Here is a 135,856-nt window from a genome sequence, read left to right on the forward strand (position 1 = left end):
ATAGAAGGTAACGCCTCTACTAGTGCTTTCTATAGATAAGATAGCTTATATATATAAGCTAGCTACTAGTATATCTTCTTAATTCTTGCGTTATAAGCGCTAAGTAGAAGAATTATATTATAAGGTAAAAGAGTAGTTATAATAAGGTATAGAGAATTAATTATAATAAGGTATAAGAGATTAGTTATAATAAGATATAAAGAATTAGTTACCTTAATTATAGTTAATATCTTTATAACGCCTTTACTTAATAATAATAGAGTAGCGTAGATTATTAGAGTTATAATAGACGTAATTAGTTCTAGCTAGGTAGAGTTTCTTATAATTAGCTTAATTAGTATAATTATAATAGAAAATAGTAAATAAGTAGTAGTTAAGCTTATAAGCTTAGAGCTTTATAATAATAGTATTATACTTACACTAAAGTTACTTAGTGTCTTTATAAAGAAAGTTACGCTTTTTTTTAAAAAGACTATAGTTAGTGTTCTTATTCTATTAGTTAATATAGTACTATGTTACCTTCTTCTTTTCTTTAGTAATAAGATTCTACTATATAGTAGTAAGGCGTTGCTAATCTTTAAGTTATTAAAAATAGTAATTAGCTTTAGCCTTTTTATATATAACATTATTTTTAAGCTAAGTAACTATATTCTTAAGATCTTTAATATAGTTATTATTATTAAGCTCTTATTTCTCTAGGTATAGAATAGTGTTAGAGTATTTGTAAATAGCTTTAGTGTCTTTAGCGCACTTACTAAGAAGCTTATTATATTCTTTAGTTATAGTGTAAAGATTATTAGTAATCTTCTTAGTGTTAGCTAGAATATTATTATTAAGCTACTACTACGCTAGCTTAAGCTTCTTCTTAAAGTTCTTAATATAGTTAAGCTTCTTATTATACTACTAGTAGAGAATAGTGTTTAGTAGTAACTTATTTTATTTAAGAAGCGTATTATATCTCTTAGTAAGAAGTCTAATAGCTATTATAAAGTAGATAATAGCAGCGTAAAACTACTATAAGTACTTAGTAACTACGCTGCTAAAGTAGGCGTTATTAGAGATAGTAACGTTAGAAACAAAATCTTTATTAATATTATTATAGTCTTCTATAAGGTCTTAGCCTATTATAAGTATAAAATAGTTATTACTATTATTATAGAGAACGCTAAGTTCTAGCTACTAACTAGATTCTAGAGATACTTAAATACTCTCTATACTATTATTACTAATAACTTTAATATAATCTTTTTTAATATCTAGATTAATATAGTTATAAGTCTTAGGCTCTTCTAGTCTAGAACTAGTTACCTCTTCTATAGTAGAAGATAGAGAGTAGAGGTCTAGAAAGCTACTATAGTAGTAGTTAGATTACTAGATTTTACGTAGCGTAGGTAATTTCTAGACTATAGTATTTTAGGTATTCTAGGTATTCTTTCTCTAGAACTATAGTGTAGAATCTAAGAGTTTAGAAAATAATAATTATTCTTAGAATATATTAGTTATTAATAATAATAGAATAAAAGATAATAGGCTATCTCTAACTATAGTTCTTTAATAATATTTACTTATAGATTTATTATACACCTTAGTATTTACGTATAATATATAGATTTACCTTAACTACTTACTCTAGGTAAGGTAAGCTAATTCTCTATCTATTATATTATAATACTTTTAGTAATAAAGCGTAAGATTCTATACACTTACTTTCTAGTAACTAAGTACTCTAATAAAGAGCTTCTAATTAGTATATATTAGTTACTCTACTTAGGTTCTCTACTAGTTATATATTCTATAGGCGCTAGTAGCGTTAAGATTAGCGTAATTATCTCTTAAGCAATAGTAGAGTTACTACTTAATTTAGATAGTATTAGCAAAGCTATAAGCGCTTAGTTTAATAGTTTATATAGTTATATAATAATTCTTAAAGTTACGTAGTTAAGTAATATTAAGAAGCGTACTTCTAGAGTTATAGTAGCTTAGAGAGTAGGTATCTATACCTAGGTATAAAGTAATATAGAATAGTGTAAAGGTTAAGTTAAGTAAAAAGTAAAATTCTGCGTATAGGTCTATCTAGGCGTAGAATTAAACTTTAATATTTCTTACTTAATTAGAGCTAGACCTAATTAGATAGAGATTATAGGTTTAATTCTTTATAATATTTTAGTAAGTAAAATATATATTAATTAAAGTTTAAATAGTAAAAAGAAGCTTATATTTAAATCTTCTACTTTAGTAGAATTTATATAGCAAAAGCTTATTATTTTTAAGTAGTAGATAGTAAACTAATTAGAAATTAATTTTACTCTTTTTTTATTTTTTTTGCTTATTTAAAGATATAAAGCGTAGTACCTCTAATAAGAGTTTAGTAGAAGAGATAGCTAGTTAGGTAGTAGATTAAATTAGCTCTAGATTAATTAGAGAATAATTCTAAAGTTTATTTTAAATCTACTTCTTAGTAATAGTATTCTCTTCTACTACTCTAGAGTTATTATAGCGCTTTATTACTTCTTAAAAGAAGTAATAAGTAGTGTAGTATATTTATAGAGGTATTACGCTAGTAGAATTTAGTATAATAGAGTACTAGAGGTAGATTTTATAAATATATTTAATAAGGTTTAATCTTCTCTTATAGCGCTACTAGAATTAGTTTAGAATTAATCTATAAAGAGTTCTAGGCAACTATTAGACTTATACTATAGAGACTTAAAAAGCTTTTATTATACTTTACGTAATAGAAGAGTTCTCTATAGAAGATAATATATCTTTTCTTAGAGTTCTTAAGGTTAAACTCTATAGAGCTACGTAGAAGTATAGTAAGAGTAGTATATTAGGTATACGCAGGCTAGAATAGTTAGCAATTAATTTAGAATTAGTTAGATAAAGATAAATCTTATTAGAAAGAACTCTACTTACTATATTTAATATAGAAAAGATAGAATTAGAGAGTAAAGTAGATTTTAGTAGATTTTATCTAGCGCTAAAAACTCTTTAATTATACTAACTATTCTAAGACTAGTTTAGTTTTCTCTTAACTAGTTCTAGATTAATTTACGCTAGAGGTAAATCTATAGCTCTTTTTCTTAGAGCTCTAACTTAGCTTTCTTAGTTTAGATTTAAAGTAACTTTCTTTCTTATTAAAGTTTTACTCTTTTACGCTCTCTTTTAAGCTTACGCTTTTCTTCTTCTAAGTCTATATTTAGGTTAGAGCGTTCTCTACGTAGATTAGTTCTAAATTAATCTAGAAATAGTTATACTTATAGAGCTAGTAATAAATTAGCTCTAAGAAAGAATAAAGCTAAAGATAATAACTAGAATATTTATATACGCGAGCGCTGCGCTACTAGCTAGAAGCTTAGACGCTAGTAAAGTTACTATCTTAATAGCCTAGATAATTTAAGTAATTTAAGAATATTATCTTTTTCTTTATTCTCTTTCTCTTATTTCTTACGCTCTAAATAGTTTAGAATTAATCTATACATAGATAACTAAATACTTACTCTTTTCTTACCTTATATTATTATAAAAGTAGCTACTTAGGCTTAAATTTTACCTTAATTTATATCTAACACTATACTTTTTATAGATCTTATATTTCTATATATTCTATAAGTCTATCTATATAGCGCTATGTAAAATTAGTTATAAAATAATTTAGAACTAATTTAATATATAGTCTAATACTAACTAGAAGCTTATATTTTAGGCTAGTGTAATAGCTCTTTGTATATACTTATTCTATAGTATTTATATAGAATTCTAGTATATTCTAAGTAGCTCTAGATATACTACTATAGTGTATATTTAATTCTATAGCAATAACAGAGTTCTTCTTATTTTTTACCTATTCTTTAGCTATAGGTATTAGAGCATTTTCTTAGAATAGTTTAGAAACGTTCTAGAATTAATTTAAACTACTTACTAATAAGTAGATTATATAACTTAAAATACTTAGCCTAGCTTACTATAGTAAGTAGCGCCTTTATTCTACTCTATAAAGAATCTTTAATATATAGTATACTAGAATAAGCCTTATTAATAGTGTAAAGAAAGTAAATAATATAGAATCTTATATAGTAGCTAAGGTAGTACTTCTAGTCTTTATTAAGCTAGTTAAGGCTAGCAAAGTACTTTCTAAATTCTAAGCTAAAATAAGCGTAGATTAATTATAAATTAATTTAACTTACTAGCTATCTACTTAGTATCTATATTAATAGTAATACTATAGAAACTATATACGTAGAGATACTACTATTATACTAGCTAGCCTAAACGCTTCTTAATAGTCTAGAAGAAGGTAGTAAATACCTTTTAGTATATCTTAGAGAACTTAGCGTTAGTAGTAAAGCGCCTAAATATAATAACTATGTAGATTAGTTATAGATTAATTTAGAAGTAATTTATATACTCTTTTTATAGCTTTTTAGTATAGTAGTAAAAAGAATTTCTCTCTAACTATTATAGTAGCGCTTAAAAGATATATCTACCTAGAAAGTCTTTTATTTTATAAGTAGTTTAGCTTACTTATTCTACACTTAGATAATAATATAGCCTCTACTAGCTAGTAAGATTTAGTAGATATATACCTACGTAGATTAATTTAGAAATATTTAGAAAATATTTTAAATAGCGCTTATAGTAGTAGAGTTAGAATAGTTTACTCTTCTCTTAAAAAGAACTCTCTCTAGGCTAGCGCCTAGAGAAAATATAATTAATCTTTAGGTAGTAGCTATTCTTATAAGATAGTTTTTATTTACCTAAGTAGTATAGAGTTTCTTAATTAATAAAACTCTACGCTACCTTAAGTAGAAGGTAAACTAGTTAGACTATAAAAAGGTAGCTAGAATAGTTTAGAAATAATTTAGAATTAATATCTATAAAATAGCTTATATCTTATAGTATTTAGTATTAATATTAATTAGAATATATAAACTATATTCTTAACTAATTCTATATCTAGCTACTAAGGTAGAGAGAGTATATACTAGTGTATACTAGTTAAAACTACTATAAAGTATAGAACCTACTTAAAATATAGAGAGATAATAATATTAATTACTATATTATAGTTTTATAAAATAAGTTTACCTTAACTCTAGATATAGTTACTATCTAAAATAGTTTAGAATTAATCTAGAAATATTCTTTAAGAACTTACTATAGTTTTTAAGACGTAAGATTTAGAGCTTAACTATATTATAGTTTTTATAAGAGCTCTCTACTCTACTATCTAGAAGAGCCTATAGATAGGTAATATTAATTCTTAGTAGTACTCTCTAGATATAGTGCTCTATATTACCTAGAGCGTAATTACTATAGATAATAAACTAAGAGGTAAGCTCTATTACTTACTAGAATTAGTTAGAAATTATTCTAGAAATAGTTTAACTATATATACTATTAATTCTATCTAAAATAACTCTAGACTATAAGAACTCTCTCTATTAGTATAAATACTATTTCTAAACTAACGCTAAAGCCTATTAAAGTAGCTTTTAGCCTTTTTTTTTTTTTTATTCTACTTAATTTAGTCTATAGACGTTTTTATCTACCTAAGTATTTTATATAAGCCTTTATCTACCTATAAGTAGGTAAAATTCTATAATTAATTCTAAATATATTTATATATCTTAACACTAGAGTACTTAAAAACTTATTTTAAGGTAGTTAAATTTAAAAAGAAGCTAAAAGTCTTTTTCTTCTCTACTTTACTAGCTCTATAGTATTAAAACTACTTATACTAGATTAGTTCTAAATTAATCTAGAAATAGTTTACGTAGGCTACTTATACTTTTAGTATCTTATAATACTTTCTTAACTAAAGAATATTATCTATTTACTTTTAAAACTTAAATAATATAAGTATAGCTTTTAGAGTCTATACTAGAGTATTAGAGTAGATATATAGTATACTTAATAACTCTAGCCTCTAAGAGAGGCGCGCTACTATTTCTAGAAGTAAGTTAAACTATACTCTAGTTTAAATAAGTCTAAAATTATTCTAGAATTAATTTAACTATATACCTTAACCTAGTTTTTAATACTACTATTATTACTCTTACTAGAGCTAGATAAATATAAGTTAAATCTCTTATAGATATCTAGGTCTAATACATTAAGATTAAGAAATTTAAACTTAGCGTTAAATATAGGTAAAAAAGGCTCTATATTATAATATAGGTATAATCTAGTCTAAATTAATTTAGAATAAATCTAAGAATTATTTAAATTAAAAATTTTATTGCTAAGTACGCTAATTCTCTTAGGTAGTATAACGCTAGTATACTATGTTTTAAAAATTACCTGTTTGCGTTAGCGCATGCTATATCTTAGCGCGCTCTTGGTTAGATAGACTGTATGCACGGTCCTCTTGCTATTCTGGCCCATGACGTCATGGCACCTGCCGTCCTACAGCCTTCCAGGAACACCAATCCAGCATACCTAGGTATATGTCTCACGATCCTTGTCAGCCATATCCAAGGCCACATCCAAAGCCACATTTTTTTGATCAGCTGTTCCTCCATCGTTCGTCTCACTGTTTCGGGACTTCCCGTTGTCGCGCGCGCCTGTTAATGTTGTGCTTGTGACACCGACGTAAGGCTGAACGGATTCCAAGGTTGGCACGCGCTCAGCCCTGGTGCGCAGACCGCCGAATACTCGATAAAGAAGGCAACCACAGCTGAGTTTTTGGGCGAGTTCAGCACTTGACTGACTTGTCTTCAGCTTGCAAACGCTTAGAGATAAGCAAGTAAGACAGGGAGGACTGCTATTATCCACACGCGATCGCGTCGTTTCTCTCAAGTCTCTACGCGCTTCTTTGGTTCACCAATTCACGTTTCGTTAACCTTCTGGTCTGCGCTGCGCGCAACTTTTCCTTACCAACTCTTCGCCATGCCTTCCACGACTTCAAAGAGACCCAGCAAACGCCTAGCCATCTTCTGCGACGGAACATGGGTAGGACGCGAAACCCAAGTCGAAGACGCGCCTCCAAGCAACATCCGCCAACTCGCCAACATGGTCGGCGAAGTGCAATACTCCACCGACGACAAGACAGCCGCAAAAGTGCACCCCATAAAACCGCACAAAACAACCACCAGCAGCTCGACCCCGGACATCATTGCCGGCTACCAGGAAGGCGTAGGTCTTAACAAGACCTTTCTGCAATATATCTGGGACGGCGCAACAGCCTCCACCATCAGCGATGAATGTATAGCCGTATACCGTTTCATCGTCGAAAACTACACGCCCGACCATGAGATCTGGTTGTTTGGATTTAGTCGCGGCGCCTTCACCGTGCGCTGCGTCGCAGGCATGATCAACAACTGCGGCATCATAAAACGCCTGCCATCATACTCCGACGCAGAAGTCCAACGCCTCTGCTACGAAGTCTTCCGCACATACCGCAGCAACCTCCCTGTCGACGCCCCCAAAAGCGAGGAATGCCAACGATGGAAAGGTCTCGGCGACAGGGTCTGGCAGGTCAAACGGCCAATCCGCTTCATGGGCATCATAGACACGGTCGGTGCACTCGGCATCCCGCGCTTGAATGCTGGAATAGGATTCGACTGGTCCCCGTTCGAGTTCTTCGATCAAACCGTTTCAAGCGTCGTTCAACACGTGTATCACGCCCCTTGTCTGCACGACCGCCTTTGGATCTTTCAACCTTGTCTTGTGTACCCCAACGAGGAAGAGGATGATGAGAAAGATAAAGCGGTGATAAACCAACGCTGGTTCCCAGGTACGCATTACGACGTCGGACGTATGACCTTCCGCTTCGTGCGACAAAGCCCTGCGAACTGGATCGAAGATGCGCTGGGTTGGTTGCCGAATCTCCTCTCGCGGACTATCTATCCGAATGAGGTGCTCAGCGATGCGGTGTTACGGTGGTTAGTACAGGGAGTGCGGGATGTAGACAACGACTCCCCCACCCCATTAATGCCTAATACCGACGCACACATCTCCACTCTCAGCACGCGCCTCGGCGAATCCTCGTTAGCACTGCCAAAGGAAAGCGCAGCACCGAGTGCACGCACAGGCTCCGGCGACATCTACGGCGACGTCCTCGCCTATGCCCCCGGGGGCGTGCTGTTTAGCGCTATTCAACGGACGTCCCGCTCCATCACTAGTGCTCTAAACAACGTTTTCCCCCAACTCGGTGATAACTTACAGGGCCTACTGGGTATCAAGACGCTCGTTGGTATCCTGACTGCTACGGCCGATCGACGCATACCGGGGACGCAGGCAGATGTTTATCCGTATATGGAGGAGGAGACTGTGGTGGTGGAGGGGAGGGAAGTCAGTTTCTCGGTGGAGGAATTAGCGAGGTTGAATGAGAAGAATGAGAGGGGGGTGTTGAGGTATCCGAGTCAGACTCTTGAGGCGTTTTTGTTGTGGAAGAGGGTTTTTGGGAGGGAGGAGAATGAGTGAGTGAGTGATAGTTTGGTGATGAGGGGGTTTCGGCTTTTCTGTAGATAGTATGGTGGTAGGGAGGGTATACATTGTTTCTTAGCTGGCTTCAATATGGCTTCGCTTTACTTGGTCTTGTTCATCTGGAAAGCAGCTTCATTCGAAAACGCCTTCTTATCGATGATTTGGTCCCTAGTAAAACATCTATTAGATTCTCTTCTATGTTCTAAACATGTCCATCATCAACGTAAAAAAGTCCATCATCTTCCACAAACACATTTCGTCCCCGCTAAAACACGATGGAGGCAAGACTTACTTCTTGCCACGGCCTCCGAAACCCCATCGAATCTGATTCGCCCAGCGTCCCTCAACACCAAGATCATCCGCACACTGCCAGACGAAACCAGGGTTCTTCTGGAACATGCGACCAATGAAGGCGACGTCGAGGTTATCGTTCTCCAGATACCCGTTCGCTTGCTTTCCATCGGTGATACTGCCCACTGTGCCGACCGCCATCTTGTCTCCCACCTTGTCCTTGACTGCCTTGGCGAACGGCTCTTGGTAGCCTGGTCCACCGTGGATATGCTGTTTCTCGTGGAGACCACCGGAGGAAACGTCGAGGAGGTCTACGCCCCGATCAGCGAGTATCTCAGCGAGTTTGACGGTCTGGTCGACGGTCCAGCCTTCGATACCGGCTTCGTCGAGCCAGTCTGTGGCACTAATACGCAGGACGAGTGGCATGTCTTTGGGGATAGTCTTGCGGGTCAAGTCGACGAGCTCAAGCGTGAGGCGCGTGCGGTTCTCGAAGGAGCCGCCGTACTCGTCGGTGCGGTGGTTGGAGGCGGGGGAGAGAAAGGTGTGCAGCAGGTAGCCGTGTGCGTTGTGGATTTCGATGGTGTCGAAACCGATGTCTACGGCGCGTTTCACGGCGTCGACAAAGGCTTGCTTGAAGGCTTCGATGTCTTGTTTTGTCATCTCCTTGGGTGTGCAGTGCTTGTCGTTGAAGGCGATGGCGGAGGGCGCGTAGACGTTGTCGGGCCAGCCGTTTAGTTCCTTCGTTGCGATGTCGCCTTTGCTGAGCCACGGGGCGACGGTGCTGGCTTTGCGGCCAGCGTGTGCGAGTTGAATGCCGATTTTTTGGCCCTGGGAGTGTGCGAATTCTACAATCTTGCGCAGCGGCTCCTTTTGCGAATCTTTCCAGAGACCGCAGTCTTCGGGTGTGATTCTTCCTTCGGCTTGTACGGCGGTGGCCTCGACAAATGTCAGACCGGGACCGCGCTGGATGATACCGCCCAAGTGTGTGAGGTGCCAGTTCGTCTGGTGACCGTCTTCGGCGGAGTATTGGCAGAGAGGGGAGAGGGCGAGGCGGTTCTGGATCGTCATGCCTCGGAGCTTGAGGGGCTGGAAGAGCTTGGGGATCTTGGAGCTGCCGTCGAGCATGCCAAGGGCTGTTCCGGCGACGGGCTCTTGTGCGGGAGTGAAGTAGGGAATCTGGATGGGTCAGCTAGGCAAAGGTATGGGGCTTGGATGTATGCATACACCAGGAGCGGCCTTGTTCCTCAGCTCATCGTGCTTAGGGACTTGTTCGCTATTCTTATCCTCGGGGATATCCTTTGCGATCGCATGATGCGAGTGCGGCTCGTCGGTATCAGCCTCGATTCCCATTATGGCGGTTGTTGGTATGTAGGGTTGGATGTGTGAAGTGTGACGAGTGTTGTGTCGAGAGTCGGACGCTCAGTGGATATGGAAAGTGGAAGGTGGGTGGACAATGGCATCTTTATACGCTCTTGCCATTCTTCTCGAAAGTACCGGCATGACGTGCGTGTTTGGACATTGTTACCATAGAACCCCAGCGGCGGGGCATCTTTGGCGCCCCGCCTTCCTCGTTCGGTATGGCTCGTCACTAGCAGTCCATCATCCGCTGCGTCCTGATTTGTAAGACGCACGTCGTCGCATTGACCGATAGGCGTCGGGTAGTCGAGTGTGTTGTTGAGGGCGCGCGTACCTGAGCGATGGTTTGCTGTACTTTGGTTGAGCCAGTTAGGAGTCTGCTAGGAAGCTTAGACATGTGCTGACAGAGATAGCCGAGTAACATAAGCAATCCTTCTCATGATCTGCACGCATCCGTCATGCTGTACGCTATATAGCCAGGAGCTTGTTTGCCTCTACTTCGGAATACCCAAGCGTTTGTACCTGTTCGCTACTTACTGAGCTTCACGCAGCATGCCTTCTCAGCTTGAATGGTATACTTGCATTGCCTTACTAAGCAACATGATATACCCGGCGGCTACTTGGCCATTGCGACGCGGCTCAAACTCGGCCCAAGCCACGCCGCCGAACTCTACCGCTCCAAGCCATTAGTGCTGGAATCGATTCTGTCTCACCGACTGCCCAACTCAGTATACCAAGTCTTTTACGCTGGTATTGACCCTGCTAGATATGCGACAAGCGTGGAGCGTAAAGCTTCGTCAACCATGGCGTCCTGTCAAGCTTTCTCTCGTGCGTGTAAGCACCATGTGTGACATAGCCTATTCAGCTTTGAGTAGTACCCAACCAACGCACGCGTCGCGCACCATCAAGCCTGCCCGCCCAGTCTCGGAGGCCAATTAAGCGCTCGATACCCAGACCCATACAAGTCTTCCGGATCCTCATGCTCGATAACTGGAACCCTCGGTAATTTGAGATAGCAATTGGGCTGAGCTTCAAGATCAGGCCTGTACGTTTCGGCCTCTTTCTCTGGTCGAAGCACAGCGTAGCTTCGTGTCGCGAATCCATTCTCAACACCGTCACACTTCATGTATATATTCCCTATGCGCCATTCGCTCTCGACATCGGAGTCCGCCATATCATACACGTCTTGTGCGAGTTCTACAGTCGGCTGGACGATGCGAAATCCGTTCGGCTCTTCTTCCCACCGCAAGACTTCCTCCACCAAATCACGGGGATCTTGATTGCGCCATTGAGTTCGCATTTGGTAGCCGAGATCGGGAAACGGTCTTGGGAACCTGACCATCATAAAGTTCAAACTTTTCATGTCATGTCGGATGGACCTCAATGACCAACAGATTCGTCGATATGTGGTTTCTGTCGTCAAGGGACCTTGGATGAACACGGAAAGGCGTTCGAGGATCGGAAGACTTTGGATGGCTCTGGCGATACTAGGGCTTGATGCTGATGTTGTGAAAGTCTCAATGCTCCATGGAGATAGTAAGTCGTCTGCCCCGGCATATAAGGATCCATGCTGGCAAAGTTCGCGGAACTGGAAGTGAATGTGCAACGAGCGAATTTGGGATAGGTGCGATGCAAGGGCGGCCCGACGGAAGTCCATCAGAACCGTGTTGTGAAGCATCGCGAAAGTGTTCGATTCGTAAAGCATATCGATGGTTTCTCGGTAGCTAGATGGAGCTTTGTTAGTTGCAAGGCTGGATTCTCGCGCGCGCATGTCTCTCTTACACTAGCTGGCATGATTGGAGCACCGCCAATACGTTGGTTTTCTCACGCTTGCCGTGCAGGTTTGCAGCGTAGTTTGTGTGGACTGCCTGGACGACCGCTGGTGTGATGTTCAACACTTCATCAGGGCCCTCATCCTCCAGGAACTCGTAGGCGATTCTACCGTTTTTGTAATACAATGCGATGTGCTTTTCGCCTAACAGATGTATCCAGATCATAGAACGTAGCTCGGCGGGCAGATTCAATAAGGTGCTTTGCGATTGAGAGCTTGCTAGATCGCTGCGCAACGATAGTGGGATGTACGGAGGTTCTGGGTTCACTTTCTCAGAAGTGACACTGTGAGGGGTCCTCGGCCAAAGGCGAACGCAAAGGCAAGCCGTAAGATTCCACGGAAGACAGATGAAAAACCGTGCAGCGCGGCGCCATTGAGCTGCCTTGCCCAGTCTCCTCGGCCGATTGTTGACTTCGATCTGCATAATGAAGATGCGATGGGATGGTTGGGCATGCGACGATTTGGAAGCTGCCGTTAAAAAAGTGGCAAGTGCGGTCAGCTGGCGGGCTGTCCAGTCGCAGCGAGTTACATGTTGCTGCCTGCAGGACAGGGCTCAACCGTGCCGCATGCGGAGGTATGAACTCTGCAACATCGTCGCTTCTGGCTCTTACTCGCTCCAAGATACTGGAGCGGGACAGTACATCCAATCCGACGTCCAATCCAGATACCACTGCCTGCGCCTACTAATCAGCATGCAGTCCCACCACGCGCCGGACGTGGCCATCGTACCAAGCCTGGGAGAAGAACAAGAACATCGCGCGCATCCACTGGCTGCGCGCTGGACACAAGGCATGAGGGGCTTTCTACACAAGAAAATTCGACTCGCAAATAGAATCCGTCAAGAGCTGGGCGAAATGATGGGAGAAAGACGGCGGAAAAGGGAGGCTGAGAAGGTGCGAAAGTACAAACCCTTGGAGCTGCGCGCTCGCAAACGTTTCACACAGGAGAAGAGCCGTCTTCTCAGTCTACCAGCTGAGATTCGGATCATGATCTGGGAGTATGCGATAACTGGACAGTTCATCGTACTCTATCGAAAGCGGGGCAAAGTCACGTCTAGTGTCTTCGACAGCCATGGTACCACGAGTGTCGCCAATGCGACTGTCTCTATCATGACTAGCATAGCCATGTCGAAAGCGGAATCAGGCGCCATGTCTTTGCCTCTGACTTGCACGACCACGTAAGTCATCAGACGGAGCGACCTTGCGGAAGCTCGCGGACTGACGTATCAGATATCTGGAAACGACGACGATGCTTTATCAGGAAAACACGTTTGTCTTCCTCGATACCACCGTGCTAGTCGAATTGTGTAGGGAACGATCCCGGTTTAACATGGCTCTTGTTCGCTCTTTACATTACTTCGTCGGCACCCAGAAGTTCTCCTGGTATGGAACGTCATTACCAGAGCTCGCTATGGTTCCGTCTCCTACCCACACTGAGAGATTGGAGAGTGCAAGCAAGGTCTTCCATAAAAGTCTACCACACCTTCAACAACTCTCAATATTCCTCTACGGCCCCATCCGTAATGTCGAGGACTACACCAATATGCTAGAGCACCTGCACGACGTCTATCGAGACCGAATCTCCATCAAGATGAATGCGTTGGGAGTGTACGAGGATTATTTGTTCCACGATCGTTTGACGCACCCCAGTGGCAACTCGGTACCCGTCCAGATACTGACCTCTTCCTCACGCATTCCATTATTGAAGGGTACCAAACGTCCGACAAATTACACTGGACATTCGCGTTGGGGCGAAGGTGATGAGATATCAGTCGAAAACTTTACTTTCAGGGCTGAGAAGCTACGGCTAGGATCTTATGGTCGAGCAGAGGGGGCAAAGAAACTGGTGTATGTGGTACTCAGTCCCGAAGATGAATCAAGGAGGATGGTAGGGCAGTTTGAACCGGCAATACTCTGGGATCTTATTCCCGACAGCTAGGGGAGTAAGCAATTATATCAATGCTGACTGGTTGTCTGTGCATGAACCTTCGACTTCCTGTTTTGGGCTCGCATACACGTTGAAGGAGAGTTCGACTGCCGAGTGGAGTCGGATGCATCGGCACTCTCCATCGCCCGACGATCTGTACCCAGCAAGGCGACGTCAATGCAGACATGACGAAGGCGCCTGCCTGGTCAGGAAGCCCAATGATGCGCATCACGCGTGTTTCGTTTCGAAATGGCTGAGGCTTCAAGGCTGAGGCAGCCGATGTTCCCGATGCTTCCCACGTAACCGGTCCTTCTGCGCGTGACGTTATGTGGGAACTTGCCGGCAAAGCCGAACGCCCTTTTGGAAGCTTTGCATGCATGCCTCGGACAGGGAGTGTGGCATAACACGCCGAAGAGCAGGATGATACGCTTTTGTTGCAACCGCCTGTGCCACAGCCACAGGTAGTGCGAGAAGCCTCTCTGGAGGTCAAGTTCGCAGTGGGGCTCTTGTCTACATGGCGAAGTAGAGGCGGCCAAAGCGGTGATAGGGTCTTTGTTAGATGGAATCGCAATTTACCCCACGGCGATTGCGGCGCATGATGAGAGGAACAGGCTAGCGGGCTGCTATCTTGGGCAAGGTGAAGCATGGGGCCAAACAAGGACGGATGTGGCGCCGGCCAATGGCAGACTTGTGGCAAAGAGTTGCAGGGCCTTCAGCTCAACTGTGAGCTTAACTTGATCTTTATTGCTTCTAGATTCTAACTGGTAACTAGCACAGCTTCTTCGCTATAATAGCGTTGTGCTAATCTGTTGTGGACACTATCTTCATGATCTCCTCCCACTCCTTCGCCTTTTTGTCCTGCCCTTCTTTGATGTGGCACCCGCGTTAGAAGGTTTGAAGCTTGTTGGCCTCCTTGTAGAAGCTGTAGGTGGCTTGAGCGCAGATAAATAGGCGCTCCTTGGCGATAAACTAGCAGTCTAGCTTTGTGGCCTATAAGATTATATTGTTGCTGAGGTATATGACACAGTTAGGGCAGGTAGAGCCCTGGAAGGTTAGCTTTAAATAAGGGAAGAGAGCGTCTGCTTACGATTAGATGGGAGGCGTTGTTTGTAACGGGTTGTAGCTTCTTAAGCTAGGATGCGAGATTTGTGAACATAGTTGTTGCAGTAGCGTGTTTGAGATGGGGGCTTGGGATAGGATAGTTTAAGAAGGATGCTGGCGATCGAGTCTTTTTAAGTTTAGAATGATGCTAGGTGGCAGGAGACGAAGTTTACCGAGATGTGTTCTCATCCAATAGGCTTCCATGCACGTGATCTCAATGGACCATGGAAAGAGCGAGCTTCAGGCGACAAGCCTCAACCCTCCGCCAGCCGCTGCCCTCGAACGCGACCGAGTATCACCTGTTGACGCTCCCTCGACACCACTCGTGGCCGTTTTGTGCTCCATCGACAAACGTAGACGCCTGCGCTGCGATTCACTCACTTGCTCGCGCCATAGCATCTTGTACTCTATTCGTGTTGTATTCACCTTGCGACTGCCGCTGGATACCCCCTCGCGCCTGCCGCTCCCTGACGCCCGTACCCACTCGTTCACCACAACTATAGTCGTCGCATTCACCACGGCGCAAAGCCAGGAACAATAGCCCGCGCAACAACAATACCACTGTTGTCGCTATACATATACGTACGCAGCCATCGGACACGCCTCTTCCGCTGTCACCGCTGTTCAAGCCTTGCGCATCTCAAACACGCAACGCTCCACCCACGCGCACACGTCTCTTGTCATGCGCACGGCACTCTGGTAGCATTCCGAACACCCACCTTTTTGGAAAGCCCTCCGTCCCCGGCCACCCGCCGCAATCCTCCGCCTGCTTAACAAAACTACCGCCCCTGTCGCTCTTTCCCTCGCTCGCTAGTGGTGAGCAGCCGGCCTGTCACCACCATATCGCGAATACTCACTCGACAACCGAAATTGCCTCCTCCTTTTGGCTACAACAACCAACCCATGTCCTAGCGACCAAGTCACTCCTTAGACGAACAGCTGGACTGCAGGCCACCGTACCGCTGAGCGGATACCTACATACACACATACATACATACCGACTAATACCGAATCGCCAACATGGGGTGCTGCGGAGACCGCGAAAAGGGAACTACGGTGACGGAGGAGCAGAAGTGGACTTATATCGTAAGCACTTGAGCGCGAATACGGAAGCGCATCGCTAATTGTGTTAGAACTTGTCCGACTTCAAGTCTACATCTTGCCTCGCACCCTTCTCTTACGCCTGGCTGTGGATTCTCGTTGTCATCTCATGCGCCGTCTACGCCGCCGATGCCTTCACCGCCGTCAACCTCCTCGCTTTCGACAAATGGACTAGCCAGGTCAAGCCTACCGTGCCTTTCGACATTGCTAAGTGGATCTTTGCCATCACCATCATCGTCTCCTACGTCTTTCTCGCATACCGATGGATCCGGGCTCTGCGCGTCATGCGGACAGGAAGTGTCACCGAATGCTACCTCGAGCCATTGGCTGCTATACTGCAGAGTATGCGCATCACAAAGACTGGACAGGGTTGGCGCCGCTTCTTGGTCTTCGCAGAGTTGACCAAGAGTAAGAAGGGTGCCAACTACATTGCCCTTTTTGTGTACTTCCAGTTCAAGAGCGCTCTTCTCATAATTGTCGCCCAGGGACCTCGCATTGCCCTCAATGCCATGACTTTATACGCCGTCATGCAAGCGCAGCTCATACCCGTCGGCGAGCACGCGTCAGAAGATCGCTCCAACTTCGAGCAGTTCTTCATGAACATCAAGCTCATGGTCGAGACCGGCAACAAGCAGGAAACAGTCATCTACTTCACCATGTTGTTCTCTCTCGTCATCTGGGTCATCGCTGCGCTGGGTCTCATCATCGCTGGTATCTTGTACCTCTTCTTCCTCTGGCACTACATCCCCAAGGCTGATGGCAGTCTTACCAACTATTGCCGACGCAAGGTCGAGACCCGTCTGGAGCGTATCGTGGGCAAGAAGATCAAGAAGGCGATCGAGAAGCAGAACCAGCAGCTGAAGAGGGAGGAGGAGAGGGCCATCAAGAAGGGCGAATTTGACGCTTCCAAGTCCCGTCCCACGCTACCCAAGCTCGAAGGGGACGATGACGATACATCGACCGTCTTCTCGCTGCAACGATCCGACACGATGCAGACCACCGCGACACTGCCCCCGTATACCCTCGCAAACACACCTTCATACAGAACAAACCCGGAGCGATCGAACACCTCGAACACCTTCAACACCATGAACTCGGGCCGAAACTTGATGAGCAAGCCGTCTCTGCCCACGCTAGACGAGCGACCTGGCATGCCAGAGCGGGACGCACAATTCACAAACTTCTCGACTGCCAGCTTCGCTTCAAACGCGCCAATGCTGAACCAGGCAGGAGGTATGGGCAGGTCGTCGCCTGCACCACAAATGCCACCTCTAGACCGTAACGGCACTGGGTACTTTGGCCAGCAAGACAACCTGCCATACCAGTCCGACCGACCTTTCACACCAATGTCACAGGGCAGAGCGTCCCCACTCCCACCACGTGGGCCCATGCCCCCTGTGGATACAAGCTACAACAACGGGCGATACGAGAACGATCCTCAACTCATCACTCCCCTCGATGCGCGGAATACACCACAACAAGCTCACCCCAACCGACCGTACCAAGAGTTCAGCCCCTACGACAGCCGGGGTCCTCAGATGGGCCCGGAGTACGAGCTGTCACCTGTCGATGTCAACCCCACAGAAGACATCTCGCAGCACTACTTCTCGGACTCAAATGGACAGCCCGACTACCAGCCACCTCAAATGCCCAGCTTGTTAAGAGCTGGCTCACCCGCCCCATCACAACCCATGGGTCTACCATCGCAACCACGTTCAGGTACCGCGCCTCCACGATCTGGCACCGCGCCACCCCGAGCTGGTGTCCCAGCATCACTGCAATCTGCAATCCAGCGTCGCGAAGCCTCGCAACCTTTCCCCAACCGAGGGATGAACGGCTCAGCGCCGCCTCAACAACAACAACGAAGTGCAACAGCACCGATTCAGCAACCAGGTTGGGCTCAGGGACCTCCTGCCCGTAGCTACACGCCCCAGGGTCCCGGCCCCCAACGTAGCTACACACCTGTCTCTGGACTCCAACAACAACAGCAACAACGCAGTTACACCCCCACTGCGCCTCGTGGCTACGACAACAGCTACAACTACTGATCTCCCTCATTTCCTTTTTTTCACACAACGTTTGGAATCACCACATTCATGCATCTCACGGCGTTCACTTCTCTCTGTCATCTTTGTGCCTGAGGCCGCCCAACCCCCATTCTTTCCTTACAACTCTTACATTCATACGCACGACGTTCTCTCCTCCACGCCAATGTGTGAGTGAGGGAAATGTTTAACGACCGTTTTTCTGTTTTCTACTTTCGCTCTTTAGCTTGGTTTCGAGATACCCCCACCCGCATGGCTGGCCTCGGACGTCCTTTCGCTCTCTTTGTTTTTTACGCGTTCACCTGGAGGACTTTGGTTGGATGACTTGGTGGAATGATTTATCTGGTTATGTGGAGGGGCTTGTCTCTTGTGATGGATGAGGGGATGAGGAGATGGGATCTAGGCTTTGGCTTAGACATGTACAGGTAGCGTGGTTGGGTTACATCACCCTCAAAAGTGAGGACTGTCTGCGCTGGGAGAGGCGCGCAGACGTGTATTATATACCCACTTTTTTTGCGGAGAGTTGAGAGCAAATGGAAACTTGTGCATACTCATATCGAGATTTTCGCTTCACTCCAACCAGATATCCTCCCGGTGCCCGTCATCCGTCAAAGAACTAAAAGTCTGCTCATCCATATCCCGGAACTGCAGCGCTCCCACCCGCCGATACATGCATTCAATCTTCCATCCCATCTTCATGACTCGCTCTGACTGCTGCAACATGAGTTTCTCGAATGCATCTAGGCGCCATCTTTGTTCTCGAGACGGTTCTACGCCTGCTAGTGCGCTTTTGTAGTCCTGGTACAGCCGTTCTTGCTCGGCGAACCAGGTACGGCATTGGATGAGGAGGAGGCCTACACCGGAGTACGTTTGGCGCGCTTGGGGGGTGTTGGTGGTGTTTGGAGTGGCGGATGCGGCGAGGATGACAAATGCGCAGTGTTCTGGGTCGATGCATGTAGTCGCTCGTGGAGTGTCGAGGAAGACATCTACTTCAACGGTGTCGGTAGAGATCTTGCTCGGGAAATGGAGACGGTCTTGGTCTTCTTGACCTCTGACCAGTCGCCCAAAGTTGATGTGGGCCTTCAGTGCCAGTGTTCTGCTCTCTAATATGGGTTCCTTGTCGCCTTGTCTGGTCTCTTCTTTGACCGCAAACCCGACGACAGCTTCATCATGATCTGTAATCTTGTACGGTCGTTTGGCTAGTCGGTGTTGAGGCACAACGGCACCCTTGATACTTGCCCAAGACCAGCTGGGGATATTGGCGTCTAGCTCCGGCATCCTCTTACATGCTTTTGTATCCCGCACTCTCCAAGCCAGTTGCTCCTCGAGCGCCTCCGACCACATACCCACAGCGTATTGCTCGTTCATAAAATCGCGTAGCAGTTTTGCGATACTCCAGATTGCGATTGTCTTGTCGCCTTGATTGGTCAGTTCGCATTCCGTGTAGTTTTGAACCGCGGACATCCAGAAAGTGTAGGAGCTTTCGTTGTCAATGACACCGACCAAGGCGTTCGATGAGACGGTGCTTTTAGCTAGCCGTCCTCTCCAGTGTCGATCCGTGCTCGCTTTGTGGTCGAGAGGGAAGGGAAGGCCTTTTGGGAATACCTCGCAGGCTGAGAGCGTGCCACAGTCCCAGAAGATCTGATGCTTTGTGAAGTGGAGGATGCGAGGAGAGAGGATACGTTCTGTTAGTTACTCAAAGTCAGCTTCTGGAAGATCCAGGTATATCGTCGACGGCGAAGGTGTCAACGGCTCTGCTTACCTTGAAAGACCCACGCACGACCGTATATGACGGAGCTCAGAAGTTCTTTCTCCCAAAGGTCCGCCGGGACAATCGTCCAAGCCTTCTCCCCCAGATTATGGTGTGTATTGGTACCTTTGTATTCGACCGGAAGAATTTGGTGAGGCTTTCGTCTCCTGAATAGACCGCCGTATGCATCCTCTGAGTCCGCTGCAACGATATTACAATGCGAGTACCGATACACCTTGTGCATGAGATCGGCCTCTTTTGCAAAGTCGCCGAAAGGTTCCTGAACGATTGCAAGACTATCGATCCAGATGTACCGCACCTGCAAGAAACGGGTCACTCGTATCGCTTCTTGGAAGTTGTCTGGAAGCTCATCTAGGGGAATGCCTGTGATCAGATGCTTGGCCATATTCCACACGGTAGTTGTTAGGAACTTCTTCTCTCGTGGTCCCCACGCGTGGCTCAACGTACAGTAAGGGCCCTTGACTTTCGTTGTTTTTGTATCTATCAGGCGGATGATGTTGTCATCTCCAGTGTCAACATCCAGAAGTCGCGTCGGTAGAAAGGAAAGCTTGGATCGCTGGTCGTGCCAGGCTATGCTGCAGTCTTGATGATCGCGCATACAAGTACCCATCCATTTGTTGATTTGATCCCCGCCACTGAGTTCTGGATCTGTTGTTTCTTGTAAGATTTCAGGCGTAGGTACATGCAGATCAGTCCCTGACAGGAATCGAAAAGACTTGGTTGTAATTTCCGGATGAGAAGACCGAAACCGTAGCATCATCGATCCTCTTAGCTCCCTCCCGCGCGGCAGCGCTCGAAGGGTCCAGTGATACAACGGCCAGTCTCCAGTGTCCGATAGGAAGTGCCCCATGTTGGCGTAGAGCGATGCGCAAAAGGTGCATTGGTTTAAAGCGATATTTGCACCATCCATTGAGAGACGATGTTGGCCGGAGGATGCAGCGGACTCTAATATATTGCTGACGCAAAAGCCACATACTCTTCCTGGCGACTGGGTTGACACCGTTTCCGCTGGCGTGACTTTTCTCTTAGGCTGATGGTCCTGAAAGACACCCCGAGACATCCTCGGTACATACTCGGCGCTGTTAAGTCTAGGAGGCGATTGGACAAGTTCCTCGTCCTTGTCGAGGAATACAGCCCGGTCGTACGTACCTTCCAGCTCGCGGATGCCAAGACCATGTTTGAGGCTCGCGAGTGGTGTTGGGGGAGGCCTTTCGCTTGCTAATGTGTCGACTGTGCTCCCTAAGAGATCAGGCGTCTGGTCTGGTGAGGATGTCTCTTGCAACTGATGTGACGGGAGGGCGCCAGACCTTTCCTCCGCTACAGAATTGACTTGGCGCCTTGCTCGTTCTAACGAGTCATTATAATTCTCTTTCACATAAAGTAGGAAGGCGGGCTTGCAGCATATATCCACCTTCCGGTCTCCAGTGCGTAGATCCGTAAGCCATCCATTTGCTGCTTTGAAGACGTCTTCAACAGATCTAGGATAGTCTAAGTTTGAACAATTGCTTTGAGCAAGGCGTATACACTGTTCAAGTTCTTCCAGGGATATTCCATGCGGATAATTTGCAGCGGCAGCAATGGCATATAACGGAGGTAGACGCTCAGGTTCCGCTTTGCGTTCGATGAAATTCATCTCGGTATCAAAATAGGCGATTACATCCCTAGACAGCCTGTCGTCGACTCGACCTCTGCTGAAAGTGGCAATATCGTCCCTGGCCAAGACCTCTTCCAGATACAATAATGCGAGTGTGATGTTGCCACCAGCCTTTGAATTGATATATGCAACGATGCGATTCGTATTGTCTTGTCGGAGATCGAGGTAGTGCATGCTCAGTCTTTTCTCAAGCAAGCGCTTGATGTTGAAATGGCCCAATTTGATGCTGACCTGCTGATACGGTTCGCTAAAATCATTGACAGGGCACTCGTGGGACTTTTCCAGGTGTCTCTTCTCTTCACAGTCGTAACACAGATCAAACATGTTACAATTCGAACATTCCCACCAGAGCTCCATGTACTCCTTCTCGCATATGTCGCATGCTTTATTAAGGGATATAGAGAACACTGGAACTCTCCGTGTCATCATCACCTTAAAGCCGCTGAGCTTCAAAGCGGACAAGTGTGTATCAAGAACCGATTGTAATGCCTCGTTGATGCGATCGTATCCGTCGAGAATGAGGAACTTGCAAGCATTGTGGGCGAAGCTACTTAAAGCTCCGATCAGCTTCTGAATGCGCTCGGTCCCCGAACCACCGGAGCGACAGGCGCGCTGATAGGCGCCATAGTCTTCACTGGGTTCAGCACCGAATTCGGAGTATATTAGCTGAAAAAGATCCTCGATAAACCCCAATGATGTCGACCACACATGCTGTGTGATGGATATCGATGCGACAGCCGTGTTGATCCCGTTTATGCTAGGCGGCAGACGATTGGCAGCGAAAGCAGCTACAGTCGTCTGTCATAGTAAGCACTGTTCCCTGTCAGATCGCTAGGAGCTCACTTTGCCACATCCAGGCTCTCCACAGCAATGTAGCTCCCAGAACCTACTACCTGAAGCCCATGCGCAGAAGGCCGGGGATGCGAAGAATCTGGTGAACAATGTGGGATCATATTCGCTGCCATCTAGCGTGTTTCGGCTCAAGGCTGAGTGTGGTACGTGAGTTTGCGGCGCGAAAGGATCCGGAACGACTTCAGTCGCGGCATCCGACATTTTTGCAGGCGCCACTGAATTCGAATTGCATTCGCAAAGAAGCTGTCATCTCATCACTGTTCTTTGGAGAGTGCGGGTGTTGTTCTTGAGAGTCAGGACGAACGACGGGTTTCTGTGGGTCGGCCCCACTCCAAACATTCAGTGTATCCGTGCATTTGGCTTATGTCATGCAGCCGGTCAATCAGCCCGGCGCGTAATATACAAATAGACATCGACCTCCGCCTCTCCACAATATTGGTGTCAGCCGGGACGTCTGACACTTTAGCGCTGTGTTTTGGTCGACGATATACACCACTTTCTCATTCGAGCTAAACCTTTGCCAAGTTCCCGTGGTCGCTGCCTCTTTTCTACCGTGCTCATTTGCCTTCTTTACCCTCTTCCCAGACAGTCCCGCTCATTATTGGAACAACGTTCCATCGCACGAGACTTTCGCCTCAGCTGTCTTCACTATCAGTTCGATAGGCGCCAACTTAAACTACGTTTGCTGACTGAATTGCAAGAAAGAGAAGGTCCTATTGTCGAGCTTCCATCTATCGCTTGGACGTCCACCCAGCTACAGGGCTGTGCAAACTCATAGCTAGCTTCCCATCGACTTCAAATATACCAGATGGTGGACTTATATCTCTTGACAGCCTACCAAGAGCTTTCACCGCGTGGAGTGGGCCGAAAGGTCGTGTGGGGGCCAGTGGTGGCTGATGCGCAAGATGACTGCCCTGTGCTTCATGCATGCACCCACACACCAACCGACAAGCCTCCCGTGCAATCTCAAGAAAGGCTCAGAATATCTCCTACTCTGGTCTCCCCTGATTGTGCCTGCGGCAATTGTTGGCTTCGTGCCTTGGCACAAGCAAGTGTTCATCCACTCGCCAGCGAACGCCTGCGGCCTACCGTTCATACACAATTATAAACTTCGGGAGTCTCCCTGGTGGCTAAGCAAACGGCTGCTACAAGTTTAGATTCTTGTCAGTGCGCGTAGGGAAGTTACACAAGATGTCATCACCCAAGTTAAAAGGTAAAGGAGATCCACTTTATGTACTAACAACATAACTCGCTTCGATTACCGATTACCAATTCCTAGTCACTCGTCATGTCTTTCGTTAAGCTTCTGGTTATTTCCTGTTTGTCGGTATATGGGTGGGCAAACCCTCTAAAGGGTGCTTTTGCACTTAGGCAATTCGAACCTCCTACAGCTTCTCCGGAAGCTGTCCCGACTCCGTGTGGAGACATTATCGTCGCTGTAAACAACGGTTGGTACCATATTCCATGATCGGGAAAAACAACTCGACTAATCAGCACAAAAGGATATACACTTTTCCGAGCATCACGGGTGTACGAGTGTTTGCAGAGCATTCCCTTCAACCCAGCCGTCGCATTACGCTTTCTCGACTACTACAATATGACCCTGCAATTTCAGTCCACGCTGGAATATCTCAAAGCGCCACCCGCGGGCTACCAACGAGCACCATTCGACGTAGACCATGCACTAGAGCAGATCAAGCAGAACGTAACTACGGCTGTCTATAATAATCAATACGAGTTCGAAGCACAAGTTCAGCTCCTGGTCACCCAGATACGCGACACGCACGTTGTTCTCAATGCTGGGGCTCTATCGGCATTTTCTTTTGCCGGCTCATTTGGTCTTGTAAGCGCATCGATCGACGGTAAACAAGTGCCTGAAATCTACCTTGCTCAGGACTTACACGAAGCTTCGGCGAGTAATGGATACAAAGCATCGCCTGTAACCCACATCAATGGGATTGAAGTGGTCAAATATCTGAAAACCTTTGCCGGCCAGAACTCTCAAGGATTCTTAGAACCCCATGCCGATTGGAACGCGATAATGAACAGCCCTGCGCTCAACGTTCAGGGTATCCCGAGTACGTTCCAATCGGCGAAGCTGTACCCTGGGGATGTGGTCTTCTCCGATGCGCTCAACTTTACACTCCAAAACACCACTGTCGTCGAGACCGTTTGGTGGGCAACTTGCCGCGATTGTAAGGAAACAGGACCTCTTACCACTGGCGGCGACTTTTACAACTACTTCGTTCTCGGATTTCTGCCAGAGAGCTATCGTGAAGGCGAAAAGTGGTGGCCAACCAGCGAAGACGACTTTCATCCTCCATCCGACGACAACGCCAGTAGTTTCAACTTAAAAGCTGCACTGGAAGACTATTGCATGGACCGAGCTCCGCCAAGCCAGAACTGGTGCATGAGCAGCTTCGGCGCATACCCGACGAATCCCATGACTACCCAAGCAGATCTTTCCATCACAGGAGGAGGTATCGTATCTAGCTATCTGTTAGATGAGACATCCACGGCCGTCCTTAGCATACCCTCATTCTATCAGGGCGGTGTGAATACCTACAACTTTCGGCAAGCGATTCGCGACTTCATCGGCAACGCGTCACAAAGTCAGGTTTCTCGTGTCATTATTGACCTGCAACAAAACTCCGGAGGTCTTGTTTTCCTTGCGTACGATACATTCAAACAATTCTTTCCGAATCTCGAGCCCAATGGTGCAAGCCGCCAACGTAGTCATGAATTGAGCAATCGGCTCGGTTCAGCCTATACGGAGTGGTGGGAACATTCAGGCCACGACCAGACCGAGAATTACAACTGGGCATCGAGCGAGTGGATCGTCACCAACCGGATCAACACTGCTACTGGGAAAACCTTCTCGTCTTGGGACGAGTTCTACGGTCCAGAGATCAGCGACGGCGACAAGTTCTCAGGAAGTCAACAGTACAACTTGTCCGATGAGAATTTCGACTATTCAGCATTCGGCGACTATCCATATGGATACGAACCACGCGACCATCTGACCAACAGTACACCACCTTGGGCTCCTGAGCACATCGTCATTCTCACTGATGGTCTCTGCGCCTCTGCGTGCGCCCTCTTTGTGGAGTTGATGGCATATGAAGCCGGAGTCAGAACCATCGTCGTTGGTGGTCAGCCCGAGCCTGGCCCTATGCAAGCAGTCAGCGGCACGCGTGGCGCCGCCGCGTACTCCGCTGGCGCCCTCGACTCCGATTTTGACGAAAACCTGAAGTACTTTCCTGTGGACAAGCCTGAAGTAGTTTCGCAACTGCCCGACCGAACGGATACAGGAATATGGATCAATTACGCTGGGTTCACGATCCGGAATCAAGTTCGCGGTACAGATTTCACACCCCTGCAGTTCCAATACCAAGCTGCCGATTGCCGTATCTACTACACGGTTGAGACAGTCTATAACATGACGCAACTTTGGCACCACACCGCCCGTGCAGCATGGGACGACCCGACTCTTTGTGTCCAGGATTCCACAGGATATCCAACGGCCCGTAATAAGACCTCGACTAAACTGCCTCCACCAGCCACATCAGTCGCACTTGCAGTCTACGACTTCTCACTTCCGCTATCCGCCGATAACGCAACCTTTAAAATCCTCGACTCCACCAAGGTCAACAAAAGACTAGCTGGCAATATTATCTCGCCCTGTTACGAGAATCACGCTTGTCATTGTGGTATATTGGAATTAGATTGCGGTGGCTCAATGGAATATGTCTCTAAAGAAGTCCCTGCGTGTCTGCCAACATGCTCCACAGCGAGCGATTGCGTGGGCACTGACGACTACTGCGACATAATAGAGGAACCCTTGCAAACGAAAGCTCACGATCCGGTTTTTTATGGAGACACTGGCCTTGCGGTCCAATACTACGGTCACTGTAAGACGCGTAATCCGATATTCTGCCCGAAGACAGAGACGTAGTTAACCAAGAATGCACTTACAACGGCCAAAGGATTTGCTGAATAATGGGGCTGCATAAAATCATGGAGCAATACAACCATAAGCACATAGTATCTCCTGCTATCTCAATTATATTTTGTATCAATCTTTCTGGCTTATGTACATACAAAGTTTCTGAGGGAAGACACTGCAAATAAACTCGCCACAACCGCTTCGCCTGTATAACAAAGTTCGATGCGGGGTCTAGATCATTCGGTCTAGGAAGTTTTCAGCTTGAGACATAACGTTCGCGAAGCCACAGAAGCCTCGTATTCTGTCATGCTGCGGATGGTCCAGCCAAGATTGCTATGTTTCGATCAGAATCAACAGAGTGCTCCAAGATGGCCTCTCTCATCTCAACACAATTGGTTCCATGAGTTGGAGACTAACTTGGCTGCCGTTCGACACTCATGGACAAGGATGTTAGCGCAAAGTGCAGCAATGAAGAGTTAGGATACCAGGGACATTAAGGACGACATGGTAGTGGAACATACTCACGTCTCAATGCAGAACGTGGTGAAGTATGTTAGGCTCCATCATGCGCATTTCCGCAACTGAGACATAGGAAATGGAAAACTGAAAAGGTCAAAATATCAAACACACCCACATTACCATTGATAATATGTTGAAGGACACCAGGCTATATCATACGCCAGCCGACTCGGTTTGAACGAGACACGCCCTACAAATGAGGTACCTTGAGACTCGCCAGTAAAAGATTCACAATACTGAACAGACCTTCCCCGAGAATCAAACCACTCGCGAGCACGATAATCGGCGTCTCACTCCGGACTTTCCAGCGGCGCCACCACAGACTGAGCAAACCCCCAATAGTACGCGCCAACGTGAAAGAAGGCGTGTTGTACATGCCTACGCGAATGAGTTAGTTTACGAGATCTGAGAAGTAGCACGAGATGGGCGATGAACATACCAACAGCAACAGCAATACCACCAGGCACAAAGTCAATCCACCACCCACTTAGACCCCTCTGCTTTCTGCTGTTACCCCACACTCTGACCATCGTACCCACGGCGAAGATGATAGCCGCCCCACTAGCCCATTCCTTGACCATGGGCGGTAAACCCTTCCCTGTCACTAATCGCGCAGTAAAGACCCACACGTATCCCGTAGGCACCTCGAATAAGCCACCAGGGATCGTGTAAACATTAGTGTAGAGCTTATACACAACAGCGGATAACACCGCGCCAACCGCAGACCCAATCATCTGACCCCAGAACTGCGCGTTCGGCGCCGCGCCAAGGAGATGTCCGCACTTGAGATCCTGCAACAGATCACCTGCTTGCAGGGCTGCAGACTCAGAGATGGCGCCCGCAACAAGGTTGATGATGACTGCGTTTTTGGCGCCGGGGCCGGTGGTAGGGGTGACGAGCGCGAAGACGAGTTGGGTGAGCTTTGAGATGCCGGAGACGGGGTTGAGATCGGTTTCGCCGAGGGCGCGGACGCCCATGATGGATAGGACGAGCGCGAGGACGAGTGATAACAAAGTAAGGCGGAGGGGGATTAGGTTGGGGAATGACACGTGGACTGCGATGACGCAAAGGACTAGGGATGCGATGAGGCCGATGATGGTGGTGCGGTTTGAGACGAGGTGCTCCGGCGGCGCGTCAGGCTCGTTGCCTTCGGCTAGGTGCTGCTTGATTGTTTCCAAGGGATTGACGGATGTGCCGTCGCTGAGCTGGGTATACTGTGGCTTAGACGTGATGTTGAGCGTGAAGATCTCCTTCCAGGTATGTGACTGGAAGTTCTCTTTCGCAGTGGGATAGTAGGCTCTGACAATCGTGACGACTGGGCGTAGAAGAAGCCATCCCAAACTGACGAGGGAGTCTGCTAACATGATGGCTAGAGAGATCCAGACAATCCAGCCTTTTGAGCCATTCGTCCAGTCTGATACTGGCCCTGGAGCCCACTCTTTGTGCTTTGCGAGAGGCGACAGGATGCCCCATCCTATGATAGCACCAAGAAGCATGTGTAGTGTCGTAGCAGGACCCATAATGATGCCTTGACCAACGTATGCAGGTGAAGGGTTCAGAGTCCAGAGCCAGTTCTGCGCCAAAGAAAGACCGAATACGGGTATGTCGTGGAGCTGCGGGAGAAAATACGATACGACAGTGTATAGCGCGGATCCTCCGAACGAGATCAGCAATAGCCTAATCTTTGATCTCCAGTCTCCGTCTTCTCCGAGCTCTTGATCTGGGTCCTTCATGCTGTCGTCCATGGATGGCCTGAGGTCATGCTCTTCTCGCTGCGCGCTTGAACCTTGCAACAGGCCCTGTGTCTCTCCATCGCCGGACCGATCGTCCCCGTCTTGGTTTTCTTCGCGTGCCACCATCGTTTTTGATTTCTCATCTCCGTGCAGCACTCTAATGAGTAGCGCTGTCGCAGTCCCACTTGGAAATTTGAGCTTCTCTCGAATAATCATCTCTTTCCGCAGAGGCACTGCAAACACTACTCCAAAGAAGCAGATACCAACAGACCACACTATCAGTTTCCACAGACTGATATCCAGCGGTCCGTTCTCTTCAGGCGTCAACAGATAGTTCAGCGCAGGAATCACGCCAACAAATCCGCATCCGAGGGGCATGGTGCCGACCGATCCAGCGACTGATTGAACCAAAACATTCTCCACGGGCGTGAACGGCAACTTGAGAGTCCTGGCAACGACCTTGAAGTACGCGAATCCGATCAGAGCAGAAGGCATAGCCATGCCAGAAACCCAACCCGTCTGCAGCCCAAAGTACATGTTGGAAAAACATATCACAACCCCAATCGCCAAGCCCACCAAAACACCCCTCAGCGTGAAGTTTTGCGGCTGATCTGCCTGCTCAGCCAGATACCTGCGGGCACCTGTCGTACTGCGGCCGAGCGCATGACCATCCCCCTCTTCACCAAGCCCATCTCTTTCGTTTTCCAGCGATGCAGATGATCCCCGGTCTGGAGCCATCCTCGAGATATCCTGGAGCTGAATCGACTCAGCCAGCGTGAAGACGAGGAAGGCGCATTCGGGAAGGAAAAGAAAGAGGTCAGAAGGTCGCTGATGGGAAAGATAACGGAGTCTTGACAGGGTATGGCGTGCTTGGGCATGTGCACGCGATGATGCAAGGCGATCTGCTAGCGTTGGCGGATCCACACGTGACAGCCGGCTGTTATTGGCGGAGTGAAGTGCTTATCTCCGATTTGTCAGATTGCGCCAACATCGACAACGGGCATCGCGAACTGCTAGACAGGGGCGCGTCGCGGGTCCGCAATACGACGTCAAGAACCCTCTGAACAGCCCGCTGTTCTAAACACGACATTGGCTTCGCGATGAAGTTCTCCGCCGCCCTCCTGCCTTTACTGGCAGCTCCCTTCGTTGCCAGCGAACACACATCCAACTGGGCGGTCCTCGTCTCAACATCACGCTTCTGGTTCAACTACCGCCACCTCGCCAATGTCCTCTCGCTCTACCGCACCGTCAAGCGTCTCGGGATCCCCGATTCGCAAATCATCCTCATGCTGCCCGACGACATGGCATGCAACCCGCGCAACGCCTTCCCCGGAACCGTCTACAACAACGCAGACCGAGCCCTAGATCTCTACGGCGACAACATCGAGGTGGACTACCGGGGCTACGAAGTCACGGTCGAGAACTTCATTAGGTTGATGACAGACAGAGTGGGCGAGGACATGCCACGGAGCAAGAGGTTGATGACGGACGAGCGGAGTAACATCCTCGTGTACATGACCGGGCATGGCGGAAACGAATTCCTCAAGTTCCAAGACGCAGAGGAGATTAGCGCTTTCGACCTCGCAGACGCGTTCGGACAGATGTGGGAGAAGAAACGGTACGTCCATCCCTCCTCCCCCTCCACCACACAAAGCCATCTCCTAACATAATCATCCCAGCTACCACGAAATCCTCTTCATGATAGACACCTGCCAAGCCAACACCATGTACTCCAAATTCTACACCCCCAACATCCTCGCCACCGGCTCCTCTGAAATCGACCAATCCTCCTACTCCCACCACGCCGACAACGACGTCGGCGTCGCTGTCATCGACCGCTACACATACTACAACCTCGAGTTTCTGGAGAACCAGGTCAAAGACCCTACCAGTAAACTTACCATGGGGGATTTATTTGATTCTTATGACGAGGAGAAGATACATAGTCACCCGGGTATACGGTATGATCTTTTTGAAGGGGGGGAGAGGGCGGCGAGGGAGAGGCGGGTTATGGACTTTTTTGGGAATGTGCAGAATGTGGAGGTTGAGGGGCGCAATGAGACGGGCTGGGTTGGGGAGGCGGGGAGCAAGGTTAAGCTGGTGAAGTCGCAGGATCAGAGTGTGGGGAATGTGAGTGCGGAAGAGGTACCGCACCGAGCGCGTACAGAGGGAGCTTGGAAGGTGGATGAGGAGCAAGGGTGGACGAAGCAGGCGTATGGGGCTGCGGCTTTGGTGGGCTGTGCGAGTGTTTGGCTTGTGGGGAGTTGGATCGAGTCTATGTAGTGTCGCAGAGACTTGTCGTCTTTCGTATTTTCTTTTTGACGTCAATGATACCCACCATTAAAAACTTTCTGTTCTGAACTATACTACTGGGTGCTAGGGTTTGTTCTGGATGGGATTGTTCGGTTCGGACTCATTTTTATGTTGACATGAACTTTAGTGAATAATTCCACAATGCGTGGCAAGGACGAGCCTGGAAGATATATCATTCCGATCATTTCACGATATCACATTACATCACATCCTGTAAAAAACCGTGATGAAGCGTTCGATTGCTACTTTTTCACTAAGCGTAGAACCCGCGAAAAGGAAACCCCATAAGGTATCGTATGCCGTTCTCCGTGATCCATGCTATGCACCGAAACTCCTCTAAAGAACATGAAACCAATCTCAATTCATTGCGATCACATAGCATCGTGTATCGCGCCGTGTCGCGTGAACTCCACATGTGTTGCCCGACGATCGAACCCCGCTGAAAGGAATAGGCCCAAACCCCTGCAGTCTGCATTGGCAACATAAACGAACGTTGGCGGGTCCTTGACGCGATGTAGACTTCTGGGTTGCTTTTGTCCGTTACCCGCTATGATTCGGTGTTCCGTTCTCCCTAGCATGGATTGGTCAACGGAGAGATGCGCTTAGCCCCATCTCCTAGTACATGGCAGACGCGTTCTCCGCCCCACCATAAGCCGTCTCCTTGAAGCCAGCGGGAACAGTCCATCCATGTACCTGGCACGCACGTATGTACGCGTCGACCGCCTCCATGACACCGTAGTCTCCAGGAGGGCCTTGTTGTAGACGAGCAGGCTTGGGATCCAGACTGGAAATGGCCATGCGTACTTGGAGGAGAACAGACTCGATGGAAGAAACAGCGCTCCAGCCATCGTTGGTGAGAAGCTCCATGCACATGGCACCACCACCGGTGACGTGACCTCCTCCACCCATGGTGAAGGGTAGGAAGCGAGGTCGGATGACACGGACGAATGGTGGACTCATGGGATAGTCCTTGCCAAATCGTAGCTCCAGTACGACGCTCTTGACTTTCTTTGACTTCATGTCTTTTGCAAGGGGTAGCGTGGGGTCGAATGAGTGCAATTCTACGATCCACTGGTAGATGTTCTCAGTCTTCTCCTCGTCAATGTGCCAACCTAGCTCATGCATCGGTTCCTTGTTCTGGATCTTGACGAGGTCCTTGAAGTCCCTCATAAGGCGCCTGGTAGCAGCAGTTGTCGCCCATGCAGGTTCTTGAAGTTTAGGAAGCTTATCGTAGTCAAGCTTTCCGGGCTCGTAGTCGGTCAGAGGTTCACTGGATGATGACTTGCCAAAGATCTTGGACGAAAACGACGCAATCGAGGCGGCCACCTTTGACTTACCCTTGTCGCTGATTGAGTTTGGCGTGGGAAGAGGGTCAGCCTCTTGGAAAGAGTGGTGCTCATCTTCACCGTCAAAGATGATGCGATCTTCTTCAAGGGTTGCGACACTGGCGGCGTCGTCATCATCGTCAATCTCGATGGGATCGTACTGTGTCTTCCCAGAAGCCTTCTGTCGCTTGTGACCCTGTATGTCTGTCAGCAAGTGCGCAGTAGCATGTGGGGCACAACTCACTCCAGTAGACTTCGCCTTGGGACGCCGAGAAGCAGCAATAGCGTGGATTGGGATAACGAGGTCGCCTGTCACACCACGAGGCGTGCGGATCGGATCCTGATCAACGCAAAGAAGTGGCTTGCTACCCGGATCTATGGCTGTTACGTTATCGGCGCGTGTCTTTATAAAGAGGTAGCGGGTCTGGATCCAATCAAGCTGAGCGACGACCAGATGCGGAGTCTGGCTCACATATTCCTGCGGAGCGTTGACGATCTCGTTTAGAGCCAAAGTCTGTTGAACCTTCAGCTCGCTCATTGACCAAGCCGCGCCGTAGGACATCGACGAATAGCCCAAGCTGGTATTGACATCAGGAGCGTGGTAAACGCCATTTCCGAAAGCGCGTCCGTGAGCGGTCTCCTTGAAGTGAAGACCCTCTCGGATGATGGTGTGCCAGTTGTGGATAGGGCTGCCATGCCACGCGAACAAAGTTGGGAATTTGAGGCTGAGGCGGTTAGTAGTGTCTCGTACTGCCTGGATGAACATTCGCTCCTTATCAGGAGCACCCATTGCGAACCGGAACTGCGCCCAGCCCGCCATGCCATAAAGACGCTCCTCCGATTTGCGGCTGTTTGAAGCATCCTCTTCGTTATCCACCTGCAGGATGCAGGCTCGATTCGAAGCGATGACCCAACGCAGTATTCCAAGGACGGCAGGCGAAAGACGGTCAACCCAAGCACTCAGAGAAGACTGCGATTTCCGCAAAAGGTACTTTCTCATTTCTTGGACAGGCGGTAGGAGATCGAGAAGTGACGCAATGACTCGCGGCTTCTCGATGTCGGCCAAATCGTCGAAGTTGGTGTTGTAGATGTAGAAGCTTGCGGACTTAAACTCGTTTTCTGGGACTGGCCGCGGGGCTGACACCTTCGGTTTTGATGGAACTGGCTGTGCCATACCGTATGCATCCGTCGGTCCCTCGATGGACGGGATGACGGGATTTGAAACTTTGACTGATGGATACAGAGATGCATCGACCACGCGGCAATGCAGAGCTTTGGTCGGCTCATCATCTGTCCGCATAACGATCCATTGGCCCTTCGATATAGGACAGGCTTCCCTCGCGTTCTCAAACAGCATCTCAAGATTGGCCGCATTGTATCGCACACTCAACGCAGCTACTGGAGGTGTACTGTCGGCTTGCGGAGGCTGTTGTGCGGGGTCTTGTGTGGCATAATGATAGCGGGTACTGATAGGTATGTAATCCTTCTCATTCGTTATCGGAGGTGGAACTGCCAAACTGAGACCGGTTGGAAAGTCCCTCAGTCTACTGGCGCGCGCACTAGCGTAGCAGAAGCTGATTAGGAGGTCAACGACTTTGGGTTGTGAGACGATCTCATGCTCGATACTCGGACCGAAGCCTAGCGACATGTACTGGTACAAACACAGCGGATTGTCACAGACATAGGGCTTGATAGCTTGTAGGTCATCAGGCATTCTACTGAAACAGATCAGGCAGAACTCGGTACATCGAACGAAATGCCGTAGCACGAATTGCATCCCTACAAGAGGTAGAGAGTGCTCTTGACCATTTGAAGATGTGATGTGGTCATCGGTCACAATCTTCGGCCATGTATTGCCGGCACGCTCGTCGTCGTAGTACTTGTCATGCGAGGCATCGTGATCCGAGTGTGATGCATGAAGCACTTGATCGTTGTAGAATGATTCAGCACCGTGCCATGGCATACCCCCATAGCGGTACTTTAGAAGCATGTGAAAGCGCTGTTCCAATAGCTCGTTCAAAGGCCTTGAGATGAACGAATTCCGGAATCCCTTAGGTAACTCTGAAGAGACGTTTTGAGAATCGCCTTGTTGTGACGCTTCCCGTCGCTTCTCCTCCTCTTTGCTCAAGACTGTGAAGGCAGATATAGCCTCTTGCATGGTCGGCTTGTACGTGGTACAGACACCAATGCGGATGCCGAAGTTCCGTCGAGCTTGGTGGGCATCGTAGGACCTCAGGTCGTCCATGCTCTTGTAGCCTGATGGGTAATGAAAGACCGCGACAAGGTATTCCGATGGCTCGACCTGCCATGCTTGCATAGCCTCTTCGGAGATACCGAGTTTCGAAATGCGTATAGACAGGGAGACATAGCATCCTAGACCATCCATCAAGCCTCCGAGATGTCCAACCTTGAATCCCTCGCTCTTGGCAATCAAGAGGTCATTTCGGACACGCTGTCGGAAAGCAGACGTAGCTTCTGTGTAACCTCCACCCGACATAGCACCACCGTCGGTGGCAAGTCGCGGCTTCGGCATCATATCGTCGTCACCGGGGAAGTACTCGTCTTCTTCGTCCTCTTCATCGTCGAAGTCTTCAAACTCCTGAGAGTCGAGCATCTGCTGGTCTCCATCCCGGTCGGTGGACTCCAGTCGAGTGGAGACGAGCTCTAAAATCTGGGAAACGGTCTTTGCGTAGGTAGCGTCAGCGATGCTGTCAAGGGCAGTAGCGACGCCAGCAGAAACATTATCGGCGCCGAAGATCATGCAGGTATGGCCGGTAGGGTAGTCCGATACTTCTGTACATTCTGTTAGCTAAGTTCCGTCAAGGTGATGTAGACAGGCTGGGAGTTCCAAGCGGTACGGGTCTTGCCATCAGGACGACTAGCATTCGTGGCGCCTGTGTCTGCATACACAATAGTAAACCTTGATAAGCAGACACGTTCTAAGCCAACGCGTGTTGTAACTCAAGATAATATTATAAAATGCGACACGAATTGTAGCCATCCCTAGTGTCGCGAGCTGTGCATATACCGCAAGTAGCTTACCTGGAACAAGCGCTGAGATCTCAAGCTGCTGGCCGTCTGCGAGGCACATGAAGGTGAACTCGCCATCATCACCGCCAGGTCGCACATTTGAGATGCCCGCAATCGAAAGTCCTTCTGCTGCCTTTTGCAGGTCGGCTTGGAATTGCCGCCGCGGCATTTTGGCGCGCGTGTTGGAGAAGGGTTGCTGGTGTCGCGAAGTGTTTGCGTGTTGTAATGTTGCTGTTTGCACGTGTAAAGCTGGCGCGGATTGCGATCGGTGGTTGAGCGAGTGGGCTGCGGCGTAGTGCAAATCCAGTGGAGAGGCCGACTTTAATCTTTTGAGCGCTCCAGGGCTGGAGATCGTGAATTAGGCGGAAACTGCCTAGATAAGGGTCCACGGATGACGTTGAGCTGCCGTATTCGGCGTGAGGTAGCAAACGCTGGACGGCTTAACCTTGGAAACTAGGTAATCGCGCCCACGAACAGCTAACGACGGACGACGAGGAGAAAGAGACGAAACAGAAGTGCGAGACGAAGAACAGCGACTGGCGACCCTAACTTCCAGGCTCTTGGCAGACTAGAATCCGTGAAACGCAGTCAGTCCATGGTGGTGGTGGAGGACGGGCCCTGTTGCCTGGGAAGAGTGGGTAGGGACGGAGTAGTGTGGCTCAGTCCAAGCTCCAGCCCGCATCTTGCAGGCGGGCAACTGCAGGGATGATAGCTATGCAATCCATTTCAGCAATTACCACTGTTATCATAGATCCCATCTCAAACAAAGAGAAAGTGAATAGCAAACACAAAGACGTACGCGGCGCACCCAGGACGTGGAAGATGCCGGCCCCTCCCCCACAATTACCTAGTTTCCCTCTCCCGCACCTAAAGGTCCCGAGCGTTCGGCTTAACTGATTCAGGAACGGCCGCCGCCGCTCCAGTCTTCCTCAGCCCTGCTCTCGCCCTCCAAATGGCTGTGTCGGAACAAAAGACGACGCCAAAGTCTGCCCACGTCTCCGACCCTGCGCTTGCCCCGTTTCTGGGGTCGCGCTTCGATGCCGCCGAATACCTCAACGCCACGCTCCCCTCGCTCTCGCTAGCTGCCAGGCCGAAATCAAGCAATGCCGCCTCGTTAGCCGACCTCTCCTCCCAGACCCAAGACCTCCTCTCACAGCTCAATGCACATACGACGCGATTATCGGCGATATTGACACAGCTGACTGATGACATACTACGAAGCGGCGGGCGCTTGGCGTACGAGGTGGAGGTGCTGCGGGGAGAGGCCGTTGGGCTCACAGAGACCTTGACAGATGGGTTGAAGGGCGATGTTCAGAAGTTCCTACCTGGCGGCATAGCGATAAAGACGGAGTCGTCCGATGACGATGCTAAGAGCGCTGCTGCGACACAGGCAGAGGCGCCAGATGAGCAACCGTCACAGCCAGCACTGGAGGTGCCCGATGAAACCACCCCAGAGTACATCTCCGACCTGCGCACCCTCACCACAGTCCGCTCGCGCCTCGAGACCGTTATCAAAGTCTTTGGCGAAGCCATGCACTGGTCCATACCACCCTCTGAGGTTTCCTTAGGAGCCTCCCTTATCAGCGTCTCTGCCCCCGAACCCGGCACAGACAGCGCCTCACGCGAACAAAAAGGCAAAGAGTTCGCTGCTTCCCTGCGCACCGAGATCGCCGACCTCATCACCGGCGACCCGGACGGTGGCATGGAGAAGGCAGAGGTGCGCATACAAGCTCTGAGAGACCTAGCGCAGGTCTGGAAGGGCACAGCAGAGGAGAAGGCGAGGACCAAGTTCGTGGAAGGTCTTGTCAAGTTGGCAGAAGATAAGCAAAGAGAGCTCGATAGGGAGAAGGAGAGGAACAAGGAGCGTGGTCAGCAGAAGCACGTTCGCAGTGGTAGTGTGCCGAAGCCGCAGCAGCAGCCACAACAGCAAAGAGGCGGCTTCCTGGAGAACCTGCAGAGGAGATTTGTGGAATGAAGAACATGCACTCGTCTATCGTATATCATGTGTTGAAAGTTGGCGTCACGTGAATTCGCGTCAAGTCGCGATGGAAATATCAAGTGTAAGCTGACATTGACTACGGGTGCGTATGCATGCTGCAAAGACATATCCGCAGTACCATCCCCAAAGCACCGCCAACATCTCTACTCAGCACTCCTGCTGCATCCTCTCCTCCGTTCTTTGAATCACCCTTTCAGCAATCTTGTCAGTCACCGTTTCGGCGATCCTCTCGACCATTCTTTCAATGACACGTTTGACTACCCACTCAACTGTCTTTTCAATTACTTTCTCGAATAGTCTCTCTATCAACCTTTCGATTATCCGGTCGACAATGTCTGGGCTATCCGACCCACCGGGACGTATGAGACCCATGGCTCTGGTCGATTTCACTTTCGGGGAAGGACATGTATATATGCGGTTGCTAGATGTTACAATGTTGTGAGATGCCGTTGTAGCTGCACCGCGCGTTATTTAACTCGCATGATACCTATGCTCTTTTTCGTCACGTTATAGCATCTTCGCTCGAATCCAATGTACGCTGTGCCTGCTTCTCTTCTTACTCGAGTCACCCGTCGCGACTACTAAATCCTGCGTGCCTCCTACTTAATCCTACTACGCTAGCAAGGGCCTCGGGCTAGAGCAAAGTCTGTTTACATACTTCAACCATAGCCTTCCATCCGTTCACGTCCACATGCGATCCAACCCCTTCAAGCCTCCACGGGTGACGTTCAGATATCATCACTCAATCGTCACACGCCTTCGTGCACTTTATCTTACTTCTCTCATCACATTGTTGTCATCTTCGTCGTCGACGCACTCCTGGATGGCTTCAGTGTCTTGCCTTATTCATACGCAGATATTCTCCGCAGGCGGACCTTCGCTACACAGTGAGTTGCCAGCCCCATGCAGCAAGAGACCTCTTTCTCTCATACATTTGTCTTACCACCCTGGTACTGCGGTGACGCGACGCAGACGAGCGACTCACAACTTCCGAATTCCATATGTACCCATCCAATCAGATCCTCTCGAAAAAAGAGAAGTAGGTATCGTCAACACAAGAGCTTGTCTTACCACCCCAGTCCTCGGTCGTGCCCTCGAAAACGACCTCAACACCAATCGCCCTGTCACTCGTATGAGCGGGAACGGAAGTTGAGCTGGCGAGCAAGAGCTCTTCTGATACACGTATACGGTCGCCATCGACCTGTTGCGCTTCAAAGAGGCTTGGAAGGTTGTCATTGCCAGCGACATCAAAGCTATTGCAATCATACCGTATACCAAAGCACAATATCTCAAAGACCAAGCCCAACCTAGGACCAGACCGCAGTCTGAGTCAAAGGCGCACTCTATTCTTTCTGTCATTGCCAGCGAGACCACTTTGCGCGGAGCGTGGCGTGTCGCCGCACCCGTCAGACTCGTCGCGCTACTCGTCGCAATAACCGCAGCAGCAACTCGATCATTGATATCGTAATCCTGTAAGTTGGTACCATCAAACCCCTGTATGCAGCTGGCTGATATACGACGGAGAAGATTTCTAGCATCTTTCCGCATTCTTTCGACTATCTTCTCACCGATCCTTCCAGCCAGCTTTAACTTATCCTTCCGGTCCTCCTCTTCGCTATCCTCTTAAACAGCGCCACGCTCCATCTTTTCCCGCTAACACCACCGACGCCGCCGTCATCTACTTCCACACCTGCACCTGACGAGGCCGAAGATACCCAAGATGGGATTTCGAGTGTTGCTCAAGCGGAACACAAGCCCATCTTCCCCGACCGCGCGACGACCAGCTTGACTACCACCCTCCTCTTGCACAACTACCACCACCCCAGGCACTCCGTCCCCCACTTCTCGTTCTAATATATCGAGAGATGCAGAGATAAAGTACGGAAAGTCGCGAAAGACGCGAAGACGCAAGACCGATGGGAGAGAAAGAGTACCTAGGTAACCAGTCTTTCAATACACCCACAACATCTCAATACTCAATAGTAGCAAAGACCCATGACACCCTCTCTGCCATCTCTACCAAGCCCGCGCTGTCCCAACTTCTCGCAAGTGCCACCAAATCCCCCGATCACACAACGCATTTTGCCATCACCGGAGATCTGCCTTCTGTATCCCCTTCCCACGTCCAAAAAATAGCCTTACGTATCAACAAAGACGGTCAAACGGGGCGCAGCAACCGACCGCCGCCATATCATCGTATTCTGAAACCCGGGGGGGGGACTGGGGAAATGTGTGTTTAAAAGACCCGTTGTCATCTGCAAACCATGTGAAGAACCAGTGTGCAACTTTGTAGTATCTCGTATTTGTAAACCTGCTGTTATACTACACGACTACGACTACACACCCCATTACCCGCCAATCGATCCCCACAACCGATTCTAACGGTAAAAGCCCGCTGCGTCATCTCCACCGACCGGCGGCGCGCTGGGTGCTTGTTGTCCCCCAGGTCGATATGGAAGGTAACCCTGAGCAGGCGGTGCCGGGCTAGAGGTGTTACCAGGCGGCGCAGGTGGTGCGTATCCAGGCTGTTGCGGCGGATATCCATAGCCCTGCTGGGGAGGCTGTTGTGAGTAAGGGTCAGATGGAGGCTGCTGTTCTTGTGGAGCTTGCTGTGGAGGAGGCGATGAGAGCTGCTCGTATGGGTTTTGCAGTCCTTGTGGTGGGCCTTGGGGAGCGCCTTGCTGTGGGGGGTAGCCACCTGCTTCGTAGCCTTGCGGTGGCTGGCTCGGAGCGTGGAAAGAGTGGCGGTTGTCTACTGGTGAGTCGTATTGACTAGTCGCTAGTTCCTGAGGTGCATAACTCTGTGGTCGGCCTCCTACTGGTACTCTTCCTGGAGGTAGTGTGTAGGGGTCTGATGGCGGTCCTGGCTTCGGGGTTTGCTGTGCCCGTTCATTCGGGGGCACCATGAAGAAAGCAGGGCTTGAGCCTACAGGTGGTACTTGGGAAGGAGGCCCATGTTGCTGGGGTCCTCCACCATAAGCGTAGCGGCCCTGATCTTGGTGTGGGGTAGATGATACAGGTGGGTATCCTTGGTAGTTCGAGGGAGGTGGTGCATTGTAGCCGCCATATCCAGGACGGCCGCCGTATGCAGGTTGTTGGGGCTGGGACATGGATGCCTCCAGCATGGACTCGTAGTCTCGACGAGCTTTGATGAACTTCTCGTTCAACTGTGTGAAGTCATCTAGTAGAGTTAGCACTGATCGCCAGACTTCGTCCAGGTGACCTACCTTTCTTCTGCGAATATTTTCCGATGAGCTCGATCAACTTCGGCCGAATAGCAAGCGTTGAATGGTAGAGCTCGGTAATCTCCTCGTTGTCTCGCGCATCGCCTGCGCCTGGCTGTGAGCTTGTGCTCAGCAGCGCAAGCAGCTTCTCCACATTCCTTATTTGTGCAAAGACCTCAGCCTCGTTCTGTGCCTCCCTCTCGAGCTCCTCACGCGTCGGATCTTGCAGCTTCTCCACGTAGTTAAGCGGGAAGATACCTGTCTGCCCGCGCAGCGATCCCTTCCACCAGTCCTTGTAAACAGATTCGAGTACGGCAATAATGTCGCCCTTACGGAACTGCAGTTCACCGGGTTCAGATGGTTGGAAGTCGAAGACGGCTCGTACACGTGAGACGGTCGCCGCGGTTGTGCCTGATGGTAGGGGTTGCGAAGGCTGTTCAGGCTGGGCACTGGGAGTCGATCCGCCCTGCTGAGGCGTGTTGGACTTGGCGGCCGTCGGCGCTGCGCCCTTGGACTCTCGTATCGACATGGCAAGCGCCATTTGTAGCTCTTCTTCCTCCTTCTGGCGTTCGACGTCGGAGATCTGCGTCTTCTGTGGCTTGGAAGGCGCTCGGAGGTTGGGGTCTAAGACCTGTCAGTATTGTACATTTTACCGCTACATCTCCAACTCACTTTGTGACTTCAGCTTCATATAGGCGTTAGACATGATTCCCAGGTCAGGGTCGCGGGCGAACATGTCGCTCCACTCTTGCATGCGCTCAAGTATCTTGGCCTTGACCTGCTGATGTGTGTTGCGGTCGTTGGCAAGCCTCAGCAGCGCTTCTGTGAAGCTTCGTGAAGCAAGCTCCTTGTGCATTTGGATCCCACAGTTCTGGCTCAGGGCGTTGGCCAGCTCGAGGGTGTATAGTTGTACGTTCGCATTTCGGTGTGCTAACCGCCTGATCATGGCGGCGACCGCATCTTTGGCGCCCGTGTCGGACGATCCAACCTTGTCGCATACATCCTGCGTGGTAAGTTAGCATCTGTTGTGTATGCTGCAACGTAGGCGCATGGTCGTGGCTGGACGGATGTTGCGACATCTGCCCAACTCGCCGCCCAAGGCATCGCGAGTGCTGACCGTACCAAAATGTATTCCCAGTTCTCGCTCGTAAGATTTTCATCCGTGGCTTTTACGACAACATCGTCGAAGATGTTGGATTGCGCGCGAAACATGACGTCTGCCTGCTTCCAAGTGTCTTGAGACTCGGTATGGGGAAGCTCTCCGGGGGCGCGGGTGCCTGGAGTCGATACGCGAGTTGAGGTAAAGGTGTGAAGTTGAGAAGGACGGAGGGTGAGCAGATAGATCGCGAATGCGCGCGAGGTAGTAAGGGTAGTTTCGGGGAAAGGCCGTGTTATGTGTTATAGGGAGAGTGAAAGTCGTTCGTGTCGCAGTCAGTCGTATGCAACCGGGCTTAGAGCTCCCCGCCCAATGACGACGATGTGGCGGCCCTTACTCAGCCACAATGCTCGGGTCGCAAATTCACCAAGCAAGACATGTCAACGCCCATCACAATATACGCCCCTGAATATCGATCGATTGCACGTACACAGGAAGAATATTCATATTCGACTTTTCTATATGCCGAGATTGCCACCTCCGGCCAAGTTTGTAATCCCAAATCGTATAGACACTAAAATTGCACACATTGTATGAGATAGTCGTAAGAGATGCGCTTCCTTCTGTAACCCAAGAAATCTGCCAGATCGTGAGATGGGATGTATGCCTACATCGGCACTCGGAGTATTTGAAACAACATAAATAATGCGCTCGCGAATATGAGCAGTTGAACAGGATATGACGCGCTTGCTAATTCGCTCGACAATGCTCGTTGTGTAGAACAGCAGTATGAGGCTTCGACCTTTGCATACTGACTGCCGAGCAGGGGGTGGTACCGCGACACGACCATGAGGGGCGGGTGGCTTCGAGCTGCCACTAGGGCTGGATATGCGAACTTGTGAGCCTCCACCACGTGCGTCTGTTCATCGTTGTGCGCCATTTCGTCACCTATAATTCCATCGTCTTGCCATACCAATCGGCGAACGAATTCGTGCTCGTGTTTGACGAATCGCGGCCGTTGGTCTGCGCATTGCCCGTACCTAAGTTCCGGTGTTAAGAGACATTCATAATGAAATAAGAAACTTCACAGACCACCCTTCTTCCGCCTCTCTTCTGCCCTTGCTTTCCTCGCCGATTGTACCAGTGGCGCTAATGTGCCTAGCGGTTCAGCGGTCTGGATGAAGGGGTGCTGCAACTTGTTAGCGAGTATCGACGACAAGCAATTACAATGTACTTACCACCAGAAGATCGTGAGCACTAGCTCGCTTGTCGGGGTCGACCTTGAGCGAGAAGCCCAAGAAGTCACGGAACACTGGCGACAAGGCATGTTCCTCCTTGATCGTCGGTGTGCCGTTGGTCGCAATGAGCCACAGTGCACGTAGTGGACTTTCATTCAGGTACGGCGGCTCTCCCTCGATCATCTCGATGGACATGATACCCAACGACCAGATGTCAACCTTTCGGCCGTACTCCTTGCGAGTGACAACCTCGGGAGCCATCCAGTAGGGGGTACCTACCATGGTCGTGCGCTTGTTGTGGCTTTCGTTGATTTGCGCGCAGAAACCGAAGTCGGCTGTGAAGTGTATTAGACTTGATAGGAGGTGGCGGTTTCGAATTCAACATACTGAGCTTGATGTTGCCTTCTTGGGAAAGCAGGATATTGTCCGACTTGATGTCTCGATGAATGACGCCCTTGGAGTGAAGATGTTGCAAGCCGTGGAGGGTCTGGAAAATTAGCGGAGTTCTCCGAGCGGGAACTAAAGACTCACCTCTCTGCACACAGCAGCTATTTGGCCTTCGGACATGATGTTGAAAGTAACGACATCCGTCAAACTTCCACCCTCCATGTACTCCATAACCACCCATAGATCGCCTCTGAGCAGGAAACTGTCCATGAAATTTACAATGTTCTTGTGCTTGCTGTCTTTCATGACCAAAATTTCGTTGATAATCAGGTCTTTCTTTGGCTGCTGCTCGAGGTTCATCTGCTTGATGGCTACGCACTTGTTGGTGCTGTTTTCGTAGGCCATGAACACACCACCAGAAGCACCCTGACCGATCTTGCTGAGGTTGCGGTATCTCTCCCGGGGATCAGCATTGGTACAGATGGCATTGAGCTTGGCCACGATATCCGGTCCCTGACTCTGCCTCGGCCTTTGACGTGGCCGGGGCGCTGGACCAACACGAGCCTGTTGCGATGGTAATGGAATGTTTTGGGGATCCGATTGCTGGGCAAAGACCTGCTGGGGCGTCGGCTGGGACATCTGCATCTGCGGCTGCGGCTGCGGCTGCGGCGCAGGGACTACAGGTGGTGCGTAGTTTGGTTGCGGGGCTCTTTGGCTCATGCTCCTCCCTAAAGGTGCCTTTGGCTGCTGCGTGGTTGCCATGGCCATGGCTTGCTGCTGCTGCTGCTGGTATTGCTGGGCGGGAGAGATCGGGGTCGAACTGGCTGGGGAATCAAATCGCGGCGGCGTTCCTCCCGTCGTGTTGGATCGGGTGCGGGACATTGCAGAAGAGCCATTGGGGCTCTCTGAGGGAGTGGGATGGGCATAGGCAGCCTGGGGGTAGTCGTTCTCGTAGCGAGGGGTCTGATGCTGGGTGATGATCGGACTTGGGGCCGCGGGGGCAGGCCTGTTTGGCATGGGCGCGGCGGAACCAGCAGGAGGACCTGGAGGCTTGGGCGCTGGCCGGCTGGGCACGAGAGCTGCAACATTGACTGGAGGAGAGTTAACGACGGGGGAGGTCAGGCTGCGCGGAACGGGAGGAGGCGCACGCGGGTTTTCGAAGCTAGACTGGTCGTTCCGTGGGAATCGCGGACTCTGCGGGGGACTGAGCGGGGGCTGGTTGGAGCCGTAGTTTGCAGTCTGGGGCACAATGTTGGCCTGGTACGCGTATCCCTGAGGCTGCGTGGGGCCCATCTTGTCCCAGATGGCATCTTCCTCGTTCTTCTCGGCATTGTCCTTGTAGAAGTTGACCACGTCCATGACGGCCTGGGGGTGCTGCTTCTGCTCCTCCTGCGAGATGCCATTCTGCTGGAGCATGCGCTGCCACTCCTTGGGGAGGCCCTGATCTGTTAGCACACATATATCGGCAATGAGGGGCTACCCACCGTGTACTCGCCCGTGTGGTTGTCGATGCTGACGTGGGTGACGTGCATGGGGTTCGTGGGCGTCGAGATGGTCGGGCGGCGCGGCGAGCCCAGCATGCTGCTCATGAAGTTGGAAAAGGTGCCCTTCTTCTTTGCGCCGCCCGAGAGGCGCTTCTTGGCTGCATCGCCGCTGCCGTCGCTGTAGCGGTTCGTCTTGCTCGACGTGGTCGAGGGCGGGGTCGTCGTGGTGTCCATCTTGGAGGTGAAGGAGCGCGACTGGCGCAGGTAGCGGTTCTGGGCAGGCTGGTCGGTGTACGAGTGCTGGAGGGCGGGCCGCGGCTGGCTCGAGGCGTTCAGAGCTTCCTCGACGATGCGGTCGAAGGGCTGGCCGACGTGGACGGGTTGCAGGTCATAGGCATGCGGGTTGGGGGGCTCGTAGACTGGCCGCAGGGTGTGCGAGGGCGAGCGGGAGAGGCCTCGCGCTGGCGACTGCGACGAGGATGCTGCAGGTGCTACGCCAAGATTCGGCTGGAAGTAAGAGGCGGCGCCTATGGAGTAAGGTCAGTATCGCAGGCACGGTAGGAACACAGGAACACCACGCACTGGGCGCACGCTTCAGCGTCGTCGGGCCCTTGTTCAAATAGGCTATTGGCGGGCCTCGCTCTTTCGACGGCCCTCTCTTGGTCAGCCTCGTGGGCCGCGTTGATGACTTGTCGTCCATTGCGGGCCTGCAGAGTGTCCTAGTCAACGTCACACCTCGAGCCTGCGCAGCCGAGGGGGGCCAGGCCGGAAGGGGAGAAGAGAGAGGATGGGCGGCGCCGTGGGAAGCTCGCTGTCGCTAGATACGTGGAGAGGGGATGCACGGCAGAAACAGGTACAGACAGAAGTGATCGCAGCAGAAGCACAGATGGATCTGGCCGACTTCCCAGGGCTGGTTTTGCCGTGCTCAAGTCCTAGCTAGCGACTCTACCACCTAATCTCCACCAGCCCAGCTATACCTCCACCCTACTCCGAATACGTCTGTTTCAGGACGTGTTTCCTCTAATTTCTCAACGGCCTGCCGCCGCTGACTGAAGCCCGCCCTCTGCCCGTTGCGACGCAGCCCCCCGACTCATGCGCGCCCGCATTTGACGCCCAAAGAAGGTGTGGCGATATGCAGTAGCTCATGTCACGTCGACGTCTACACATGATCAAGTCGATTTGCTTGTCTTTCTCTTCGCATTCTGCATTCCTCGCAGCGCAGTATTCTTCGAAGACCGATGGACCCATTGACAGCGACCATTCGCGGCTAACCCAACACCATAGCCACGCCGTAAAGTCTATTCTTATACCTGCCATCCCATCGCGCCTTCCCTGGTAGACGCTCTCACTCTTGGTCGACGTGCGGCTCTTCCCGGCGTCGCATCTTTCACATGCTCGGTACCTGCTACCAACACCGATGCCCAAAAACACCACCCATCCTATCGCGTCTCCCGGGCAATACGCGCGATCATTACCTCACCATGGAAGCATCACTGCAGGGCAGACGCGTTTTGTAAATCGACTGGTAATGCCATGCAAGGCAGCGCCCGAGCTCCGAGACAGCCTCTTCCCCCCCACATCGCGCTATCTGTCGCTACGACTCCGGCCGCAGAGCACAGCGTCACGATAGCCTCAACCTTCACCCTCATGAAACACGCCACGCACGTCTCCTCTCCCACATGCAGGTCGCCGTGATACAGCATCCAACGTGCCAGCCCAAAGCACGCGAGACAGCAGTAAGTCATGCGCCAACAAATACTAATCCACCTGGGCAAGAACATGAAATGTCAAGGCAAGGAGCACGGCATCGCTCAACAACTCCGACCAGGCTCGCCTAGACGCTCCAAAACCAACGTTGCACGAACAACTCACTCCCGCTTTACGAGTCGACGAGTAATGGTCATGCAACAAGAGCCAGCATACCCCGAGCGCCGCGGCAACGGCCCATCTCCCGTTCTTCTAACGCACCCGGCCACGGCACTTTGCCCCGTGCACAACAACGCTCCTGCTCCTCTGAGCATCTAGGGGTTTGATCAGCCCGCCACAAAACTGCGCAAGGCTAACACACGCCACGTGAAATGATACGAGTCTGTCGATCTATGTCAGCTCTCCGGCACTCTTCGAGTCTGGATTCATCTGTGAAGGAGCCCGAAACAGCCACATCGTGAGCTATGACGATCACCGTCAAACATGCAGTTGGTCGTGCTATTTTTGCTTCTTCGACGTCATGGCTTCAACGTTCGGTTGTCGGCACGCTTTTACATCATCACCACACGTATTTGTAGTCGACGCGATGTATCGGCGCGTCTGTATAAGATGGATTGCAGCAACACCATAAACATAAGCCTTCTACACATTCAACCCGCATCGCGCTGAGGCTTGGCATTTTGTGAAGACTTTGCTTCTTGAAGAATAAGCATCTAGAACATGCACGTCGATAGAAAGGAGGCTTTCTCAACTCCTTGCTGTCTCTTCCAGATAGATGGATTCGTGGGGGTTACGGACTTCGCAAGCATAAGGTACAGTATTCAGGTTAGAATCTACACGAAACCTGTCACGAACCCACGACTAAACATACACCGCAGTATTGTTAGATTAGTTATCCATCTGCATGTCTGGAATGTACAGCGCGCATTCCTTATCTCATCAGTATTCATGTTTGCCATGCGCTCCTTATCCGTGCCGCCTCACTATTCCAGCCAATGCAACGTACTGTGGCACAGCAATCATCCACTCCTTTCCTCAACAACTTGGTATAGGCACGCACATGAACTGCATCACGGACTTTTGCGCTCACTCCTTTCGTAAACTGTACTCGTTCACTTCCCCTGTATTCTTGTTGACAACAGCTATGTTAGCGATATCTACCTGCTTCACCAAATCGTGGTATTGTTATCTTCTTCTTCTTCTTCTTCTTCTTCTTCTTCTTCTTCTTCTACTACTCCGGCAAATGTGTTCCACGAGATTCTAATGTGTCTGCTCCGATTACTCGTTGAGCGTCACGCGTAAATCCATCAGTCTACGAAGCGAGACCACGTCTACGATTCGCATTGCCCCTTCCACATAGTAGTAGTGTAGGTCAACTTAGCGAAGAATCTCTAAAGGTCTGCCACATTTCATTCCGGCCATCCTTCGTAGTACGACGAGAAATATAGATTCATCGAAAAGGTCGCATGGCGAACAACTCGAGTCGCTGGATCAATTCTTCCTCCAATGATAATACACATGTATGTCTGTATGTCCATAATATCACGCCTAGCTGCGCTCACGCAACCATCTATATCGTCGTTATCACTTTGCGCTTCTGCATTCTCAAAGCTATCGATATTGTTTCGAAACCGAAGTAGCTATCTTACCGGAAGTAAAATGGTTGTTAGTTGAGGTTCTGATGACGGTGTGTCTGTTGCGGAACAATCGAAAGAAGACGAGTTATGGGAGTGAATGGATGCCTTCTAACAGAGATCATAAGCGATAAGAAACGTGGTATTTTCACAATGAGATACGTGATTAAACAAAACATACACATTCTATGCAAAACAGGTATATGAGGAGATATTCCACATCTGGTGAGTGCTATGCTACCTATGCCCTCCTGATGTAAGTCTGTGGACATTGCAGTAGTCTTGGGTGCTGCTCTGAATTCTAGAGATAACACGAACAAGTATTCTTATAAACATGATTGAGGTAAAGCTTTACCTTGCATCTCGCACGACTTCACATAGTTAGCTGTAATTATTTCGAAGCGCAAAACCTGTATGATGTGCCGCAACATCTACTATCGCTCTGCTCTTCGCAGCTGTAACATCAAAGGTACACTCTGAGTTCGTAGGAATTTCATTGATGTTTGTGATACCTCGCTGAAACAAGGTTTTACTTGCACAAATTCCATGGACATAATATACCAATTGCACGAAAGAGGCTGACAGTCGCGCAGTTCCCACATTGCATCACAAGCACTCGGCCCACGCATACAGACACAGCAACATCTCATGTTTTTGTGTCCATCAATTGAACTTCGCACCTATCCTACTCTAGCCCCTTTCCCTCCTTCCCTTCTCCTTCCCTTTTCCACATTCCCCGGACACGACAAAAATCCCGTATCATTCCAGCTGTCGTACAGCAGCAAGAAAAAACAACAACTCCTCTTCTCATCATCATACGCGCGTGACATCCAAGAAACTCGACGCAGACTTTCTAACGTCTAATATTGGGACCAACGACCTGGGATAGGAAGAACATGAAAACCCAAAAACCCCTTTCCAATGCTTGCAAGGGCCCTGTTGCCAACAACCAACTATGCCGCCTGAATCGAGTGGTGAAACTTGGAGAAAAATTTATATGTATACGGTTAAAGGGTATGCGCTGACCAGTGAACTAGGGTTGAGGTCATGAGGCGCTGAAAGATAGTAAGACTGTGGTGGTGTTCGGCGTGGGTGTGGACAGCTGATCAGCCGCGACAGGTGGTATCTATCAGCGGTACCGCGGGCAAGGTGAGTCGACTAGGGTATGGCAGACCACATGATCAATAAGACACATCTCAATTGCTTCATGCTGGATCTTTGGAGGCGTCGTCCGGTGGTGGCTCCGTCTTTCCCTCCTCCTGATTTTGCAAGAGCCGTGCTTGTTCGTTGGGGATATCGCCCTGTTCGTTCTCCTCTCCAGCCATTGGTTCTTCTGATCGCATGATCGCTTCGTCGACCTCTTCCGAAGGGTTGGGCATTGGCGCTTCACCCGATGGCTTGGTGTTGGCCTCGTCGGCACTGTGTTTGCCCCCGTGGAACCAGCCACCCTTCTCCCATTCTCCGGGTTGGTAGAGGCAGTCATGGCGAATGTCCGTGTCGACGATAGCAGCCATGAGTTTGTTGAGCCGATCGAAAGAGATGGGCTTCAGGATCCATGCATCGAACCCAGCGTCGATGTAGCGTTGGCGGTCGCGCTCGATCAGAGAGGCTGAGACTGCAATGATGGGGACGCGGCCGCAGAGGGCGGCTCGGGCTGAGTAGATGTCGGTGTGTAGCTTTTCGAACGATCTTATCATCTTGGTTGAGGTAAGTCCGTCGACGATTGGCATCTTCAAAATTGTTAGTAAAAGGGGCAGGTCGCGGTGAACATTCTACTGACCTGCATATCCATCAAGACAACATCAATGTCTCGTGAATTGTCGCAGTATGCCGACGAACATTCCTCGCCATTGACGGTGAGATGGACCTCATGCCCAAGCTTTTCTAATCGTTTCTTGACAATCCTACTATTCACCGGGTCGTCTTCCGCAACAAGTACGCGCATGTGATCCGAAGTCAGCTTCTCGGGTTCCGCAGACGGTTGTATTGGTGTGTCGCCCTGTACCTCTCCGAGGACACTCCCAGGCTTGGGCCGAGGATCTACCGGACTATCGCCGCCTTCATCAGGCATCTTCAAGGCCGTGATTGGGGCACCGGATCCAGGTACGGTAACTTCCCCTGCGTGATCGGACTGCATGCTTCTCTGGTGTGGAGGTACAGTAGGCTGGCTGCTGATGTATTCAAGGCTCCTAGACCTCATGCGCGCGGCACCGGGATCAAGACTATTGCGTTTCGTCAAGGTCGGTCTCAGAGAGTGTGCGCTTGGGCTTGCATCGCCTCTGCCGATCATGTGCGGCTCTTGTATCGCGTCGATAAGTCTGTCCACATCACTCCTCTGACTCGACCCGCTCTTGAAGCTGCGTAGACTAGTCTTGCTCGTCAGGCTCTCCGCACTAGATCTTCGAATGACCACACCACTCGCCCCACCACTACCACTCGAGCTACTCTTCCTCTCGCTGTCGGAGGTGTGGCGCGACAGGCTCGGGGCAATGAGAGTCCGCTCGCCTTCATCAGGGCCAGGCAAAATGCTCGATAAGGTACTGTCCGGTTGGGGTGTGATGCTACCAGCTGGCGAAGCCTCTGCCGTTGTCACGGCTTCTACCTCGGCGTCTGGAAGGTCGAACGGGAATTGTACGACGAACCTCGTGCCTTTGCCCTCTTCGGATCGAAGCCTTAATTGTCCGTTCATATTCCTGATGATGCGGCCAACGACGGCCAGACCGAGACCCAACGTTGACTTCTCACCTTGCTCGGCAATTTGCTTCTTGTCAGGCACCAACGCATCTTCTAACATGGATGCAGGCTCAGACTGAACTTGCTCCAAGTCATAGAAGAGCTGATCAAGCTTCTTCTGGCTCATACCCCTGCCCGTGTCGGCTACCGCCACCTCAACCTCGACGTGATCTCTGCTGGGCCTTGCTGCAACATAAACCTCCACAGTGACGCTTCCTTGCGTGGTATTCTGTATGGCGTTCGCAGTGATATTGGAGATGGCCTGACGGACTCGCCGTTGATCTCCGATACACAAAGTAGGCAACCCCGGGTGTTCGATAACTTCGTAAGATATGTTCTTCCGCTTGGCGTCGTTCTTGAACATGTCGGTGGCATCCTTGATTGTTTCCCGGAAGTCGAACGACTCGCCCTTAATGAGTGGTCCGCCTTCTTCCGTCTTGGTCAGGTCAAGTAGGTCGTTGATTACGTAGATGAGTGATTTCGACGCTGAGTGCGATCTCGAAAGGTTTTCCCGCGTTTCCGTGTCTAGGGCTCCTTCCAGTGCTATCTCGAGGTAGTTGATAATTGCATTCAGTGGGGTGCGAACTTCGTGCGCCGAGTTTGCCAGCAATAATCGGGTCAGCTGACTACTCTGCAGCGCAGCTTCTTTTTGCCTCCAGACTTCAATGAACTTTCCGTATACCAAACATAGCACTGAGGCGGTCTCAATCTCTTCTTCCGTCCATTCGCGGCACTTTCCAACGACGGTCTCGGACCACGTTTTGAAACTCTTTCTTGGCTCCAAGTAACCCTCGGTGCCCTCTTTGATGAACTTTTCGTATGGGTTGCCGGCCCATTTCACCTCCTTCAGTTGTCCTTTCCTGAAGAAAACGATAAAGTCCTCGCCATCTACCGACAAGGGGACGATTAGCATGCCTGCTATGACATGGAAACCGGGCGGGTATCGCAGATCGGGGAAGTCCGAGATGATATCTATGGAAGTCATGACCGATTGTATTTTCCTCATCCTGAGGTACTCTAACATGGCAAGTGCTTCTTGAGAGTTTTCTAGAACGCCAAGGATCTTTGTCTCGTCACGGATCGAGAGTAAACCAAAGTCGGCATCGAACAGTTTCAAGAGATCATCAGAGGAGGCGATGATGTATCCGGAGGGGTTATGTTGTGTTGGTACAGTATTGATGAGTTTCCTGGCCTGTAGTCTTGACGCATACGATAATCTTTCGATGTTTCTCGATGCTGCATCGCCGACCATGCGACACATCTTTCGAATAGGAAAGGATACGCGCATACCACGAGGCCCGTACGAATGGCAGGCAATAAGACCCCACAGCTCATTGAATGCGTTGATGGAGATGGACATTGACGATCTTACGGCCATGTTCGCAAGATATTTGAGATGAATTGGTGACATGGCGCGAAGATACGAGTGCGTGAGATCGAGAGGGCTTTCCAAATCTTCGGCGGTACGGCAAACGAGCCTTGCGGTTGTTAGGTCTCGATCGTAGAGCATGCGTACCTTGTTTAGCTTGTATAGTTCTCGAGCTTGCTTTGGAATATCGGAAGCAGGGAAGTTCAGCCCCTTGTACAGATCCTTTGTCGCTCGCGGGTCAACAAGTTCGGTAACGACACGGCCGTTGAAAGTTTGGTCGAATTGATATATCATGACGCGATGGAAACCAGTTAGTTCCTTGACAACGCCCACAAGAACCTTGAGAAACTTTTCCAATGATGGTGCCGCAGCCAGCTGTTCTTGCACCTGGGACATGATGTTGAAGACCTCCATCGCAGCAGCTTCACCCTTCCTTTTCCGCGCGCTACGCAGGACGCGCAAGGGCTTGCTCTTGATTTCTGTACTTTCGAGTAGTTCCTCCGCCGTAGGCTGACTGGACAAAGTATCTTCCGGCAGCTCTGGAGTAAGGTCATTGGGCGGCACCAGCGGGTATAGAGGATCTTCTTCAAGCTCGAACTCGCAAATAACAAGTCCAGGATTTGTATCGTTGATGTGGATGGCGCACCACAGCTTGCGAGTTCGATTGTAGCCTGCCACTTTGATGGACATAGTGAAGACTTCGGGCCCATTGGACGTGACGTCGGAGTCCTCGTCTTTGATGAAGTCGATGTGGTCCAAGAGATTATCGGCTTGCTCTTCGGATAGAATGTCGGTAAAGCTCTCTAGTGCGAATAGCTCCTTCGGGGTGCGTCCTAATATGCGTTTAGAGTTTTCACTTACGACGCGCACCAACAGACTTCCTTCCGGGTCGTCTTGCAGTGCCAGTAGCAGACCAAAGCCTTGCACGGCGCCCGGCAGATGGATGGGCTCATCCTCGCAGCGCTGTAGGGTATCGCCCTCACGGCCTGTTATGACCATGTGTCCTCCCTCAGTCGTGACGTGCTTGAACCGATGTGTCACCAGTCCGCCCATATCCAAGCTGCTGATACCACTTTTGGCAGAAGCACCCCCAATTGACGGTGCCCGTTCGGCTCTGGACCCCGGTGACCGACTGCCTTCCTGTGCGCTTCCGCCTGACTTTGTTGACGACAGATCGTTGAACAAATTTTGGGGTATTTGAGGGGCGGCCCTTCTCGAGCCGTCAGCTCTTTGAGTGGATTGGAAGGACGAGCGCTGTGTATCGGAGCCTGTGTCTGCTTTGGTACCCCCAGGACGCAAACCCCAAGCGCGCTGCGAGCCATGTGAAGCCTGTGACGTAGTCGATCCCTGAGAAGCTCGGCGGGAGTCGCTTGTGAAGCGCGAGTCGTTTGTTCGCGAATATGGGTGGAAGTAATCGCCCTGGGAATGACCACCCTTTGGTGTGGGAGTAGGGTCGACGCTGATGGCGCTCCGTATGGGAAAGACACGGTCGGTAGCGGAGGGGCTCATGGCACCTTCGTTACTAGGGCCCCCAGACGCAGTGCTGTTCGGTGGCAGAGCGAAGTCGGCGGCCTTTGGTGCAGCGTCGGGCGTAGCTGGCTCTTCGGGCACGGGCGACACGGTGGAGAAGTTGAAGCGGCCATCGCTTGGTGTATTAGGACCAAGGTTGGGGGTTTGCTGGGGTGATTGAGACATGGAGCTGTGTGTCGTCGATCAGGCGAGCACGCCGGCGGCAGGGTGAAGAGTGCGCCGACGGCCTGGCTGTTGGTAGGAATAGAGGCACCCGCACACGGTGGGATTGTGCCTTCAGGCGTCCATGGGCGTCTGGTGGTCGCTAACGTGTGGTGTGGATAGTTGCGAGGATGCTCTCAACCGCAGACAAGGTCACTTGGCGTTATGCAGGGACCGCGTGAGGGTGGCGAAAGACGGACAATCCCTAATAGGAGTCTCGTTTCTTTTGCCAGAGGGGGATGGTGGGCGGGCCTAGCAGCCTCATGAAGTTGGCAGAGTTGCTGCTGCTGGGAGACGTAGTGGCGTGCGGAGGGGCGAACGAAATCTGGACCGTCCAGGGCAGTCAAGTGCGAGGCATGCAACCGTTGGAGTGGATGGAAAGCGACAGGAGGACGGACACAGGCAGAGATGTGCAACGACCAGGCTGGCTCCTAAGCTGCACTTGTGCAGACACAACGACGGCAGCGCGTCACCGTCTAGTTGATGAGATAGATGACTGCCATGCGTTGCCTTGAATGGCTTGATGCGCCTCCAGATGTCGATCGCGAACGTCTTGGGTTAAGTCGCTCTATCTCTGCGATCGACGATCTAAGCTCAGAGCAGGTAGGTTAGGGGCGAGATGCAGGTTAGGCCATGAAAGTTCTTAGCGACCGGAGCATGGATATTCGACAGTTTTCCATCATCAGCGGCCTCGGACCCACTCGCGCGCGGGAATTAGGGCAGACAAGCGCTACGTCATCGGTGAGATGCACCACGGCTGGCTCGACGCCGAACGTGGAGTGTGTTTGGTGAGACGCGGCGGCATCATTGCGACAGTCACCTGCTTGTTTATTGTCCTCAACACCATAAGAGGCGTCGGCTAATGACACCCGGGTCTCACAACCATATCCATGACAGGTGTCAGCGGGCTCCGAGGGCTCCAGACACTCTCGCAGCAAGAGTGGTACGCTGCCTCCCGCGGAATTATCCTGTCCCCAGAATATTGGGATTGCCCACGGCAGACGGCCCCGGGGGCAGGATGCGCCGATCTCACGTGATTCCGGCCCGTGGCGTGCAAAAGTGTTTCGACGATCAACGCGCCAAGCTCTGACGAATTCATGGACCAACGATGCACCATGGAATCACTTCATGTTTGACGCGTACATGTAACGAGGTCGGGCCTTTGAATGCGGCCGTCACCACCGTTCGCGACAATATGGCATCAATGGCTTATGTCCCCAAACGTCCATGCACCCTTCGTGCCTGACACTGCCTGGGCTTGGCGGCAGCGACTGACAGCAACGTGGGGCAGCGGCCAATCGCGGTCTAACGTAACGGTGAATCGATGTCTGGAGGCACTCACCGCAACCTACTGTACAGACTCCCACACGCCACCCCTCAATGTCCTCGCAAACACCCGCGCGAACGCTAAACGTCCTCGTCGCCCTCACTGACCCCTCGGCCTTCCGCTTTGGCTGCTCCATCGTTGCGCGCCTGCATCGCCTCCAGCATGTTTCGCTGAAGATCATCGCATGCAAGGACTTCCCGACCACGACGCACACGACTGTCCCGCCCCAGCTCGAGCCCGTCTGGTACACGTATGACCCCGAGAGCGACACGACGCCCGAGTGGCAACATGTCGACTATCAGGAGACCAACGTGGCAGAGTACTGCTCATGGGCCGACTTGCTCGTCCTCGCACCGCTTGACGCCGAGAATCTCGCCCGCATGCTCCATGGATTCACAACAAACCTGCACCTGAAGATCTTGCGCAGCTGGAATGTGTCAAAGAAGATAATGCTCATACCGGGCATGTCCACGCTGATGTGGGAGAACCCCATGTCGAGGAAGCAGATCAGCAAGATACGGCGGAAGTGGAACTGGATCCGCGTACTCCCTCCGTTCTTGTGGTCTTTCGACCATTCCGGGCGCAAGTACCACCCATGGGTAGAAGGGCACAAGGCTTTCAATGAATCTATACAAACCCAGATCGATTTGATGGCCGTTGGTGATCGCACTATCGCACTACCTATTGCCCATCTCCCAACACTGACACCTACGCGAAGCAAGGGGTCTCGGCTGCCGCCAGAGCTCTGGTCCATCATCCTGGAATTTACCAAGGACTGGGAGCTGGCGACTACATTGAATGTCCACACAAATTTGCCCATACCGAAAGAGTGGCGACAATCGGCTAGCGACGAAGGCCCCAAGACGCAGATGCAGAAGATAGAATGGGCGCTTCTCACCTATCCCTATTCGGAGATCAAGGCTGTGTTTGACTCCGAGAACCCCACTCGCATCTCCCGCGTATGCATCGAACTCATCATGCGCTTTGCCATGGTACCCGTTCTTGCGCATCTTGAAAAGTTCCACAAGGAGCTCTTCTGGGGCACATTCGGGCACACATTTCTACCCCACAAGGCTTCTGTGTTTGGCAAAACGGAGATTCTCGAGTACTGGCGGACGTCGCCTACCTTCCTTACCAAGGAGTACTCTGCGGAAGCCATTGACAATGCGAGCCGCACCAACTCGGTCCAGGCCCTTGACTGGTGGTATAACTCTGGCCTCTCACTGAAATACACAGAAGCTGCGCTCGAGCAAGCTAGCTCGCAGGGCCACATTCACGTACTCAAGTGGTGGAAGGAGCACAGCCGTTACAGGACGGCCCCCTCGGTACCTTCATCACCAATCGATGAGCAAGCTCCTAGCAGACCCCGCCAAGACGACTTACCTCTCAAGGTGGGCAAGTCCATCACCTACGCAACACAGTCAGGCTGCCTACCCGCGATTCACTTTTGGGTTGAATCCGGCATTCCCTTTTCGCATGAAGATACAATAGCCAAAATCGCCTCGACCCATGGCCACACACATATTCTAGACTACTGGCGTACCCTTCGCGGCGAGAAAATCCTTTTTGACAACCAAGTTCTCGTAGGACCGACCAAAATGGGCCATGCCGGCGTGCTAGAATGGTGGAAGCGCAGCGGCCTGAAGGTGGAGTACAAGACTTGTGACATCGAAGAAGCATTAGAGGATGGTGTTGAGGGAGCGCGGGGAGATGCCGTGCGAAGATGGTGGGCATTAAACGGATTAAACCTTGGGATAGGAACTAGCGAGTGGATGAAGATTAAGGTCTTGGGGTCGTGATGGTGAATCAGGGAGGCGGAGCAGGTGTAGACGGTATCATAGCATTATAGCATAGCAAGCGACTTTTCTGAGAACCATCCTGATTATCATTTCATACGAGGGAAAAATTAAACACCTACCTTCTCGAAGTATACATTGCCTTAGAGAATATGTACGTTCCATGTTTTATACTAATGTAGACGACAGAGCACCCGTTCAGTCCTCTCTTTGCATGAGGTGCTATTCCCATTGCCAGCGGAATTGACTACTCAAAAAGACCGCAAGCCCCGCCGACAGGGTCTTCTTACCCGTTGTGGCCGGAGCTCGGAAGCCTTGGGTCGGTGAGAGCCTGAGCCAATGGCTGAACAGCAATTTGACTTTGAGCGCTCGCGCCTGTGCAACGCCTAAACCGACCTCGGGAGAAGCTAGCTAATCAACCCGCTACAACTGTGCACAACTTCTTATCCGCCGTGCTGTTCATTCCCATCTGACCACCTCCACGTCAACGCAACCGTCTCCCGTCCAATTCTTCTCCCCGCCTCGACGTACGCAAGCACACGACCTCGGTTTTCCGCCTTAAGACCACGTACCCCGAATTTCCTCTTCCACCACCACAATGTCTGCCGACAAGGAATTCACCTACTCCGACGTCTCGGAGCACAACACCAAGAAGGACCTATACATCGTCGTTCACGACAAAGTCTACAATGCATCGAGCTTCGTAGACGAGCACCCGTACGTTCGCTGCCATGCCCTGCCCGCTGCGCAATGCCCACCTCGGCATTCGCATACTCATACTTGTTATGGCGAAAAGCCCCGCCTTCACATGTGTCGGGTCAATGCTATCACAAAAGTCGCTAATGTGTATACAGAGGTGGTGAGGAAGTTCTCCTCGATGTCGGAGGCCAGGACTCAACAGAAGCCTTTGAGGATGTCGGTCACTCAGATGAAGCCCGTGAGATCCTCGATGGGCTGCTTGTTGGAAACTTGAAGCGTCAGGTACGACATCCCCCACATACACATATAACCCGACTCCCACTTCCTCCCTTCACGTACACAAAACAAACCCCCCCGAAACATCACACATCTGCATCCCGCGCCCCCAGATGCCGCGCCCAGATGCCGGTCCGAGGGTCAAGGAACTTCTTCGGAACGATTCCGCCCACCATGCAGCGGAAAAGAAACAACCCGTTCTCCGTATCCACAAAACAGAAACAACAATACTGACGACTGAAAAACAGGAGGGCGACCCAAAGCCCAAGAGCTACGCGCAACCCGGCACAACCGCTACCACCACCGACGGCGCATCCACCGGTGTGGGTCTCTACGCCATCATCCTGCTTGGTGGTGCGCTTGCATTCGCTGCCTACACTATGATGAACAAGCAGTCTTCTGAGTAAGATTCTTCACGTGAAGGGGCGATACAGCATAACGAATACCATGGATGAGGTTTTCGGACCTGAATGGGCGAGAGAGGAAGTCCCGCTTGGACAAGACAATGGGACTGGGGTATATCTATACAGAGGCGGTGCCATGTGGTATTGATCGCATGGAGGAGTATATTTTATATATGGCGTAGGCTGCGTTTCGAGCTTTCATCATGCTGCGGACGAGCTATTGGAATAGATCGGTTTAACTTTCTTCTATTTTGGGTTGCGTACGTGTTCTGACGACCCACAAGATGACATGGCAGTTCTACGCTGTATATTTCCGATATACTTACCTCCCCCTCTAAAAGGATACAGCTTCGTGCTACCAACTATGTAGGAAGAGAGAATTACAAACACAATCTCGCTCTGTTCAGTCAAAATCCTTCAATGCATCCAATACCAGCTAATGTGAAGTACAAGTCTGATATTGACCGACACCCTGGTCAAGCAAATACATCTGGCCTGTTCTGTCGTGCAAGCATGAAGATTCATCTGAATCAGTAGAAGCCTACTTGAAAAAAAAGTCCCTGTTAATCAAGAAAGGACATAGATCGTCACCATTCAATAGCATGTGCTTCTGCAATTTGATAAGGGTATCATTCAACTCCCAAGTATGCATCTCCATCTCCATCTTCCATCTCCATCCCTCCCACCCAGCCCATTTACTTTTCCAAACCCTACATATTCCTAAAAACATTGTTACTAGCATTCCTCCTCCCGCCCTCCTTCCTCCGATCATGCCTCTGCCCCTCCTGCTCGGGCCTCTTCCTCTGCTTCTTCTCCGGCGCAAACGTAATCTCGCGCTCACCCACGACCGTCGTGTTACTCGCCGACTTGGCCGGTTTCCTGTCCTTAAGCTTACTAACACGCGAACCAAACGTCTTGTCTTTCGCCATCGCAGACGACCCCGATTTCCGTTGGTTCGACGACGAAACAACCATTTCGGGACCACTGCGTTGAGAGCGATGACCTGCTTTGCGGTAGGCGCTGGAGGAGATGCGGGAGTTGTCTTGTTTTTCCTTCTGCTGTTGTGGTTTCTTCGCCGGACGCACGGCGTCCTTTTCAGAGTCTGAAGAGTCGGAGTCGGAGGAGCCTTTTCTTGATTCGAGATCTTCTTGCTCGGCAGCGGTAAGGCCCTTGGGGATCTTGGTGCTGGGGTTGAGCTGCTGGAACTCGCGGGTTTGCTCGTCGATTTCGAATTCGGGGTCTTCGAACATTTTGGCGAAACGAGGGTCGTTGAGGACGCCGTCGGCGGATTTGGTGGGTTCGGAGACGGCGGGGGCGGTAGTGGTGTCGAGCATGTCGTCGTCGCCGCCTTGCTTGAGGACGCGCTTGGCTTGCCGGCGCGCTTGCTCTTCTTGCTTTTCCAGCATCTTTTCTGCGAGCTTTCGGTTGACTTTGACGGCCACTTTTTTGTTGCCGCGGATTCGCGACTCGCGCTCTTTGCTGATCTTCTCGGCGATGCTCTTGGCGCGCTGTTCTTGCCAGAGGTCTGGGTTCGAGATGAGGCGCGCTTCTTCGTACAGCTTCTGGGCGACGAAGAATCCGTGCATGTAGGGTCGCAGTAGACTTGTGGTTCCGACAAGGTGGTCCAATGATAGCTGCTTCAGCTGCTCGTGTGTCAGGAACTTGAAGTTGTCGTATACATCTCCAGATGCGCCCTTGCCGAAAGCGTTGGGGTCGTTGGGGTCTTCGGCCATTTCTTCTACAATGTTGTCGAGGAAGGAGCACCATCTTGGCGCTGGACCGAGCTGTGGAATGAAGAAGGAATGTTGTTGCCTGCCCTCGTTCGCCGTCAAGAGCATACCAGTCTTTGGCACCCATTCGACGTGATTGAGGTCTACTGATGGTTCCACGGAGGTCCATGGTGTACCGTCCTTGGGATCCCAGATCTTGATGACCCTCTTGTCTGCGGTCAGAATCTTGGGCTCGGCAGTTTGCGCGCCGTCGAGGTAGATGATGTTCTTTATCGGGTAGCCGTATCCTTGGTCCTTTCGCAGAAGTGGTTTGGGTGATCGAAGATCGTAAAGTTGGACGATGCCGTTGGAATCTCCCACAGCAACCTCCAGACCTGACGATGGGAAGGTCAACGCTGTGATTTCCGACTTTCCTTCAAACGCATCTGGAGGCGCTGACAGAATGCCCACTCTGTTTCTTGATCGCGAGTCCCAGTACTCAACTGTGCCGATAGAGGTACCGAAGGCGAGGAGGCCATGCGAATGTTCGGCGATAGCACCAGTGTTCACTGCGCCCGCACCAATGCCACCTTGGAGAGCGCCCCCGCCTACTGTCGTCACATCGTCACCACCCACGTCAATCTCGTAACTGCGCATGAAGCGCCCGACTTCCAGGTTCAGTCTGAAAGCCTCACCCATGCCGTCGGCGTTGACACCGACGGCGGGTACCAGGCACTCTGCTGATCTCCGGTCGTAGATAAGATCGCGACCGTAACGTGGTATGCGACTCGCATAGTGGAGGCCTCCACCGGTGTGGAATTCTATGCATCGATCTTGCTGGAGATGTACGCTCTTTTTGGCGTCGGAGGAGAGGAGGTGGAATGTTTGGTTCTGCGGAAGTTAGTATACTGCGGGTGTAGAAAGAATGGAAAGAACGAACAAGAGTGTTGGTGTGTCTTGCAAACGACAGCGACAAATGGGGCAGGTAGTGGACGTGTATTTGAGGCTTGTAAGTGCCCGTGCTCATGACCCAGTCGCCATCCTCGCTCACACGAACACACTGGCTGGCTTCCTCAAACTCGAAATCTTGCAGCAGGTCGACGCGGTTGGCGAATTCGGGGTCGTTCTTCAGACTGCGCTTTCTTTTCCGGATAAGCCACTCGGGCAGCGGGCGCGCCTCGCTGCCACTGATGGTGTATACCGGAACGGCGCCTGAGGAAATCTTCATGGTGGCGTGGTGAGGTAATGCGACAGAGCGGCGGCAGAGAACGTTTGGAAGTTCGCGATGAAAAAAGAGTGGAGCCGTTAGTACTAAGCGCAACTGCGGGCGTGCACCCGGGCGACATGGATGTGTGGGCTAGCGACCGCGAGCCAGCCGCCGTCGACTGGCCTGCCTCTTCCGCGTAGCTGACATCGCATGCACATGCTTTTTCGCTGCCGGGTCCAGTCGCTCTGTCCCTCAAGTGCCTGTACTGCCCACCCTGTACCACGTCGTTGCAATCGGGAGGCGCCGAAAGCTGCATCCGGCTCTCTCCCCGTGTTCGGAGCCATGATCACTTCTCCTACGCGTCTAGATCATGCCGATACACTGACCCTCGACCCTCGACGCCCCGCCCACACCACACCCCCATCGCTTTGATAGACACTGTCGCGCGTGACGCGCTGGGCGGACCGCAGCGGAGTTGATGGAAAAAGTGTACAGCGCAGTCTTGGGAGTGAAAATACGCCGCGCATACCACCTGAATGTCCCTTAACAAGGAGCCATCTCTCTAATGGAATTTCTCAAAACCTGTACTACGAATGCGCAAGCTATAGTACGTCGGAACATACTTGTACGCGATGGCACGCTGACAATCTACAGGGAGACTTTGAGGCTGTCGCATATCACGCCTTCTCAATCACCCGCACCACCACCCCCACCTCCTCGAGAACGCGAGACTGGAATGCTTCCGACGACATACGCGCAGTCGAAGCCGAGCTGCGACAGGACCTGCACCTTGTTGCGCAGGATGCCTCGCGACCGTGGCTATGGCTGTTCAAGCCCACGACCGTCGATAAGATAGAGCCGAACGTCGACCTTCCAGAGCTCGACGGCTATCGCCTGCACAGTATGTCGCGCTCGCACCTTCCCAAAATTACGACTGACACGTGCTAGGCGAGCAGACAGGATGCACCAAGGCCATCGATCTAGCGCGCCCTCCCATGCGCCCGGGCAACCCCAACACCACCGCAGCCTCGAACAATTCCCCATCGGCAACAGCACCACAAAGGGGCCTGCCTGCTGGCAGTGCGAGATCGTCACAGGGCAACAGCCAGGCCTCGGCATCTGATGCCCCTGCGCCGCCCGATTGCTTCACAGTCTATGAGCTCTTCACATCATCTGTCATTGCTCTCATCTCGTTCAACATCGTCAAAGATTGCAATGTGACTGCCTTAAACTTCCGCACGTTTGTTTCCAAGGCCTACAAGCAGGTAGACGATGATGAGGATGAGATTGAACCACCAGACTGCGTACATCGCATTACAAGCATCAATGTACATTGGGCCAGCTCGGGCACGCTCCTTGTATCGACTTTCACTGACCAAAAAACTGATATTCGTTGCGTCGGCGACGTGTCAACGCAAGCTGGAGAGCAGTCTCTTGTTGGTAGATGTATCCGAGTGGCTCCGAATGGCCTGCTTGCAACAATAACGAGCCTGGAAGATCCGCTTGATTCCCTCGTAGAGGAGATAGGCCTCCGTCATAGGAAACGCACTAGACTCACCACCTTAGAGCAGAGCATTGAGAACTGGAAGTCGAGTGTCAAGCGTTGGCTGGGCTGGAAGGGCTTCACTTTGCCTGACCTTGAAAAGAAAAGCTCATGGGTTAGAATACGCATGACCTCAGTTCATAACCCTCTAGTTTCGAGCCCGGCTTTAGCAGGTCAGGATCGAGACGTCCTCTGGCCCAGAGCACTATGCTTCTTTCACGGATCAGAAGAGCATGAGATGAAGTCTGCGGAGCCGGCTAGTGTGGCGGCAGTTGGAGGCCACAATATGCTGAGATGGTACGAGACGCCGGAATCAACGGGCTTCAAGGATCCACTTGATGCCGCACAGGAGTGGTTTCTAGGAAAGCCGGATCGTGACAAGATTCTTGAAGCGAGACGAAAAGCGAAGAAGGCTGAAGAGGACGCTGCCCGTCTCAAGGATGAACAGCAGAACATGATCGCGTCGTCACCTGTAAACGCTCGTGGTGCCTACGGGGACCTGCATCCTGCAGGTGGTGTCTACCCCACACCTCCGGATGGGGTTGTCCCCGGAACTGCGGTCTCCCAAAGCGACACACCGAGCGTGCCCGGCACGGTCTCCAACGTCATTCTAGCACCCGGAGGCAGCAACCCTGCCATTAATCTCTCTGCTCCACAAGACGACACCAAGATGGAAGATCAACAAATGCCTTTGACGTCACCCGTCGCACCTGCGCCAGACAACTTCAATACCTCCGGTGGAAACGATGATCTTTTCGGCGACGATATGGACGAAGATGGATATGGAGGGGATCGCATCAACGACACGGATTTCGACTTCTTTGACGGACCGGACGATAACGATATTGACATGATGGACGCACCTCAGCTGCCAGATACGAGTGTAGCACCTGCCAACACACCACGAAAGCCTGAGTCTCAAGTCGCTGTCGAACCCAAGACTGAAGAAGACACATCTGACCCTTTCGCTGCACTCGAAAGTGCGTTGGATACGGCTTCTGAGCCTCCCGTGGACGTGAAGAAAGAAGACAAAGGCAAACAGCCCATGGTCGTGGAAGGACCGCCGAACGAAAGCGTCGACCTGTTTGAGGAGAAAACTACCGTCCCAACACCAAGAGCAAAAGTGTCATTCTCCAAGGAGCCAACTCCACCACTAAGCCCGAGCGCTGTTTCCAAGGCACTACAGCCATCTCCGCCGAACAAGAAGACATCGCGTGCTCGATCGACTCAACCCACGGATACCCCACACGATACACATTTCAGCCCGGTGGCTTTCAGTCGCAAAATGAGCATGTCTGACGCCAAGTATCAAGATGGACGATTCAGCACACATCACTCTGTGGAACATGGCCGTAACAGCATCTCCAGCCCTAGTCCTGGTGCTGGGGCCACCGTTACCCAGACGAAAAGTCTGAGAGACATACCTCTACTTTCGAAGCTTTGTATCACTGTAGGGGCCGCGTCTACGCATCAGATACCAGAAATAGCGTCTTTGGCTCGAGCAGCTAGCGAAGACTCGGACTCTAGTGAGACGTCGAATGAATCCGATGAAGACTCTGGAGAAGACGAGGAAGTGGAAGCGACGCCCACAGCTACCATAGGCGGACTAGTTATGCCTGCGAAGAGAAAATTACAGAGCGAGGGCAACGCCACGCCGCTCTCGGTGACGTCGTTCGCGGACTCGATGGGAGGCGATAGGCAAGATTTACACGGTCTTCAACTTGATGAGTCAAACCTGAACAATTTCGAGCCAAGCTTATGGGATTGGTCTTTGGTCCATTTCCCGTCTCCAGTGGAACGACACTTGGCTGGCGCGCGCTACAGTCTACCTACCCTACAGACAAACCCAGCGCAAATGCCCGACACTCCCACCTCTCAGCCTGAGATGAGTTACGAAGTATCAGAAGAGGAGCCTTTGAGTGCCAAGGACAGCATCTCAATTACGCAGATTGTAACAGACCAGATTGTGTCTGCAACTCTGGATTTGTTGGGAGAGGATGTACCTTTTGAAAAAGAATCCGGAAATGATGAGATGGCAGAGACGCGCTGGCAGGCTGTCATCAAGGAGCTCTTCCCAGCGGCCGAGGATTGTGACCTACCTATACTTGCAGGCGTGCACGAGGTTTTCCAGGACTATGCCGCCCTGGCAAAAGCGCAGCAGAGGCCACCTGCACGGAAGAGTGACGGCCCAGCAGTCACCGGGAGTCACATGTACCAGATCAACGCGCCCTTCTTGAGGGTACGCCGTGCGGAGACGCATTGGGATTTGCTTCCACCAGCAGTAGCGTTCTGGGAGCCCTTGGGATTATCACCCATCAGTCCCCCCAAGAATGTCGTTACGTTCTGCGTATATCCGCATAGCGATGCTCTCCGACCATGCCTTGAGAACTTCCTGCTCAACCTTCAGCTTGCTTACGACAGCTGCAAGCTCGGTTCACACTCTCGCGTCGAGACGGTTGTCGAGTTTGAAGGGGGTCTTGTGCCTGTGAGGGCCAGCTCGTCCATCACACCATCAGAGACATTCAAGCTCCTCAGAGAGACCTGCGTCCAGCTCGGAAAGCTTCTCGCCATACAGCATGGGAAGATACGGGAGCAACAGGATTCAAAGATCGATGCATTTGTCATTTACATGATCGATCCTTTCGGCGGTCCGTCTGCGCTATGGGAACTGTGCTCGGCCTTCTGGGCGCTCTTCCAAGCCTACGGTCAAGGAACGCCAGGACGTCCAGATCAGCCCCAGAAGCCGGATCTGGTGCTTCAGGTCATACCGATCAAGTACATCGCTTCTTTCGACGCCCCTGTCATTCTAGATCCAGCTACTTACTTTAGCCTTGCACGAGAGGTTTACGATCGATGCCCGCCGAGTGCACCCAACAGCGACAAGACATCTCTCAGCATATATGCGGCACCTGCTTTCCATCTCGAGGAGACGCTTCCACGAAACATACCCTTCAAGCTTATCCCCGAGCCAGCGCAGGACCTACTTCGAGAGAATACCTATATGCATCTTGCTTACGCGATCAGTCTCGATGGCACTTGGGTGACAGCAGCTTGGACCGACAGCTGTGGCAAGTCACAAGCTGTCGTCTCGTACCATCTAGGTACGCGTGTGTTCAGAGAGGTCGCAAAAGAGATTTGGCAGACGACTATCGAGATCTTACAATCACGACGAGTCAACTGGCGCGTTTGCATTGCCAAAGCCGGAGTCCTGGAAAGGGAGGAACTGGAGACATGGGTCTACTTGATCTCTTGTCCGACACAGATCAATGTGTTCGTCACGTTACTCACAGCAGTCGATGCAGATCCACCGTACAAGTTCATACCCACCATGGCTGCCCCAAGCACGAGCACCGGCGGTGGCGCAAGCCCTCCAGACTCCACATCCCAAGCCGGCGTCTCCCCGTCCGATCCAGGACCAGGTCTAACACCCGCTGCAACACCCTCGGCCGACCTCTCTGCCACGGACCCAACAGCAGATCCAGAAGCCAGGTTAGTCGACGTGACAGACGAAACCTGGGGCGTAATCCTCGCCCACCGCCTCCACAACACCCACTCCACCACACAATTCAGCCCCGCCCTCATCTCCGGCCTCCTCGTCAAACGCGGCGAAACCCACCAAACAACCAACAGCATCTCGCACCCCATCCCCGACCCAGAACCCGGTCCCATCGTCATAGCCGTAAACTTCCTCTGGATCGGCGCCGTAGGCTCTACCCGCGCTGCCTCCTCCCCCTTCCCACCCTCTTCCAGTAGCACCAGCACCAGCAGTGGTAGTGGTAATAGTTCCGCCTCCTCCGACCTCCCCAGTCCAGGTGGTGCTGGCTTGCCTAATCCTTACGCTAGTAATCCGGGGACGCCGCAGAGTCCGGGTCCAGGGCAGGATCCAGCGCAGCGAAGTACGACGAGTCTTATGTGGACACCTACGCCGCAGACGAGGACGACGGCTGAGGGGTTGCTGAAGGAGGTGCTTGGGCAGTTTAGGGCGTTAGGCGTTTTGGCGAAGTTGAGGGGGATGAGGGGGACGAGGAATGGGACGGTGCCTTGGCATGTTGTTGCTGCTAAGAGGGGGGTTGAGGGGTTGAGTCGGATTGGTGGCGCGGTTTGAGAGGTATTTCCATTAGGTGGTTTTTGTTTAAAGGCGTTCAGGATGGATGTCGAGATATTGGGTTAAATACGGCGTTTTTGGTTTTTGAGAATTCTTTATGAAGGGATGGATCTATCATTATATCAGTTTTCGCAATGTCTTCACGCCTAGTATCAACGCGTTTTGGATAGCTTGATGTAGTCATAGTCATAGTCATTTCGTATTCAGTATCATCGCATCCATCCCATCAAATTATTACAACATCAACACCTCTCTATCCCTCAATCCCCAAATGATCAACCTTTTCCACTTTCTTCCCCTGCTTCTGTTCCTGCGTCATCCCATTCTCCTTCGCTTTCAAACTACTCTGCTGTGCATTCCCTGCTGCATATGCACTTCCTCTGCCGCCGGCTGCTGCGCTCGCGGTACCTATACAATCCGATTAGTAAGACTGTAGTCAAATGACAAGGGAGTCAAAGACGGGGTAGGTGAGGGATCCGCTGGGTATATTGGCGGATGGGTGAGATGGGATAGGTGGGTAATAAATTACCTTTATCATGCTTGTCTTCCTCCGTAGTACTCGAGCCATCAGCATTCTGATGAGTAGTTTTCTTTTGCTTCGAGGAGAAGGTGCCGGAGAGGGCGCCGAAGAGGTTGAGGTTTAGACCGGCCTGTTACGCTCTGTTAGCACACTTCCACCCCCGGCTACTTAACTACACGTATACCCATCATAATGCATTGAACAGTACTGTAGATGATGCCGTGTAACGTTGTGTAAGGCCGTACGATAGGAAATCAGGGAGAGGGAATGTGAGAGGGAGTGGAAATGGATATGGAGCACATACAGAAGCATTCGCACTAGCATGATGTTCCTGCACCTCTCTACTTCCCGCGCCTTGACGCTGCTGCTGTACTTGTTGGGACGAGGCGTCTTGTTTGGATACGGATTGTGTCATCTTGAACAACCAAGTCAGCTCTTCCAGGAGCCTTCTTCTTGGTGTATGTAATGTGATGCGTGAAGGGTTACGGGCTCAACGGGTATCGCGATGCAGAAATTGGGGTAGGTAGTTTATGTTTATCGATATTCTCGGAAATGAAGAAGGTTGGTAGCGGAAGGGACTCCGCGGGATACTGCGGTACGCATGCTTTGTATGCATGGCTGCGTGCCTTGGTGGTGAAGGTTTGGGTGTATGACGTCATGGGCTGGATTGGGAGTGAGGCTGGGGTGGGGAGCAGGTTTTGGTGTGAACGCACGCAGGGTCTAGGATTAACTGCAGGGGTTCAACATCTTGGAGATACGGAGCAAATGTGTGTGACTTTCGTATCGCATTTAATCGTGTTGATGGTGTATCTTCTGTCGTATGGATGTAAGGGTTGTAGCAGCTGCACGGTCATGAAAAGAGGTAGGAATCCAACGTGTACATTCAATAAACTCCGCGCTTCGTACTCATCATCATCGTGTCGCGAACCCCAAAACCTGCATCAAGAAGGACCGAAACGACGACCTTCCATCCTAAAACCCATCCAGCCAGGTTTATGTCAGATCCAACATCTCAACAGCACTCTCACGCCATTTCCGTCTCTCCTTGCCCTTGAGCACAGGTCCTGCTTCTCCATCTGCTGTTTTCTCCGGACTATCGACATCTATATAAGTCCATGCGCCGACTACACTCTTTCGCAGAACGATTGCGCGTTTCTTCTTCTCTCGCGCTTTCCATGCTGCTGGCGGGGAGGTGCGAGATGGGGGTTGTGGTGATGTAGATTTGTGTTCGCGTGGTGAGCGGCGGAGGGACAAAGGTGAGGTGTGAGTTGATGGAGGGGATACTGGTGCAGGTGCTGTCGGTGTTGGGGCGCGCTCAACGACGGGGGACGAGAGTTCAGTAAGATCAAGCGTTTCGACATTTGGTGATGCAGATCGTGCTCTCGTTGCGATGGGTTCCGACGAAGCGAGGTCAAGAGTATCAGCCGTTGGTGATTCTGATCTTGGTTTTGCTGGAATAAGCTGTGGTGATGTGAGATCGAGACAGTCGGCTTCAGGAGGCGCAGACATGATTTTGCTGAGACGAGGTGAAGTACGGCGAGGTCGAGACGGACCAAATACGTCTCTTATACTCTTCTTCTTGTTGGACGTGGAAGCTGTTGATGATGCCGAGTTTGTGGATGCATGCGACGCATTCGACGATATTGACGTTAATGGTGGACGCGTCATGGACATGTTCGAAGTTGGTAGAGCGCTGGTACTGGCACTTTGTTGATGTCGCGTTTCTCGTACCGGCGACGAAAGCGTCAAGTCCAACGAGTCGACTTCTTCTGACAAGGATCGAAGCTGGGGTGGTGGCACTGCATTGAGAGATGGCGTCACACCCCGTCGCTTGGTCGGCGTCACTGATGCTCGCCATGCATCCAACGTCGACTGCTTCGATTTACTGGGGGACAAGGCTACAGAAGTATCTCGGGACGCTGTTGTGGCCGGCGCATCCTTAGTCCTTCGCGTCCTCGCCTTCTTCGCGGGTAATTGTGAGGGTGATGGATGGGCCGGCGAATCTACCAAGTCCAATGTTTCTATCGTGTTCAGAAGAGGAGGCGTCGTTGGTCGTTCAGGAACCGCATTGATATCAGCGGGAAGTGTTTTGGAGCGTTGAATCGGGGCTCGTCTTCTCCGCTTGCTCACACTTGGAGGAAGATCTGCAATGGGGGGAGACACCGACTTCTCGCGTGCAGGCGGGTGCGGCTGTACAGCATCCAGAGTCCTTACTGGGGAGGAGGATAGCAGATCAATCACATCGTCTTGTTGTAGCGCAGGCTGTGAGACAGGCAGAGTGACCTCAGCAACCTTGTCCTGTGTCTTTGCGAGAGCTCGCGAAAGCTTCGAGCCCGGTTTCGTTACTTTGGCAAAAGTATTGATGCGAGCCTGCGGTTGATCGCCGGCTGTCTTCGTCCGCCTGGGAGCGGCCTTGGCCTTTGGTGCAGCTTTGCCCGACTCTTGCACAGTTGCTGCCCGCTTAGGCTTCAGCTTCGTCTGTCGCCCAGCTTCCCAGTCTTCCACTGTGAGCGGCACGCCAACCTTGACGAATGTCTCCATCACCCAAATTCTCGCAGCCTTCTCTGGGTCAAACTTGGTAGGCCCACGCTTCTTCGGGCCTTCATCTTCCAGATCTTCGTCATCGAGTTCGGCATCACCCCCGGCTTGCTGAGAACTAGGTGGTACTTCCACATCTTCATCCGGATCCTCATTGCTTAGGTCGATCTTGACAAGCTCAATGGGCGTGAAGCTCACTCGCAGTTCTGTGCAGTTGTCTGTGACCGAATGTTGTCGCTTGCCATGCAGGCCTTTGATGAGAAGAGCTTCGTCCTCTTGTACCGCCTGGATGTTGTTCGTAGGAAGTCTATCAAGGTTTCCAGCGCGTATACGTAGCTGGCGTACGACCATGGAAGGCGCCAAGCTGCGGATGAAGTGCTTTGCGCCTTCAAGCTTGACCCAGTCGAACGCATCGTGTGTAAACTCGCGCAAGCCGGAGAAATCCAGCTCTTGGTCCCATTTGATCGATCGGCGCAGTTTATCCAATCCCGCTTGATTCGAAATGGCCGGGTGTGTGTAGTATCCAAGAATGTCCAAACGCGGGAAGTCGTCTGGGATCTTCAGTGCACCGTGCTTCCGCTTGAAGTGCTTGCTCTCGTTCGTCTTCAGCTCGTGCTGCAGTCTTTCTCGCCACTGGGACATGGCTCTGGCGTCGTTCCTCGGGATCTTGCACAAATCGGCGCCGAAACCTGCCTTCGCAGCCTCGCATGCTGTCTTTGGGCCACACCCAGGTATACCCTCAGGGACGTAATCTCCTCCACTCATCAGCGCGACGAGTATCATGCCCTCGCGATCCAATCCTGACGGCCCGTTCTTTGTTTCAACCGCATCGTATACGTTGACGTGTGTTGGCGTCTTTCCTGTCTTCTCCGGTGACCAGTTGCGTATCGTGATACCACTTCCAAACATGAGTGTGTCGACATCTTCACTCAAAACCGCGTCCACTATTCCCTCTCGCTGAAGTAGCGCGCATTCTGCCTCAGCTTCACCCGGCGCAAGATGTATCGGATATCCAAATTGCTTCAACAGCTGCTTTGCGAGGAATTCGGGGATGGATGCGACGTTAGGTCCGGTGCGCTTGTTGCGCTTGAAGGGCGGCTTGTTTGGTCCATCGAAGACGAAGACGGGGTGGATCGCGAGCGAGATGAGGCGAAGGAGGCGATAATAGAAGGTGCGCAACGCCGGGTTGGTGCCGCCTATTCACAGTCAGCACAGCGTAAGCATGTACGTGATGCCAAAGCTCTACCTTTGCTAGCTTGTATCTGGAAAAGCCATATTGATGTGTCGATAGCAATGCGCAGTGGGCGTCCGGTCTCTTCGAACTTTTCGACGGCGAGCTTTGACAGGGCTACGCGCTTTCCAGGGCCGATCTCCTTGTAGATACTGCGCGAATCAGCAAGGAATGATTGTTAGTAGAATGCGCAACTCACCCATGAATACCCATCGCGCCTCCATAGTCTGCACTCGGTCGTCTCGCCGGCGGCCTTGTTGGTGGTGTCGCGCGTAGCAGCGCGTGATAAGATAGTTGCTAGGGCGACAGCGCGTGGCCCGTCCCGCATTCTGACGGATGCCGCACGTTTGTTCCCCACCCACATGCATTGCTCTCGCACTAACAACCAAGACACCCCTCCGACCCTTCTAAGACATGGCGCCCCGCGGCCGAAGCGCAACGGCAGGCGACGATGCCCACAGCGACCGCAGCTACGACTCGAGCCCGGATCCGCTGGCCCTCTCCTTCGACAACACCATCACATCCGCCCGCAAGCCCAGGCCGCGTGACTCCATGGCGGGCAGCTCGCCGACCAAGCAGAACCGCAGACTCGAGGCCTCGGAGATGATGTTCTCGTCGCCCACCAAGTCCATGATCATGAGCACACCACGCGGCGGCGGCGCGAGCCCCTGGCGCATCAAGGTCACCGTCCAGGCTGAACCCGGAAGCGACGACGTCAACGCATCCCCGTCCGTGAAGCGAGTAACCACGAGAACGAAAACTACGACGGTGCCATTGAAGGATCACGATACCTCCTCGCCTGTCAAACGCCCCCGCGGACGCCCCCGAAAGTCTGACGTGGGAGCCACACCTAAACCAAAGCGGAAGGGAACACCAGTCAAGAGACGCGCACGATCCGGATCACGCGAGTTGAATATGAAGGGTGGAGAGTCAAGCGCAGCCGATGTCGACACCGATGTGCCGCCCAAGAAGCGGAGAGGCCGGCCCAGGAAGGTCGTCGCTGTGGCCGAGGATTCTGAGACCCGGGAAGGGTCGGTGCAAGATACTACGCCTGGACTTCCTTCGAGTTCAAAGTCCGGCATCTCAAAAAAGAGCGCGCATTTTGCAGATCTCCCCGGCCCCACTACCGAGACCATGAGCGATGCGCTGATGGAGGCTGAGGAATTGCCCAACTTGAGCTCGCCGACACAGAGGAGCATGAGGCAGGATTTGCGAACGCGCAAGGGCACCCCGCACGCGAACAAGGTGGTAATCATGGAGTCTGACGAGCACGAAGAGGAGGGAAGCGATGTTCTTACGCCGACCAGTGGAGACGACGCAGAGCCTATACAGCCCGAGGATCTCGATTTCTCGGAAGATGGCCATGCCAGCCTCCCAACACCCAGCGAAAGCTCTGCCCATGCGAGCGATGCCGAAAACGACCAAGCTCAAGCCTTCGAAGACGACGAACCCGCAGAAGTCGCTTTTGACGAGGGGACGATGAGGATGCGAGACGACACAGTTGGCAACGAGAGCTTCACTATGATCTCACTTGATACCTTGCTTAGTAACGGACCGCGGAGTACGCGAAAGCCTGCAGATACGCAGAACACCACAGCGCCAGCCGTCGGATCATCACTGAGAAACGAATATTCCGAGCCAAATACAGCTACAACGCACAATGCTGGACCATCGACTAGCAAAGAGCCATCACCTCCATCCCAGACCTTCACAGCACCCTCGGGCCCTGCACGGCCAAAGCTATCGCGTTTCGTGACACCTGTCATAGATGCCGACGTTCCATCAGCGCCGCCCGCTATAGAGCCTAGTCCACCCAAAGCTCAAACACCGACGCTTGGCCGTGTAGTTACCGCTGGCGTAGCTTTACAAGGCTTGCTGGACCCCACTCGTCTTTCGTCTACGCCCGAACCTCCTCAACAAGCACTCGACAAGAAGCGCGACGAGCTTGATGATCTGTTCCGGGGATTCAGCGAGGGCACGCGGAAAGAGCTGCAAGCGGGTTTACGTCTTGGTGAGCAGCTTGCGGGCCAGCCATATGAAGAGAGTGCACCCGCTCCTTCAAGTCCCATCAAAAGCAATCCTACGATGGCTCCCAAACAAGGTGTGTTCCGAACGCATCGAAAACGTCAATCACGTCTTCTCACTCCCGAAGACCAGGATCATGCCATCTCACCAGTGGAACCGACCGCCCCAGCGGATGAGGTACAATACCCGGTTTTGGATGTTGAGGAGGAGAGCGCACCGGTGAGCCCTGCAAGGAGCGAGGGTCAGATGAGCTGGCGGGCCGACACCCCCCCTGCGAGACGAACTGGCTTGGCACAAAGAGATGTTGAGATGGAAGAACCCCGACAGGATCATGCTGCAGAACAGGCAGACAAACCTGCGCAATGGGATGACTTCGCTGACATCTGGCAAGAAGAGGCTAGTCGTTCGGTGATCTCAGTTGAAGAGGAAGCCCCTGTGGAGGAAGAGAAGTCACTCCGCGATGTCTTCACTGAGGACATTCCCACTAAATCGGCTGCAAGGACCTGGCGTCGTAGAAAGGCGAATGATGCTCTTTACAACAAGAAAGTTGAGTTACAGCGAGAACCGAGCCCTGCCCAGGCGGAACCTGCAGTCACAGAACAACCCGAAGATGAAGAGGACGAAGACGAAGAAGAACAGGATGAGCAGGATGAGGATGTCGTAACTCCATTGGAGGAAGACAAGCCGATCCAGATCGACGATGAGTCGAGTCCGGCCAGCGAGGCCAGTGATGACACCGGCATGTTCTTCCAGTCGAATATGCCCAATGTCTTCAACCAAAAGCGACCATCTCGCTTCGAACAACGACGGCAGCGGCGACAAGAGAAAGAGAAAGTGAGCCTGTCTGAACTTCTAGACCAAGGTGAAAGCTTCGTTCCCGAGTCTTCGCCGCCGCCCATGGCAACAAAGAAGCTGTCTCCGACAACAAAGACAAACCCGTTCATTGACACACCACCTCGCTTCCCTGCGCTCATGAGCTCACCAAAGAAGAGCAGTCCTTTGAGGCGAGAACTTCAAAGCGCCGATATCTCAACAAGCTCGGTGCAGTTTGAAGAGTCTACACTGCCAATCGCGCAAAGCTCTCCGTTCCATACCATTGTTGATGGCGATAGCAAAATCTCTGCAGCATCTGATCAACGACAGTTCCGAGTAGAGATGGAGGGTAACACAGCTTCTACGATAGTCCGCGTGCGCGAGGAAGCGAATGAATATCTGGATGCCTACGAGCCGCAAGAGCGGACTTTGAACGACCTTACTGAGGTCACCGAGGAGCCCAGTAGGATTGAGCGCAGTCGACTTCCCTCAAGTCCGCCAAAGATGCAGCAACGGTTCCAGCAGAACCTGTTGTCTGCCCGCAAGCCTTCGCCACTCTCCCAGGCCTCGCATCTACCCGAAGAGGACCCCGCATCATCACCGCACCAATCGCCCGCGCGTTACAAAGGTCCCCAGGTCGTCGACGAGTCAATCGAAAGTTCCATCAGCGAGGAGTCGCAAGCCAGCCCAGAAGCAAGCAGCCAGCCCGCCACATCTCCACCCCAGCAACCACACCTCCTCGACCGCGTCAAATCCACCCTCACACGACCACCACCGCCATCCCCCCACCCAATCCTCTCCCACCTACACCCCCTCCCCAAAATCGAACCCTGGACCCGCACCCACTACAAAGCCCTCGACAAACTCTACACAACCCACCTCAAACACCCCGCCCTCTTCTGCCCCTCCACCATCCCCCCAACCCGTCTCTCAGCCACAAACCACACCCTCCTCCGCCAATTCCTCTCCCAAAACGGAAACCTGCCCTACGTCGGCGCCATCTTCCACGCCTGGGGCTACAGCATGGAGATGACGGAGGAGTTGGTTGTTATGTGCAGTGTGTTTATGCAATTGCTTACGCTGGAGAATGAAGAGCAGTATTTCGAGGTTACGAAAAGGAGGTTGCAGGTGGGGGATTGTGCGCCGGGCAGGATTGGCGAGAGGATTACGGGACAGGAGGTGCTTAGGAGGTGCGCGACTGTTGTTATGGGAGAGAGTGTTAGAAGGGATGAGAGGGAGGGGAGAGCTATTGATCGGAGTTTGGGGTTGGAGGTTGAGTGGCCGGTGGGGAGGCGGTGATTTTGAGATTGTTGGAAGGGGTTTTGGGATTGGCGTTCTTGGGTTGGGTCGGATGCGCATATGAAGTTATGATACCTGGTTCTTTCTCTTTGGATAGGTGGGGTTGGAGTTTTAGGATGTTGAGATACCTCTATTTTGCCTTTTTGAATGCTTTTAAACTTCACTTAATATCTTGCAGCTAGGAGGTGAACGCGTTTGTCAATGCAAGATTTTGATCAAAAACGTCTTCCAGCACATTGTATGTAATGATTGAAGTGAAGTTACATATCATTGCGTAAGAATACAGAGCATAGGAACAAGACGCGAGTAGACAACTTTTGTCTGGCCGCATTCCTGCAGTTGTATTTCTTCAATACCCTGAATTTGCTATGGTGAGGTTCAAGATGATAACATACGACACAACAGTCTTTCGCTGCCTGCATAGCACACGCAGCCAAACAGATATGAATAAATACTATGAATAGCAGACAGACGCTCCCTGTGCCTTCTCTTACCCGTAATCTGCGTCAAAAGGACAAAAAAGAAATATCCGTAAAGGGCTCAACCGGGATTTGACTAACACTTGTTAGTGGTTGATACTTGGGTAATTCGAACACTGGCAACTTACACCCGGGACCTCCTGCAGTTTGTGAAAGCTTTTCCCAAAGCAGGAATCATGCGACTAGCTAGTAGAGATATTAGTCGGGGTGTTGGGCTTGAATGGGTGAAGTTGGGGACTTACACCATTGAGCCGTTGGATGGGTGGGTTTGATGACTAATCGGGGGTTTGGAAATGTTATAATTGTGGGATTTGGTGGGCGAGAACTAGGAATATCGGGTATATTCTTTTGTACGGCTTGGATTACTGTGTGCGCGTTGGTACAAAATTAGTTGTGGGTGGAGACGGTGGAGAGGGGCGGTCAGGACGAGACTCGTTTACATGCAGCAGTGCCTCAACATGGTGGACCACCACAGACTAGTTATTATTGTGCATTCGACAGCATATAGAAAACCTCTTTGGGGGGTCAGACTTTACCATAGTATGTAAAGAGAACAAGTTATGCTGTTGATTTGAAGTTTATTGAAGTCTATGTTCGCTTTTCCGCTGATACAGAGAGCCTGACCCGTGAGCTGCGACGGCGGCTATACGCGATTGCATTCGGGGCACGTAGAAGCTAACGCGCTTGCTGTTCGCTTTTGGTAATGGTACAAAGGAAACAATGCTTGAGAGAGCGAACATCAACATCTAATAAAGTCCCTCTTACTTCATCTTCGCCTTCTGCCTCTTCTCCTGCAAATACCGCACTGTCTTGGAGAAGCCTGCTGTGAAAGGGCCCTTCAGAGTCTGCACAGTGGAAGGCCACTTGACTGTCTGATTGATTGCCTTGGTGACCATCTGCGGGACGTCCTTCTCGCCCGCTATCCGCTTGTCAAAGTCGCCGGCAACCTGCTTCTTCAGGATACCACCAGAAGACTCGTCTTTGTTTGCATCCAGCATCTCCTGGTATTCGCGACCTGAAATGCCGAATTTGCCGCGGTATTGGAAGTAGACCTTCTCACGAAACTTCTTGGGCAATCGTCTAATCATAGTGGCCCGCCTCTCGGGATCCATATCTTGTGACATCTTCTGATCGAGCGTCTGGTCCTCGATCCAGCCCCTTGTGCGCACCATGGAATCGTCGGCGTAGAGTATGTTTGGTAATGACAGTATGAGGTCGTGGTAGAGGTATCTGAAGTTCCGTATTTGGTGCGTGACGATGTTGTCAATCTTCTTGGGGTTCTCGCTGCCATATTGCATACGCGGATCGCCCTGATAGCTCAGGCCAGTGATTGTAGAGTATAGTTCCTTCTCGGTGAACGTCTGGGGTAGTAGGAGAAGCGCGCATCGTACGGCTGAGAGGAGGTTACGTTGGTTCGCGACGCGGAGGTTGGGCTCTTCGTGGAGGATCTTGACGGGCTTGTGTAAGCGACCGGCGAAGTACAAGGTGTCCCAATCGGTGAGGTCGCGGAGGAGCGTTTCGTAGTTGACAACAGCGTACTTGATCATTGTTCCGTTCACTACAACATATGGGTTAAAGTAGGCGCCTGCACCATACTTCTCCTGCACATGGCTGACGACGCCTGAACCGAGCGACCCCAGGAAAGAATAGTGGTCTCGGTGCTCGCGCAGATTGAGCGAGTGGAAGTGCTGCGAGAACCGAGGTGTCAAGATAAAGTCTATCATCTTTCCGCCACCCTTCTGCCACTTAAGTATCGCCTCGGGCGCGTTCGGATGCGGTGATTCCGACGGGCGTGAAGCTGTCGCAGCTGACTGAGGGAAGACGCCGGAGCCATAGGCAAACGCATAGGTAACCGGTGGAAATTGCCGGAGTATGCCCCTTAACGATCGCTTGAACTCCTCATTCGTTTGTATCAGCTGGTTCTTCCCGAAGTCGCGTGGCAGCTGCGTGAAGTCGTCCAGCGAGGGAGGCTCATCTTCCCAGTCTGGGGGCAGCGATTGGAATGCATGTGGCTTGTCGGCGGGTACAGTCTTTTCGGAGGAGATGAAGCGGCGATTGACATTAACCAGAGGCCTCCTGCACCACGCTATCCGGAATGCTGGTTGGCGTCGATACATCTTGTACAGAAGTCGATGCCTGAGGTTTCGCAAAGTGAGAGGGTGGATGACGTAAGCGGTTGCTTCCGTAACGAGCTTGGTGGATTTGATGTTTGGCTGGTCCCGCCTGCCGCGTCGTAAAGACGCGACTTCCTCTCATCCCACCCATCCCACCACACTCCACACCAGCAACTCTCAATACTGCGTGTAAATCAGGCGCTACTCTTGTCAATTGAACAGAAATCACACAAGAACGCCCAAAAAGAAATTCGGCTACCCCCACAACAGCCAACACCATGGACGCCGCGCTGGCTTCATTCCAGGCGCGTCTCGCGACCTTTGGCGGAGCAGCGACGACCACAAAGACGCGACGCACGAGCAGCAGATCGAAAAAGGCAGGCACAAAGTCCAAAGCCGGCTGGCCATTGGCTTCACCAGCGGCACAAGATCTCGCGTACGCGGGTTTCGTATGGAGGCCCACTACCGCCAGCCCTGACAACGTACAATGCTTCTCCTGCGAGTGCCAGCTCGACGGCTGGGAGGAATCAGACGTTCCCGCATATGAACACGCGACACATTCGCCGAGCTGCGGCTTCGCAGTCATCGCGTGCATTCGCCTGCGTTCTGGCGATCCAGGCAGAACTGAAGAAGACCCGACCTCCAACGCGATGGTCGCGGCGCGTCGCGACACGTTCGGCGACATGTGGCCTCTAGATCCCAACGCTGGCTACCCCTCAGTCGACCAGATGGTCGCCGCGGGATGGTTCTACGACCCCACAGACGAAACTCCCGATGGTGTCACCTGTGCATACTGTGCTCGCGCACTCGACGCCTGGGACACTGGCGATGATCCGATGCAAGAGCACCGTAAACGCTCTCCCGACTGTCTCTTCTTCACTTTGTCCGATATCTACAACCCACCCATCCCTGCGCCAAAGAAGGGCAAGCGCGCTTCAAAAGCCAAAGGTCGCTCAGCACGCTCGTCTACTGCATCCACCGCGAGCAAGAAGACCACACGCGTCAAGAAGCATATCGATGACACTACCATGGAGGACAGCGAGCTGTCGGAGATGCCACAACCAGCACCTAAACGTGGCAAGAAACGCACAAGCGACACAATGGACATTACCCAAGTCTCAGAGGTCGTACAACCCGCTCCAAAGCGCGGCAAGAAGCGCATGAGCGACACTATGGACATTACCGAAGTCTCAGAGGCTGTACCCGCACCCAAGCGCGGCAAGAAGCGCATGAGCGATGCGATGGACATCACCGAGATGTCAGAGGTAGCACAACCAGCACCGAAGCGCGTTCGATCATCAAGCATTGAAAGCTTCCCCAGCGACTTGCCGGGCGGAACACCTAAGAAGACTCCGACTCATACCCAAGACCACGTCGCATCAGACTTCGACATGTCCAGCCTGCCAGGCGACCTGATGGTGGGAACACCTAAGAGGACCCCACCTCCTATGAGCGAGGCAGATGACAACAACGGTTGGGAGCCCGCCAATGTGGACATGCTCTTCGCGTCCCAGGGAGAGGCCCAGGGCCTGATGCAAGACATTCTCATCGACGCCGGTCTTGACAACATCGAGGCCGCTGGTTCAACACCCGAACAAATCTTCGACGCTATCATGGCAAACCTGACAGACCACGAAAAGTCCATGACTATTGAGCAATGGGTCCTTTACAACGCCAAGCGGGGCGAGGAGAAGTTGCGCATGGCCTGCGAAAGGCAAATCATGGCATTTGAGGCCGAGGGTCAACGCGCCATGACGGTCTTGGAAGCCATTCCCACTATTTGATTTCCCCACGCGTTCGGTGAGGGTTGGAGTACTTCGGAGTTCGGTCGCTTATGATACCCCGGCATATGGTCAGGCGTTTGGTTTTGTTGGTTTTCGAGATTGTTTCTGTTGTTGTGTTTTGGTTTCGTGGTTTTGTGGTGGCCGCATCCGCCCTCTTCCCTTTCCCTTGGGCTTAAGGTGAACCTCACAGTTGTAGCCGCCCGCAAGGGCTGGCTCCTGTGGGGGGATCTGGTTAGCCTAGGGATGGGGCTGGGATAGGCGAGGCATTTTTTGGTTGTGGAGGACGTTTCTATGAGGGATTGTATTGTTTAGTATTGTGTTTTCTTGTTTTGTACTGTATGAGTTGATGAAGAAATGGACCTTTACATGATTGATCTGTACATCGTGGACATTCGAGTGGTATTACATGCTAATGGAATCGTGTCGCCGCTGGTTTTCATTGCAAAGCGGCGAACCGTTCGTGGGTTGTGTCACATGCGCAGAGCGGTACCCATGGATGTCCTCTTTCGCCAACGTTCCCTCACAACACAGCCATGAATAGCAACGAGAACAATGTATGTAGGACCTCCTGTGATTATAAAAGCGAAAAAACTATCATAATGACTTAAAGGAAGTACGCATATCCGGCGGCTGGGATCCATGACTTCGTTGAAACGACCAGTGGTATTCGAAATGAGAAAATGTCGTAAGTAATACGATTGCTTAAGAATGCAGTGGAAGGATGGCGGAAGAATGATAGAAGAATGGTGAAAGAATGCTGGAAGAATGTTGGGGAATTATTAGGAAAAAATCCCAGAATTTTCGTACCTTTCCACATCGCTCGCACATGTGAGGCTTCTCGCCAGTGTGGACACGTTGGTGAGCCGTGAGGGCGGAGCGCTGAATGAACTGCTTGCCGCAGTTGGGGTAGTCGCACACGTGAGAGATTTGCAATCTTGTATAAGTTCCACTCTCGCTGCGAAGAGTTGGACTGGCTCCCTTGTTGCCGCTGCTGCGACGACGGATGGAGACCGCGATCTTGTTTGATTGCCGGACGGGTGGTACATTACCTCAATGGAGTGAATGCACAGTCATGCAGGGATCCTATTGATATAGCCTGCCTTGAATATCTTGATCTCATGGCAGTGTTGACTACCTAGGTACGTCGACGCGTGATGCACCACGGCGATCATCTCTTTGTTCAGTTGAAAGGACGAGAGGGTCGTTTCTTTATCTTTGCGACGCCGCATCGTGAAACTGTCTCTCGATCATGCCGGATACAGGCATAGGGCTTTCCATGGGACATGACATCAGGATCATTCCTTTATGATAACCGGAAGGACATCCGAGTCGTCTCTTTGTCCTTGCGACGCCTCCTTAGAAATTCTTGTCTATTGGTTGGCTGGAATACACAAGCAGGGTGTCAAAGGATATAATAAGACAAACTACACGTCTATCACGTTATGCACCTTTGCTTGCCCACGTCCACGTCCACACACGCGCCCACTCGGAAGGTAGAGTCAGATTAATCCACACCATGCATCTGCCCACGGCATTCCTCGCCGCCTTCGCAACAACAGTCCTATCTACACCATCCACCCCTCCCACCCCTCCACACTCCACCAACACAACCACCCTCGTCCGCCGCGGCGACCAATGCAACACCGCCCAGCAACACTACCCCGACGTCCCCGAATGGGAAAAAGCCATGCGCCAATTCTGTTCCATCCACGGCAGTAACCCCATCTTCTCCGACAGCGCCACCGTCTTCACCTACACCATCACCGGCCACGACAATAAACCCATCGACTGGATCTTCAAAGTGAACATCGACAACGAATTCGCACACCACTTGTGGAGCTGGATACCGCTTACGCAGGAGTGCCTAGACGGGTTTACGGCGCTGACGAAGGGGGAGGGGGGTGGCGTGGGCAGGAGTTGGTGTTATTGGAAGGCGAGGACGAGTCAGGATGATAGTGTGGGGTTTTTGGGTGGGAAGTGGACGCAGCATTTGCCCAAGGAGAATCAACCGGATGGGTATATTACTTGGGAGAGTCGGGCGAGGAAGGGGCAGAAGGGGATTTGAGATGGGGTGAATTTGAGGAAGAGGGTGTTCTTGTTACTACTTTGACATTCTTGGTTATGTGGGCGGCGGTATGGAAATTCTTCTTCTTGGTTATGCTGTTTTGAGATGCGAAGCTTACCGGAGTCATGTGGTAGCTTCCGATGGCTGTAGTACATCGGCCGTTTGTTCCTGTTGCTTTGATAATGCCCAAAGTATTTACAGAATCATCGACTTATATTCAGAAGCCAATGATTTGTCCATGCGTGGTTGAGAAGAGGATATTGGCGATCGTACCAAGGTCGTGAATATCTGTTCCGATAGCGTCTAGTGCGCGCGGGGATATTCGTTCCACCGAAAATCATATCGTAGGCAAATAGTATCCAGTCAATTGCAATACAGATGAACGAATGCGAGCAGTGGATTGCAATTATCGAGACGTGGCCAGGTGTGGAGGTTAGCGGCTCTCCAGGGCTAGGCTCAACGGGATGGATCCATTGGAATTAGTCGGGTGGGGCGGCTTTGCAGGGGTCCAACACCGACCAAAGGGAAGTTCGAGTACCTTCGAGTAGCTTTCTGGCCACCTGTGCTCTCTCTCCCATTGCACTATCGCCTACGACACCTGCAACCGTAGCAGTCGTCTCCACACCAATTGAACCCGCACCGCCCGTCCAGTCACGTTATGGCCTGCTGAGTAACGGCATCAAGACCCTGTAAGCTATTTCCTGGTAAGCTCCGAGTGACAACAGGCCCATCCCACGGTTGCATTACTTGGTACCCGCACTACCGGTAAAGCGCTGCAGCGAGAAAGCGAGGGCTTCTACACTTCGGCTCTTATTTCTCAACCACCCACTAACTCTCCACCCCCAGAACAAGAAGTACACCGCCCACCGAAATCTCAATCTCCACGTCCACGTCAAGCTGGCTCCACGCTGCTAAGCTGCCCACCCACCGTCCACGCGAACACCCTTTGGTCAACTCGAAACGGTTTATACTCAATCATGGCATCTGAGCAAGTTGCTACCTCTGACGACGGTCTGACCCCGGCGCAGAGGCTCATGCAGAATCATGGCGTCGAAGATCACCATGTCACTGTCGAGGACGTCCCCGACGAGGACGAGCTTGCACACCCCTCTGCCGAGCTCAGCGAGAAGGCAGCTGGCAAGCAACCTGCCTCGAAGAAGCCTGCCCTCAACACGTCGTCTGAGGAGGCCTTCCCGGCTCTCGGTCCCGCCAAGCGCACTCAGGCTCCTGTCGCGCCCACCTGGGGCAAGAAGCCTGCCTCTGTCACCTCCAACGGCGTCAATGGCAGCGCGCCTGCCCCGTCTGCCCCCAGCCGTGGCCCCGCCCTCCCGTCCATGAATATCCCCGGCAAACACACCGAGCGCATCTCCCTCGCTGCCCACCAGGTCGCCCCTCGCGGTGAGCTGAAGAAGCCCATCAACGAGATCGTCCGCGATATCAACAGGCGCTCCAAGGCCAAGCTCGACTACAAGCAGGGCCAGGGAGCTCTCATCTTCGAGGCCACCGGTCCGGTTGAAGCGGTCAGGCAGGCTCTCAAGGAAGTCGCCAACGAAGTCGGCTCCAAGGTATGTCAACCATCAATTCTACTCTGACCAAACTAACATCTGCCAGCAATCCGTCGATGTCCCCGTCCCCGCCTCCGTTCGCGCCCACATCATCGGCCGTCAAGGTTCCAAGATCCAGGAAATCAGCAAGCGCACCGGTGCCCGCATTCAGGTTCCCAAGGCCGAGCCGGGCGAGGATGAAGATACCGTGGTCAACGTTCACATTGAGGGCAATGCCTTGACTGCCGAGATGGCTCGTCGCGAGATTGATGCCATCGTCAACGAACGCACCTCGACCGTCAACCTGCGTCTGAAGGACATCCCTGCCGAGTTCTATCCTTTCCTCGCAGGTCCCAACAACGTCCACACCGACAGGCTTGTCCAGGGCCGCGACGTCAACATCCAGATCCCGCAGTACCACACTTGGCAGTCCCAGGCACCTCCCCAGGCTACTCGCGGCCAGCCCATCCAGTTCGCTCCCCAGGCCAACTTCCCCATCCAAGTCTCTGGTGACCGCGCCGCTGCACAGCAGATCCAAGCTGAGCTCGAGCGCCGCGCTCAGCAACTCCGCCAGCAGTTGGCCATCGAGCAGCGATCCATCGAACGCGGCAGGCATCAGTTCATCGTTGGTGACCGGGGCCACTCTCTCCATGACTTCTTGGAGGAGACTGGCTGCAGCATTGTCATGCCCCCGAGCTCCGACGACAGCGAGACAGTCTACATTGTCGGTCCGCCCAACAAGATCGAGCAGGGTATCAACAAGCTTGAGGACCTTGCTGCTAGCATGACCATGGCTACTGCGGATGCTGCCCGTGAGCACAAGGGTCCCAACGCACAGGCGCACGCACACAACCTGACTCGCTACCTGCGTCAACGCAAGGCCCTTGCTGATCTTGAGCGCATGCACGAGGCCAGCATTGTCGTACCCTCAGACCGTGATGCCCCAACCGGATGGGAGATCTACGCTCGCGACGGAAAGAACAGCATGAAGGCTCGTGGCGACATCATGAGCGTCTTCCAGTCGCACCCTCCTAGCCGTTTCGCGACCATGAACGTCGATCCTTTCTACCACCAGTTCTTGCGTCAGCAGAATGCACCAAAGGTCCGACAAGACCATGGCGTTCACATTGTCTTCCCTGATGAGACCGAGCAATCGCCAGAGTTGATTCTCGTCTACGAGGGTGACGCTCCTTACAACGAGTACGCCATTCCTCGTGGCCGACCCTCCCCAGCTGAGATCAAGGCATACCAGCAAGGTCTGCAAGACGCTCAGCGGTTCATTATGGGTCTGACCAAGAACCAACCACAAATCGATACTCGTGGCCTTGAGTCTAACCCCAAGTTCCATCGCAAGATCGAGCAGTTCGTTAATGAACAGCAAGAAGGTCTTACACCCGACCAGGTTCCCGTTCAGGCGCTGTTTGGTCAGCGACGACCGGAGCCTCACAGCCGCTCAAACAACAGCTTCGCGATCCGTGGACCGTCGAGCGCCGTTGATGAGCTCAACAAGAAGATTCTCGCTTTCATCGAGCAAGCTGAGAAGGACGAGCTTGAGCGCAACCACGTTACTACATTTGACTACCCCCAGAAGTACGCCAGTCATCTTGTTGGCAAGGGTGGAGAGAACATTCAGCGTCTGCGCCAGAAGTATGACGTTGATGTTCAGATCAACGACGGTAAGGTCGAGCTGAAGGGACCTTCCGCCAAGGCACAGCAATGCAAGAAGGACATTCTTGACATGGCCAAGAAGCTCGAAGACGAGGCTACACACACCTTGAAGGTTGCGCCTCAGTTCCACCGCGACCTGATCGGTGCTGGTGGCAAGCAGGTAGAGCGTCTGCAGGACCGCTACGGTGTACGCATCAACTTCCCCCGCCGAGCACAGAACGACGAGGAGGCAGCAGATGCGTCATCACAGAAGAACGTTCGTTCTGGTCAGAACCAGGATGAAGTCATCATCCGTGGACCCAGGAAGGGTGCCGATGAGGCCCGCGACGAGGTGCTTAGTCTGCTCCAGTACATCAAGGACAACTCCTTCAACGATACTGTCTCGGTCGCTCAGAGCAACATTCCTCGCCTGATTGGATCAGGCGGTCGCGAGATGGAGAACCTCCGCCTCGAGACTGGATGCCAGATCGACGTCCCCGGCGCGCGTGATGTCGCTGATCCATCCGGCCGCGCGGAGATCAAGCTCAAGGGTACTAAGAAGGCTGTTGAGGAGGCCAAGAAGATCTTGCAGCAGCGTGCCCGCGAGTTTGATGATACCATCGTCGAGACTCTGGATATTGACAGGAAGCACCACAGGAGCCTCATTGGTGGCAGCGGTGCCAACATCCGCTCCATTGTCACCTCGGCTGGCGGACCTGACAACTCGCGTGACTTGGCTCGGATGGTGCGCTTCCCCCGCCCCGAGTCTGATGAGACAACTATCCGTGTTGAGGGTCCCAAGAGTGTGGTTGAGAAAATCGTTGCTGCTTTGAAGGCACAGGCCTCCTCGCTGGAGAACCAGACCACCGAGACCATCGAAGTCTCGCCTGACAAGCACCGTCTGCTTATCGGCCGTGGAGGTGAGACACGCCGCCAACTTGAGTCGCAACTCAGCATCCAGCTCGACATTCCTAAGCAGACTACCACTGGTGCCGCTCGTAGTCAGGTAAAGATTACCGGTGAGCCTGCTGCCGTTGAGAAGGCCAAGGAGCACATCCTCGAGCTCGTCAAGGGCCAGGAGGGCGAGACTATTCAGGTGCCCCGTCACCTCCACCACGCCATCTCAGACAATGGTCAGTTCTTTAGGCAACTCCGCAACCAACACAAGGTTACCGTCGACCACGGCGGTGAACAGGTTCCCGCGAAGCCTGCCCAGGCTGAGGCTGGACGCGCTAGGAAGGGTGCTAACGGTGCTCTTCCTTTGATCACCGACGATGCGACTGCCGGTTCCGACGAGCACTCATGGGAGATCGTTGACAACAACGCTGTGGCAGAGGGCACTGATACCTCCGCCACTATCCCCTGGATCCTGCGTGGACCCACTGAGAGCCTTCCCAAGGCCCGTCAAAGGCTTGAGCAGGCTATTGAGGCTGCTTCCAAGCCTTCCGCCACTGGGTACCTGATCCTGCCCGACCCAAGAAGCTATAGGTAAGCTCACGCGTCCAACACATCTACATTGCAGTCATGCTAACCCTCACAGGCTCGTTGTCGGACCCGGTGGTGCTACAATCAACGATCTCCGCAAGAAGACCGGCACAAAGATTCAGGTCCCCCGCGACCAAGCCAAGGATGAGGCTATCGAGATTGTCGGTACCAAGGATGGCTGCGAGGAGGCCCGCCAGATGATTCTCGACATTGTTTCCAAGGGTGGCAACGGTGGCCGTAGGGAGCGTGCTTAGGCATTTTCATGATCATGTTGGGCATGCTATGACATTTACTATCAAAAGCTTTGGGCATATTTTGGGGTTAAGGTGATCTTGTGGGAGCGATGTTCATTCGATATGGGAGAAGCATCTACTACTCATCTTGGACTACCTAAAAGGGGATATGCTTAGCTGTTGTATACAGAAATAAAGCTTCAAGTTCAAATGTTCTCATTCGAGTGACTGTCGTTGGTTCCGTGTCCGCAAGGCAACGTCGTCTTACATGCCACTGAATCATGATCTGATGTAGCTAAGTGATGTTTGAAGGTAGCGGAACGGTATCTAGCCTCTACTATGATGCTGCCTTCTCTGCTCTTCCCTTTGTCTTGCCATACGCTCCACCAGCCAACTTCCGCATCTCCAACGCCCTCTTATACGGCGGCGCAGTAGGCGGCTGTACAGGATCCAGACTAACCCTATCCTTTGGCAAATGATACGTCGCATCCGAATCATACGCCGACAGATCGCCACAAGCCAGAAACGGAGCTATCCACCGTCGACCACCCTCCTCAACATCATCCTCGTCATCCGTCTCATCCCCCAGATCAATCTCAATCGCACCATCCTCCCTGACCCGGCTCGTAACCTTCTTCTCCGGTTTCTTCGCATCTGAAGACGTCGACTCCTCCCTCACAGGCTCGGGCAACACCGTCCCCGCCCCCAACGGCCTCTCCAAACTCGCCATAAACCCCTCGGGCGGACAAAACCCCTCACAAACCACAAACGCCTCTATACTACTCGCCCGACTACTCCTCGGCTTCGCCACTCTCACACGCTCAAACACGATTTTGAGCTGCGCAAACAACAGATCTACGTCTTTGCCTCTGAAGATCTTGGCTACGAACTTGCCGCCGGGTTTGAGGACGCATAGGGCGAGGTTGAGGGCTGCCCAGAGGAGTTGCGATTGCACGTAGATGTCGAGGTCGTGGAGGCCGGTTACGTCGGGGGCGCCGTCGGAGATTACGAGGTCGACGGGGGAGGAGTTGAGGGGGGAGGAGGGGGAGTAGGTGTCTGGGTCGAGGGCTTTGAGCATGAGGGGGATGGTGGAGGGGTGCGTTATGTCTGCGCGCATGGTTGTTACGCCTTCGAGCGGGGACATGGGTTGGAGGTCGATGGCTACGATGCGGATACCTTCTCTTGGTGTGAGTTTTGGTGTCGAGTCTACCTTCTTTTCCCCCTCTCCCTCTACATCCACTTCTTCCTTTCCTTCTTCCATCTCTTTCTTCTCCCCACCACCCAGAACATAATCCCGCATATTCTTCTGCTTATCCTGCCATCCCGCTCTCCCAAACTTCTCCCCCTTTATCAACACGCGCGAGAGAACCTGGCTCCAACTTCCTGGTGCGGCGCAGAGGTCTACGACGCGCGTTACGCCTTCGAAGAGGTTGAATTCTTCGTCTAGTTGGAGGAGTTTGTAGGCGGAGCGGGCGCGCCAGCCTTCTTCTTTGGCGAGGCGGTAGTAGGCGTCTCGTTTGTCTTTTGAGGATTTGCCCATTTTGGGTGGATTTTGTTGACGTCGATTGACGTCAAACTTCTGGTGTTTAGATGTTGGTTTGGTGGGGTGTGTAGTTCTTTCACTGCGGGTAGGGCGATGTAATGGCCGTGAGGCTTCTGTGAAGATGTGCCAACCACCTCTGAAACGATTTTTCTGGTCAACGTGTCCCTGCTCTTTCTATGTCCTATGCGTGTCTCTCGTCGTTGCCGATCTAGAAAACGTCAATCAATGAGTGCGAGTCATTCGCACGTGAAGTGTGGGAAAGCGCAAGTGGGCTAGAACAAAAGTGGGGCGAGCGGACTCCCGAAGGCCGACAAGTTTTCCAAAAAGTTCACGGCGCGCGCATCCAACCCACGACAAACCTCAATCGCACCCACAGCCCACCATGAAACGCCCCAATCCCGCCCCGAAACAAGCGTCGCATAAGGGTCACAAACCCAAACGTCAAAAGCTCGACGACTTCCCTAAACCTCTTCCGCCGTCCACGAGACCTAAGCGCCGTGTCCAACTCAACGAGCTAGGATGGAAGACTGTGGAGATGCCCGATCGATTGGAGGATACTGAGGGTTTCTACGGACTAGAAGAGATTGAAGATGTTGAGATTGTGAAGGATCCTGTTACTGGCAATCTTACCTTTGAGACTACAAAGACAGAAGATGAGGTGGCACAGGATGTGGAGGAAGCGTGGCAACGGGAGGAGGATGAGCAAAAACGCTTGGAGCAGATTACCTTTGACGAGGAGAAGGTGGTAGGACAGGATGAGAGCGTAGGAAAGAAATTGCAGGAAGCAGATGAGGAGGTCGCATGGGAGGGCTTCAGCGATGAGGAAGACGCGCCGGCGGGGATACTGAAACAGACAAAAGACGTGGATGCTAAGGATGCAGCTGGCGCAACCGCTACCAACGGCGAGCCGGAGGTGAAGAAATTGACAAAGACTGAGAAGAAGAAGAGGGCCAAGGAAGCGAAGCTTAAGAGGGAGGCAGAGGAAAAGGCCAAGGCAGAGCTGCCGACGCCAGATGAGGTCGAAGAGGAGGAGGATGCCGAGGACGACGAACCCTCCGATATCGAAGATCGCGAAGACGGCGAGACGTTCGGACCTGGCGCTTGGGATATATTGGCGAACCACGCCGATGACGACGACGATGAGACAGACGTCCGCGCATGGGCTAAACTCGACCTCTCCGAAGAGATGCTGGGTGCGTTGGCGAAGCTCAAGTTCTCGAAACCTACCAGTATCCAAGCGTCTACTATACCCGAAATCATGTCTGGGCGTGATGTTATCGGCAAGGCTTCGACAGGTTCAGGAAAGACCCTCGCTTTTGGTATCCCGATTGTCGAGACATACCTTGCTGCTCGGTCGACACCCAAAGAGCCCGAAGACAAGGCGCCCATCGCATTGATCATCGCGCCAACGCGTGAACTTGCGCATCAGATTAATGATCATTTGATCGCCCTTTGCGCAAAGGGCGATTTCGACTCCCCGTACATCGCATCCATCACAGGTGGTCTGTCCGTGCAAAAGCAGCGCAGACAACTAGAGAAGGCCGATATCGTTGTTGGAACACCAGGACGACTGTGGGAGGTCATGAGCAGCGGCTCAGGAGTGCTACCCAAGTTCAAGCAAATCAAGTTCCTGGTTGTAGACGAGGCTGATCGTCTATTGAGTCAAGGACACTTCAAGGAAATGGGAGAGATTCTCAAAGTCCTAGAGCCCGATGACGAGCCTAACGAGAAAGACGATATTGAGGAAGCGCCGGAATCTCAACGGCAAACTCTTGTGTTCTCTGCCACTTTCGGAAAGGAACTGCAGCACAAGCTCGCTGGGAAGCAGAAGTATGGTGGTGGGGATCTGATGAACCAACAACAATCGATGGAGTATCTACTCAAGAAACTTCAGTTCCGCGAGGAAAAGCCAATGTTCATCGATGCCAACCCAACTTCGCAGATGGCCAGCAGGTTGCAAGAAGGTCTCATTGAATGTGCCGGTCCTGAGAAGGACCTGTATCTCTACTCGCTACTCATGTTCTACACCAAGAAGCGCGCTTTAGTCTTCACCAACTCTATCTCGGCAGTACGCCGCATAACGCCGTTCCTGACGAATCTGGCGCTCCCAGCTCTACCCCTACACTCCAACATGCCCCAGAAAGCCCGATTACGCTCGATCGAACGATTTAAAGAACGACCCGGATCCATCCTAGTAGCCACAGACGTCGCCGCCAGAGGTCTCGATATCCCCAAGATAGACCTCGTCATCCACTACCACCTCCCCCGCGCCGCCGACACCTACGTCCACCGCTCCGGCCGTACCGCCCGAGCCGACGCATCCGGAGCCAGCATCCTCATCTGCGCCCCCGAAGAAGTCGGCGGCGTCCGTCGCCTCGTCGCCAAAGTGCACGCTCGCGCCAGCGACGCCCCCAAATCAAAGAAAACTGCCTTCTTCATCCGCACCCTAGACATCGACCGCCGCATCGTCTCCCGCCTGAAGCCCCGCGCCGCCATCTCCAAACGTCTCGCCGACACCGTCATCGCGAAGGAGAAGAAACACAGCGAAGACGATGTGCTACGCCGCGCAGCTGAGGATCTAGGCGTAGACTACGACAGCGAGGAGTTTGAGAAGGAAGCACCGGGGAAACGGGGTCGAGGCAGTGGTCGCAAGAAGAAGGAGAAGGAGGCGAGTGAGATGACGAAGGGAGAGATGCAGGCGCTACGGGCGGAACTCAAGCATTTGCTTAGTCAGAGGATCAATACGGGGGTTAGTGCGAGGTATCTAACTAATGGCGGTATTGATGTTGATGCGCTTATGGCTGGGGAGGGGAATATGGAGTTTTTGGGTAACTTGGATGGGCTGGGGTTTGATGAGGTTGTTGAATAGTCGTGTCGAAGAGGATGATCAATTGTACGCAAGTCTTAGCGACCGGTTTCACGAACCTTCTAGGCTTTGTTTGCCTTCCGAAATAATAGACTGCGGGATTGCGGAGCGCAAACTGGGGAGCGCTTTGCGCGTTACTTCCGTACAAACAGTGCATTGGTATATTGTGTGCGTCATTCCGCGACTGTTCGTAGCTCATCATCCAGAACGCTCTAATTTGGTAGTCTTCTCGATGTCTTCAACTGCAACTATGGACCCCGAGGATCAGACTCAGCCAAACGCTGATGACAGAGCGACAAGAGACGAGTCCTCCGCCACGGATCCCGACGTCCCAACCACCACGGAAGTGCCTCGAAAGTCCCAGTTTGCTGGCTACATTACGCTTGAGTATCTCCAAACCATTTTTGTACAGTTTACAATGTGGGCACCCACCATCTACGGCTTGCTCCACTTCCGCGCCGGCCTTTTCACGAGCGATGTCTTCATCTTGGCTGAGTTGGCTTCTGCATTCTTCCTGCCAAACATATTCATCTGCATCCTCGCCATCACGATCGAGTACCTGCAAAAAACCATGGACGCACAGAAGAGAACTCTAAGAGAAAATGCGGATACGGTAAAGGGATTACAAGACGAGAAGAAGGCTTTAGCTGAACAGCTCTCTGCTTGTCTCCAAGGAAGAGAAGAAGCGCATAGCAGGCATCGACAACGCATCAACGAAGCCCGCCTCAGGCACTACACATCCCTCCACAAACACCAAAGCAGCACCATCAGCTTCCTAGAACATCTAAATAGAAACAACGCCAAGGTCTCCGAAGCTCCCCCACTAAACCTGCCCTTCGATAAGCTCTACATGATGCGATCAAGAACACAATTGCGGTTGAGCATAACTGAGAGTATCGAGAAAATTCTCTACTCGAAATCGACACGCGCATTGAGAGATGAGGGAGTCGATGGCTCCATCCGCGATGCAGAATGTGATCTAGAGAAGGCGGCGGTGGTAGATGGATATTTGATGCATCTGGAAGATCTGGCGAAGAATCCTGCTGCTCCTGCTAGGATTGATCCTGGGTTGGAAGTGAGGTTGAATGGGCATAGGGAGAGGCTGGAGAGGTATTGTGAGGGGGATTGGAGGGTTAGGAATTGTTTGCGGAAGGTGGATAGGGCTGAGGAGCAGGGATAGGCGTAGGGCGGGGATCAGAGTAGGCGTGGTGCATACATAGGTAGTGGAGCAGTGAAATGTTACATTTGTGTGAGCCTTGTGTATATTTGGCTCGCCATGGCAGCTTCTCTTCGTGACGTCGCAGGTCCGGCAGAAGATATTTCCCTAAAAGCACTCTGGTCAGTTATACCAGTAGCAATCTCCCGAAATTTGATGACGCTGTCTTAATCGCAAGTCCAAACTGCAAAGAGTAATGTGGTGTGGTTGCCTGATTGCTAGGTGGAAACGTCCACAACAAATAGCAAATGACGTAGTATAATCCACCACACCCAATCGTCTATATGAGAAGCTCTTTCGTCGTGACCAGAACCTTCCTGGACAAGAATACCAGAACACGAGTCATCCCAAGCAAAGATAGCGATGAAAACCGGCGCTGAGCCTGTCACTACCCAACGTCCAACTCCGAACACGGCGACCATGGAGCCCAGTGTCGACAAGGGCAAGCTCCCTTCTGAAGCGGAACCTGATGAGACGCGCCAGGGACCCAGCTCTGTCGACATGGACGAGCTCAACCGGATCTTGCGCAAATCCGTCGACGAGCCGCCACGTGCTCGACACAAGTTCTCACCAGGCACAGCTGTTCTACTTATCTTCTACACAGTGGTTCATATCGCGTTCATCCAGCCCGTATCTTTGATCCTAGGTCGCCAGTTCCTCGTCCCCATCATCTTCATGCTCCTTATCAAGCTCACCGCCACAACCTATCTGGAAGAGGTGGTAAAGATGTACGACCAGTACATCGATCAAATCAAGGACTTGGCAAGCCTTTCGCTCGAACTGGCACATAAGTATGAAGAAGCGGCGCAAGAGAACGGGGAAGCGTTCCGCATGTTTCACCAAGAAGCAAATGAGATGCGTCTAAGATACTATGAAGCCTACTTGGATCACTACCAGACTCTCATCGGTTACATTGAGCCTATCGTCAGGAAGGTCAAAACCCTAGCTGCGCCGCCTAAAGTCAAGGGCGCAAGGAGGAATGGCTGCAATCGCAACAAGAACGACAACAACGCTCTTACGGATACCCTAGAGGACTTCGCTGCAGCACTGAAACAAAGGCAGACCACGACCAGGCTACAGATTGTAGTGGCGGAGAAGATCAAGGACATACTCGATCGCGAGGGCTTGGTACCGGAAGAGATTGATCGACTAGTGGATGAGGCGGAAGAGGATCTGGAGCGTGCGCAGGAAGCTTCGGTTACTCAGACTCAATCCCCGGGTTCTGGTACCTCCAGTTCTATCGCGTTGTCATCACCGGTCGTTGAGAGCGTTGATAGCAAGCTGGAGAAGCATTTCGGGGACTTGGATAGGTGGTTCCAGAGTGTGCGGGATCGGCCTGTTGTCGCAGACGAGAGCTGAAGAGAAAGATGTCGCGGGAAGATTGTGGCTGCCATGGAGTAGATCATGCTGCATGGAAAGTGGATGGGGATGATGAACTAGGAGCTACATGCAGTATTCGTGAGGGCGTCCCGTGCGGCCTGTCCTGGATGTACTTCTATTGGGCAAAACGTAGCATGTATCCCTTCTTATCTCTGTCCACGGTTGCGTGATTGAAGTTCGCGATTGACTTTGTGTGATGTATTCGTGACTGGCCGTGTCCCGAGACGATGCGCGGGCGGGTGCCTTTCAGGTCTTGGTAATCAATGACGTAAGCACGCGGGCGCTCACCCACGGGCGCGCTCCCAGCTCTCGCAATCGAAGCCGTACCACACTTTTCACCGATCTCCTGTGTATCTGACCCATCTTCTACAGTCGCGTTACCAACTTCGGCGACATGATAACGCGAGTGCAAGGGAAGTAGCAATGACGTTCTCTCGTTCGTACGCTACCAGGTTCGCGACCGCGACGCGTCTTCGGAAGACGATCAGAAGATGTTGGAAAGCTGTCCTTCGATCAGACAATCCAGCCTGGCCTCTCATGCATGACTACGACGACACTTGGCGTCGTTCCGCCCCATGAATGATATTATCGACTGCATATCGACTGCCATCCTTTGGCCGCAGTCAGCCTTGGGAGTCAAGGCGCGCCACGGGGATCATCTCACTCTTGCGCAGCCATGCTCCACATTCCATTAATAGGGAGCAGAACTCTTATCCCTGGCTTTTTGCAACATCTTGCGTTGTCGATAGGTGGCTTCCAACTTCCAACTCACATGGCTTCCATGGTTCATGTAACCAATAGCTGGACCCGTACCAAGGGGCGCCAGCATTCGTGTCGCAGTATTCCAAATATCATTAATGTAGATGTATACCTTGTTGCAGCAACTGCTTACTTTTCAAGAGTTGAATGTATGTATGCGACACAATCCTGGCCAATACTGGTGTCCATCATAGCCTCGCACAGCCTTGTGTGCTCGCTACGCGAAGCTGGGTTGGCTGCTTTCTTATTCGTCGAAACTTTACCGATCGCCCTGCGATGGCTTGCACTCGCATATATTACGCAGAAGCCGAGGGCTTGTATCTTCAGCCTGATCCATGCTAACCTCACATACTTAACACACTCTTTCCGCCCGTTGGTCGAGGCGTCCCCAGCCCACATACATCATCGCATCGGCTGACTATACTGCGATGGCGGCAGTAGATCATCTCCCGTGGCGGTTTGAGCACTGGAAGAGACACCCAGAAAAGTTGAATCCGCAGGACTACCATGTTGCCGTCTCGATATGTGAAACCAGCGTAAGTGCATGTACAGAGGAACTATTTTGACGAAGCTGAGGGTACATAGGAAGGCGTCAAATTCAGCGAAAAGCCGGTGCGCGACAGTATTATACCACCGCTGTGTGCAGAGACGGCTGGATCAACTCCGGGTACGAAATGGTCTCTGGAACTGTTAGCTAAACAAACTTCCATGTCGTGGGTTTTACTGAACCCCTAGAAGCCTAATGACTGTCAGTCCATACGTTGATTTTGGGCCAAGCGTTGTCCCGTATTCACTGGATGCTATTCAAGCTCTGCGCGCACACTGGCAACTCCCGTACAGCTACGTTCCTTCATTGGGAGGTGGACCAGACATATCGACGGCCTTCTCTCCTCTTCTGAATGATAAACATTGTAAAGGTGAGTTGGTTCTGACGGGTTCCCAGTCGCAACGTGTCGAACTCCCCGATCGAATGTCTCGCTCGTAGCTTATCTATGCTTACCGAAAGTTCCAGAGTTTGTGCATGATGTCGCCGGCAGCAAAACTACAATCATGCACAATAGCCCAATGCGACGGACCTTCGGAGTGTGCCTCGTGGATGAAGACGACGTTGCTCGTGTCATTAGACGTCTCCAACACGCTCAGAGCTTTGGGTCAAATCCATTTCTATTACCAACCATCCTACTATCTACGGGCGTACATAAGATCCGGGAACTGCAAAACGAAGTCTTCGAGGAGTGCTCGCAGCTAGAAGAAACCATGGGCTTTGACAGCGAAAATCACGAGGTTACATTCGATCAAACGGCAAATTTCACACGAATACCTCAACGACTCAACGTACTGTCGGCTCGTATAGCAAACACTCAATACTACTGCTCCTCTTGTGTCGAGGCACTCGACTGCTTAAAGGCTCAGCTCCAAACCCTACCTAGTGGATATCGCACTAGTGTCTCCGCCGAACTACATGAACAAAGGATGTACTTACGAGCGTGCTTAGAAAATCTTGGCTTCATAACAAAACGAGACAATACACTCGTCCAGTCTATGACACGAACGGTACGCAAGACTCATGCGGCATCTGTTGAAAGCCTATGCCTATGGTTACAGATTCAAGCAAATCTTCAGCAGAGAGACAACCAGCTTAACCACCGGTACGGCGCCGATATGCGACTCATCACGGCGATTACTCTCATCTTCCTTCCCAGAACTTTTGTCGCAACCATCTTCAGTACTACATTTTGGGACTTTTCTCCCGACGATGGCGGCGCGAAGGTATCTTACTGGGTCTACTTATATTTTGTGTCTACGATAGGTCTTACTCTGGTGGTGCTGGTTGTGTGGAGGAGATTCAGCACGATAGAGCGGCTGACAATGGAAATGGCACAATCAGCACGCCGAATCCCTTTGTTAAGAAGACTGATACGAGAGAAGAAGGTGGATGAGGAAGAGTCGAGAAAGAAAGGTGACTGAGGCACATCTTTTGCTTCACATGATCTTTGGTTAGACTCTTCCAATCGACGTGGCCGAATCAGCATGTGTTCAATGACGATGACCACTTCGTTCGGAGAGAGCGGATAAGGCAAATATGAACCGCGGTACAGTCGTCTCGCTAGTCCAGTGTTGTTTGCCCGAGCAAAAGTCGTCTCGCTCAATTTCGCACTGCACTCCACACACAACGAAACAATTTAACCAGGATCTACCGATATCAGCCCAACACGATGAACTCCGTATTCCCAGAAAAGGTCAAGTTGGAGTTGCTGCTACATACTGCCGTGGACCACGTAAAAGCGCAGGGCGTTGGTATCTGCATCTGACAGCAAGCCAGATGCGCAAAAACGGGCGCCTTGATGCCAGAACTACTGCCTACCGAAGAGCGTAGATACGGCATTACACGCGCAAACTTTCCGACCGAACACGTCAAGACACGCGAGAGAGCCGAGCTACTTGCTTTATTACACGCTCTCGGTCTAGCCTCCAGCACGATGAAGAAACGATGTCCGCCTGATGTCGAACTGCGGACTATGCAGATCTTTTGCGAACACCCATCGGTCATATACACTGTCAAACATCACCTTCAGTATTCTCCAGCAAGCTTAGAAGACGAAGTCAGTGGAAACGATCGCGCCATGATTAAGAGAGTTGTCCAAGCCATTAAAAGGCTCGAGAGAAGGTCTTTTAAGGTTTGCTTAACAATCGCAAATATGGAAGACAGAGCGCATAAGAAAGCAAACTTAACAGCAAGGCAACGAGGCAGGTTCGCGTGTCGACAACGCCGCCGACTGCAGCACGCTCGGGAAAAAGTATCAACAGTAGTGCGTCGCACCTTGGAGGACGAAAACTCTACAGAAGCGCTCGTAGAGGGGATTCAGGAGCTCACATTAGCTCATTAGGCACGTTATCACCAGACGTCGTCATCCGTATCGCCGACATCAAGCGCCTCGCATGCAGCCCCTCCTCCAACAAACGCCTCATCTTGATCCATCAACCTCATTCCCTCATCCAACACGGCCCTCCCATGCCGCCACTCCCGGAACAGTCTTCGACCGCACAGCTTCCACAAAACGCTCGTAGATGGAGCGCGTTTGCCAAAGAGGAGGAGGCGGATCGCAGTACCACGGAAGTGCAACATGGTGCATCCAACATATGAGACAATGAATAGGAACGTCGAATAGCAGAGCTGTATCTCACTGTTGACGACCAGCGGGATCGAGAGTTAGAGAAACGGTGTTTGAAAATCTCGAGCCAATGGAGCTCTTGTGTTGACGATCGCTCTCTTTTCAAACGGTTGAGCTGATGAAACCGTTTGCGTTATCAATATCGTCTGTTGATGAATTTGAGATCGAGTGTTCCCAATGGAGGTTGTTGGAATGAAGAGGCTATCTTATGTACGTCCGGCACACGGCGGTACTTCGCCGTAGGCGACACAGAAGCAGACCATGGGGCCCAACAGTCTGTTCCACAAGGCTTCGGTGGGTGCACAGGTATCAGCGTGCACTTCAGGACTCAATCTTATTGACTATAGCAAGAAGTGCCAGCAAAGCTGTCGTAGATTAGCGGAATATTGACATGTGCAGCGACCAGTTTGACTCACAGGTACCAACGGTATGTTCGAAAAGGCCACAGTCTCAACTGGAGACGCCACAATCCACATCTTTTGCTGCACAATGCACTTTTCTATCGTTTTTGTCGTGGAATACGCTGTTCGCAAGCAGCCATAACCATGAGCGAACCCCAAAGGATGGGAAGATGCCGGTAGGGCAGGTCCCAATGGGTCAGAGAGCAAGCGACGCAGATTCAGGCAATGTACCGTAGCCAATGACACCAATCACCGAGATCCGACCCAAGGTGACAGACTCCAAAGCAGGGTCCAAGAGCAGTACGCAAATGGAAACCATTGAACGAGCGTAGAAGCTCCAGGACGAGAGAGCAGAAATGTCGAGGTGAGCGCGAGTCTGGTACCACTTCTGGAGCGGTGAGCGGTGAATGCATGATACGCATGAGCTCAGCTTGCAGCGAGGAGAAGACATGAGTTGGATGGACGACAGATGCTTGTACGTTACCTGCATGTAGGTCTGAGAACTCCGTCGAGATATCATCTCTTTTGTACGTGGTCTGAGAGTGATGTCCAGGTCACACTCTCACCTCGGAAGCGATGCACACGTCCTCGGAAACACAGTACAGAGAATTGATGCTGAAGATATAGAAACGAAAACAGTCAGAGTTGATGGACAAGCTGGGGAGTCATCGCGGGAGAGAGAGGCGGACAGAGGAGAACTGTCACATAGATGTCGAATAGCTGCTACTATCACAGAATAGACGTAGCACGCCAACCAAGAAAAGAGCTAAACAGGCCTGCAGCCTACATTAGCTTGAAACCCTACAAGATAGACAAGTTGGCGTTGATGTAGGCTCTAGACCTGTTCAGCCTTTTTCTTGTATGAGGTGGTAGTAGACTTCGCGACGAATTGATCTGGATCTTGCAGTATAGATTCATTGGACGTGCACAGTCGCAGGCGATGGGTGCTGCGCGGAGGAGCGATTTGTAGCTCCATCGTTCGACAGAGCTGCTATGGCTGACAAATGACAGAGAAGGTAGCATATGAATCCAAACAGGCGAGCGAATGACGTCGCATAGAAGGTTCTGATGGTGAGTGACGAGACATGGAAGGAGGTTTGACGGCAGAAGTGGTCGCGCCAGTCCCGAAGATTTGCCGCTAGCGCCAAAGCAGCAAGGGTCCTCAAGAAATTCCATCGAAGCACATCGTCACCGGTGGCTACCGTCCGACCACGAGCTCGCCCACGCCCTCGCCTCACCCCCGGAATCGCCCAAAACACATCATATCCTCCAATAATACATAATGGACCATTCGCGCGATCCCTGCCCCTGGGTCATTCTGAATGACTTTGGCGGTGCCTTTGCCATGGGTGTATGTCCCCACCAGCGCTGCATCTCTGGCCCGTATACTAACATCGCATTAGGCTGTCGGAGGAGCAGTATGGCATGGTGTGAAGGGTGTAAGTATCTTTTAATTCATACTTTGAATTGCGCTTATACAGCCACAGTTCCGTAACTCACCCTACGGCGAGCGACGCATCGGCGCCATCACAGCGATCAAAGCCCGCGCGCCTGTTCTCGGCGGCAACTTCGGAGTCTGGGGAGGACTTTTCAACACATACGACTGCGCAGTCAAGGGAATACGGAAGAAGGAGGACCCGTGGAACGCCATCATCGCAGGATTCTTCACAGGTGGTTCGCTCGCAGTACGAGGAGGATACAGGTCGATGCGAAACGGCGCGATATCATGTGCTATTCTGCTGGCCGTCATCGAGGGTGTCTCAATTGGCTTCAACCGCATGATGGCCGACAACACAAGGCTCGATGCGCCCCCACCACCACCAGCCGACGTGGGTGCACCATCTGGCGGCGGCGGCATGGCTGTGGCCGCGTAAAACGTTTTCGATTCACGATTTATACCTCTTCAGAGCGAACCGTTATCAGGCCACGGGCGGGCAGCGACATGTCTGATGTCTGGGCAAGCGGTGTTTTTGGGATGTTTGGCATATACCGCAGGCAGGTTTCGGCAGCGGGCGGCGTTCACACTCTCCTCAGCTTTGTGCTATACCTGTATCATATACGCGACACGACTTGTACAACATCTGGAGGCGTCTCTAGACGGAAGCTTGAGTGTGCGAAATTCAGAAGATACGACACATCTCAATGTTCTTCAGCTACTGCGCACCCAATCTATTGAATCCGAGCTTACCGCAATAGTTTAAACTCAAAACCCGCCTAAGAATAACTTGATGACATCATCAGACCCACTCCTCAGTAAACAATCCTCTGAGCTTCCCCGGCATCCTGCGACGTTTGGGACACTGCAAATGCCTCCAAGGCTAGAACGCACGCGTGGGGAAGTCACTCAAAGAAATCTATAGCTGCAGGTTGCTGCTAGCTTCTTCGAGTCGGCGTGGCTGACGGCAATGAGCATTGACCGCCTTTTTTACCCTGGAAATACTGCACCTGCCGCTTCATTCAATGTCTTCACCCCAAACCACGATGCTGCCTCCACACGCGCCACAATTACGAATCCCATCTCCTCCATCTCATAGCCCATATGTTTTGCACTCGACTATTCAATAACACCAACACGATACACGACATTTCTTCCCAGACGCGAACATGGCACCTTCCAAAGATTTTGATCTGTCGAAAGCCATCCAATCAGAGCTCACCTGCATCTTTCCAAGGTCCTTGAAACAACATGTCACCACTATCATGACCAACTGGCATCTCGAATTCGCCAAAGACTGCATTCCACGTCCACTATGGCCCCAGGACCTTTTCCCTCAATGGGGTGCCGACATCATTATGCTTTTAAGCGAGATCTCATCACAACCTGGCGCTACTCTCCTAGACTTCACAAGAAGACTGAAGGAAGTTGTAAAGATGCGTCAACAGAAGAACAAGTCGGCGGCTGGCAGGTCGAGCCGGGTCAAAGCTGTAGATCTGAAAGCCGTCTTGAAACAATATGAAAGAGATGCCGAGGAGATGGGAGCTGGGCTAGCAAGTCCCGAATCAGACGCGAAGGAAAGGAAAGGTGGCCGCACCACCCGGAATACCCGTATACAGGTGCCGAAAACACCTGTCAACCACGACGACGAAGAGGAAGAGGAGGAAGAGGGCTCGTCCGAGCCCCTCGCGGGTGGGAAATATCAGTACCTCTCTGGCGTGCGACCCGTCAAAGTCAACCTGAACCCTGATGCATCCGCCGTGAAGAAACCCACGCGGCCCAAGCCCCCACCAAGAGGCAAGAGACGGAAAGCGAACGAAGACGCAATGCCAGATCCTCTGGCAGTCGAACTCCCGACTTTGGTGCATCAGGACCCCGACCCCCGGGTACCGGATGACACTGGTTTCCTCTCAGATCTTGAAGGCAATGAGGCGAGGGAGAAAAGCAGGAAGAGGAAGAAACGACTATCGAGACTTGAGCAGCAGCGTATCAGGGAGCCGCACTGGCAGCTGGATAATGATAACATCACTCTTGATGTTCCGACTCCGACGCAACCGCCCGGTATTTCTGCTGCAGAAGACGAAGAAGAGGGTGCGACCATACTTGACGCGCACGATGACGAAGATCCGGCATCGGATGGTGAAATGGACGTACCGATAGATGCTACCGAAGAAGCCGAGATCGAAGCCATGAACCTACTAGCCTCTCTGCCTGAACTTCCTGCGAATGCGACAGCAACAGAAAAAAGAGAATTAGAAGAACTGAAGTTGAGCATGGAGCAGCGGATATGGCGGATCAAGGTCTTGAGGATACAAGAGCGGGTCCAGAATGAGGCGCTGGCCAAGCGCGAAACGGAAGGTGAGGAAGAGCAAAGTGGGGAGTCTGAGGAGAACGCTGGTAGACGCGGTAGGGTCTCGAGGAAAAAGGAGGGGGTGCGAAACAAGGGGCGAGCCAGACGAGAAGCAAAGAGTGGGGACAGTGGTGCTGTGGAGAGCGATACGAGTAGAGGGGGCAGGGTGTTGAGGACGCGTAGGGGGAAGTAGGGTATATATGCGGGGTGTATAGGGCACCGATGAATACTCTGGGATAGTATTCTATTGTCACATCAGGTGGGGAGGCCGCGGTCTAGTGCCTTGGAATATATGCGCTTGCTCTTGTGTCTGCGACCGACGCGAGTGCGCAATTCGAATTTACCGTCGCTACCATGGGCCCTGGCGCATACATTGGTTGCTATCCACTTCATCCACTGGTATCATGATAACGTTCAACGACGTCAAGTCATAGATGCGAGGCACATTAGTCACTGACAAGGTAGCGTGGAGGATACCTTGGTTGCTATCCATTTCATCTACTGGTACTGTAATGAGGTCTAACGACGGTAAGCCACTCACAGGCTCCGCAATCCCAACGTTACCAGACCAAAGAGCATACAGTCATAATTCTTTTTCACATGTGCCCTTGATATTTCTTCCATGCCCACAAAGGCATCTTTTACTTCCACTTTCCAACCTGCAACACAACTCCACAACAACAGTGCGCTGAACAGTATGGCACAGCTCACGAGACCCAACCCGGATCCATTCTATGAGGACAACCCTTCTGATAGCTACGATGACCCCCAAGAGGAAGAGTACCACGACTATCTTAGGGAGTATGTAACACAATTTCCTTGTCATCAAGACACATGCTAACACAACTCAGTGCAAGCGCATGGCTGGAAGACTACCGAGGGCGTGAAGAATTTCTGGCCTATGCACCGAAGCTGAATGGCAAATTTAAGTTCGCCACGCCAACAGAGTGCGATACCTTCAGTGCAGCTGACCGCAGCCTCTCGAACATCCTCGCCCGACTTCCAGCCGAAATCGACGAACGCATCATGATTCAAGAAGGCCCGTATTGCCGTGCGTTCTTCCAGAGTATACGGGATCGTCTACCGAAGGAGCTTCGTGAAATGGTGTTTGAATACATCTTTCAGGGCACATACGTCCTGTTGGAAGCGAAGGACCCTGAAGCCGAGAACGCCGACGATGCTTCGCCCTGCGTGAAGCAAGACATTGGAAGGCACTATCCTTACAGCTACCTACTCAAGCCAGGATACATCCACGACCCTGCGATAAGAACTGAGCTTATAGAAGCATGGTTCCGGACGTCAAACTTCATTATCACAGATGCAGCACTCATTCGCCCCTCTCTGGAAAAGTACCCATGGAGCGCTGGCATTGATCCACTCCAACTCATCAGACGGGTCGAACTAAAGGCAAAACCCCTAGAAGCCCCATTAATGCGCGAGGCCATCTGCAAAGATCTGGACTCTCTCAAATGTCTCAACCCGGGCACAACCATCATCATCATCGTGAAGAGATTCCCTGAAAGGAGTCATCATCCGAGAGACGATTTACATCGCGCAGAATCTTTATACCCGGTAGCATTGCGTATGAGAAGTATGGGATACAAGATGATAATTCAACCGTGGTGTTGCCGTAAGATTGCGGTGGAACGAGGGAACCGCTGGGTGGAGGCATGGTTGAGGGAGAATAAGTGATTTCTGCGGTCTATATGAGTTTGGAAAGAGTAGTCCAGACTTATGTAAAGGCTATGTGGACTTTGGGTCTGGTATTGGCTTGTTACGATTATCTGGCTTTCTCTTTGGATATAGTGGAGCTCTTATCCGTCCGTACCATCCCAGAAAACATCACATGCTCAGTTTAAAACTACGTACCGTGCAGTTATAATGATTTTCTTACTTCATTATTGGCTCTCACATCATGACACTACATTCGTGGATCTTGACAACGCTGTCACGGAAGCGACAGCAGTACCTAGATAGACAAAGCGGACAGCCGGGGGCGTACGTCCGCAAGAAACCGGGCGCATCAAATCAATGGTATCTTTCAGCCGTGATTGCTCTGCCGCGGCTGGTATTGGTACGTCCTGCTTTCTGCTACCACTGAATTGGACGATACAGGTACGAATGACGAGTAAGAGAATGGCAAAACCAAACCAGTATTACGGCTTTCCGAGCGATACCGGATGCCGGATTTCACTGCTTAAACTCTCAGCTTCCGAAGTTTCTACAATTTCATTTCTGCATCGAGCTTTGCCCTGCTAACAAGCTCTACAGCCGAAATATGCAAGACATTACTACAAATCTCTATGCTACCGCGGGTGGTATGACAAACCAGTAAGTCACTCTAACAGTCATTCAGGTCTTAAAGGCTAACATGCAGAAAGACCGTCAGATTCCCCAAGTTCCCCAAATACGGAGATGTCTGATGCCCTTAGAAATGAAGCAACTGAGCGTCTACACATTGATTACGAAAAGCTCGTAAAGGATGTAGACGGGCTCCTGAAAGAGGTGAAAGCTCTACAACATGAGAACAATCCTGAGTACGTACCAACATTGCACCATAATCAAGACCACTGTTAACTTCGCGCAGCTTGTCGTCACAAGTGGCAGCCCTTCAAAAGCAATACGCTGCTCTTGAAAGCGCGATCAAAACCCTCACTCGTTGTACGATGCTCCGGCGATCGATATTTCGCACTATTAACAGAGTCTAGGTCCAAGAATGGAAGACCTTCATACACCCGACTCTACAGCCGCGGACATCCCGGTACGGCGGTAAGTTGCCATCATGTCTATCTATGTTTTGATGGCTAACGAGCGAAAAGCTACTATTTCGGTCGTCCACTGAATAGGGATGCTGATTACTCGGACGATGAAGCAGATGAACGTTTCGCGATTACACGTTGTCTTATGGACGATTCAGATATATACGATGGGCTTCTACAGGAAGCTAAGGAGAACCAGGAGGAGGAACGTGCTGAAGCTGTTGCGCCTCCGTGTTGCTCATACCTCACTGAGTACGCAGAACGCTATCGACATGTATAAGACGATTGCTGACGTTACATAGCGCGACGAAACGACTGGGAGCCTCTCTGATCGCTACTCATTCAGCCACCTACCACAGTCCAACAGGACGTGCAACAAGAGATGAGATCAAGGCTTTCCATACAGCTAAATGCAACCGGATAAAATACGTCCATCGTCGTTCCATCCTCCAGCACATGCATGCTCGCGACTGCCTACCATGGGAACTTCGCGACATGATATATGGCTACGTCTTCGAAAATTCATGCGTTCAGCTTGATGCGGAGCATTTGGAGCACGCATGTTCCACTAGTCATTCCCAAAAGTCTTACAGGCAACTGATAGACTTCAAATTCTTCGCTGCCGATACCGGGATAAAGAACGAGCTGGCTGAAATGTGGTACAAGATGACGACCTTCTGGACCACAGATCCCAGCACGATCAGTTCTTGCCTCTCTCGGTTTAAATGGAGTGCTGTTCTAGAGGCTAAGCCATTCGGCCTGATCCGAAACGTCGAAATCTGGATACCTGTTGATGTCACTCAAGGAATTCTCGAAGAGACCCCCGATTTGGCAAGAGCTGATCCTCTATTCCAGCTTCATGAGACTACAACCATTAGGTTCGCTCTAGGAGGTCCCGATTCCATGGACAATACTTTCCCAGGCCGCGGCGTGCCTTACTACAACGCAGAGGATTATGCGGAGAACATAGAGTATCTGTTCCCACTCTTTGCGAATCTGAGAGCTGCGGGATACAAGGTCATAGTGGGACCAGACTGGAACCGGAGGGTCGTGTTTGAGCCGGATATCACCCAGGAAACAATGATCGAGATGATATTCTGGGCTCTAGCTGAGCAGAACCGTCTTTGGGGTGGGACGTCATGGCTACAGTATCGTATACACGGCTCTTGAATAGTCATGTGGGTTGTATAGCTCACAACATCCAACTCATGATGTCAGGCACCTGTTGCGAAGAGCGTTTTCCCAAAGAGGTAGTCTAGATAGTTGAGTAGTGAAGTTTAGGCCAATTCAGAATGGGATAACGAACAGTTGTAAAAGGTTCCACTGGGTGAAGAGCGACGACACGTGAGAACCTATTGCGAAACAGTATGGTATGGTGCCAAAAGTTTCCTGGCCTGGAATCAGGCGGTGAGGAGTAATTGTCAGTGACTTTGCACTAATGCTCATGAGAGTAGCTGCTAGAGCTAGTGCGCACTGCCTTACCAGTACATCTCCGCCACTACCTATACTAGAGCGTAAAACAAGTCAAACACGAGGAAACGCTCGGTAAATTCTCCCTTGGTATCCTATAACAGTCAGTACACAGTCAACGTACCCCCTACCAAAAGCCCACCATGTGACACCGCGATCCACTAGCCCCCTTCGCGTTAGCCCCACAGCCCCAACGCGTAACGATAGCAACCCCAGCATCCTCGTCTCGATATCAAAAACATACCCAGCCCTCTTAATCGCTCACCCTCTCATCCCACTGACCACTAACCTCGACACTAACCCCCCAACCACTCTGCCCGTCATGTTCTCCTCCGCCGAAATCGCATCTTGCTCGCACAAGCTCCGCGCGTGGATGCATCACTGCATCTCACCTAGCCCACCTACTGATAACCACCGCAGCATAACCCTGGAAAACCGTCACCACTGAGTCGTTTCTGGTGCATGGTGGGGTTATGAGTGTGGTGTAGAACGTGATGCGTGAGCCCGGAAATACGCTAGACGGCGACGTGGATTTGAGTCTGTAAGAATGTATTGATGATGGGGTATCGAGCAAGTGATATATACAAGAAGAGCTGAAATCTATGAAATGAACTGATGCGAAAAGAATACAAAACCCCATGCGGGGGATGAGTGGACACCTGCGAGACAGCCCAGGAGTCTACATTGCCTTCGTGATGTCATGAACTTTCCTTTTAATACCTATGTAGACTGCAAAGCATCTGTTCGGTTTTTTGAATAGAGGAGTACGAAACGTTGCTTAGTGACCGCTCTGATTTTGCTGCCCTAGATCTTCGCCAGGAGGTGGAGACCATGGGAACAGATCCAGGAATGAGACGTTATCCTCTTGACTGTGAACAAAGCTTTCATCAGACCTCGGAAGAGCCTGGTGATGATACCCGGACAATGATCCTTGCCCAGACGGAATGTCCTGATGTGTGTTGTAAGGTGATGTTGCGGAATGTAGCGATATTGAATGGAATGAGAAAGGCGACGCTAGAGGGCTGTGATGGGTTTGATCCGCGGGACCGTGTATGGAGGTAGGTCCGGTGTACAGGTGTGTCGAAGGAAAGTACGATGAAGAGGCGGTGTCGAACGGTTGGTTGCTCGGCAGGGTACTCAGATCCGTCGACCCAAGATTGCCGCTTACATTTACTGGCGAAAGTGGGTGCCCGAAACTATGGGCAGGGCGAAGAGGATACAAATGCTGAGGCGATGGCCAGCCTTCCTGTCGGACGGCATTGTATGGCGCAAGATTCTGTTGGCCGAACTGGAAGGGCCACACACTTTGATGGAGTGGTGCCGCTTCTACGGCTTGCTGAAGATCATTATGAAGTTCCTGAAAGGCTTGGTCCTCGCCTGCTGCAGGATCGTACGATTGGGATGGTATCGAAAGCCCATTTCCAGCGCCCCTGATATTGAAAAAGTCGTGTGCGAGTGAACCCTCACGTGGTGCTTGCTGTATGTCGGGTAGAGTATACGAGGCCTGGGTTGGGTGTGCTGCAGGTGCATGGGTTTGAGGGATCTGCGGTGCCGAGCCGAGCTTGGTTGGGGTAGGCCTCTTGGCTGGTCGGCGACGAGGTGTAGAGCTCTTGTTGGCCCTGCGTGAGGGAGTCGTAGCAGTGTCCGTCTTGTTCTTCTTTCTCTTGACGGGATCGGGGTGTAGGCCCGGCTGGCACTTGCGCTCGTGCTTCAACAGGGCATCATTGCGAGTACACACGACCTTGCACTTCTTGCACATCAAAGGGCTCTCGTTGGCCGATGGATGTTGGGTCCGTATGTGTCGTGCGAGGTTGTTCGTCATGTCGTCACCAGTGAACGGCACATTGCACTGTCCGCACCGAACCTCATCAGGGGACGATGGTGGCGGCGAAGGCGTGGAGGTGATGAGGTGCTCGGGTGCGTTTGTATCGACCAGCGGCTGACCATGTCGAAGATTGGCTGAGCCTTCTGTGAGTTGTAGCGGTAGGCCGTGGCTAGAGTTCGCGTGCGCGTGTACGGTGGGAGAGATGTCGTTGGCTTGATGTTCGGAAGGCGGCGTGTTATCGAGCTGGTAGGGAGGTTAGTCATGGACGCGCAACGAAGCAGAGAATGGCTTACATGAATGCCATGCTGCGACCAAGGATTAGGGGGAGATGCCGTGACACAATGCGACCCTACGCCGGTGAGGTTGTATGCCGACTTGCCGGCGCCCATGGAGGAGCGTAAGGAACGGCCGAGGCGTCCATCATCGTTGGGGTAAATCGGCGGCGACATGCTGAGATGTTGCCCTCCTTCTAGTCCTGTATGAGGTGGGACGAACGGTGGGTGAACCACCCAAGGTGGTCAGCGGAGGGTGTGAAGGTATGTGTCGCGGGTTGGTCCAATGCGATCTGGTCGAGGCGCATCATCGGTGGGTGAAACAAACGTCCGAAGGAGGGCTGGGGCAGCAGACTTTATGCATGGGAAGGTGCTGCGAAGCCGTGAACGAAGAGCTTCCCAACGGCAGCCAATGTGGTGCGCCTCCAGCCCGCAAGTGTGTAATTGCTCCTTTGCTCGTCCTCCCACGCTGCATTATCGTCACAAGAAGGCTAGCCGGTGCCCCGTGCGGGGACTGATGTATGAGGGGAGAATTCGTAGGGCTAGCCTAGGGGAAGGATGCCGGAAGGATGCCGAGAGCTTTGGATCTTAGATCGCGACCAGGATGGCCTCGTAGGGTGGAGCAATGAGGACGGCCGATTTGAGGTCGCGCGTTGGTATCTCGTAGAGGGAGGGACGGGGCGAGTGCGCAGCCATGCAGGGAGCTTAGCAATTCAGCAACTGGGGAAAACGCGAATTGTACGTCACAGGGAATTGTCGTATGAGAACGTGGTGGTACCAAGAGCGTAAGCCACTCAGGCTAGTATACTTCAAGTCGAGGCGGTGCACAGCAAGGCAACCACCAAGCATGGAAGCATAGAAGCTTTTTGCGCCTCAGATCTCATTTCCACTCGCCGCGCTGCAAACGCACGGCAACTGCAGCTTGGAGTAATGGAATAATCCATATTGGCGTAGACGCGTCCCCATCGCGAGCGCGGGAGTGCCTGGCGTCACCGCGAGCGGGGTGTGCAGTGCACAGACCGCGACAAAGGCACCTGTGGACCTATCGTGATCGCAAGCGGGAGGCGGAGCAGCGAAGGATAGTGGCAAATTTTCAGAATGCGCGCAGCTGTTTGGTGTTATGGGAAGCTCTTTGCGCCCAGACTGGGGGACTCTTACCAAAGCTTCTTGGGTGGTGTGGGTGGAGCGTGTAATCTCCATCAACTGCTGTCCTGCGCACGCCCGCCAACTTGGCGTCGTGGCTTCGCTCATGAAAATTTTCTGAGCATGAAACAATGCGCAAAGGTCGAGACGCGTCCTTCGTAAACATGCTGGCGAAGGACGGGTAATTCATCTTGTTCGACGGATGACGTCGGTGGGGGAGGGGTACCGACTCCGTGACGCTCGAAGGCGGCGCTTACGGCTATCTCAACAGTCTTCGGATAAGATCTTGGCTTCGTACGTGGCACGCTCAACGCAGTGTCAAAGCGTATCGCACGCTGCATGCAGTCAGCAACGTGAAACGGGTTCTGGCCAGAGTTCGTGCGATGTGATGGTGCATGGAGCTACAGCTTCCCCTTAGTTGCCCTGTGACCTGTCAGGGCAAGGTACCACTTGACACCGCACATGTCGATCCCGTCGTTTCCACAAACGCCCGCCTGTCGGGCCCTCTCCAGTATTGCATCATATTTATCCTGGCCCTTGACGCCGATCGTGATCGACACAAGGCCCTCTGGATGCCCTTGTCTCCCTGGTATGAAACCCAGCCTGGCGTTCGTGAAGGCCAGCAGGTCACGACTTCGCACGACGCCAAATATCGCTTCCCACTCCCGTGCGGCCGCTTCGTGGCCAAGGTCGCCGGGCTGCAGGCGCAGTACACAGCCCTCTAGCGTAAGGTGTTCGGTCCGCTCCATGCCGGCCCTATAGCGGTCGATGTCTGAGCCGCAGGCATGCCATGGAGAGAAGCGAGACTGAACTGGCGTAGGATTCTTTGGACCTGGTACGTGGGAATCGAGTTCTGGCATCATGCCGCCTGTCACCTCGTTAGCCGTATAACCTTGCAATTGGTAGGCGCCTCGCGTACCCTTGATGCCCTTTGGATGGTACTGAATACACACTGAATCCGCGTAACTGTGCTCAAAGATGACTCTCGACAGTCCCTTCGCCTCGATGTATTCACGTCGCTTTTTCGCGTCTTCGGTCTGCATGATGATCATGTATCCGCCGTCACCACGCTTCTCGATCAGCCGTCCGGCAGTGGTTCCTGGCTTGATGGGCGAGACTACCTCGATGAAGTCGCCGCCGATCGGTACTGTAGTCATGTCAGTCGCTGAGCCCAGAAAGAGAAGGGACCATAAACATACTGAGGAAGTTCTTCAACCCCCATTGCTCAACCGCCGGATCCTCGAATACTACTTCTGTTCCTAGAACGTAGGTCTAGCATCTTCGTTAGTTCTCGATATACCCACCTTAGCATCGTCGCCGTACAAGCTGCTGCTTCGCGCGTTCGATATCCTCTGCGACAAGTGCAATCTGGCGTAGACGCGTTGGAGCCGGGGCAAGAGCCATGTTTGCTTGGGGCTTTTTCCAAAGGAGCTATCGGATAGCCTAAGATTCAGTTGAAAGAGTGAGATGATGGAATTGGGACGCGTAATGCCTCATTGACGCTTACTCGAGCTCAGCGGCTCAGCAGCGAGTAGCTTCTTCCCCGCATCAGCAGCCGCGGCACTTCCTGAAACGGAAGCTACAACGTTAGTGTCTTGGGTTAGTAGAGCATCAATTGGGATCAATGGGACGATGCGTGACATCGCAGGTATCGACTGAGATACGTATCTGAAGCTGTGTCGTGACGTCGTGAGGGCGTGATGTTGCGATGTTTCATCGCGACTGCCATCCGGTCGGGCCGAAGTGCCGAAGCACCGATGCTTTCGTCTGGTCTCCAACGCGCCTGCCAACAAGACAACAACAACCCCCCTTTTTCACCTGCGCCGCTGATGCACATCGACATTCACTCAAGGCTTCATATAGTCACGACGAATGAAGAACAGCACGATCTGCGCTCCTTCACGCAAGCGTTTGGCTCCCACCACCCACGGTATGGAGACGTTGGGCTCCAATGAGTTGTTCGCAGAATTACACCGTGTGCTGGAGGTATACACACCCTTCAAATTGATTCCCTGACGGCAAATATGTCTACGAAATACCCCCGGGGCAGGATGGACGATGAAACATCAACACCGACTTCGATGTACAAGTGTACTTGTTTACTCACCGACTGACACATCTCTTATTTTACAAACCTTGACAAACAGTCACCGGGCTTCTGGAAAGCCCCCGCCTGACCTTGACTGAGCATCTGCAAGTAAGGCAATTCGAAGGACGACCGTTTGCCGACTTTACTTCATGTCCGCAAGTACATGTCATGCCGCCTTCTTCGGGGCTATCTGCAAACGTCGAAACTAATATCTCGTAAACACCTTCGGTGCTGAATCAACACATAGCGGACTCAACACTCGTCTTTCTTTATGATTCCGGATCACCGGGTGGACTCACATGTTACGCTCAATGTGGCGTGCGAGGCCCAACCATCGCCGCTTGTAGGTATTGCTATTATGTATACGAACTTCACTGGTGTTTACCTGGCAAAGAGACCTGTCGCAGTAAGACGTCGATCGTCAACTTCAATCAGAATACAAGTAACAGTAAGAGACCACCAAGGGCCAGGCTACCGGCTACGGTCTTCTTCTGCTCAACGCCCCCCATCTCTCGTCTACTGCGCATCGTCAACCTCTCGATACATCTTCTCTCTGGATATCCAGGATTTGTAACCTTTCGATCATCCTTTCTCAAGCCTACACGCACAAGATCTAAACACATAGCTAATGCTCAACGTAGGCTTTACGTATTGCGGATTGATCTTGATGGCCATTCCCGAGTCTAGTCTCAATCAACTCGATTTCGCCAGTAATACTGGACGACGGCCTTCTTGTCATCGCAAGTGTTGCCTCATCCGCAAACTCTACATCAAACCTTCCGAGGTCTTATGTCTAATTACATCTGTACTAAGGAATGCGCTACTCTGATCGGCCTTGAGCTATGGACAGTTTCGCTGCATATATCGGATGCTCGTTGTGTGCGCCTACTGTTGGCGTTGCCATATCTTGGTAGCTATCCTCTGGTTCGCGACCATCTGCATATCGCGAGCCAGTCACAATTAACCCAATACCAACGACACAACATCCTCTTCTACAAGAAACCGAGTTCGAGTCGGTAGTCATACTGGATGTCTCGATAATTACAAAGTACTCGTCGAAGAACGATTGCCAGATGGCTTCTTTCACTTTTGGTAGCATGTCCCGAGAACGTACTACACACCTGGAATAGGAAGCCGCCCAGGTTCCAGCTGATCAGGAGACCCTTGTGCCGCAAAGAAAGAGATCACTTCCTCACAATCACGGTCACGGCTGACCCGTTGAGTCATCCAAACCTGTCGACCCCTCCCTGATCAAGACAAAATTCAGTCCATCAAGATTATCAGTACGTCATCTGCGTCTGTTTCTGACGCGCTGAAGTCCGTTTAAGGGATATACAAACGCTTTCGAAACATAAGACACGCGCCTTTTACGCGTTTTTACGCGTTGTGAGCTTCTGTAAGCGTCTTGTCGGCTTCACCACGGTAGCTCGGGTCCGGTGCCCGAGCGCCCACCCTGCCTGTTCAAATTCGTCTTCGCGGTCACCTCCGATTATACTCTCTCTTTACGACTCTCATTCAGCTTCGAAGTATCCGTTCATCTTCTTGTCATTCTTTATAAAGGCCGCTGTTCCCGTAGTCGTCTTCCCTTTCTTCGGCCACTCCCTCGCTTCTGTTCCGGAGACAACGAGTCAACCGTTCTGTTCTACATTTTCTAGGTAAGTCCCTCTTTTCTTTACTGTTCTGTTCTGTTTAGCGTTCTGCGTTTTGCTTTGGTGGGAGCTTCAGTGGTTTATAGCTCTACAGTGAGCTTGTCAAGATGTCGGACTCTGTCAACAACTATTTCTTCGCGATCGCGGCGGCAACACCGCTTCCTTCTATCGAGGGTCAAGACCCCGTCAACAACGGCAACCTCGCACCTCCGCTACCTCGTACTCGTTCTCAAGTCTCCGCACTTCGTTCACCTTTCACGGTTCGACCCACTGTCCTTTCCGCACCCGTTGCCAAGAAGCCGAGTACAAAGCCAAGCAAGAAGCGCAAGCCCGATTTCACCATCTTCGTCGACACCGAGGCGGCCAACGACGTCCCGAGGCCCATTCAGACACCCAAGCGGTCCAAGACCAACAACTTACGCACTCCGCTCGGCGACAGGACCTTCTCTACTGCTTCAACGCCCTCGCCGTCTCCCCGTCTTCCCGACACTCCATTCCGCTTCTCGCCTGCCGACCCTCTCTGGGAGAACACCGAGAACTACGAGCCTTACACTGAGACTCCTCCCACGACTCCACCTGGTCCTCCTTCCACGCCCCTCGGTCCCACCGCCTCGGTCGGCCCACCTCCTCCACTGTCCACACGCGCTCTTCGTCCTCGCCGTGATCGTGGTAATTCCTTAGCCAACCTTCTTCCCCCGGTCAACATGCTCGCCTACAACATGCTTGGTATCCAGAACTGGAGGATCAGCTCCATCGGTATCAACCTCGCCTACCGCAAGGTCGCTAGTAGAACCCACCCGGACATGGTTGCGCCAGCTCAGAAGGAGCTCGCAACGCTGGACATGCAGCAGATCAACGCTGTCAAGGACATGTTGATGGACAAAGTAAGTTTCGATTGCACGAAAAGAATGTGAGATATGTACTGACACCTATATAGGACCTCCGCATCAAGTACCACCGCGACGGTCTCATCCCCTGGGTCGTTTGAGGCCCCGAGATGTTGTACCACACTGATGATACGATGACCACGATACGACTATAATGCTGGGTTTGTGTAAGAGATACTGGAAGAGAGTTGTGTACAGGGTTTTGCCGCCTGTGGCATCCCAGTGTATTTTCCAAACGGTTGATACGATGAGTATGAGCATGATGGCAATGGTCAGAGGTTAGTGTGGTAATGGTCAGCGATGAATTATGCTTCATGGCAGTGGTAATGGGCGGTGGAGGAAAAGTGCCTTGTCTTTCCTTGTTTTCTTTCCCTGCTTTCACGACACGACACGAGCTTGTGGTGCTACGCGCACATACTCGCTCACGACGGATACGTTTTCATGACGCTTAATGCGACACGATGGTTACGAATACTGGTATGCTCAATACATTACATTCATTTGTAACTCGAGCGTTGCGATGATGTGTATGAGTTTCGTTGTCGAGTCCGAGTCAGTGAGCACGTCATACATCTTCATTCTCACGTAAGCGACCCTGGACGTGAACATGGGATACAGGACACAGCATATCGCACAAGACACGCAGCACATCGCGACCACATCGAAGCCAGCAAATTAAAAGTAGAATGCACTCCAATTCCTCAATTCTTTGTCTATCGTACTCCGTATATCGTCGCCGGGTCGCCCCATAAGCTTCTCATTCAACGCGACCATTGAACTAAAAGCAACTCCGTGTAATATGCTTCGCTAGTAACAACAACAAGTGGTCCGCCCTTCGGGTTGCCAAGGTTCCGGCCCGTCCCACTACAACATTCATCTCCGCGGACATCTCCGCGGCACACTCGATCGCGAAAAAAAAACTGCCCCGCAGCGTGCCGTGCTTAGCGATCAGGGCCAATTCGTCCTACCGTCGCAACCCTTCTGCATAACGTAATTCGTGTCGATCTTCCCGTCCAACACCACGAATTCCATCAATACCCCTCCGTCCTAATCCTCACATAACTATCCGCATTACTAACATACCCCCTGAAACTCGGTCCCAGAGACCAACTCGCCAACTCCCTGACCACATCCCTCGCGGCATCGCACAGATCCACCTGGCCCGTCTCTTCATTACTACACAGCGCCTGGTCCGTCGCAAATGACCAATCGCACTGGATATTCAAACTCATATCCATGAGCCACTCCATGCGCTCCTGCATAGCAGGGATCTGGGTAACGAGCTCGCGGAAAGCGGGCCAGACGATGAAGTCGACGATGTTGATGTGCGGCATGAAGAGTTGGTTGGGCGTGGGGCGGAACCATTCGGGGATTGCGTTGTAAGTTTCTGGGCTGGGCGAGATCATCCAGCGCATTAGGTACCAGAAGAGGTACATGGAGCCGAAGCAGGAGAAGGTGTTACCTGCGGGGGGTTGTTAGCGAGGGGAGATTGGGGGATGGGTAAGGTGGAGTTGTTACCCTTCATGTATACGCCGTGCACCATGCCGACTGCCCATTTGGTGAGTATGCCGGAGTTGTTGTATACGTCTTCGTCCCATAGCGCGGCAAGATTCGGATGGATCTCGATGATTTGATCGGCGGGTACGCCCATGTTCATGAGTGTTGTGGCTTGTTCGTAGATACCTGGGAATGCGCGTTTTAATGACCCGGGGTCAGGTACTGTGTTGATGGGTAACATGGACCATGTGGGTAGAAACAGGTTTGTGATTTGCGTCTCTTGAATGTCGCCTGGATAGTGGTTGCTCCGGATGCTACTGGAGAATGGCATGTTGCCGAAGAGGTTGCGGAGGTTGAGATTTGGGTGTATCCTGATGGTGTTTACGATCGGTTGTCGGCCAGTCAGATGCGTAGGGTATGCTGAGCGTATCGTGTTTTGTCTGTGTGGTGAGGGCCGTTGGCTTCGAGATGGTTTCGATGAGGGTGCCGCGTTCCCGACTCCATCGAAGTTCGTTCCTTGCTGCAGAAGTCTTGGGTCAATCTGGCTTTCCTGAAGCCTATCTTCCTCTTCACTCTCTTCCCCCTCGTCCCTTGTTAGGAGATAGTCCTCTCGATCAAACAGCGGGACTAGGAAAGGATGATCGTTTGATCCATCTGTCGTTGCTTGCTGTTTTCCCTTACCCGACGCAAATGATGATGAAGGATTGTTTGCGGAAGGCGACCAGCCTCTGTTCTGACTTGTTGGCGATGCCATGGAGATGTTAGAGCCTTTTCGAAACTGCGAGCCGCTTTTACTCGTGTCGAATGCGGATTCGTGGCTCATACCGCTTCCAGAAGTGTCGGTAGACTCCTGACCCAGTAAGCTGAACCAGAGTTATCAACTTGTTGTAGCCAGAGGAAGCTGTCGAGTGATGCATACCTGGGGGGATGGCCGGATATCGCCGGGGATATTGTCATTGGGAGGGTCTTCGCGACCTCTTCGGGAGCTTCACCAAGCCTTAGTCGAGCGAGAACAGCGGCGGCCTGGTCGTCGGTCCCGGAGCGTAGCGATGTGACTATGCGCTTCAGATCATCCAGCTCGCCAGTCATGCTGTCTCTTTTCATAATCTTCATGCGCTCGGCTCGCGAGACACCTTCGGCGACGTCGTATTGACATGATAGGTCGTTCTCCTTGCATCGGTTGCATCGGGGCCTTGTGCCGTCACACTGCAAATAATCAATCAGCACAGTCCGCGGGGCCAATGAAAGCTGCAAAAGGCCTACGTACAGGTAGTGTCACATGATGTGAGTACCTATAGGAGAGCGCAAATCAGGTATGCAAGGGCCTTGAGTACTTGGAAGTATCATTCAGTGCTCTGCAGTGCTGAGTAGCATGGCATAGTGCCTGAAAGCTGAGCGAGATACCTTGGAATGGTCCAGGGCATTGCTATTGCGTGTAACTCGGTCCTACGTACCTTGGCCTTCCCATTTCGGCACTGCACGCACGCCACGGCAACAGCCTGTCGCTTCTTCCGCCGGTCTGAGGTTGGGCGTCGCTGCCCCGGCTCATCTGAGGCTGGTGCAATGCTTTGCCATCGCTCCGAGTGATCCATACCGTGAATGTCGATGTAGTGGGCGAGATTCCCAGTGCTCAGAGATGCCAAAGTCGCTTGTGGAGCCGGTGGAGCCTAGGCAGTGTCGGATGCGTGAGCGTGTTCAGCAGGCCGTGTTGTTGGGCTCGCCTCGCGCTCTGGAGTTGCGCTTCTCCAACCTGTACACATCTGCAGCGGTTCGCCACTTCCTGTTGCACAGATAAACCGGTCGATGCGCCACGGGTCCCTCGCCTTGGAATATTTGAACAGATCGCATTTGCGACCAAGATCGAATTTGATCGAAAGCTCGGTACAAAAGGCCGACAGCAAGCTTCGTCCGGGAATGCTCTCCTGACCAATGAGACGCTATGGCGCACCATCTCACGTGCTGTAAAGACCGGCCCAGAATAAGACATCGAAATCTGTTACTATGAAAAAGAGGCGAAGGAGAAAAGTGCATGAGGGTGGAAACCGAGGCTACGTTCCAGACGGATAGATTGGCTAGCTTCGGCGGCACACGTGCGGCGGTTCGGGTCCAGATGTATTTACTCGCTAGCATTCAACGGGGTTCCAGGCTCCCCGACGCTTCGAGAGCCTCAAACGACCGCCTGAGGTGTGGGTGAAGGCTGGTCATTATTGGACGGCGTGCAGCGAAAGGTGTGGTGGAGTGGAGGTGGCTGTGCGCGTCGTGCTGACTGCTAGACTGGTCCATTGCAACCGAGAAATATCTCGCATCGAAGTGTGACGTCGTGCCATCCACAGCATCTCCCAAACAACCTTCTCTTGACCCTAGTAGGCATACCATGCATATACGGCACTGGATGCGGCAGTTAGGTCGGTAAAGCATCGTCGCCACCGGTCCTGTCCGGTGGGCTCGTCATGTCGCCATCCGTACATTGAGAAAAAAGGCAAAATCGCATTGCGCCTCGGAAGAGTTGGCGGACGAGGTTCAAATACAACATGCGTGATTGACGTCACTGGGCAGACTGAACTCCAGGATTACTTTGAGGTGCCACGATGGCAAAATCGGAGCCTAGACCACCTCGCGTTGAAAAAAAAACGTCCGACGGATGCTACTGGCTACATGCATCGGCAAGTTGTGTGGAATCGACATACGTTGGTTGTCGTGGTATTGCACAGAGATCGCAACACCATCAACGGGAACGGGTGCCTGTAGTACTGCGACATTCGTGCGTCCTCTTTTGCTTGCTCTACAAGGTCCGGAGTTTGAGGCCGAACCGCCTCATTTTTTCGAGTCCACAGTCAGCACTTCGAAAATAGGGCGACTGGTATGGTATGCGCATGGTTTTGCTAGTTATATGTCGACAAACTTTCCCTCTTTGAACTGCCGTTGCATAAAGGATGATATCTGATGAGAGTGGAATCTGAACACTTCAACACGTGATTCTCGTAACGAGTTTCCTCAGCTCCGGCTCCAGAAAACGAAAATGTGTGAACATGCTAGCCACGTTGGTACCGCCAGCCTTGCCGATTCGCCCACGGAGTGCACATTCCGAAACACCTTGACGAAAGGGGTACGAGCCAGACCTCCAAGGGCCATGGGCTTTGCAAATCGCATACCGACACCAAGGTAGCCTCATCTTGGATCCACCTCGGTTGGCCCTCCGCCGAAATCTCGGCCTTCAGCGCCGCCCGCCAATCTGTCGCCAGCGGCAGCTGCATATGAAGTCCAGGTACTATTCAGCTGTGCCTCAACTAGGAGTAGGGAACATGCTTCCTAATGAGGCTGGGCAGAGTCCATCTGCGGGTTCTAGGCTATGAACTTCGTAACGAACTTTGCACGCGAGAATAAGTGTTGAAAATGCGGATACGCGATGAGGTGATCTGTAAGATAAATTGTGTTACTAGCAACGGGCGACTACGCCTCAGAAGCTCCTGACTCCTTGCTCGGCATAGAAAATTCCCTCGGTATATCCTCCACTCTATGTCTTCGCTAAGGTCCTGTACTGACAAAAGAAAGCGCTATCCCATGGCCCAATAGAGACAAAACCCGTAATCTAAGCACCCATGGTATCTAAACCCGACCCAATACGATGTCGTTATCCGATGATGTGGTGTCCATACTCTTGCCCCGACTCGCCCTGTTCTTGCCAATAGTGTTGCCGAGCGCTGGGAAGCAGTACCCAGGATGGAATACGGTAAGCACCAACACACTCATGACGATCATGACACCTTCCAAGATGATAAAGTCCGTCTCGTCGCGCATGAGCTCACTGCCCCAACCATCCGTGAGTTCCGGGATACGGTAGATGCATCGAATGAAGATACCCAAGAAGCCAATGATGATGGCGAACATGAAGCAGCGGAACGATGTCTTGTGGAAGAGCGTCATTGCGCTGGAGGAGAGTTGTTCGCGGCGTTTGTAGGTGCGGATAGTGTACTCGACGAGGAGGGCGCCAAAGAAGGACAGAACGACGACCTGGATGACGACACCTGCCACCATGAGATTTGTTCCGGTGTCTTGTAAATCCGAGCCGCTATCTGCTGTAGCAGCAATGCCACCGCCGGCACCCTGGAGAACGAGCGAGACGATGTCACCAGTGATGAAGATGCGCGTGTACCACACCGGCGGCAAGCGTGACCACGACTGTCCGAAGTTGATGACGATGTGCTTGAGCGTGAGGTATATTCCAGCGGAAACGAAGGCGGGGGAAATAATCAAGCAGCAGATTTGCATCTGGAAGCCTGTCTCGTCGTAAGGGTTGTTGTACAGGAGGATGCGTCCGATGTATCCGACGAGCTCGCCCAAGCAGCCTAGACAGAGGGCAATCTATCGGACGTTAGATGCGTCTTGCTAAGTTGAGAAATAACTTACCATGTAGGTCCACGTCTTGTACCGAATGCCCAGCCCCAGGTTGACAACCAGGCAGAGGCCAAAGAAGGCCGCGAAGAAAGCATTGGCTTCGATACTGGGGTAGTAGCCATATAGTGTACCCTCTACGGGACATTCGGGCCCAACTTCGACGCACCACTGAGGAACATCTACTTGTTCGGGCATCGTCAAGGGTTCTTGGGAGCTGGAGGGTCGTTGCGATAGGGGTGGAATACTCCGAAAGCGATTGAGATAAGTGATATCTGGGGAAGATGGAGGTAGGTGCGGTGGTTTGTGATGATAACCTGTTAAGGACGGATGGCCCGGCACCTTATAGCTTACAGTTGGAGATACAGGTGAGATGGTGTTTCGCACCATGCACCGAATCCATACATGGTGCAAGTATAGCCCCAGCCTGAGGCAGTGCGGGCTACGCGTATCTCAACGACCCGTTTGCTAGTCCTAGAATAGCCAAGGATGCGAAATCTGACAGGCGCATGCAGGAAGCCTTCTCTTGCAAGCCACGTTCTAAGTCATCACTGTTTCGCGGATTGCCCCAGGATAGGTCTAGCGGCATCGCTTCGGTCGCCAAGAGTTCCGAATGTGGGTATGATTGGGTGCGTCATGGGCTTTGGGCTGAGCAAATGTTGGTGATGAACTTATTTCACCGGATGTGTTTGCGTATATACGCATCTTCATCCGAATCTCCACATCATCTACGTAGGTGATGTGAAGTTGTGGGCCAATCGAGTATCTTGGACACGGGCTCGCGCGACACGATAGCCGCGAAAGACAACACCGAGTATGCCAAGCACACAGCAAATAATGCGCCAGTCGCTACAGTGCGAAAGATAGAGACTGCAATAGTAGTCGTCTATATTCGACTGTTGTTCGGCCCAATGTCTGTAGACCTCAGAGGCATACGACTGGCGCCATGCTGACGTTTTGACGCAGTCTGCGGAGGAACTTTAGGCCACCGCACTGTAGAGACACGGTGAGTTGTCAAGCCACCAAGGAGTCCGACGAATTATCGGTCGATAAGGATTGATTTCTTAGCGGTATCCAGTTGGTTCCTCGTGTTTTATAGGGCTTGGCACCTCATCGTCCCGGTTACTCGGTCTTCGGTCGATGGACGGTTCCTCCTCGTTTGCTCGTTCGCAACCAACAAGCTTTGCACAGCCATGATACATGCACTTGGATAGTCGTCGTTTTGCGAGAAATGAGATGTGAGCCCTATTATCTCACCCCTTTATGCTCATTAGCATCAATTAGGGACACGCGTGGAGATTCGTGCTGGAGCAGCGCCGTGCTTGTCGTCGCCGTCAGTACCCTGAGGGAAGTAGAGGGCAGTTCAGAAACCATGGCGCACACGATACTGAAATCGAATAACCAGCTTTGAACAATGTATCGAATGTGTCGTAATGCACTTGATGAAGGTGTTGCGATGGACCGTGGACGCGGCCTCAGCGATGGAACGCGAGAACCCGCCCGGCGCTTCGGCATCCGCAACTCCGACAATCTGGAGCAGCCGTGCGTGCCTAGATCTCTTGCATCCCAGCTCTTTTTCGCAGCGCTTGCTCACCGTCACGCGCGACACCGAAAGATCGCGATTCACACCTACACCTACAAATGGATCGAAAGTTTCCAGCGTCTCAACAAAGGAGCCAAGGAAACGTACCCGGTCCGGATCGAGCGTCGATGTCGCGCGAAGAGCAAACTCCAGTGAGCCATAGTCAATGCGACGTCTGCATCATCAATTCCATCAGCTTGGCGTCCGGCTGTTCGGAGACGATGGACTTGTCGTCGCGCGATCACGGAACCTGTCATAATAATTCTCTCCGCTGAATGCGAATGACGACGAATACAACGGTCGGCCAAAGGGATGCGAAACTCGAAAGAGATTACTCTTTAACAACTACCCTCCGATTAATAAATTGCAGGCTGCAGGCGCAAGATTGACATACGCTAGAGGATTCGTAAGACGATCTTGCATGCTTGGGTTTCCAGCGGCTACTTGCTCTCCTTCTCAAGACCCTAGCGGCAGTACACCGGTGTATGTGAAGTGCAACAGCTACTGCGCAATATACCACAGCGTTAGTTCCGGATATAAGACGTTTGGCACCACAACCACGGGACGAGCGGCCCCAGCTGGATATCGCAGCATGCACTCTTGAGATGGCATCTGGCAGAAACTCCAAAGTCGACACCGAGCAGCCCGAGCATTCGTCGGTCTCGATCTTACTTACGCACATAATAGCAAACTATAGAAAAGGACATTGTCGTGCTAGAGCGACCAAGAGCATACGTCGCATACTAAACACTGCAATTACCATCGCGTGGCGTCTGCATTGGACATGCTGTACCACATCGGCTCTCCCACACATGTCCGACTGTCGGTACATGGTATACCAAAGTTTCCGAGAGATCACCATCGTTTTTGCCTCAACCGCACCACGCTAACCTGTTCCTAGTCTAGGCAAGCCATCATAGAAGCATTGAGATGCACGCCACTTGTGTCTTCCATTCTTTTTCAGCCCAGCACGCGAGACAGCGTTTCGGACGGGGTTCCAATTGGCATCTGTCGCTCCTTGCATTTGCATGTGGGTTTTCTTGATCCGCCGAACACCCCATATGAGCCAATAGCTGCCTTCGGTATCGTCAAGCTTTATACCTCCACAATGATCAAAACGATCAAACCATTCCCGCGTTGCAGCCCGCTACTCGCATGGAGACGGTCGGACCCTTGTTGCATCTGTGCAACATGGTTCTTTTGCGCGTATCGGGTGCTGGAACGCAGACGCATTCTACCCCTTCTGGAAGGGCGGTCTGTTCAAAGCCGTTGATCTTAGCCCGTCGTGCAAGGGTTGAGAGCTTCGAAATATTGAATACGCGTTCATATCTGATCGGATCGATTGAATCATCGTCGAACGGGCCAACAGCGGCAGTCATTTCCACGAAAAGCATACATCCCTACTTAAACTCCCCGGAGCGCTGCTTCTTCAACCAGATATTCACTCATTATATTTCATTCGTTACTTGTTGAGCAACATGTTGGGTCTATCTCAGGCACTCTTGCTGGCGGTGTACGCTGGAGTAGCTTGCGCAAAGACTGTCACTTATGACTTCGAGGTTGGCTACGTAACTGTGAGTAGTCTACTTTACTTGCTGACACCAAAAGACAACGCTAACTTACTGTAGGCCGCACCTGATGGCTTCGAGAGACAGGTCATTGGCATCAATGGAGAGTGGCCCATTCCTACCATAGAATGCGATGAAGGTGACACCGTTCAGGTGACGGTTCACAACAGCCTTCCGGATCAAACTACCGCACTCCATTTCCACGGCATATGGCAAAAGGGAACGCAAAACTACGACGGTCCCAGTGGAGTTACTCAGTGCCCCATCCAGCCTGGATCATCATTCACCTACACCTTTATCGCAAACCCTGCTGGCACTCATTGGTACCATGCGCACGAGAAGGGCCAATATCCCGATGGTCTGCGCGGCAAGATGATTGTGCACGACAGAGCTTGGGAGGCGAGCTTGAACATCGATAAGCAGGTTTACCTTTCAATGTCCGACTGGTAAGCAATTTCAGCCTTTTGTAGGTGCGCGAGCTCACAGTAATCAGGTACCACCGCCCTATGCCGGAGATGATCGAGGCTTACATGAGCCCTGACAACACAAACGCCAACTTCGACTCGCCCGACTCTTTCCTCTTCAACGATCAGGCCAAGCCTTTTGACCTCAAGATCGCTAAGAACAAGAGGTACCTTCTTCGCATCGTCAACACCGCCGCTGTCGCATGCGCTCGCTTCCACATCGCAAACTACACGCTGAGCGTAGTTGAAATCGACGGTGTCCAAACGCAGCCCCAGGAGGCAGAGACGATCATCATTTGCGCCGGCCAAAGTTACGGTGTAGTTGTGCAAGGAAAGAAAGACCCCAAGGGATCCTCCAACTGGATTGCGCAGATGATGACAGACATGTTGACCAACGGCGCACCCTCAGCAGAAGAACGAACGGTCATTGGAGAAGTAGTCTACGACGACATCTTCGGCGAGATTGACGACATCATCGACAGCATCTCCGATGAAATCGACGGCATTCTCCTCGACGACGAGTGGACGCCGCCTCCGCAAACCATCCTCAACGACTTCACCATGAAGCCGCTTGATGGCCAGAGACTCATGGGCCCCGTTGACAACCACATCGAGTTCACAACCAACCAGACATACTTCGAGGGCGTCGGTACCCGCACTCCTCTCAACGCTCAGCCCTGGGTTCCTCCTCAAGTGCCTACTCTTTACACCGCTTTGACAACCGGCAGCATGGACCCTGCGACCTACGGCCCCGGCATCAACCCCTGGGTCATCAAGTCCGGCGAAATCGTCCAGATCGTCATGCACAACCCGCACATGTACCCCCACCCCATGCATCTCCACGGCCACGTCTTCCAAGTCGTCGCCACAGGTCTCGGATTCTGGAACGGCGATGAGAGCTCGCTTCCCCGCGTGCCCCTCAAGCGCGATGGTTTCGTCGTACCAGCTTTCGGCTACGCAGTTATCCGATTCAAGGCTGATAACCCCGGTGTGTGGTTCTTCCATTGCCACATCGATTTTCATCTCGTTGGTGGTATGGCTGCTACCATCATCGAGTCGCCAGATTTGCTGAAGGGCTCTGTCCCTGCTGCTGGTGTTGCGCTCTGCGATGCCGGTAAGAGGAAGTCCAGCGGTAACTGCGCTGGAGAGAAGGGTGAGATCTCCGCGGCGGACGCGAGCACCAAGTGCAATAACGTGTACAACACGCGTGTTCGTGGTGCGCTGATCGAGCAGAATTAGTCTTTTCGCACTTTGCATCTTTTCTTCTTCTTTGTAGAACATTGAATACTGTACATGTCTTCATCTATATTTAATTAGACTGTATCTTATCATACCACTATTTCTCTTCCTACTATACTTCAATGAGACTTTCCACAGCCACATCCGCTCTTTGCTCCGACCCTCTTCTTCCAACTCCATGTCATTGTTGGGTCGGCAACCATTTTCTGCATCACGGCAGTGTCTTTGTCATTCCAGCCTTTGTCTAGCATGCTCATCTCCACACTCAACCGCGCATACCGCACCGCCTCCCACTTCATCCCGAAACTACTATATGTCTCCGCGGCATGCTGATACGCCGTTGCGAGACTAGCATCGAGACGCTCTTGCTGGTACAAGCTGATGAGAAGCTCTGCCGTTGCCGGGGTGGCGGCAGAAGATTCCGTCCAGTCACTGAGAACGTCCTGCTGGATAGTCGCAATCTGTTCGAGCCTCGAATCCGATTCCGAGACTAAAGAAGCATGGGCAGTGCATGTGGAGCAAGAACATTTGAACCCCCAGTTCTTTTCCAAACCACGCATACGCCGTGCGCGCGGTAGCTCGTTGTTGATGTATGTTATTGTGATTTCCTCGCCGGGGTAGATGGGTCGGATAGCATGGACGTAGTGCGTCAGCGTCTTTTCATCGAAGAAGTACGCGGCATTTGGTCGGCAGTCGTGGTTCAGCATAGCGATCTCGGGGAAGAGCGCAGATTGCGCGATGCCATCGATGGCGACTTCGAAGTTATTGGTCGTGATGCGGTCATCTATCGCGTCGGCATCGGGCGTGTGGCCCATGAGCTCCCAGAACAAAGACTGTGTTGATTTCGGAAGCGTGTCTATACCGCGATGCAACAGCGCAAGACGCTCGGATTCGGGCAGATCGTATAGATCGGGGTCTGTGATGAGGATAGGCGTGGAAGCGAAGATCTCGTCGCCTCGCTGAAGGGTCTTGTTGGCGACCAGTCCTCTTCCTTTTCCTGGAAATTCATGCTGGTAAAACGGAGGGTTCTCGTAATGGTTGGTGCGCTCGAGCGTTTCTGGGCGCTTGAATGCGTCGTGTTGTAGCATGGCGTAGGCGAAGGTGCGTGCGGTGACGATGAAGATGCCTCTTCCCGATGCGAAGTCTTGTTTGCTGAAGACGCAGTAGGGCTCTGCGACTTTTTCGTTGGTGAAACATTCTGGCCAGAATGTCCAGGGGAAGTTTTCTGTTTGGGACGCTAGAGCGCGAGCGTCTTCTAGGGAGTTTGTGTGAGGTGAGGGATCGGTGGTGTTGGACTGGAATGCGACTGATGCTGGCGAGTTGCCGTATGCTAACGGTAGGCATTTGCCGTTGTCGAGTAGGTGGTTCGATGGGCAAGCATCTTGTATGAGAGGCTGTTGCGCAACAAAGCCGACTTTCTCGTTCGACAGTGCGAGCGCGCTCCCAAGCAAGCTCAGGCTAATAGCTGACTTCATGATGATAGGCTGTGGTTTGGAGGTGGATTCGGTATTCCGGGGATGTGAAGATACAGGAGCAAAAGAACAGTATGGGTTGCAGTTTCGTTTTTGTATAAGGATGTCTTGAACTTTTGGGTAGAAACTTGAAACGCAACCTGATCGTGAAGCCGGAGATGAAACGATTGCGCAAAACAAGCCGCACCCAGACGCGTCGGAACCACCTTTGGGCGTTACTACATGGGCGCTGTAACATACTGGGTATGAGGCTTCAGCCTTCGTTTAAACATAGCTACGCGTTGGGGATAGAACATCAGTTTGGCTGGCGTGTACTCCCTAGGTACCTGGGTAGTCATGGGTGTCGCGATGCTCGAGCAACGCAGCCGGAGTGAATCTCGTAGGAGTCGTGCTGCTCATGTTGGGAGTCACTAGAGTCCCCAAGATACGTTTCTGTGACATTGCTTGCTTGCGACAGATGTTGCAAGGATATCGGATTACGAGTGCGCGGGGAACGGCGGGAGGATGCACCTAAGTGAAGACGTGACGCGTTTCGAGAGTGAAACCCCAGCGCGATCAGGCCTCGGCAAAACCTGCCCGCTAACCATTGTTAGAGCTAGCGCAAACCCCGACGCTTGAACCTTTGTCGGGAAGCAGCTACACCCACACAGGCCCATCGTCTTACATGCGAACGGCGTCGTGCTGCGCCATCAGATTTCTCACTTCACACACTTTGAGTGGAACTCCTAGGCCAAGCGCGACGAAGTTCGATGAGCTCCTCACCACACTCATAGCAGCTACTACTACTGCGTCTATTCCAGCTCGTACTGACGTCAATGTTTGAGGATGCAGGCTATCATTCTTCCGCGAAGTGGAAATGTGGTGGAGGCACATTCTGATACCAGCAAAACTTTCCGGCGGCATATGCGGATGAGGGTACATATGTGTATAGGTACATCAAGCTGCAAGGCTCTCAGAACACGGCCCCGTGTAAAAGAAAATCCATTGGCATATATGCGGGATGCTTACGTATATGAAAACTCATGCGAAGCAATCCTAGAGCTAGGCTGGGTCTCTGAACATCTTTTCCCAGGCTTGAAGGCGCGGCTTTATGTCCAACAATAGACATGCAAGCGTTAACATCTGTCCATATGCCCGAACAAGAGGTTCCAATACCCGCGTTGACTTTTGGCGTACTGTAGCAATCCCGTTGTAAGAGGATGTCGAAGAAGATGCGCGAGATGCTGTAGGCAGTGTGGTCACTGCCGGCGTGGGAGAAGGTATGGGGGACGTTGAGGTAACCGGCGACGTTGTGGAAGGACGAGAGACTGGCGTAGACGACAGTCGTGAGCTTGAAGGAGTCGGACATACCATCACCGATAAAGCTCCCGCAGAATAGCTGGGTTTAACACCAACTTGGACGCAGTAGCTATGGCCAACTTGGTAATTTCCGCATTCACTGGTAAGGGAGGGGTTCTCTCATCTCATCAGCTCTTCCAAGTCATAAAGCGCATACACTAACACCGACCCACGCAAATAGTTCTTCACTCGTGATGAGGTAAAAATAGGTAAGGATACAACAGGGGATGTTGTTATCCAGATTTTCGTGCCACAATGTGCACGCTGGATGCGCACCCGGGTCGACGATACCAATTGGTATCTTGTTTCGGGGACTGATGCCCGTGCTGCGCGGGCAAGCGATGGTCATGTAGGCTGGTTCAGAGGATCGCGAGAGCATCTTGCTTGTGGAAGAGTTTGTGTTGTTTTCACCTCGTGGAGATGTGGTCTCTTTCTCAAGGGATGTGAGGGACGACGGGGTATATTGATGAGCGATGGTTTCATCCTTCTCTAAGCACGCGGTACAGCTCTAGAGCAAACACAAAACTTCTATTGGTGCACAGCCGACGTCCGACAACTAGACTGGCTATTGCCAGACAACAGTGTTGGTTTTAGATTACGGGTATATTCCACTCAAGAGAAAGGCTGCAAATAGGAACAAATTTATACCGCGGGTTTCCAAATCGTTCTTCCCAGACGCTATCGACATGCAATTACCCATTAACCCAGTAGTATCGGGCCAAGTGCGATTGGGACAGGAAGCTGCTTCGTTCAATACAGCCTCCGCCAGTTCCGTCACTCTTGCATCGATGGGTAGCGCACACGTTCTCGTGGGCTGTATACCAGGGTTAAGAACCTGACAGTCTTGCTCTGAGTTGTTGAATGACCGCTTCTGAATCCCAACAGACCCGATAGGTGTAGCGCAAGATCCCTTTCTCGCGAGCGTTATAAACCCTTCGTCTTCGTCTGGGACTATTCCTAATATCCCAAAGACGATCGCTCCTTCAAATCGCACCGTGATATCCGGGCTGCCTGTCGGAAGTCCGGTTGCATTGCCGCAGGCGTATGTCAGACCGAAGGTGTAGCTCAGACGGAAGGAAATCACAGCATTGTTTCGGAGATGAGAAACAGGCTCAATTATGAGAAGAGTGTCTGGGGAAATCTCTTTCTCGATGGCGTCGAGCCGACTTTTACCGGAGGCGATGATGGAGAGTGGTTTATACTTCGTGTCATACGCATCAGTGATGTTCCAACTCCAGAAGAGGGTGTTTTGGTTGATGGCGGAGAAGTTGTGCAATGCGAATATGACAGGTGACGGGTAGTAGGGCTCGATCAAGGAGTCATTCCGAGGGAAAACGAGGTCGAACTGTACTGTTGACGGCGTATCCGATGCTTGAAGCACACCAGATGCGCCAAGGAGGCACGGCAAAATTGATGGATGTTGGACATGGCAGCGCATGATGATGCGATAGCGGTCTTGTTATGAGGAATACAAGGTCGAGATGGCGAAGTAGAAGGATGGGAATACATCAGATAGATCGTGGTGGTTGTGTATACATGTATGCGCCGCGTCTGTGCCACCAACACAGGAGTATAGTGCGTGGGCTTGGCGACACCGCACATGGGCATCCGGGTAAAGAGCGTTGCTTAGCTTCCGCTGCGTCGTCTCGAAACACTCAAAATCAAATCGAACGAGCAGGCTGGGAGACCTCAGCGGCACAACATCGAAGTGACGGCTTAAAGTGTGTGATCGTCAACACAGGCCTTGGATCCTAATTTTTGAGAGCGTGGGCTTGTTTCAGCACCTTGTCCCAGCGATATACTGTGCTGACTGGCTATGCATATGAACAGGTCTTCCAACATGCTTCCACCTTGTAGCCAGTGGTTGATAAGAGAACTCTAGAAGCGCGTACTGGACACACTACAGGAGATGAACGCAAACCAACGTTCGAGGGCCGAACACGACCGGAATGATATTCGTATATACAAACCATGGAGGTGTTCAAGCTACTGGGGAAAGGTTCTGAGAGAACTGAGACGCAGGCCGTCAACACCACCGCTGGTAATACTTCGGCTTCATATGTACACCGAGTTTGGTACGAGGGCAAGCGCTCGAGGCTGACACGAGAACATGGTGCGATGGGAAAAGAATAACGACCTAGGCAACTCGGGGTAGACGGACTACTAACAGTTCCTGGCATGCGTAAGTAGGTGACGACTTTCTCTCGTGTTGAAGGTGAACTTCGGAAACGCTAAGGACCACTGCAACTCGGGGTACATGAAGCACTAATAGTTTCTGGCAAGCGTGAGCAAATAGCGAGTTTCTCCTGTGTATTAAAGCTGAGCTTTATGCTTAAGATAGAAACGAGATGCGACGGATACTGAAGTCTAACGACATGTAGTGCTTGTCGTCCGGTATATGACTAAGGGTGTATATGCCGCCTTCAGTAAGCCATCATTCAGACGACCATCTTACGCACGAAAGACCCTAGCCTCCACCCTCAGGCTACATCTCCAAAAGAAGCATCGTCCAAAGGCCAAGTAGCGTCGTGTCAGAGCCTGCTAGCACCGGGACCGGGTACGCCGACCAAACCTGCCAATTCCAGCGTCCGGCGCAATCCGAAGCGCTTCGTATAGATCGACAAGCGCAGCCATCCTATTTCGGGCCACCTGTCGCAAAAGCTCGCCATTCTTTATCCCAAAGCAGAGCGAGTACTCTCCGCAGACAGACCGCCTGAACACCGCCGTCGCAAGTCCGGTCGGCCAACCTACATAGGACGCCGCCCTGCCAGCCGAACCCAATTTCGAGGACGTGGCTGACCGCCGATCATCGGCGCTAAGGACGTTCTAGCGCCTTGGCGGATATGCAGTCGCGTGGCTAGGGTGAAGTGGCGGTGATAAGCGGCTGGGCTGGGCAAGAGATCCTGTTTTGTAGCTCTCAGGCGTGCCGTTGGTGATGCGCTTGATGGGCCTCTCAATCTTGGTACGCTGTAGGATCGGCTGTGAGGGTATACCTCGTTCGGCAGGTGACACTGGCCCGGGTTTCACAGCGTCGGAAGCCAGGCGCAGCAATTTGCAACATGGCAGGCGGAAGGACTGGCGCAATGTGGAAGATCAGTGTTGTGAATAATATTGATTGTGCGAACTGGAGACTCGTATTGGGGTATCATCGCGTCGGAAGACCCAGATCGAAAGTGCGACGGTAAAATGAATCGGGGCGAAAACCACCCAGCCCGAACCGAACCAAAACCGAAAACATGATAACAAATGATTGCCCATCCCATATCTGGAAAACGCCTTGGTAATGCAACGCTATGCTGTGCGATAAGCCCTTTCCTCTTTCTTCGTAAACGTATTATCTTTGCTTTGCCAGTAGAGCAAGCCGTTGCTATTGTAGTATGACATTCTCTTCCTGCTGGTATACGACGCCACTCGTGTTCTGCGCGAAGATCTTTTGTATCGGAAGTGTGAGTGCGTTCATGATGTTCTCGCGGAAGTCCATCTTGACATTGCTCTTCTCGAACCAGTAGTGGCGGATGAGCTTGCCCTGACAGTTGCTGACTTCGACACCGGGGAAACCATTGGCCTCTCCACACTCAAGCTCCTTGATGTATTGCTCGTAGTCGTAGCGGATGTACTCGCCGAAAGCGGATTGCTCGTGGAAGCGGGGTTGCTTCCATTGCGAGCAGTTTGCGTAGCGGGTGTCGTCGGGGCACTCGTGCCATGCCTTAAGAATGGGCAGGGTTTGCTCGTTGTTCTGGACAATCATGAAACCAGTGTTGGTGTAGGTGCGGTTGAAGCGGTCGGAGTTGTACTGGGGCTCTTTTGCGCTCCAAGGGTCTTTGGCCATGACGAACGAGTGGTGCGGCTTCACGTCCCAGTGGTTGAGCATCCATTCGACAGGGACGTGCAGGAAGCGGAAAGCAGCATCGGCGTCAAGGAAGATGATGAACTTGTAGTCCTTGATGTGGTTTGCAAGTGCAGAGGGCTTGATCCAGGTAGCGTGTCGGTCTTCGAATTCGCGGGCTTGGACGAACTTGTAGTCGTAGCCGTGGACAAGCGCATACGTGTAGTGGTTGAAAATACCGCCGGAAACGTGGTTGATGTTGCGCCAGTCATATTCGCCTCGTTCGTACTCCTCAGTAGACTTGAGGGGACGGGTCTCCAGATCCAGAATCAGGACGTCGCTGCCTAGGTTCTTCTTGTAGCGCGGGTTCGGTGGCAACGTGATGTGGCTGCCATTTGGTTCGCGAATGAAGGGCTCAGTCGGTGACACCTTCAGGTTCTGGTACAGTAGCTTAATGACATCGCCAATGGTCGAGTCGGTCTGCGCGCTGGCCGCTGCTCTGTAGGGTCTGTTAGCTTCCGCCGGAAAAGCATTGATTAGGCCATGGCCCATTCGTCCCAAGAACCACGAAATGACAGCACGTACAAGTTGGACTGGCCATGTGGGAAAGTCACCCGGGGTGGACTCTGCCAAGCCATGAAGGCGAAGATGAATACCAGGACACAGCCAGCGCTCACCGAGAGCGCGAGCAACGGGCTCCGACCTCCAGTCGACGGTAGCATCATCTTGGGCAGCGTAGATCCGGGAATGGGGGAGATCCAAACGAGCGACGCGAAGAATGCAAACGAAGATGTTACGATGGCGATAGGGGGTGCAGCGTGCCGTGGCAGGGCGTCGGGGGATCAGCACATTTAAAAAGACGACAGACCCGCCAGCTCGTCAGCACCAGCCAAGACGCGCAGGAGGTGGCATGGGGCGCTGGGGGCCGGCGAGATTGCGCTTGGCAGGCCCTTCAGCCTTTTGCGGTGTCCCTGCAGCCAGACGCCCCCGAACCTGGATCCACTGGCGGTGCTAAAGTGGCTTCTGGATCCCGTCTTGGGGCGAATCAGACGCTGGCCCGCTGCTGAGCCGTGAATCTTTCCAAATGGTGTTGATGCACGGTTCCTGCCGCGCTGGTAAACGGCTGGCACGGCATCACAGTGCAGTTGGCGGTCATGTGCCGCTGTGGCTGACAGCGCATCAATATAGACAAATTCGAAGCTGTTGATATTTTCCGAGGAACAGCTGTTGTTGTACGTGTTGGGCTCGAGGCCATTTCCAGTGCGACCGGACGAGCGAAGATGGTGGCAAAGGGTCCAAATTGGGGCGACGCCTACCAGAAACTGGTAATCTCCCCGCCTGGCTACCCGCCCCACTCAACATCTCCATCCCGCCTCCTGACATCTTCGCTGTTCCCGATAAGCCAACGCCTCCTTTCCAACATGCAGAACCACCCCGCATCCGACGCCGCTGTCTGTTGCTGTCTGAAACGAACCTGTGTCCACTGCAGCGAACGCCGTGTTTCTTGGGCGGTGCCACAATATGCGGCTGCTGACTGGGCGTTCCGCAGGTCCGTGGAGCAATCAAACGTTCGACATTGTCAGCGTCAATGCAATAAGCTCGGTGATTACTACACCTATGGGGCTACGATGGATAGCCTAGGTATCATTACTGGCCCTGATCAGTGATCATCTCTGGGGCCGCTGTCTATTTCTTACATTTTTGTCGTCAGCCTGCCGTGCGGCGTCGTCGACTTGTCAAACCTCGAGTACGCGACACAACTCTGACTCTCGGTAACTAGCTGCACGGGTGTTCTTAACTTAAAACCGACTTCGTGACGTTGCTTCATAGACCTGATGCGGCGTAGCCTGGTCTGCATTGTATGCATGCAAACGCCAACCGATACCCAGGTCTACAGGAACTGGATGCCTGATCTGCGACTCGGGTTTTACCCACCCTAGCGCAAGGCTTGAATAGACGACACAGAACTGACTTCTTATCGCAGGGTAGTTTCTCGAGGTATTGTTATTGTTGTTGTTTGGCTGACCGTTTTCTTCCTGCGTCCGCTTTCTCGCCCATTCTCTTTGAGACGAAGCAAACTTCTCTCTCCGCTCAGTATGTATATCGGTTTGCGCCATCACTTCCTCTACATTCCCAATACATAACAAGCCATGAATTTAATTCGCAGAATCCAAAACACAATGACAGAAGCAGGCCACCACCAAATCGAAGATTCTTCACCCTCAGACAACCGTTTGGCCGCACGCCCTGTCGCGCGTCCCATTCTTATCAGTACGAACAGCACGGCCAACCAACGTGGAGATACCGGGATTCCCTCTCACAACGACCCACACGATTCTGACGTACGAGGCTCTGATATCTCAGACCAAGAAGACGACAATACTGACAAAGATACCCCTACACCACTACGCATGGCTATGTTCACCGCAATGGCAGTCTGTGTCATACTCGCATGCTACGAGGGCATCTTATACATTCCCGGTGCTCATCCCATCACCGCCGCGCTCGCCACGGTCTCGATATGTACCGCAATCACTTCGTTGCCACCCTCCTTCCTTGGCAACTTCGTCTATCGCGTATTCTACGCCATCGGCCTCGTAGCGACAGCCATCGAAACAGCGGTCCATGATGGCTATGCCCACGGTTCAGAGAGTGAATCCAGATCCTCCTCACGCCAACGTAGTTCTGGCAGCTCATCACCAAAACCAAGGCCCGCGGTCCCAAAGAAGAGTAGCCGTATCAGTAATATGAAGATTTAGCTCACCACTTCCACGCTCCTCTGGTCCTTGGGTGCTTGGAGAAGCAGTACATCGAAGGCCGGTAGAAAACTATCCCTCGATTGAAGAATTCTTTGACCCTGTTCCACGATGAAATACGCGGGCGGGTGCAGGAGGGTCAACAGGGCGACGGCGATCATAGCGGCGGAGTTGAGTGAGTCTTGTAGTCTATCATACCACTTCAGATAGTAGGTAGAAGTATCGAATGGGTTTAGACAAGTATTCGTTGTGTACATAGCTTCTGCGACAAAACTAGAGACATGTTCAGAACAAGAGATGCGATGACTAGACCATCGTTTGCTTCAATCGCGAGACATTGTCGCGCACAGCAATCACTGACCACAAGCGAAACAGTGATGAGTGAAGTATTTAGTCTTCTGGACAATACTTCCCATTCATATATTGAGCACCTACAATCAGCAATCTCTTGCCGTTTCCACTCCATACCAGCACTATGACATCACCGAACGAAGAAACCAGTTCTAGCCAGGATGACATCAATGCCACCACTAGCGACACCAGGAACCCGCCTCGTTCTTATGAAGAATTCTCAGCAAGGCTCAACCAGATTTTGAATCCTAGCGCGACACCGTTCATACCAAAGGCACAACTCAAGTCTTCCCCGGCTAAATCGTCGGATGGGCGGGAACGACCAATACGCCAACCCACCATCCCACCCTCAGCTGAAGATCTGCGAGAAGGCAGGGCGGCGAACTTCGTGTGGGAACCGATCATGGCTAACATTATATTACGCTTGTGACTTCTCCCGTTCGTGAAAGTATCTTTTCGTCTAGGTCGTCGATGTTGCGGATCACGGTTAACGAGCGAGAATGAATTTCATCCAACTTCCGACAAAGCATAGATACATCAACATAGTAAACCCCATCACATCTCCAAGTCACAACCACTTATACCCCCCCTCTCCACCCGTCTGATTAGTAGTCGCACTAGCCATCTCCTCATACTTCCTCCGCACCTCCGCCATCATCTTCTCCCGCTTCTTCCTCGCTCTATTCTTTTCTCTCACGCTTCGTACTACTTCTACGATGTCATCGACACGACTCTTTGCTGTGGTGTATAAGCCGAAACAATCACCTCCGCCACCACTACTACCTCTACCACCGTCTATTTTGCCATTCGCCAGGGGAGGCACTGTGGGTGCGCCTCCGTTAACATCAGCGGTCGCACGTCTGCGAAGCGCGATAAGTTCCTCGAAAGCTTCGTCGGGATCACGCATCCTGTTCACGGTGATGTGATGCGTATTTCTGCGCTGGGGCAGGGTGGGTGAAAGACGAATGTCTGAATCCTTCCGCAGTTTATGAGAACTCTTTTGCGCAGGAAAGGTTTGCGCGCGGCGCTGCTTGGGGAGAGGCGGTGGCACAATCTCTTCAAGAGGAGGCGTACTTTTCTTAGGTAGCAATGGCTCTTTCGAGGTGATACTTCTTCCTCTCTTGCTGCTCTTCCGGGGTATGAGCGGTGTGTCATTCCGTGGTTCTGGTACTTTCGGCGGTGGTATTGTCGTGTCTTTCTGGAATAAACTCCATCTCATCATGGATGCGCGTCTGTCCTTGCGACCGTGCCCGTGACTCATGCGCTTCGTGTGACTGCGACGATTGGCGAGGGGCTCTGGCGCGGTTCTGGGGTCGGCGAAAGTCGTTACAATCTGAAGTGAAGGACGGCCGCCTAGCTCTAGCTTGTTGTACTTGTGCGTCGGCGGTAGGGCGCTACCACGAGGAGAAGGCTTGGGCTTGCTGGGTATACGCAGGGGAGGTGGTACGGCTGAACGTGTAGAGACTTCGTCTAGCACTCTCTGAC

At 51.9% G+C, this 135,856-nt stretch overlaps 39 protein-coding genes across 39 annotated transcripts in view; 20 read left to right on the top strand and 19 right to left on the bottom strand.

The window, feature by feature from the left end:
• Positions 1 to 6,891: 6,891 nt before the first annotated feature.
• J4E84_009203 (uncharacterized protein) lies at positions 6,892 to 8,427 on the top strand (the record flags this gene model as incomplete). The annotated part of the gene is made up of 1 exon (XM_049391766.1): positions 6,892 to 8,427. One exon carries the CDS (start codon positions 6,892 to 6,894, stop codon positions 8,425 to 8,427), a length of 1,536 nt encoding a protein of 511 aa, XP_049240404.1.
• A 291-nt stretch (positions 8,428 to 8,718) lies between these two features.
• On the bottom strand, positions 8,719 to 10,071 carry J4E84_009204 (uncharacterized protein; the record flags this gene model as incomplete). The annotated part of the gene is made up of 2 exons (XM_049391767.1): positions 8,719 to 9,897; positions 9,946 to 10,071. The coding sequence occupies 2 exons, from the start codon at positions 10,069 to 10,071 to the stop codon at positions 8,719 to 8,721; spliced, it is 1,305 nt and encodes a 434-aa protein (XP_049240405.1).
• A 5,884-nt stretch (positions 10,072 to 15,955) lies between these two features.
• J4E84_009205 (uncharacterized protein) lies at positions 15,956 to 18,084 on the top strand (the record flags this gene model as incomplete). The annotated part of the gene is made up of 2 exons (XM_049391768.1): positions 15,956 to 15,960; positions 16,212 to 18,084. The coding sequence occupies 2 exons, from the start codon at positions 15,956 to 15,958 to the stop codon at positions 18,082 to 18,084; spliced, it is 1,878 nt and encodes a 625-aa protein (XP_049240406.1).
• Positions 18,085 to 18,651: 567 nt separating this feature from the next.
• On the bottom strand, positions 18,652 to 20,237 carry J4E84_009206 (uncharacterized protein; the record flags this gene model as incomplete). The annotated part of the gene is made up of 2 exons (XM_049391769.1): positions 18,652 to 19,766; positions 19,844 to 20,237. 2 exons carry the CDS (start codon positions 20,235 to 20,237, stop codon positions 18,652 to 18,654), a joined length of 1,509 nt encoding a protein of 502 aa, XP_049240407.1.
• A 3,718-nt stretch (positions 20,238 to 23,955) lies between these two features.
• Positions 23,956 to 26,313, top strand: J4E84_009207 (uncharacterized protein; the record flags this gene model as incomplete). Its single annotated transcript, XM_049391770.1, has 1 exon — positions 23,956 to 26,313. One exon carries the CDS (start codon positions 23,956 to 23,958, stop codon positions 26,311 to 26,313), a length of 2,358 nt encoding a protein of 785 aa, XP_049240408.1.
• Positions 26,314 to 27,013: 700 nt separating this feature from the next.
• On the bottom strand, positions 27,014 to 29,294 carry J4E84_009208 (uncharacterized protein; the record flags this gene model as incomplete). Its single annotated transcript, XM_049391771.1, has 2 exons — positions 27,014 to 27,201; positions 27,263 to 29,294. 2 exons carry the CDS (start codon positions 29,292 to 29,294, stop codon positions 27,014 to 27,016), a joined length of 2,220 nt encoding a protein of 739 aa, XP_049240409.1.
• Positions 29,295 to 29,656: 362 nt separating this feature from the next.
• Positions 29,657 to 30,839, top strand: GPI8 (glycosylphosphatidylinositol anchor biosynthesis; the record flags this gene model as incomplete). Its single annotated transcript, XM_049391772.1, has 2 exons — positions 29,657 to 30,174; positions 30,236 to 30,839. The coding sequence occupies 2 exons, from the start codon at positions 29,657 to 29,659 to the stop codon at positions 30,837 to 30,839; spliced, it is 1,122 nt and encodes a 373-aa protein (XP_049240410.1).
• Positions 30,840 to 31,484: 645 nt separating this feature from the next.
• Positions 31,485 to 35,393, bottom strand: J4E84_009210 (uncharacterized protein; the record flags this gene model as incomplete). The annotated part of the gene is made up of 3 exons (XM_049391773.1): positions 31,485 to 32,390; positions 32,439 to 34,987; positions 35,237 to 35,393. The coding sequence occupies 3 exons, from the start codon at positions 35,391 to 35,393 to the stop codon at positions 31,485 to 31,487; spliced, it is 3,612 nt and encodes a 1,203-aa protein (XP_049240411.1).
• Positions 35,394 to 36,176: 783 nt separating this feature from the next.
• Positions 36,177 to 37,199, top strand: J4E84_009211 (uncharacterized protein; the record flags this gene model as incomplete). The annotated part of the gene is made up of 1 exon (XM_049391774.1): positions 36,177 to 37,199. The coding sequence occupies one exon, from the start codon at positions 36,177 to 36,179 to the stop codon at positions 37,197 to 37,199; it is 1,023 nt and encodes a 340-aa protein (XP_049240412.1).
• A 2,402-nt stretch (positions 37,200 to 39,601) lies between these two features.
• HSE1 (ESCRT-0 subunit protein hse1) lies at positions 39,602 to 41,393 on the bottom strand (the record flags this gene model as incomplete). Its single annotated transcript, XM_049391775.1, has 3 exons — positions 39,602 to 40,404; positions 40,451 to 41,071; positions 41,120 to 41,393. 3 exons carry the CDS (start codon positions 41,391 to 41,393, stop codon positions 39,602 to 39,604), a joined length of 1,698 nt encoding a protein of 565 aa, XP_049240413.1.
• A 1,234-nt stretch (positions 41,394 to 42,627) lies between these two features.
• J4E84_009213 (uncharacterized protein) lies at positions 42,628 to 45,352 on the bottom strand (the record flags this gene model as incomplete). The annotated part of the gene is made up of 6 exons (XM_049391776.1): positions 42,628 to 42,732; positions 42,782 to 43,116; positions 43,169 to 43,268; positions 43,313 to 44,608; positions 44,653 to 45,179; positions 45,235 to 45,352. 6 exons carry the CDS (start codon positions 45,350 to 45,352, stop codon positions 42,628 to 42,630), a joined length of 2,481 nt encoding a protein of 826 aa, XP_049240414.1.
• Positions 45,353 to 49,198: 3,846 nt separating this feature from the next.
• On the bottom strand, positions 49,199 to 53,790 carry J4E84_009214 (uncharacterized protein; the record flags this gene model as incomplete). The annotated part of the gene is made up of 2 exons (XM_049391777.1): positions 49,199 to 49,723; positions 49,774 to 53,790. The coding sequence occupies 2 exons, from the start codon at positions 53,788 to 53,790 to the stop codon at positions 49,199 to 49,201; spliced, it is 4,542 nt and encodes a 1,513-aa protein (XP_049240415.1).
• A 1,416-nt stretch (positions 53,791 to 55,206) lies between these two features.
• On the top strand, positions 55,207 to 56,952 carry J4E84_009215 (uncharacterized protein; the record flags this gene model as incomplete). The annotated part of the gene is made up of 1 exon (XM_049391778.1): positions 55,207 to 56,952. The coding sequence occupies one exon, from the start codon at positions 55,207 to 55,209 to the stop codon at positions 56,950 to 56,952; it is 1,746 nt and encodes a 581-aa protein (XP_049240416.1).
• Positions 56,953 to 57,547: 595 nt separating this feature from the next.
• Positions 57,548 to 58,331, top strand: J4E84_009216 (uncharacterized protein; the record flags this gene model as incomplete). Its single annotated transcript, XM_049391779.1, has 3 exons — positions 57,548 to 57,666; positions 57,804 to 57,930; positions 58,173 to 58,331. 3 exons carry the CDS (start codon positions 57,548 to 57,550, stop codon positions 58,329 to 58,331), a joined length of 405 nt encoding a protein of 134 aa, XP_049240417.1.
• A 707-nt stretch (positions 58,332 to 59,038) lies between these two features.
• Positions 59,039 to 61,265, bottom strand: J4E84_009217 (uncharacterized protein; the record flags this gene model as incomplete). The annotated part of the gene is made up of 2 exons (XM_049391780.1): positions 59,039 to 60,928; positions 60,978 to 61,265. The coding sequence occupies 2 exons, from the start codon at positions 61,263 to 61,265 to the stop codon at positions 59,039 to 59,041; spliced, it is 2,178 nt and encodes a 725-aa protein (XP_049240418.1).
• A 544-nt stretch (positions 61,266 to 61,809) lies between these two features.
• J4E84_009218 (uncharacterized protein) lies at positions 61,810 to 66,892 on the top strand (the record flags this gene model as incomplete). The annotated part of the gene is made up of 3 exons (XM_049391781.1): positions 61,810 to 61,851; positions 61,899 to 62,145; positions 62,193 to 66,892. The coding sequence occupies 3 exons, from the start codon at positions 61,810 to 61,812 to the stop codon at positions 66,890 to 66,892; spliced, it is 4,989 nt and encodes a 1,662-aa protein (XP_049240419.1).
• A 253-nt stretch (positions 66,893 to 67,145) lies between these two features.
• J4E84_009219 (uncharacterized protein) lies at positions 67,146 to 67,827 on the bottom strand (the record flags this gene model as incomplete). The annotated part of the gene is made up of 3 exons (XM_049391782.1): positions 67,146 to 67,300; positions 67,422 to 67,542; positions 67,717 to 67,827. The coding sequence occupies 3 exons, from the start codon at positions 67,825 to 67,827 to the stop codon at positions 67,146 to 67,148; spliced, it is 387 nt and encodes a 128-aa protein (XP_049240420.1).
• Positions 67,828 to 68,405: 578 nt separating this feature from the next.
• J4E84_009220 (uncharacterized protein) lies at positions 68,406 to 71,394 on the bottom strand (the record flags this gene model as incomplete). The annotated part of the gene is made up of 3 exons (XM_049391783.1): positions 68,406 to 71,146; positions 71,197 to 71,333; positions 71,381 to 71,394. 3 exons carry the CDS (start codon positions 71,392 to 71,394, stop codon positions 68,406 to 68,408), a joined length of 2,892 nt encoding a protein of 963 aa, XP_049240421.1.
• Positions 71,395 to 71,595: 201 nt separating this feature from the next.
• J4E84_009221 (uncharacterized protein) lies at positions 71,596 to 75,318 on the top strand (the record flags this gene model as incomplete). The annotated part of the gene is made up of 1 exon (XM_049391784.1): positions 71,596 to 75,318. The coding sequence occupies one exon, from the start codon at positions 71,596 to 71,598 to the stop codon at positions 75,316 to 75,318; it is 3,723 nt and encodes a 1,240-aa protein (XP_049240422.1).
• Positions 75,319 to 76,558: 1,240 nt separating this feature from the next.
• Positions 76,559 to 77,914, bottom strand: J4E84_009222 (uncharacterized protein; the record flags this gene model as incomplete). Its single annotated transcript, XM_049391785.1, has 1 exon — positions 76,559 to 77,914. One exon carries the CDS (start codon positions 77,912 to 77,914, stop codon positions 76,559 to 76,561), a length of 1,356 nt encoding a protein of 451 aa, XP_049240423.1.
• Positions 77,915 to 78,189: 275 nt separating this feature from the next.
• Positions 78,190 to 79,695, top strand: J4E84_009223 (uncharacterized protein; the record flags this gene model as incomplete). The annotated part of the gene is made up of 1 exon (XM_049391786.1): positions 78,190 to 79,695. One exon carries the CDS (start codon positions 78,190 to 78,192, stop codon positions 79,693 to 79,695), a length of 1,506 nt encoding a protein of 501 aa, XP_049240424.1.
• Positions 79,696 to 82,737: 3,042 nt separating this feature from the next.
• J4E84_009224 (uncharacterized protein) lies at positions 82,738 to 86,690 on the top strand (the record flags this gene model as incomplete). The annotated part of the gene is made up of 3 exons (XM_049391787.1): positions 82,738 to 83,325; positions 83,372 to 86,439; positions 86,492 to 86,690. 3 exons carry the CDS (start codon positions 82,738 to 82,740, stop codon positions 86,688 to 86,690), a joined length of 3,855 nt encoding a protein of 1,284 aa, XP_049240425.1.
• A 316-nt stretch (positions 86,691 to 87,006) lies between these two features.
• J4E84_009225 (uncharacterized protein) lies at positions 87,007 to 88,209 on the bottom strand (the record flags this gene model as incomplete). The annotated part of the gene is made up of 1 exon (XM_049391788.1): positions 87,007 to 88,209. The coding sequence occupies one exon, from the start codon at positions 88,207 to 88,209 to the stop codon at positions 87,007 to 87,009; it is 1,203 nt and encodes a 400-aa protein (XP_049240426.1).
• Positions 88,210 to 88,594: 385 nt separating this feature from the next.
• On the top strand, positions 88,595 to 91,081 carry MAK5 (ATP-dependent RNA helicase; the record flags this gene model as incomplete). The annotated part of the gene is made up of 1 exon (XM_049391789.1): positions 88,595 to 91,081. One exon carries the CDS (start codon positions 88,595 to 88,597, stop codon positions 91,079 to 91,081), a length of 2,487 nt encoding a protein of 828 aa, XP_049240427.1.
• A 247-nt stretch (positions 91,082 to 91,328) lies between these two features.
• Positions 91,329 to 92,258, top strand: J4E84_009227 (uncharacterized protein; the record flags this gene model as incomplete). Its single annotated transcript, XM_049391790.1, has 1 exon — positions 91,329 to 92,258. One exon carries the CDS (start codon positions 91,329 to 91,331, stop codon positions 92,256 to 92,258), a length of 930 nt encoding a protein of 309 aa, XP_049240428.1.
• A 456-nt stretch (positions 92,259 to 92,714) lies between these two features.
• On the top strand, positions 92,715 to 93,653 carry J4E84_009228 (uncharacterized protein; the record flags this gene model as incomplete). Its single annotated transcript, XM_049391791.1, has 1 exon — positions 92,715 to 93,653. One exon carries the CDS (start codon positions 92,715 to 92,717, stop codon positions 93,651 to 93,653), a length of 939 nt encoding a protein of 312 aa, XP_049240429.1.
• Positions 93,654 to 99,289: 5,636 nt separating this feature from the next.
• On the top strand, positions 99,290 to 99,881 carry TIM17 (translocase of the inner membrane; the record flags this gene model as incomplete). Its single annotated transcript, XM_049391792.1, has 3 exons — positions 99,290 to 99,358; positions 99,411 to 99,446; positions 99,495 to 99,881. The coding sequence occupies 3 exons, from the start codon at positions 99,290 to 99,292 to the stop codon at positions 99,879 to 99,881; spliced, it is 492 nt and encodes a 163-aa protein (XP_049240430.1).
• A 730-nt stretch (positions 99,882 to 100,611) lies between these two features.
• On the top strand, positions 100,612 to 101,985 carry J4E84_009230 (uncharacterized protein; the record flags this gene model as incomplete). Its single annotated transcript, XM_049391793.1, has 1 exon — positions 100,612 to 101,985. One exon carries the CDS (start codon positions 100,612 to 100,614, stop codon positions 101,983 to 101,985), a length of 1,374 nt encoding a protein of 457 aa, XP_049240431.1.
• A 504-nt stretch (positions 101,986 to 102,489) lies between these two features.
• Positions 102,490 to 103,484, top strand: J4E84_009231 (uncharacterized protein; the record flags this gene model as incomplete). The annotated part of the gene is made up of 2 exons (XM_049391794.1): positions 102,490 to 102,593; positions 102,644 to 103,484. The coding sequence occupies 2 exons, from the start codon at positions 102,490 to 102,492 to the stop codon at positions 103,482 to 103,484; spliced, it is 945 nt and encodes a 314-aa protein (XP_049240432.1).
• A 723-nt stretch (positions 103,485 to 104,207) lies between these two features.
• Positions 104,208 to 105,721, top strand: J4E84_009232 (uncharacterized protein; the record flags this gene model as incomplete). The annotated part of the gene is made up of 5 exons (XM_049391795.1): positions 104,208 to 104,329; positions 104,380 to 104,453; positions 104,501 to 104,561; positions 104,612 to 104,803; positions 104,854 to 105,721. The coding sequence occupies 5 exons, from the start codon at positions 104,208 to 104,210 to the stop codon at positions 105,719 to 105,721; spliced, it is 1,317 nt and encodes a 438-aa protein (XP_049240433.1).
• A 1,104-nt stretch (positions 105,722 to 106,825) lies between these two features.
• J4E84_009233 (uncharacterized protein) lies at positions 106,826 to 108,235 on the bottom strand (the record flags this gene model as incomplete). Its single annotated transcript, XM_049391796.1, has 3 exons — positions 106,826 to 106,970; positions 107,242 to 108,089; positions 108,200 to 108,235. The coding sequence occupies 3 exons, from the start codon at positions 108,233 to 108,235 to the stop codon at positions 106,826 to 106,828; spliced, it is 1,029 nt and encodes a 342-aa protein (XP_049240434.1).
• Positions 108,236 to 109,662: 1,427 nt separating this feature from the next.
• On the bottom strand, positions 109,663 to 110,665 carry J4E84_009234 (uncharacterized protein; the record flags this gene model as incomplete). Its single annotated transcript, XM_049391797.1, has 3 exons — positions 109,663 to 110,408; positions 110,461 to 110,533; positions 110,585 to 110,665. 3 exons carry the CDS (start codon positions 110,663 to 110,665, stop codon positions 109,663 to 109,665), a joined length of 900 nt encoding a protein of 299 aa, XP_049240435.1.
• Positions 110,666 to 113,106: 2,441 nt separating this feature from the next.
• Positions 113,107 to 113,987, top strand: J4E84_009235 (uncharacterized protein; the record flags this gene model as incomplete). Its single annotated transcript, XM_049391798.1, has 2 exons — positions 113,107 to 113,883; positions 113,937 to 113,987. 2 exons carry the CDS (start codon positions 113,107 to 113,109, stop codon positions 113,985 to 113,987), a joined length of 828 nt encoding a protein of 275 aa, XP_049240436.1.
• Positions 113,988 to 114,917: 930 nt separating this feature from the next.
• J4E84_009236 (uncharacterized protein) lies at positions 114,918 to 116,975 on the bottom strand (the record flags this gene model as incomplete). Its single annotated transcript, XM_049391799.1, has 4 exons — positions 114,918 to 115,348; positions 115,405 to 116,246; positions 116,303 to 116,589; positions 116,838 to 116,975. 4 exons carry the CDS (start codon positions 116,973 to 116,975, stop codon positions 114,918 to 114,920), a joined length of 1,698 nt encoding a protein of 565 aa, XP_049240437.1.
• Positions 116,976 to 118,989: 2,014 nt separating this feature from the next.
• On the bottom strand, positions 118,990 to 119,973 carry J4E84_009237 (uncharacterized protein; the record flags this gene model as incomplete). The annotated part of the gene is made up of 2 exons (XM_049391800.1): positions 118,990 to 119,745; positions 119,791 to 119,973. The coding sequence occupies 2 exons, from the start codon at positions 119,971 to 119,973 to the stop codon at positions 118,990 to 118,992; spliced, it is 939 nt and encodes a 312-aa protein (XP_049240438.1).
• A 2,862-nt stretch (positions 119,974 to 122,835) lies between these two features.
• Positions 122,836 to 124,628, top strand: J4E84_009238 (uncharacterized protein; the record flags this gene model as incomplete). The annotated part of the gene is made up of 3 exons (XM_049391801.1): positions 122,836 to 122,931; positions 122,986 to 123,371; positions 123,419 to 124,628. The coding sequence occupies 3 exons, from the start codon at positions 122,836 to 122,838 to the stop codon at positions 124,626 to 124,628; spliced, it is 1,692 nt and encodes a 563-aa protein (XP_049240439.1).
• A 119-nt stretch (positions 124,629 to 124,747) lies between these two features.
• J4E84_009239 (uncharacterized protein) lies at positions 124,748 to 126,103 on the bottom strand (the record flags this gene model as incomplete). The annotated part of the gene is made up of 1 exon (XM_049391802.1): positions 124,748 to 126,103. One exon carries the CDS (start codon positions 126,101 to 126,103, stop codon positions 124,748 to 124,750), a length of 1,356 nt encoding a protein of 451 aa, XP_049240440.1.
• A 4,702-nt stretch (positions 126,104 to 130,805) lies between these two features.
• Positions 130,806 to 131,989, bottom strand: J4E84_009240 (uncharacterized protein; the record flags this gene model as incomplete). The annotated part of the gene is made up of 2 exons (XM_049391803.1): positions 130,806 to 131,763; positions 131,850 to 131,989. The coding sequence occupies 2 exons, from the start codon at positions 131,987 to 131,989 to the stop codon at positions 130,806 to 130,808; spliced, it is 1,098 nt and encodes a 365-aa protein (XP_049240441.1).
• Positions 131,990 to 134,939: 2,950 nt separating this feature from the next.
• J4E84_009241 (uncharacterized protein) overlaps positions 134,940 to 135,856 on the bottom strand; it is a gene marked incomplete at both ends in the record, with an annotated part of 1,506 nt that continues 589 nt past the window's right edge. Inside the window, one exon of the mRNA XM_049391804.1 lies at positions 134,940 to 135,856. This exon is cut by the window's right edge and continues 589 nt beyond it. Within this exon, the coding sequence (XP_049240442.1) occupies positions 134,940 to 135,856 (917 nt within the window).

This window comes from Alternaria hordeiaustralica (assembly GCF_023758085.1).
Source record: "Alternaria hordeiaustralica strain BMP 2776 chromosome Unknown scaffold_27, whole genome shotgun sequence".
Lineage (NCBI taxonomy): Eukaryota > Fungi > Ascomycota > Dothideomycetes > Pleosporales > Pleosporaceae > Alternaria > Alternaria hordeiaustralica.